General features: G+C 54.5%; 5 protein-coding genes across 23 annotated transcripts; 2 read left to right on the forward strand and 3 right to left on the reverse strand.

The window, feature by feature from the left end:
• Positions 1-8,078: 8,078 nt before the first annotated feature.
• Positions 8,079-12,602, forward strand: EGR3 (early growth response 3). Of its 3 annotated transcripts, none has more exons than XM_025874012.2 (2): positions 8,079-8,521; positions 9,798-12,602. In XM_025874012.2, exons 1-2 carry the CDS (start codon positions 8,368-8,370, stop codon positions 10,805-10,807), a joined length of 1,164 nt encoding a protein of 387 aa, XP_025729797.1. In that variant the 5' UTR covers positions 8,079-8,367; the 3' UTR covers positions 10,808-12,602. The 3 variants fall into 3 exon arrangements, with proteins under 3 accessions (XP_025729797.1, XP_073748709.1, XP_073748708.1); XM_073892608.1 differs by lacking the exon at positions 8,079-8,521 and adding an exon at positions 8,707-8,787; XM_073892607.1 differs by lacking the exon at positions 8,079-8,521 and adding an exon at positions 8,878-8,980.
• Positions 12,603-31,869: 19,267 nt separating this feature from the next.
• Positions 31,870-75,094, forward strand: BIN3 (bridging integrator 3). Of its 4 annotated transcripts, XM_073892612.1 has the most exons (12): positions 31,883-31,963; positions 47,542-47,614; positions 54,176-54,224; positions 59,651-59,823; positions 60,702-60,742; positions 61,150-61,211; positions 64,761-64,897; positions 65,414-65,454; positions 70,946-71,087; positions 71,288-71,422; positions 72,137-72,242; positions 74,205-74,326. In XM_073892612.1, exons 2-11 carry the CDS (start codon positions 47,603-47,605, stop codon positions 72,206-72,208), a joined length of 864 nt encoding a protein of 287 aa, XP_073748713.1. In that variant the 5' UTR covers positions 31,883-31,963; positions 47,542-47,602; the 3' UTR covers positions 72,209-72,242; positions 74,205-74,326. The 4 variants fall into 4 exon arrangements, with proteins under 4 accessions (XP_025729628.1, XP_073748713.1, XP_073748712.1 ...); XM_073892611.1 differs by lacking the exon at positions 72,137-72,242 and having other exon boundaries at positions 31,885-31,963; positions 74,205-75,094; XM_025873843.2 differs by lacking the exons at positions 47,542-47,614; positions 59,651-59,823; positions 72,137-72,242 and having other exon boundaries at positions 31,870-31,963; positions 74,205-75,094.
• A 281-nt stretch (positions 75,095-75,375) lies between these two features.
• CCAR2 (cell cycle and apoptosis regulator 2) lies at positions 75,376-89,579 on the reverse strand. Of its 6 annotated transcripts, none has more exons than XM_025873840.2 (21): positions 89,422-89,579; positions 88,465-88,559; positions 88,100-88,191; positions 87,581-87,672; positions 87,267-87,381; positions 86,969-87,098; positions 86,697-86,793; positions 82,558-82,677; positions 80,684-80,906; positions 80,483-80,596; positions 79,964-80,127; positions 79,351-79,522; positions 79,034-79,264; positions 78,703-78,924; positions 78,036-78,180; positions 77,835-77,914; positions 77,282-77,428; positions 76,997-77,108; positions 76,706-76,894; positions 76,342-76,547; positions 75,376-76,189 (listed from the first exon to the last, which is right to left on the reverse strand). In XM_025873840.2, the coding sequence occupies exons 2-21, from the start codon at positions 88,520-88,522 to the stop codon at positions 76,145-76,147; spliced, it is 2,754 nt and encodes a 917-aa protein (XP_025729625.1). In that variant the 5' UTR covers positions 88,523-88,559; positions 89,422-89,579; the 3' UTR covers positions 75,376-76,144. The 6 variants fall into 6 exon arrangements, with proteins under 6 accessions (XP_025729625.1, XP_073748711.1, XP_025729627.1 ...); XM_073892610.1 differs by having other exon boundaries at positions 77,835-77,917; positions 80,684-80,774; positions 89,422-89,578; XM_025873842.2 differs by having other exon boundaries at positions 77,835-77,917; positions 79,360-79,522; positions 89,422-89,578.
• Positions 89,580-89,668: 89 nt separating this feature from the next.
• CUNH8orf58 (chromosome unknown C8orf58 homolog) lies at positions 89,669-95,017 on the reverse strand. 2 transcript variants are annotated; one of them, XM_025873998.2, is made up of 7 exons: positions 94,888-95,017; positions 93,187-93,698; positions 92,650-92,829; positions 92,447-92,564; positions 92,198-92,310; positions 91,868-91,950; positions 89,669-91,345 (listed from the first exon to the last, which is right to left on the reverse strand). In XM_025873998.2, exons 1-7 carry the CDS (start codon positions 94,934-94,936, stop codon positions 91,234-91,236), a joined length of 1,167 nt encoding a protein of 388 aa, XP_025729783.1. In that variant the 5' UTR covers positions 94,937-95,017; the 3' UTR covers positions 89,669-91,233. The 2 variants fall into 2 exon arrangements, with proteins under 2 accessions (XP_025729783.1, XP_025729782.1); XM_025873997.2 differs by having other exon boundaries at positions 91,868-91,974.
• Positions 95,018-100,359: 5,342 nt separating this feature from the next.
• On the reverse strand, positions 100,360-113,137 carry PDLIM2 (PDZ and LIM domain 2). Of its 8 annotated transcripts, none has more exons than XM_025873844.2 (11): positions 112,869-113,135; positions 112,520-112,644; positions 111,494-111,611; positions 110,643-110,794; positions 108,145-108,214; positions 107,878-108,029; positions 107,645-107,723; positions 104,042-104,124; positions 103,639-103,784; positions 102,004-102,121; positions 100,360-100,947 (listed from the first exon to the last, which is right to left on the reverse strand). In XM_025873844.2, exons 3-11 carry the CDS (start codon positions 111,584-111,586, stop codon positions 100,770-100,772), a joined length of 1,071 nt encoding a protein of 356 aa, XP_025729629.1. In that variant the 5' UTR covers positions 111,587-111,611; positions 112,520-112,644; positions 112,869-113,135; the 3' UTR covers positions 100,360-100,769. The 8 variants fall into 8 exon arrangements, with proteins under 8 accessions (XP_025729629.1, XP_025729630.1, XP_025729633.1 ...); XM_025873845.2 differs by having other exon boundaries at positions 112,854-113,135; XM_025873848.2 differs by having other exon boundaries at positions 111,494-111,588; positions 112,869-113,133.
• Positions 113,138-116,099: the final 2,962 nt, after the last annotated feature.

Genomic DNA, 116,099 nt, shown 5'->3' on the forward strand with positions numbered 1-116,099 from the left:
CCCCGCCCCCAACCTGGGATCCATGTTGCCTTGACTCCCCAAGCTCCTTCTTCCTCCTGGATTTCACACTCCACACCTGGAGTTAGCCCCCTTTCCTGCTTCTGCTAATAACATCAGGAATGGGGCCTAAAAGAGTGTCTGGCACAGTCATTCTTCAACAAATATGTAGCGAGCACCCCCACAAGCCAGGTTCTCGATGGGGATATAGCAGTGATGGTCACAGACCCAAGCCCTTGCCTTTCTGAAGCTTACATTCTAGTAGGGGTCAAGTGTCTAATGGGATCTAACAGATCCAGGCTCAGTACTGTCTCCCTTCTCTCCCTCTGGGGTTCCTCACTCACCTATACAAGAAACCATAATCAGGCCCAGGCTAGGCACTCTGAGAGAGAAGTCCTGGAAGGACAATGCTAATGGGTTCTAGTTCCAGAGATGAAAAATATAAAGGTGACATGAAAATGAAGGGGAAAAAAACCATAGCTCTTGGCACAGAATCCCCCTCCCCTTCTCTCCCCTCCGGTCAGCTCCCCCCTCACTCTGGGTCTCAGCGCCCCCCCCCAGTCGGGCCTTCCCCTCTTCCTGGACAAGTGTCCCCTGCAAGCCCTCACAGGTCCTTCCACCTCTGAACCCCCTGTTTGTGCCTCCTTTGAAACACTTAGCATGTCTTGTGCATGATCGCTCCTAACAGCCTCCTTACTCATTCACTAGAAGCTGCTTGCTCCCTGAAAGACAGCAGGAGCCCAGTCTCAAGTTTGCCTCCCTCCACAAAAAGTGCGCAGGAAGGGCTTCCTAGGTGTTTTGCCTCATTGAAGCAAGAGAGCTAAGTCCCAGACCTAGGACAAAATGGAATTTTGGTGGACAAGGGATACTCCATCCTGGCGGGGGGCGGGGTGGGGTGGGGTGGCAGGGTAGAAATGAAGGGACCAGGTGGGAAGATTCAAGTGGATCAGGCTGTTCCTCCAGTAGACCACGTTTCAGAATCACCAAGGTAGGCCCTTGAATTGGGTCAACAGGCTCTTATGGAGCGCCCACTGGGGCAGGCCTGGGGCTAGTGCTAGGGAGACAAAGAGGAGTAAGACTCAGTCCCTGCCCTCTGGGAGCTTGGATACCATCTCTTGTCTTCCGGTAACTTTCTGGGTGATCTTGGGGCAAATAATTCTGAACAGGCCAAATAATGCTGCAGTGGCTGAGAGAGAGAGAAATCATGCCCCTTATCCTTTGCCCATCTGCCCTAAGCCCTGTCAGGGAAGCTCACACCATCAGTCAAGCTGATGGGCAGACTTCCAGTGGGCTCCGGTTGGCCAGGGTTGTTCCCCCAGCCCTCAAGGTGATGGGAAAGATCCTGGGGCAGCTTCGGTCCTTTACCCCAGTGCTGTCAGAAGAGTTTCATTTTCTAGGAGAGCTAAGGCATGGCAAAGGTCAGGAAGCCCTACCTAAGCCATCTTGGTGAAAGAGGATGCTAATACAATGAGGAGCTCAAACTCTGGGCCCAAAAGAGTCATTAACTGCTTGTCCCCAGATCCCAGGTTTTTGACTGCATAGAACAGCCAAAAAGAACCCAAGTCTGTCTCCATCTCCTCTTCTTGATGCATGAGGCAAAGGGCCCTCTTGTTTGAGGCTGGCGAGGGTCCTGAGCCAAGGAGCTGGTAAGGGACAAGGATCTCAACCACAGTTCTCTGGTTTCCCAAAGGTGTTTCTTACAGGGCTGGGAGGAGAGGAACCTGCTAGCCTCTTGGATCTAGCACCTGCCCCATGGGTGAAGCCTGCAACCCAGCAAGAGGCTGGTTGTGCGGAGAGCAGTGGGAAACTATTCTCATCTCTCTCTCACTCTCTTTGCTGCCCCTGACCACCTCCCCCACTGTCCCCTGACTGCCTCCCCCACCGTCCCCTCACACTCACACATTTTCTGGTTCATTTCAGATGATAAAGTTCCTCTTTTCAAAAAGCCCCATCCCCCAAGAGTCCTTTCTGCAGAGATACCATCCCTCCCAGTTGAGAAGGGGGCTGTCCCACAGTGGCCCCCAGGGGCAGTGACAGGCCTTCTGAGCACATGACTCCACTTACCTTCCATGAAGCCCTAAGCTACCACAGCAAAGTTCCCATTCTACGGCCTCACCCCCTGACCCATGCCTCCTCCTCCACAAGGATCCCAGACCAAGCCTTACAGAACCCCAAACTTGATTAGGAACACTAACGTGTCTCCTCCCAACCCTTTCTACAGTGGATTAACAGAGCTGGGAAGACCTTAGAGGTGGGTTGTCTCGTCCACTTCCTACCAGAAGCCCAGGAACAAGAGAGCCTGGCTCAAAGTCACACAGACAATTCCAGAACTCCTGATTCTACTTTCCACTTACCCATCCAGCAAACTCTTTCCAAGTCTCACCTTCTGCAGGAGACCCGCCTTCCCTCCCTGCCCCTGCCTGGCCCGGCCCTAAACACTCATCATGTCCAGCCCCCTGTGGCAGTTACTCACAGCCTTGGACTTATGTCTAAGGAGGGGGCTCCAGGACCACTTGGGGGCCCCTTCCCAACAAATACTATTTTGTAACAAGACTTTCTCCATTTTGGTCACCAGACTTGCCCCCAAATTCCTGAAAGTGTGATCAAAACCCATCCTGATTCAACATGATTATAAGGAGTTACTCTGAAATGGGGCACAAGCAAGTGTTCAAAATGGAAGTGCAGGACTGATGTGGAGAGTCCCCCGTGGCCTCTGAGGCAACCTAGTGTCGAGGGACCTGAGCTCAGAGGGGCACAGTGGCCATTCCACCTACTGAGAGTCCTGCCAAAAGGCTGCCCCCCCCCCCCCCGCCAATCTCCCTGAGTGCTTAGCCTGGGACTCTCCCCCGGGCAGGGGCTCCTCCCCTACCCCATGCTGGGTCCAAGTGGGTGGAAGGAGGCAACATTCCAATTAACCTTTCTTCTACCCATCACCTTGTCCACAAGTTGTATACCTATCCATCCTATTACCTACCTCGGCCATCTCATTTCTTTCTCTGACAGCCATGATGGGGACAAAGGCTGGAATGAAGAGCAGTAGCTTGGAGTCACAAGGCCCCGAGTTCAAATCTCAGCTCAGCCACTTCTTGGCCCAGTATCTTCCAATGAAAAACTCGGTGGACTCTTTCCATTTTTTTTTAAAAAGCCAAATGTTAAGGGGGCAGCCTTAAAAGCGTTTTCACTGAATGAAGACAATGAAGTATGTCCACAGGGCTCCCATGGCCCCACCTTCTGTGGCTTCAGAAGGAGCACACCTTCAAAAGTCTTCATGGCTGTCAACACTATTTCCCCTCCAAAAGCTTCTAGGCAAAACCTACCTAGCCTCAGCTGGCTGTCATTGTCAAACAAATAGCAATGACCTCGAGAATGCCAGGGAGAGCTGGCCAGGGAGACTCCACCAGTGACCTGTCTCCTGTGCACATCCTGTGGGGCACCCCAAAATGGAAGGCAATGGAACACCTTTGAGACAAGGGTCAGTCCAGAGCAATCCCGCCAGGGTGGGAATGCCTGGAATGACATGAGGAACCCCAGACACTCTCTCTGTAGGCCAGACCTCCCGCTGCTTGTCACTGGGCCTGCTACCCACAGTCAGACCTCAGTCCTCCAGCATTGAGCACCTACCATTTCCAGGGGTCATGCTAAGCATGGGGCTTCATTCCTTTGGGTCATTTCTTACCCTCCCTAAGCATTTTCTTTTAAAATGCAAATCACCTCTGAGAAGAGCAATGCAATAATTGCTAACACCCCAGATTGAATTAATGCGGGGGTGGGGGGGAGGTCTTGTAAGACCGCAGAGGACTGGATGTCTTCAGCAAAAAGGGGAGCTGAAGTTCAGAGGTGACTGAGGAAATAAGGAGCCAGACAGAGCAACAACCTGGTCTTTTTCGGGGATGAATTCCTGGGGCCACATCGACTCCTTCCTTTATCCTTCCACCAAGACAAACACACCTATGCCCCCTGCAAGCGGCAGCAGTCCCCACAAATGCACCTGGCGTGGGGAGCTGGGTTCCGTGGGAGAGAGCAGCCAGGGGCTGGGCGGCCTTGGCCCCAATGCAGAGGGGCCGGGCCTGCCTTTCACCATCTCCAGGCTGAGGACGCCCTGAACCAGTGCCTACTCGCTCCCCAACAAGTCCGGGGCTTGGAGTTCAGGTAATTAGGCCGTTGGCATTCTCACCTGAGCCCGCCAATAAAACTGAGACAATCACCCTCAGCCCCTGTTCGGGAGGGAGAGAAGAAAGAAGGGGGGAGGGAAGGAGGAAAACTTTTTTTCTATGCTGAATTCAAGGCTTGGCAACCAGATGGGAGAAGGCTATTAGTCAGTCTATAAGGAACCACTCCAAACGCCCCAAACTCACTTCATGCCCAGGGCTGTCCCCTCCTGCCACAGAAGCCTGGCCTCCGTCTGCCACCATCATCCAGGGTAACAGGGGACACCTCCGGGGGCTCCAGCCTGAACTGGAGCCAGGCAAGGAGGACCTCTGCTTGCAGAGGCAGCCTTTTCCCAGCATGACTCCTTCTTACGGCAGAGGAAGGACAAAAGGGCACGTCTCCCACCCCACTCCCAGAGCCAGAGCCACCCTCCAAAAACTCTAGAAGGATGCTCCAGAGTATTAAAGTGCAACCAAGCGACTTCTTTGTACCCTGCCTTATGTCAGCCCCAGCTATCCAGGGCTGGTGCTCCTGCAGAGTGAGGACCTTTCTTTAACCATCTCTACATTGGCACAGTGCCCAGCAGGTACCTGGCACACAAACAGGACTTTCTTTTTCCCCTAAATAATAAACTTTAATGCTTCTTGTATGTGATCACACGGATGTGGGATACCTGGCCCTTTTTACTCCCTTTATCACTTATGCTCACACATAAGATACATGGTAGAGTGGGGGAGAATATAGTTTACCAATATTAATTGCCATTTATGGAGTCCTTGTGAGGGGGCTAGCGTAAGTATGAGGATTATCTCATTTAAAGCTTCCAAAGCGATAGGCACAATTATTATCTCAATTTACAAACAAGGAAACTGAGGCTGAGAAAGAAATTCAGAAATTTGCCCTCACTTGAAGTATTAATGAATACTTATTTAATTGAACTGAAGGCTCCCATTCTTTGTCAAGAACTAGTAGGAAGGAGGGGGGAGGCAATCTGCCCCCAAAGACTCCTATCCAATCTCACCAACGGGTAAGCAGGGGGTCAGCAGGCGGGCAAGCTCTGCTCCTCGCCCCTCTCCTTGGGTGCGACAAGTGCAGCTAGGCTGAAAGTGTCTGGGGGCCATCTCTGGCCGGGTCACACTCCTCCACGGTCTCTGGGGTCCTGGAAGCTCTCAAGGATCCCAAATTGTCCCCACTGCCTCTGCCTTTCCTAACGTGGGCCCCTATCGAACAGGACTAGGGTTTCCAGCTCCTTGACTCTCCTCTCCTGGGGAGAGGTCTGGACGGATGGGGAGGGGGTCCATCGCCGCAGGGTCCTCCGCAGTGGAGCCAGACCGCCTGTAGGTCTCGCGCTTCCTTCCCGCCACCCCCGCAGGCTGAGCTGTGCCTCGCGCGGGGAAACAGGGCACTGCAGTCAATACGGTGGCCTGCCGCTCGCCCAAGGCCGCGGCCCTGGCGGCGTCTGCTGGCCCCGGGCAGGAACCCGCGGAGATCCCCTGCCACCTCCGGGTGCTCGGGCAGCAGGAAGCGCCGCCGAGGGGCCAGGTGCGGGCGATACTCGCTAGTCCCCGCCGCTCCCCGCTTACTCCAGGCTCAGCGGCCAGAGGCCAGAGCCGCCGGCTAATTTTTCACGCCCCCCAGACCGCCTCCCTAGGTGACGCTAGAGTCTGTGCGGTTCCTTTAAAGGCTGCGGGTTCCGTTCTTCTTTCCTTTTCCACTGGATGCCAAAATATGCAAATCCGGGGACCGGAATCAGCAGCCAAATCGAGGAGAAGGGGCGCGGCCGGCGCGTCACCGGATCCGCTCCTTGTATGGCTCTTCCCGGCTTGGCCCGCCGCCCCGCGACCCTCCCTGCAGCCGCCAGGGCCCCTCCCGCGCCCAGCCGGGCTCACACCGCCGCCCACGCCCCCGGGCCGGCCGCTCGCCCCCCTAGGGAGGGAGCCGGGGGCGGGAGGCGCTGCATGCCCTGATTCCGGCCGGAGACCGGGACCGCTGCAGAGCGCTCCCTCCCTGCGCCGCGCAGGCGGAGGAGAGCCCGGGGGCGCAGTGCCTCCCCGGTATAGGTGTGGGGAGCCTGGCGGGAGCGGCGGCCGGGGTGGGGTGGGGTGAGGGGGCTCGCGGGCGGCGGGAATCCCTCCTTTGCTAAGAACCAGAGAAGATCCGGGGGAGGCCGGGCCCTCCCACCCCCAGTTCTCCGCCGAGCGGAGGGGAGGGGAGCGAGGTTGTCATCCACCCCCACCACGATGTGCAGCTCGGGAGTTCCTCCCACACGTCCCCGGCCCGCGTGGCCCTCCCACGGAGTGAGGCCCGGGGATCCTCTCTTCCTCCTTGTCAACACTCCCACTCCCCCTAAGAAATGCACGTTCCCCCAACCCCGACCAGCGAGGGGCGGGGGGGAGACGCGGGATTCACCGCGCCCACACGGCCACCGAGGAGGGAATCCTCCCACGCCAAGCCGGTGCCGGTGCCGGTGTGATTCGGGGTCGCTCCCCCACGCTCCCTTTCTCTCCTCCCGCTCTCCCGTGGCCCGGCCGCGCGCGCTCCCGCAGCAGGCCTCGGGGAACGTAGCAGCCGCCCCCGGGATCTGCTGCCGCTCCGGGAGGTGACAGCGTTCCGGTCGTCAAACAGGAGGCCCTTGACTGCGGGGCGCCGGCAGGCAGCGATGGGGACAGCCCTGTGGAAGGCGAGGGGGAGGGTAGAGACTAGAGGAGGTGGCTCTGAGACTGTGGGTTCGGCAGGCTCCCGCTGCAACTCTGTGGCGGGCCCTTCGCAGGCAGCAACAGACAGCGACTGCGCCTGGGCCTGCTGGGCCCTCCTGCCATCCCGTGGCCAAAGGGGGTGCTTTGGAACCGTTAGGGAATTATCAGGGATTTGGTGCACATGTTTCCTATCCCCTCAACTTCATTCCTACTTCTTCACCACCCGAACCGCACATCCTCGACCCCAAAAGTGCGGGGGTTCTCGCCTCCCGCGCCGCCACGCTGCAGCCACCAAGCTCTCTTCCGCCGCGCTCAGCTGGGAGTCAGCGCAGGGTCAGGGGCCCCGGGAGCGTCAGGAGTTCGGGCGGAGAATCAGAGTGAGGGCCGCACGAAAGTGGTGGGGATACTGGATCTGCGATCCCTGACCCGCTGCAATCCTCCTGGAAGGGACGCGCTCCCCTTCTCTCGGTCTCAGGCCGGGTCCCAGGTGCGAGACGAGCGGCGGGAGCAGGGTCGGAGCGCACACCTTCCGGGTTCCCCAGAAGTTCCCAGGTTGCAAAGGGACCTCGCCGGGTGTTTCCAATTCCCTTTCTCCCTGCTTGGGGTGTTGGAGGCCACTTGCAAACAACTCCAGCCCCCCCCCCCCCGCGCCCCCCGCTGTACAAGTGCGCTCTCGTAGTGCGGACGTAAAATAAACACACAGGCGGTTATTGCTTTTCCAACTCCGCGCTGCGCGCTTTACGCTTTGCGTTCAGTTGCTTCCTTCTTTCCTCTCTCCTCTCGAATTTTCCTTCTTTCTTCTCTTTTATTTCTCTTTCTCTCATTTTCTTAAGATCCGCGAGCGTTGCGGGCGCCGCATGTTGGCTGCGGCCCGCTTCCTGCTTTCTAATGTTCCATTGTGAGGAGCTTCCATTGTGACGTCGCGCCCCTTCGGCTGGGCTTTGTCTGTCCATATATGGGCAGCTACGTCACGGAGCTTTCCCGGGGCTCAGATAAATAGGCTGGTGGAGTTCCCTGGCTGGGAGCTTTTGGGCAGCAGTGAGCTTGCTAGGAAGCGGCGGGGCTGGTGGTGGTGGTAGCGGCGGCGGCGGCGGCGGCGGCGGCGGCGGCGGCGGCGGCGGTGGCGGCGGCGGCGGCGGTGGCGGATCTGGGGGCGGGGGGGCCGCCGGCGCGCATCTGTTTGTGAGAGCAATACTGAGGCCGCGTCCAACCCCCTTGGGCCAAGATTCCCCCAGCCCAGCCCCCCCCCCCCCCCCCCCCCCCCCCCCCCCCAGCCTCTACGGCACCAGCGGAGGCACCCAAGAGGATTACCCCCCTTTGCCCTCTCTCCCACCCACCCCAAAAAGAGAAGATCCCCTCCCCTGGCCCACCCCTTCCCCTCTTCCCTCCCCCTCCCCCCGAACTTTCCCTCTCGCATGCTTTTCCCCTGCACCACGGATCGCCTCTCGGATGCCGCTTGCCTGGAAGCTGCGTTAGGAGCGAGCGGCGGCGGCGGCGGCGGCGGCGGCGGCAGCTCGGGAGTGCTATGACCGGCAAACTCGCCGAGAAGCTGCCGGTGACCATGAGCAGTTTGCTAAACCAACTGCCTGACAATCTGTACCCCGAGGAGATCCCCAGCGCGCTCAACCTCTTCTCTGGCAGCAGCGACTCGGTAGCCCATTACAATCAGATGGCTACAGGTAAGGGCGGCGGGGAGGCGGCGAGGCAGCGAGAAGGAAGGGAAAGGGAGGAAGAGGAGGGAAGGAGCTAGCGATGGATGGATGGATGACGGAGAGATGGATGGATGGATGCATGGAGAGATGGGGGCGCGCTGGGAATTTTCCGGGGGGCGAGTTGCTTTTCCCACCCACTCCTCCCGCCCTCCCCGATCGGGAAGGCTCGGTTGGCGACGCCACGGTAGAGGCTTCGGTTCTCCCGGGTGGGGGCAGCCGCCGACCAGAGGGAGGTAGGTGCGAGCGGCTCTGGGGTTCTCCACTTAGGGGGCGCGATCGCCAGGCTGCGCGCAAGGCGTGGTGCTGTCGCCCCCTTTCCCGGGAGGAGCCCAGCGTCCCTTTCACCCGCGCTCTCCCCCCCTTACTCCCTCAGCCTCCCACCCGGGATGGAGCCATGTGCGGCGTGGAGTCCCCGCGGTGGGAGAGGTACTGCGACGCTGCCTTTCCGGGGCGTTCAGCAAAGCCGTGGGGGTGTGGGGACAGCGGGAAGAGGGAGGGGGTCCTCGGGGGCCGTCACGGGGGGCGATCCCCCGGCCGTGGAGCTTGGGAAGAGCGGCCACTCCCGCCATGGAGACACGGGCCGGTTTTCCGCCGCCCTCCACCCTCGCTCGCTGAGGCTGGGCTTTCCCCCCTCCAGCAAGAGCCGAAAGCTCCTTCAGGCCTGGCGGAGGCTGGGGCCCGGGAAGGCGGCGGGAGAGCTCCCTTTGCCGGCAGAACCCCTCTGCGCGCAGAGGACAAAGCGTCGGAGCGCTCCGGGTCAGCGACCCGGGCGCGGTGCGCACGGGGGGCTTCGTCCGGGCAGGAAAGGCGCGGCGTCCCGGCGCGGACAGGGCTGGGGGAAGAGGCCGAGTTGTGTGCGCCGGAGAGCGAGAGCCCGGCGCGCTCGGGGTCTGAAACTACCTGTAGCTGCAGCTACCTGCCCGCCCCACCTCGGAAACAACAACAATGCTTCTCGCGTGCGCGCGTGTGTGTGTGCGTGTGATACGTGAGTGTGTGCGCGGCGTGTGCGGTGTGTGTGCAGCAGCCACTCCACACCCCGATCCGTAGTATTTTGCTGTATCCAGGTTGCGCCCGGGAGCGCGGCACCGCCCGCTTTGCGCCCGGGCGCAGCCTTCCTCCTACCCCGTGCGCTGTTCACTCCACCCGGCCGCACCCTCCACACCTGGGCAAGGACCTGGGCGCCCCGGCCCGGGAGCCGGCTCGGCTTCACTCACCCCTCCCCTCTCTTCCCCGCTCTCCGCAGAGAATGTGATGGACATCGGTCTGACCAACGAGAAGCCCAACCCGGAACTCTCTTATTCGGGCTCCTTCCAGCCAGCCCCCGGCAACAAGACCGTGACCTACTTGGGAAAGTTCGCCTTCGACTCCCCTTCCAACTGGTGTCAGGACAACATCATTAGCCTCATGAGCGCCGGCATCTTGGGGGTGCCCCCGGCCTCAGGGGCGCTCAGCACGCAGACCTCCACGGCCAGCATGGTGCAGCCGCCGCAGGGCGACGTGGAGGCCATGTATCCGGCGCTGCCCCCCTATTCTAACTGCAGTGATCTCTACTCGGAGCCTGTGTCTTTCCACGACCCCCAGGGCAACCCCGGGCTCGCCTATTCCCCCCAGGATTACCAATCGGCCAAGCCGGCCTTGGACAGCAACCTCTTCCCCATGATTCCTGACTACAACCTATACCACCACCCCAACGACATGGGCTCCATTCCGGAGCACAAGCCCTTCCAGGGCATGGACCCCATCCGGGTCAACCCGCCCCCTATTACCCCTCTGGAGACCATCAAGGCATTCAAAGACAAGCAGATCCACCCGGGCTTTGGCAGCCTGCCCCAGCCGCCGCTCACGCTCAAGCCCATCCGGCCCCGCAAGTATCCCAACCGACCCAGCAAGACCCCGCTCCACGAGCGGCCCCACGCGTGCCCGGCGGAGGGCTGCGACCGCCGTTTCAGTCGCTCGGACGAGCTGACCCGGCACCTGCGCATCCACACGGGCCACAAGCCCTTCCAGTGCCGGATCTGCATGCGGAGCTTCAGTCGCAGCGACCACCTAACCACTCACATCCGCACGCATACGGGCGAGAAGCCCTTTGCCTGCGAGTTCTGCGGGCGCAAGTTTGCGCGCAGCGACGAGCGCAAGCGCCACGCCAAGATCCACCTCAAGCAAAAGGAGAAGAAGGCGGAGAAGGGAGGTGCGCCCTCTGCGTCCTCGGCGCCCCCCGTGTCCCTGGCCCCTGTGGTCACCACCTGCGCCTGAGGCTCGGGCCCCCAGATCCCCACTTTTCCCCTGCAGTGAAAGCAGCGGGAAAGCTAGCCACGGAGGCGCAGGGGCCGCGCCCTGGCCTCTCCATGGACGTAAGGTCCCTTGTTCCCCTTCGATGTCCCCCGTTTCCACCCTTTCACACCGGCCAACGGTCGGGGGCCAGGGCAGGAGGTGCCCTCCCTTCGCTGCCCCCCCCCTTAACCAAGGCGTGGGGGCGGAAAGGTGGCGTCTAGCCCGCTTTGTTCAGTTCGGATCGTCTTGATCCAGGGGCCGCTGGGCCGCGCCAAGGACCTGCGGGGGACTGAAGGCGGGGCCCGCCCAAGCCTCGCCCGACCCAAGCACCTCACGGTTCCCCCCACGTCTCCCTCGGTTTCCCCTCGAAGACCCGAGAGGGGGAGGGGGTAAGGAGCGCACCAAAGCGCAGAGCTTGCTGCCCGCCGCACGCACGCGCGCCTGCGTGCGGGGATGCGCGCGAGTGTGCGTGCTCGCGTGAGTGTTATGTGTGTGGGTGTGTGGGTGTGTGTGCGCGCGCGCGCACGCGTGTGTGGGTGTGTGGGTGTGTGGGTGTGTGTGACTCTTGAGCTGAACTGGGCTGTGTCCACCCCAAACTCTTCCCCACATCGGGTCCCCAGGCCGCTGGGGGGAATGTCCCAGGTTGGGGGCCTGCACGTGGCCGGATGAGACGGTCTTCCATCTGCTCGGAAAGAATGTTTCTTACAGAAATGCCTCGGATGCCGCCGCCGCGGGGCTGCTACCGCCGTGTGGGGTTCGGCCCCTCAGCACCCCTCCTTTTCCGAGCGCTTCCCTCTTAGGCCTCAGGGCAGTTTGATCTGCGGGGAGAAGGAACAGCTATCACTAAACCTGCCTTGTAACAAATCTATTTCCTCAGCCCCACTTTTCAAAATCTGTGTTCCTGAGCTCGCCCTCTGCGCTTTCTCCCCCTCCTCCCCCTTCTCTCTAAAGCCTTTTTCCACCTCTTTCAAAATCTTCTTCCCAGAAAGGCAGGCCTCAACCAGCCACCTCATTTCACCATCTTTTTGTTTTCACTCACTCATACCCATTTCTCCTTCCCCCCCCCATGGATGGGAAAGCAGGTTCATTTTTCGTTCTTTGTCACCGCCGACACAACAGGTGGAATTCAGATCTACGTATGCGGTGCGTGTGTGTATGCAGGTATGTGTACATGCGCACACGCATACATATATACATCACACACACAATATGTACTCCCAGCAAAATAATATCTCTGAGGTACTTGGCTATCCAGTGCAGTGCACCGGAATAAAGAGAATTTGTAGGTATATAAGCTTTAAATGATTTATTTTTTATGAAAAATGTAACTGATGAGATTATATCTACATAGGCGTGTGTGTATGTATATATAAACATATATATGTATGTCTGTATACTGCATATACAGACATACACACATCTTCGTCCAAATTTTCCTTAAAGATATGGGTATTTTTACATTAACCCACGTTGCTGAATGAGGCGTATCTTTTCGCAACCCAGTCTCACTTTCTCCCCGCCCTACCTCACCTCTTCTCAGGCACCCCCTCCTCCCCAGCGCTTCCCCCACACAGGGGTGACTCTTTTGAAGTGGAGTAGTAGGGAAGGTTGCTCTCTCTCACACAGCTTCCCGCACAGTCTTGACTGAATGTACTGTTCCCTCTTAGCGTTATTTCTCCTGTGGTCACTAAGCTGCCCAGAGAGAAGGAACAAAGGTCTGGAGTTTACAGAATGTCTGTTTTTAAAGTCACTTTATGCGTTTCCCACTTTTTTTTTTTAAGAGAAAAAAAAGCATCGGGGGTTTTTGTTTGTTTGTTTTTTGTTTTTTGGGTTTGTTTTTTGTTTCTTGTTTCCTTTGGTGGTGGATAAATAATACTAAAAGGAGTCTAGTGAAAGGGAAAAAAAAATCAAAGAGCAGGGGGATTGTGAATTTCCAGGTACTTGGACTTTTTGTAGGAGAGAGAAGAGGATGGAGTTTGCCAGGAGGGCCCATATTTTTTCAGCTGAAGGGTAAAATCTTTCTTTGCAGAGACAGTATTTTGCTGAATACTTTTTATAATGTGATGATTATTAAAAACAAAAATTTTGGTCACTTCAAAGCTGGAAGGAGGAATCAAATATCCTTTAATATTTTTTCCTTGCTCCTTCTGGTTTATGCATGTCACTGCATGATAATCTGAGTTTTCCTTTGTTTTAATAAAACTGTTCTCAGACATTTAAGCTTAAACTAAGAGAAAAATAACTTTGTTGCCAAAAGGTTGTGCTATCCAGATTTTTTTATATGTCTGCATGTTTTAAAAAAACAACAACAAAAGAAAATGCACTCTAACTTATGTGAACTGAGAGAAAAAAAAATCAGGTTTTAAACAGGAAAACCTATGGGGAATGATATTTTTTGAAAGACTTTTGTATAAAGTTGAGTACTTAGAAAAAGACAAACCAGATGTAATATATTTTGTGGATGTTTTTATTTCTTGGATTTATAGTACCTTATACTAAGGTTAAAAAAATATGCTTGATATTGTGAAAAGGTGAAATTCTTCACCAACATTTCATTTGCTCCTTTGTCACATTGTTATGCCAATATAATATAGTTAATGAAAACAGCATTTTTAAAAACCGAAATATTGAAATGGTGTAATGTTGTACCATTTGCACTGTGAGCAAATGCTAATACAGTAAATATATTGTGTTTGCTGACAATCAGCCGGCCTATAAATCTCCTTATTTTATTTCTTGTTTTCATAGTATAAAGTTTTGGTTTGGCCTGTTTTTTGTCTTGTTTTGTTTTCGGCTGAGGGTTGGTTTGCTAGGTTCTTAAGCCAGGTTTTGCTGTTCTTGCTCTGAAAACTCAATGTGAAACATGGAATTTGGCCTTATTAGAAGTCAGTCAGAATTTTGTGCGGGGTCTGGTGTTTCAAACCCAGTGTTGAGTGTTTACCCTGGTTCTGAGAGAATAGGATTCTTCCTCCACACTGCTGGGAGTCTCAGACTGCCAGAGAGATTAGGCAAACAGATGAGATAAACTCATTGGAAATAGGACTAGTGACCGGAACCTTCTAGAACCCTTCTCCCTGGTTTCTGGTGGGTATTGGGGGTAGAGAGGCGGGGATCTAGTGGGATGCACTATGGCTCTGGTGGTAACAGGGAGCACCAGAGCAGGACCCTGTAGAGGCCCTCCAGCCACACTGAGTAGTGCTCTTGCTAAGGCTTTTGAAGCCTGAAAAACAGGTGGAGACTTGAGAGAGGGTTCTCCAAGGTTGGCAAGATAACCAGAGAGATTGGAGGCTCTGCTGTGGTCAGATAATTGGGAAAAATCAGATTTAAAAATTATGCATCTTCAGTCCCACTCGGACAGGACCTGCCAGGCCTTACTATTTGTAGCTGCCTGGGAAAGAGGGTCTTGGCTGAAAAAAAAAAAAAAAAAAAAGCAGCTCTTACGAACTCCCCAGGGATCCGATGTTTCTGTGAGGAGAAAGAACATTTGGGATTTGGAGAATGTACAAGGAATATTTTATATAACTTTAACCCCTCTCATCTTATGACTTCTATCTCCCACAGAGGTGATGCTTCCCCTACTCTATGAGCTTTCTTCCCCAGTATCTTCCCCTTTCTTAACTGAGTTCTTTGGCCAGCCCTAGAGCGTTCTCCCACTTCTCTTAAAGAGACACGTACCCTCCACTTCCGTCGTGTGTCCCCAGCTCCGCCCTGCTCCCTTCACCTTATTTCCCCCGTGAGTCTTTACAGTCCTTTATCCTCCTGCAGCTTGTTCAAGAATGGCCTTTGGACAGATCAGTTCTTTCTCTCTCTTCCTACCTGCCCTCTAAAACACCCAGTTGGGCTTTTCTGTCATGTATTTTGCACATAATTCACCTCAGCGAAGCTTGGGGGCAGGCGCTCGGTGTCTGATACTGCCTTGTGTAGATGTAGCACCACACCGCAACTGGGGGACAGAGTCTTGCCACCTGAAGCAACCATACGGTGACAGAAATGGGGTACAGCATCCCTGCTCAGAAACTGCCCTTGCCGCCCCAGTCAGGCCCATCACCCTGAAAAATGTGGGTGGTGTTTCTGGTTGGCTACAGTTACCAAGAAGTTGAGGGCAGACCCGGGTGGAGGTGATGGGCTGTGGCCTTAGAAAAGAATGTTTTTGAAGTGTGAGATCAATAAAGAGAATGCGGCATGGAATCTTCCATTTCCTCACCCACACAATTCTAGGTCATGGGCTGCCATCTTGAATTCCCTTCTCTCACCTCATGAAACTTTTGAAATTCCAAACTGCAACTATAGCTGCAAGGAGGTATCCTTTTTTAACAAAGGGAATCCAAGATGGCTGAAAAGTCCTAATGATTGAGTATATAATCCACCTCTTTGCTAAACTAGATATTTGCTTCCAGATTTCTGTGTTTTTCGAGTGCATATTTATCAGAGAAGGATTGCGTCACTGGGTGTCTTCATAGTTAGCATCCAGCCCCACCTGCACCTCCTCCAATCAAATCAGGCCTTCAGAGTTATACTTTCGTCAACAGTGTACTATGCTACATGATTAATAAACTCACTTCCCATTGGTGCATATTACTCAACCTAACCTGGTTCAACCACTGGGTTACTTGACAATATGGCAGCCCGCCTGGCTGGCACCAGCCCTGTGTGGTGTAATCTCTGATTCATACTTTGTAGCTAGATAAGGCTGTCCCAGATAGCATCACACAACCCAACCTGCCTGGGTTTTGTAAATATGGGGAGAGGAAACTGAACCCTCAGACTTAGGGATGCAGTGAAGAGATGGTAGAGGAAAGGGTTGGGTGAAATTATCATGCTACGGAATCAATGTAAGTTTGTCTGGGAGCAAAGGGAGGTATAGAAAAATGGAAGAGGTTTAACTATGTCCAAAGCAACCTCTAAGGTGTTTAGGGGTGAATGAAAGGATATCTCTCTCTCTCTCTCTCTCTTCCTCTCTCTCTCATCTTGGGAGTGGCTTACTGAAGGCAATGACTCTTTGCAAAATTGTACACCATGAACTAGGGCTGGGTACAAATGAGGATATACTTCATGAGAAGTGAGGGGCAAGGAATGGCTTATTTTCTAAATGGTAGTGATAGTAGTAATGTAAGTGTGTGTCTATGTATTCTTCTCAAGTATATAAAAAGGAATAGAAAGGTGGATTCTGATGATAGGAGGGTAATGGCTTCTGGCCAGTCACTACAGATCCTCTTTCATTAATCCAGAATTTGCCTGCCATAGATGAGTGGTTGTGAGCTGCCTTTTCCTGGCCTTGAATGGCTCCCCTAGTGCCATGGAATAATAAGCCTAGGGAAAGTAGAAGGCCTCTGTGTGTCCCAAAGACTAGAAGTCACACTGGCAAAATCTTAACGACTAAGGGGAAATGACTTTCTAAAAGGTGCCATGGAGTTTTCAAAAGAGGTCATAATCCTAAATCTATCCAAGCGGTTCTTTTTTAGAAAACCCACTCTTTGCACAGAGAGGAATGAGGTCTCCAGAGGAAGAGAAAAGACCCAAGTGACTCTCGGAGCCCCTTGGCCACCCCAGTCCCCGGGACAAGGCTGCAAGCCATCAGGCCCCTGTCAGTCATCCACAGGGGCCAGGGACACGTCTGGCCTGGTCAGCTTCTCCCAGCATCCCAGCTCTTGAAACTTCACCACTCTTTTTGCTTGAGGGTTCCTTTCTACCCCATATTTTCTACCTCATATTTTCAGCAATTGGTCATTTTCACAGCCTCTGCAGGAACAGAGGTCGACCAGTGTGGGGGGCAGTAGGATGAGGCTTGCCCAACCTGCACTGAAGTCGCTGACATGTCCATGCCGGGGCAGGAAGGGACCAGACCCTGACTCACTTGCCTAGGATCCTCATTCCCCATCCTCATCATGGTTGCCTAGTCTGGCGTCTGAAATTGGGACAGTCCCTGCCTTCCACCTCTGCTGGCCACCAAGAGCACAGGGCTCCTCTGCCCTCTGACCTGGGCGTGAAAACAGTATTTCTTCCCTTCCGGCAAGTACACAGATGGCTAGAAGAAAGGTTTCTGAGCCATCTTACCAAGGAGCTGATGGCCAAAAGCTGCAAACAAGAATGAAAGAATCCGAGGTTCTAGATGGTGCTGGCTACTCAACAGAAACGCTGTAATGTCCAGGTTGGGTGGGAGTTTGACCACCATATGATTTCTCTAATGTTGCCTCGCCTCCTTCTTGCCCTTCTCTCCAGGAAGGCCCTAGCGCCTTCTCTTAGGACTGAGACATGGGGCTTCCCTGGGTTACTGATATCCTCCTCTCCTCTCAAGGTCCCGGGACAGAGGACAAAGAAGGCACTCTTCTGCACCTCAGGCAACCCACCCTGCGCCAACAGTCTCCTCTGCACCCGTTCCTGGGGGCCTCTGTGACTCCCCAACCCTCCCATCCTATCACTGCCCAGACACATTCTCTGGGCCCAGCTCATTTTGCGTGGAGCATGATCATGAGTCCTTCAGGCCGACTCTCCCTGTGAGGCCTGCCTATGACCTGCAGCCATCTTAACCTCAGGCCTTCACAGCGGCATCATGACCCACGCAGAAAGACTGCCCTGTTCTGACCCAGCCGACAGCTGACTTGAGTCCCTGTTGAGCTCCCCACTGAGTTCCTAGTTATAGTCTTAGGAATGCTTCCACCTCATGGCTCCCTGGGGGAAAAGAGGTATCTGATGCCACTGAGGCTGGGGACACCCCAACCCTCCAGAGGGGAAGTTACCCTTGTCTGTGGACCTGTCTTCTCTGGGGTGGCAGGGGGTAGCTGCCCCTCCCCCCCCAGATGCATCAGGTCCCTGTCTCCAGCAAATGGAGTGATATTAGTGACCAGAACAGGTCAGGGCCTCCAGGCATGTTGGCTTCTCCTCAAGCACAGGCTACAAGAGCTCTAGCACTTTCTACTCCTTAGTGTTTTGCCCCTCCAGATGGTCTGGGTGCCTGAAGGTCTTCCATTCCTCCTTGTTCCCTTCTCCTCCCTGCTTAGGAAGGTGAGGCCATCTGAGCAGGAAGGCAGAAAACTTCTAGTGCCTGTGTGACCCCAGGGTACAAAAGAAAGTCTCCTCGGGCACTTGTTCCTTACTCAAGTCTCTATCCTGAAAATTGGGAGGTGGTTTGATAACCCAACAGCTACTTGGCTTTTCCCTTGGGGCCCTTAAGCTTGCTCTGGAATCACCATCTCCCATCTGGATCTGAATCTCAGCTCCACCGCTTGCTTACGGTGTGACCACTGACAGATTTCTTAGTCTCTCCAAACCTCGGTTTCCTCCAGTGTTAGCATGCCATCGTGGAGTTCAGATGAGGCAACATATATGGTGCCTGGTTCATGGTGGGTGCGCCGTAAGTGTTACTTACTTTCCTTGTTCCTTGCCCTGTCCCCGTTCCCCACCCTCCAAACACAGATGCGAGAAAGAAAGCTCGGTGTCCACCAGAGATCTGTACACCAGTTCAAACAGAGCCAAGGCAACCTCCGGTCCTCACCACCCACCCCCAACTCCAGCCCTCCACAGGACATCTGTATTCTGAAAATGGATCCTCTCAACCCCACCCCCCGTCCACCCAGAGGACACAAGTCCTGTCCCCTCCTGCTCCCGGCCGCAGCTGCTGTTCATTGTTGCCATTTCCTGGCTGGCTCCTGACCCCATCCCAGGTCCTCTTGTCTCTCTCACTTAGATGGGTGGATGTAACACCTTCCTGATGCAGTATCATCTGCAAAGTTAATTAATGTGTCATTGGGCTGTTGCCTGCTTCCTGATCCTTATCAGGGATTTAAATAAAACGCAGCAGCCCCAGTTCCTCCCATCTGTCCCTCTCCCTGGATCTGAGGCTTGTTCTTAGCCATCCATCCTTGACCTCAGCCTTCTGGCCAGTTCTCAGCTTCCAGCCTCAGGGCTGATGGAACTGCCCCTGCCCAAGCCTAGTTTGGGAGCAGATGCACCATCTAGGGCTTTCCCGGGAATGATGTTCTAGGAGAGAATCGTGGACAGCAGGGCCCTTGCCCCAACCCGTCCCCTTGGACGGGTTCCCCTGCATTTGTAGAGTCATAAGAGACTTTAAGAGTCCAAAACCCTCTTTTTCAGGTTAAAAACAAAACAAAACAGAGGCCTCCAGAGGTTCCGTGACTTTGCTAAGATTACATCCAATAAAGGAAGAGCCAGGACTTCAGATCCAGACTCTCAGTGGAGGGCCCATGGAAAGTGCTGGTTACCTCATTTATTCAGTACTATTTGTTGAGGGATACAGCATCCTTCCATCCACAAAGCTTCCCTTCTCCAGAGCAGAAGCAGGTAAAAAATACGTATGTTGGATTGTGATATATGTTACAGAGAAAAATAACAGCAGAGTGATTGGAATGAGAGGTGCTGGGTGGGCGTTACAATTAAATGCGTAGGGAGCCGTCCTAGGGCCTCAAGGGGATGGGCGTCCATACAGGTGCAGGAAGTGCTGGAGGCAGCCCTGTGGACATTTGGGCAAGTATAAGGCCCTGGTGGTGGCCTTCTGGAACTCTTCAAGGAGGCACATGAAGCCAGAGTGGCTAGTGACAAGTGCGGAAGGGGGTCAACCGCAGGAAGAAGGAGAGAGAGCAGGACTTGGGCTGGGCTGCCAGGCCCTCTCCCTCGGCCCAGGCTGCCTCTCTTCTCTGCCCTCAATGATCCCCCTTCCTCCACTTGGCTTCCTAATCCCCCCCCACCCCAACTCCAGCTGCAGTCTTCTTAACCTTGCTCTCATGTCCTCTCAGAGGCCACTGATGATTCCTAAACCCCAGCTTGGCCGAGGAGAGAAAAAACTGCCTCCTTCAGGAAACAGCCTGAGAACCCTCTCTCTTTGTGGACATTTGCCTTGGTGCCAAGTCCCTAATAAGATGGATGACTCTTCCTACTGTCCAGTCGCACAATGGGAATCTCCCTTGGCCTCATCTTGCAGAAATCACTCCTGCAAAGCCAACTTTCTCCTTTGTCTGTGGCTGGATTGGCCACAATCCTTTGTCTGTTTCCTGCCTTGGCAAAGAGCTGGTGGATGGCCAGGTTCCTTCGATTCGGTCATATTCTCAATCCAACCCTGAGCCCTGAATGTGCAAGATGGGACGTTCCTGAAATCACTTGATCCACTGTAGTCCTCGCCGTGAGCTCTGCGTCCCGGGATAGTTGCAAATCTTGTTGCTGTGGCATTATCTCTGTAGACTTATCAAGGAATTTCATCTGGAAAAGAGAAATTTCTTCCCTCCACCTTTCTTTGGCCTTCCATGTCATGCCTTTCCAAAAGCGCCCCCCACCCCCAGTCTCTGTCTTTCTCTGGCAACTTGGCATCATCATCCAGAGCTTCTTCCCATTTCATTCATTCATCCATTAATTTAGCAAACCTATATGAAGCTGGGTATAGTGCCTATCTGTGGTGTCAGGGGGAGTGGCAGGCAGTACAAAGATGAACACCAACAGGACACCATTCCTGCCCTCAAGGGTCCTCCATTCTGTTGGGGGAGAGGCAGACACATAAACAGACGATTTCAACACATTGGACCTGGTGTCATGTAATGGTGATCCCTGATAGAAAGACACCTAAATCAGAATCCGGTGGGAGGTGGGGGACACAAGGGTCAGGGGGAGGGGAAACTTCCTGGAGGATCTCAGAAAGTCCTCTTCCACGTGTCTCCATAGTAATGAAACCAAGGTGCTGAGAACTCACCACATGCCAAGTGCTGACCTAAAGTCTCTTCATAAATGAAGATTGGACTCTAGGTGGAGTGAATCCACCCCAGGGTGCTCACCTGGTGCCCCGTGGGGCTGCTCACTCTCTTGTCCTTCTCCCCAAGGAGGAAAAGAAAGTCCTAGTGGCCCATGGGCCCCAGGAAACAACATAGCAGCTTGGTATCTCTGGAGCATGCCCAGCTGCCTTGGTGGAGGTTGTCCAACCCAGATGACACTTCTCTGTGTTACATGCTGGTTGTTTCTTCTTGCTACAGGGCAGAACTTTCCAGGGCCGGGGGAGGAGTTAAGTTGGGGGGATCCATCTTCTGATTCTCCTTGGTCCACGCAGAGCATCCCTCGGCCTGACCTCCCTGCCTGCTCCTTGGTCCAGGCCCTGAGATGGTGAGCTGGAAGGAGGAAGCTGTCCCACATCCTCTTATCTTTGGGCACGTGGAGTCCTACTTCCACAATTCCAAACAGAGACAAACTTCTGCTTTCCCTCAACCTACCCACCTACTACTCCTTTGCTACTGGTTGAAGAGCTCGGGCCTCTCGGCCAAAAGACCCAGGCTGTAGCTTTGGCCCCAGCATTGCTCTTCTCTCTGTGTTAGACCAGACCAGACCAAAAGATATGAGAGAGACCAAGTCCACCTCGTAACTTGGCCAAGCCATCTCCCATCTGCAGGGGGTATTAACCCCTACTCCACAGGGCTATTGAGAGGTCCACGGCAAGGCAAAATTACGAAGGAGAGCTATCCTGTCCCAGGAGCCTGAGGAAGACTGCTGGGAAACACTCTTCTCCTTCTACAAGTGAATATCCCAGGCAGACGTTCTAGGCAGAGCTGGCAGCCAGGTTGGATCAAGTCACTCTTCTTGGTAGGTGAGATGGGAAAACCACACAGGGTCCAGATGAGATGGTTCAGAGGTGACAGGCCCGGGAATGATCCCTGCTTCCCTGTTAGAAACTGTACTTTCTGGGTCTAAGGGGGCTGAAATCTGCATCCAGTGAGGATATATATCATCAAACAGCTGTACACCTGTGGGACTCCTAGACAACACTCCTGTACCACACCAGGAGTTAGAAGACCTGGCTCCTGATCTTGACTTTGATATGAGGACAAAGGTGTATGATGTTTGCAAAGCCATAGCCCCCCCTACCCCCGTCTTAAAGTCCCCGTCAGAAAAGTGGGTGGTGCTAGTGGTGGATCCATTCGGCACTTCAAGCTTGGATGTGTGGAGGTTCCAGAACCATCACCCAAGACCCACCTCCCCCCCTCATGGCTGGGGGGCTGAGCCGGGGCCCAGCAGGGGCAGGAAATGGAAAGGGCCTCTGCTTTTGTCCTCCTGGGCCCAAGCCTGACCCTGCTTGCCCCTGCTCAGAAGTGCTGTCCTCTTTCCATCCCCATTGATGTCCTGGGGCCTCTCATTCTCTGGCCCGAGCCAAATGTGTATAAGATGACATTTGGTGAGGTCCCCCGTTTGGGGTCTCAGCAGTGGCCTCTGGTGCATGGATCAACCCCAGGCCCATGGTCTGGAAGGCGCCAGAGGGTGGCTGGCTCCGGAACAGAGCCCTCATCCTGGGGAGGGAGTAGCAGAATCGTGGAGGGCTCGGAGCTCTGCCTTTGGGCCCCCACTCTGAGAATTCCTACTACTAGGAATCCTCTGTTTTGGGATATGAGCCCCAAAGAGCCTCTGCCTCTCCTACAGGGGCCTAATCTCAGGAGAGGCCACCCAAGAGGTCCTGGAGCCTCATTCCTTCTTCCTATCCCCAAAGACCAAGTGTGCTTCTCCCCATCCTCCTCCCAAACAGGCTGCCAGGAAGCATCGGCCCCTCCCTGCCGGCCCGCCTTTTCTCCCTTATCTTGAGCATCACCCATTTCTTCCATCCCTCCCCGCAGTGGAGCGTCTGCTGGGTTACCCAACCACCCCTAGGTCAAGCCTGTGTCGGATGGGTTGAGTCATTACCTCCATCTCCTCCCCAACCCTCCCAGGTCCCAGGGCTTGGTCTGGTTTAGCAGGCTGGGAGGGAAGGCTCCATCCCTTCCATGTGGGTAGCCTCCAAGGCCCCACAGGCCTATTGGGACCAGGATTTTCCTGGTATCTGGCTGGACTTTGTCTTCCCGGGAACAGTGCCTCACGGGCACTCCTATGTCCTCAGCACTATAGACCCCCCGATCAAGAACTAGACCACCCAACAGATGGCCTGAGTTTGCTTCCTGCCCATCTCTCCACCCCAGCTCCTTCTCTGGCTAGTCATGGAAACTTGGACACAGCAACTAACCTCTCTGGGCCTCGGCGGACACTTGGGTAAGACAGGGAAATAACACTGCTCCTGCCTCAGGCAGGACACCAGCACGGCTGCCTCCCCAAGGCCCTCTTCCAGTTCCCTGAGGTGTGCTTGTCCTCTGCTCTCTCTCATGCTTGCTCCAGAACACCTGGCCTGCCACCACAGGGGTTCCTAGGTCACTGTGCCCTTCTTCCCCAGGTACCAGCTGGCCTTGGTTCCTGCCTCTCTCCCGTCCACACCCTCCAGCCTCTGCGGGCTGTCCAAACAAGTCTGACCAAACCCCTGAGAACAGGCCTCCAGACAAACCTCCCGAGGTTCAGGTCACCGCTTCCCTCCACACTCTCCCCACATTATCCAGGGAACCCAGAGGTGATGGAGCACAGCCCCGTTTCCCCCCAGAACAGGAAGGTGGGCTCTGTCCTCTCACACAGGCTTCGGCCCCGGTGGGGCCCTGCTCCCATGGCCCCCATCTTTGTGCCTGCCCCGCACACGCAGGCGCGCAGCAGCCCCGCTCCGTTCTCCCACAGCCCAGGCTCCCCTGCTTTCCCTCCCCCTCTCGTTCCCTTTCTGTGCTGTGCTCCTAGAACACACCCTCCCGGCCCACCAATCCTACACAAGCCACCGTGCCTTACAAGCCTCAGCTCCACAATTTCCCAGCCTGCCTTTGTGGGGAGGGTCTTTGCGATCTGCTCCCTAAGCCCCTCGCCCCTTTCCCCTGGAGGAAAAGCAGCCCGAGGCCCCCAGCAGCCCAAGCAGCCCCTCCCCAGCATCTGGTGAAGGCACCAGAAGAAGGAAGCACTGTTGGTTCTTTTCCCTGAGACTCCTAGATTTTGCACCAAAATGCAGGGTGTGCTCCTGTTTGCATTTTTTTTTTGTTTCCTTTCTGAAAATAACCATGAAACTATCATTTCCTCCCACTGCCTTTTCCCTATCTTATTTGGATTAGCAGAGTTGCTGGGAGAGGTGGTTTGGAGCCATGGCAGCCTCCTTCTCCGACCTGGGTCGGGAGAACTCACAGGTGGCTTTCAAGCACGTGCCGCCAGAGGGGCGCCAGGGCCCCTGGTGGGGAGGAGAGGAGCGCAGGCACTGGGCCCCGCGGAGCCCCGTGACTCCCTCAATCAGAGACCTCCCGGAAACCAGGTTCCTGCCCCGCCTTGTCCCCAAGTTGGCAAATCCTGGGAACAACTCTGCCCTGGTTTCCCCTCAGCTGCAGCTTCTGGGTGTGGGGGAGGGGCCAGCAGCTTGGCCCCCTCCTTCGTCTGACCGCGTGATGGTGGAACACTCTCAGAGTGAGGTGGGGGGGGTCAACACAGGAGAATCTGTCCTTACATAAGAAGGAACATGGGGTGCACGCTGGGGGGCGTATTTCTCTCTTTCCGTTTTGTTTCCACCCAGTGCCTCCTCCCATTCCACCATTCTAGGCATTCATGCTGGTCCTCCAAGAAGCAAGCCCCTAAAGATGCCAGATCCAGGTCGGAGTGGTGGATCAGACAGGCCCCCAAAGGAACCTGCCGCACGCTCCCCTCAAGTGCCTTCAGGTCCAGCCCACTTCCCATGACTTGCCTGAGACACTGGGTTCTCACTACCTCCCCCAGCCCATGCTGCTGAGGCTCGAGGCTCGGGCAGGTCTCAAGCCCTCCCTGACAGCTCAGGCAGTGGGGAGAGCAGTTAGAAATGACGGGGTGAGAGGCCAGCACTCCTCGCCCTGACTCCTTTCGCAAGGCACCCCATCCCAAAGGCTCAGAGCCCCAGCTCCAGGATCCCAGTCTCCCAAGTCCACAGCTGCCTGCCTTTGTGTCTGGTTGAAGGCCACCTGATGGAGGGTCTCTGAGGTCCAGGAAGTGACAGTGCCATCCAAGGCAAGGGATGCCTAAGGTTGGAAGAGGGGCTAATGCCTGGGCAGCACACAGACCTTGGCCTGGCCCTCTGGGGCAGGGGGACTTTGTGCCCCCAGCACCCTCCACACCTTCCCTTAGCCTCTCTCCCCTGCACCGCATGCCTTCTTTGGGAATTCTTTCCTGATCTTTCCAGAGATACAACAGGCCAGGACTGGAGGTACACTGGCCTGGCCTGGCCTCAGTGGCATGGTTGGTTCCTCCCACGGGGCAATGAGACCCTTTCTGCATGCCGCTCCATGCTGGGCACCACCTTCTCACTGTGCGGATTCACCCTCAGGAAGCCGGGAGGAGTGGTGTCTGCCCCATCCACTGACCGCCTTCTCTGGGTTGGCCTGCTACGGTGGAGACCTCATCCCTTTCTTTGAGGGTTCTTGACGGCCCCAAAGGCAGAAACCCTGACATGATACCATCCCTACCCGCACAGGCCTTCCAAACACATCCGCCCCCAACACCCCTTTGGTCCTGGCCCATCTCCTTCAGCGGGACCCTTCTCCTCCCCCACTCCCTGTGCCAGGCTGAGCTGCTGGGCTATTTGGGGCTTTGGCTGGCCCTGCAGTGTAATCAGTGCCTCGGGATAATTGCCACCTGCCCTGCCGGTGTCTGGGGGCTGTCTCGGCCACAGCAGCAGGGGGCAGACACTGGGCAGCCAGGCCCACAGCGAGGTCAGGCTAGGGCAGTCCTCCCTACTCCCTAGATCTGCTCTCACGGTGCGTGGGACCTATGAGGATTCCCTAGGAAAGCCATGCCCTCCTGGGGGCTGCGCTCACCTGGGGTACCCCGTGGCTTCAGCGGAGAGTGGAGGACTATCCCAGCCAAGGGACAAAAGTCCTGAGGCCACTCTATCAGGCATAATCAGCTCAAAGCCTGTCCTCCCTATACTGCCATCTGCTATCAGTGGGTACCCCTTCTGTCTGTGAGCTGACCTCTGGGTGGCGCCACAGCCAGAGACGGGCTTTGCGGCAAGAATGACTTCTGTTTGACCGTCCCAGGCTCTCCTGTGGCCAAGCCCACCAAGCCTCATTGTCCTCCTTTGGGGGGAGGGGGCGGGTGGCAAGCTTTAATGAGATGGCACGTGAGTGAGATCCCATAAATGCTAGCTCCCTCCCCCTTTTGCTCCTTTTTTTTCTTCTCCAAGGCAGTTTAGATAAAACTGGTTTTAAACTAAGCCTGTTGCCTGTTGTTGTCACTTGGCCAAGTCTATGACTCTTCGGCAATTGGTTCAGCCTTGGTTTCCTCATCTATAAAAAGGGTCCTTGGAGGAGCTGCCTCATCAAGTTACTGAGAAGAACACATTGTCTTGGGGTGCCTGGCAGGCTCAGTCGGTAGAGCATGTGACTCTTCATCTCAGGGTTGTGCGTTCGAACCCCATGTTGGGTGTAGACTACTTAAAAATAAAATCTTTTTTACAGAAAGAGAATACATTATTGAATGCATGTCAGATGCTTCGCCCAGCGCCAGTAGCACTCAGCAATGATGGTTGTTATTACAGACAACTGCAAAGAGCAAAGAATGGGCATGGGAGGCATCAGGAAGCCAACTGTGCCACACTCAGGAGGGCAAAGCCTGAAGAGACATGCCAGGGCTGCCAAGGCCAACCACACAGCAGCCCCAGTGCCTGTGCATCCTCTGGGGCAGCTCGGGCCCTGAGGGTGGGGGGCACTGCCCCCAGGACTTCTCCCTCTTGCAACCCCGTCTGCTCTAACGTGATGCCATATAAGCCCCTCATGGTCAGAGAACACCAAACCCTTGTGGCTACTTTATTTTTTAAAGAGAATCGGCAGCAGCAAGATCAAGATGAAGTAGCTTTGATCTTGGGAGATGTAGAAATAAAATTGTTTCTTTTTCTTTACTGATATAATCCAAAGGGTATTTGTCCTAATCCTCGGAATTCTTTGCATGTCCACGAGTGGCTAGCCAAGGGAAGGACCATTCAGACAAATTCCTTCTTCCCAGGATGGAGCACCATGATGGGGGCTGGGGGCGGGGGAGTGCGTCAAAGGGCTGATCCGAAAGAATAGGATTTACGGGGCCAGCCTGTCTCCGACACAGCCCAGCTCCATCCCTCCCTGCTTCAGACCTTCCCCAAAGAGGTGAAGAGCTCCCATCGCTGGCACCCAGGCCGACAGGACAGACCAGGAGAGCGCCCCGGTGGCTCTCGTGCCCCATCGGCACCAAAGCATGAGCAAAGGCCACCCGAAGTACCAGCTACTGCCCCCTCGAGGATGCAGAGGAAGGGAGCATGCTGGAGTGGAGGGCGTGGAAAGTGGGACCCGTCCCCATCTGCAGGAGCTGCTCAACCCCAGCCTAAGCCCCGAGAGCCCCAGCCCAAGGGAGCAATTCTTTAGCCTCTCCACAGCCTGGGCACCAGCCCTGTGTCACAGCCATCTTCGGCTCCGTTATCCTCTTCAGCCACCAATGCCCCACCTCAGGAGCAGCATCTTCAGTGACTTCCCTCTGCCTTCCTCTTTCCAGGTGTACCCTGGACCTACCTGGAGGAACAGGCCACCTGGAGCCAACTCAGACCCCAGGGGAGCATGGGCTCGGTGCTCCTCCTGCCAGTTCCCTTTCCAGTGGGCACCTCCTATTATGGGTTGAGCTATCAGGGGGCTGCCCAGCCTGGAGGAGCAGCCCTTGGACTGATGCCCGGGACACATGTTGTCCAGGGGGATTGTTTTCCCTCCTGGGTGCGCTCTTTCTCACTGACGGCTCCTCCTTGGCTTCTGTGAGCTAATCAGGGAGAAGGAGGGGGAGGAGGGGGACGCTGCTTGCCTTCCCCGTTATCTGCAGCAATCCACGGTGACTAATGCTCCCAGTTGGTAAAAAGGCAGTGTAATCAAAACACTTTTTTTTTTTAGTCCTTAAAGTTAGTCATTCTCCCAGAGTGGAGGAAAAAAAAGCCCACAGCAGGCACCATGAAATGCAAGCTGAGAGGCTCCTGCTGCGGGTGGAACTAAAGCATTGGCCATGGGAGCTCCCTGTGGGTCTGAGGCTTGGACCTTCTTCCTCCTGGCCCTTGGCTAGCCTTCCTGCACACCCTCCTTTGTTCTTGCTTTCCTCGACATCTGGGCTGTCTGATCCCTGAAGGACTTGCCTGCCAAGTCCAGAATCTGCCCTTTTCTCTCACCCTGCCAGGTGCTGCCACCTGCTGGTCCTGAGCTCTCCAGCCAACCAGGAGGAAGCATATAAAAGCTCCCAGGATGAGGCCGAGCCCTGAATCCCTCTAGGTGCCTGGTCTCATGCTGGTCCGCCCTCCAGCCTCAACACAGCCATTCAGTGTTCGAGCTGCTCCTTTCCACTTGGCCTCAACAGAACTATAGGTTGTCTATAGAAGTAGGAACTTCAGGAGTCAGCAGTAAGAGGGTGGTGCACCACAGTGACAAAAAACATAAGGCTCAGGGCCAGCGGGCCCAGGTGGGAGAATTCCATCTCCCTACTTACCAGCTATGCTTTGTGCTGATCACAATAATAGGACCGATTTCTTAGTGTCATTGCAAACAACGAAAATGGAACCACTTAGAACAGTGCCTGGCATATTGTGAGTGCTCAGTTATTAACTCATAATAAAAATAATAACGACTCAATAATAAAGTAGAATGTACCTCCTTAGTCATCCAAGGCAGACATTGCTAATCAATCGCAGAACTTCCCCACCAATGGCAGATTCCCCAGAATCCTCAATATGGCACTCCAGGCAGCCAGGAACAAGCAACTCGAGATGGCAAGTGGGATGGCATCCATTTGCCATGCCAGATCTAACCCAGACTCTTTATGTTACAGTCAAGAAAAATGAGACCCCAAAGAGGGGAGAGACTCCCGCAAGCTACTTGGCGATAGAACCAGGGTCCAGACAGCTATTCCTGGCCCCGACTGCTTAGCTAGCCCAGCCTCTGACTGGCCACTTTACCCCGACATTTGAGCCATTGAGGTGTGCTTCCCACTACTGGAAACTTTTACCCACATATCCTCCATCTCCTCCCACCCTTGCTCCTCTCTCATGTCCCTGGCCCATGGCTGCTCGGGGAACCCTGTTGTTCTGGGGCATCTTGCTGAGCAGACACAGAGCAGAGGGAAGTGGGTAGTGAAACCATATAGAAACCTGAGGGTCTCGGTCTGAATTTATGCTGCAGGAGCCTCCCGGGGCACAAAGACCTTCAGGGCTGCAAGGGAACTCAGCCCATCAGTTCGGCCCCTAAAGTCAATCCCTTCAGTCTCAGCCCTTACTCTGTAATGAAGTCCCTAACGACCCAGCTCCAGTTCTGGAATCCTGGCTCTTAGCTGATTAGAGGCTGGCATGGTGAAAGAATCAGAGGGTCAGCCCTAGACCTGTGTGTGGGGAGGGCATTTGGACAAGCCCGGAGAGGAGGGTCAGTGGGGAGCACCTGCTCACCCATTTCAGAGTAGAGGTGAAGGATGTGGTGGCTGAACGGGTTCTTTGGCTGCTTGCCCTCTGGTACAGAACTTTGTCTGCCCAAGCAGATCTCTGCCACCGGAACACTCTTTGAACTTAGGCTCAGACTCTGGGGGAGGAAGCAGTATTCACCAGGCTTGCATCCAGGAGCATCCACCTCTGTCTGAAACTTCTCCACTCCCAGCTGCCATGTAGAAGCTGAATTTGCTCCTCTTCCAGCTCTCCCCTGAAGGGGCAGGATCAACCTGACCTGCATGGTGCTGTCTTTTGGTTCCCAGAAGAAAGACGTCGCTCCCAACCCTGGGTATGGAGACCCTGCAGCTGAGTTCTCTATGACAGCAGGAGGTATTTATGCTTCCACGTGTTCAGCTCGCCAGGAATCAATGCAACATGGCATGTCATGCTCATGGAGGGAAGCTTGGGGGTCCATAGGACAGCAGGGTGCCTGGCCATCCATCCTCAGCCTGGCACACCTCAAGCTGAGCAAATGAGCCACAGAGAAGGAGTCAGAGCAGGGCACTTTCCAGACAGATTCCAAGAAGGCCAGAATTCTTTCCAGGACCCTCAGAGTTCCTACTGGCCACATTAAAGGGCCAGGGTTGAAGGTAAGCAGCACAGCCCTCATTGGGCCTGACGCTGAATCCTTCCCTCTCCCCTCCCCCCATCCCACCCCACCCTGAGATGTCACTGATTCCTCAGAGCCGCTCACTTCTCTCAGCTTGCTTTTCTGTTCAGGCCCCATCCCACAGGCCTCCCCTATTTTCCTATTTCCTGAGGACCTCTTCAGTCTACAAGACAGTCAACTTAAAACCTCAAAGTGTTGGCAACTTTGGTGATATTATCCATCCACTCATCTTCTGGACAAGGGGGCCGAGGCTCAGAGAGGGGATGTGACTTCCTGAGGTCAGTCCTAGTGTCAAAGATGGAACCAGAGCTCAGGAATCCTCCAGACTCTTAGTCCAGAACTCATCATTCTTGTCCTATGGGATGTGTCTGCTACCCCCAGCCCTGAAACAGACTTCCCCTGGGATATGGTGGTTGCCTAGGCTGATACTTTTGGAAATTCTTTAGCACTTTGGGGCAATAACTAAGGGACACAAAGCATGGGAAAAGGAAGAAGCAGGTGGGAGAGCCATCCACGGTTGTTAAAATACCAGAAGGTTCATAAACCACAGCACCCCTCATCCACCCACCACACCTCCTCCAAAGCAGCAAGGATTGTCCCTCCCTTTCCCTACTCTCTGTCCAGGCTGCCCTTTGGTGACTTCTCCTCCTCTTTATTCTTCAGGTTGCTCTAGTGCTCATTTTGGTCTGTTTCCTGAGGAATAACATGGTGATGACGCTGATGCGTGGAATGCACTTGGGGACCCACCCTCTATTGGAAAACCTTTGTTGAGTCAAACACTAGACTCTCAACAATGGAAACAGAAAACACAAACGAGAGACCATCTCCTGTGGACGATCCTCTGAGGCCCCCTACTCTTCCTGACCAAGCCACCTACTCTCCCCTGGGAACTCAGAACAAGTAATGCACATCTTCTGGTCAGTGGCTTAGCTGCTCTCCAAATGACCCTAAAACACTTGAGATCCATTTGGAGGAGAATTCCCAGAGCGAGGGCCCTTGTGGGCCCAGCAGTTACCAGCACAGTTCTCGCTTGCTTGCTTTTCTAAGGTAGGGAGGTTCTTGGGGGTGAGGAGACCAACACGGCCCAAGGCCCCAGGCAGCTTATGAGGCACTAAGGCCCTGAATTCTGACTATCAGAGACCCAGAGTGAGCTGCTTGTCTGGAACTCAGTACCCTTCTCAGCTAAAACAGGTTTCCTCTGCCTGGACTCTCTCCAGCCCTCATCTCTGATTAAACTGGCTAGCCTGAGTTGCCTCCAGAACTTGGCTTACACATCGGCTTCTCCGAGAAGTCATCACTAAAACTCATGAGCAGCTTGCAGGAGCCCCTTATAGGCAGCCACAGCACCCTGTCCTCCCCATCATATGTGATTACTGAGTTGCCAGTTACCTCTCCCTCCAGGTACCTAGGTCTGGGAGGGAATAAGGGCAGGATCCATACTTCTTTTTCAGGGTTGAAGCCTTAAGTTTAGCACAGTGACTGGCACATTGCCGAACCTCTGTGAATATTTGTTAAATGACTGAGTAAAAAGAATGGGACCATTCACATCATTTGGGTTCTGTAAAGGGGAGCAGAGGAAAGGACTGGGAGACATGGAGCAACCCTTCCTCTTTGCTCTCTTTCCTTGAGTAAAATTACAGAACGATGCCAACCGGAAAAGCACCTCTTACATTCAGAGCCTTGTGCCATCTTGAAGAAGCGAACAGATCCATTTGTGTCTTTGTTTGTAACAGGTAAGGCATGTACAGGGTACACAATTTAAAAGATACAAAAGACCATACGGTGAATGTAAATCCCGCCCAGTGGCTCCCCAACTGCCTCCTTCCCCCCTAGACAAGGACTGCTCCTGTTTCTGGATTAGAAATCTCTTTTACAGACAAAAACTGAGGCCATAACAAGGTTAAGAGGCACGTGTAGTAAGCGAAAGAGAATTTTACAAGTCAATATCTCAGGCAGAAAACGCACCCGGGGGTCCCCACGCCGCCGCCACAGGCTGAGGCCAGAGACCCTAAGGGAAGGTGCGAGGTCGCGGGCCCGAGCAACTGCGCGGGACGCCAGCCGCGGAAGGGTTAACGCCCCGGGCCCCGCCCACCCCGCCTCTTCCGGGCACAGGGGGCGGGGTCACGTCACTTCCTGGAGACTGGCTGAATCCGGAAGTGATCCCTGAGGACCCAGTTGCGGCCGAGGACCCCGGCGGCAGGGCCAGGTTCGGGACCATGAGCTGGTGAGTGAGGCCCAGGGCGGCAGAGCGCCTTGCCCGCGCCCACCTGAGTCCCCTCGCCCGCGCTGCCCGCCCTGCCCGCACGGACCCTCCGCCCTTGGTCGTTCGAGGGCCCTTGCACCGGTGCTTTCCCGGAGGCTCCGTCTCTCGGCAGGACTCATCGGGAGATGGGGCGGGGGAATCCCCTTGGCCTGGGATCCCGCGTCTGTTTCCTGACTCTTTCTGTTACATGGAACCTGTCCCGTCTTCTCCCAGCTGCTTGGAGTGAGGAAGTTTCCTGTTTCCATCTCTTGTAAATATTCGTTGAGGTGGAGTAAAATGCCTTCTTTCTCCCCTGTGGACATCTCTCCACGGCTCCCGTAGCCCCAGAGCTGTGGCCCTCACTCTGGGGGCCCAGTTCACTGATCAAAAACCCACTCGCTTTCACTTAACAGTCTTCAAAAGACAAAACTTGCTTCCCTTTTGGAAGGGTCCAGAATCGAAAACCCACACCCACACTCCGAATGTGGGATGGAACTCGTTTTAATCATTTACAGGGCCATTACCCACTCACTGTTTTCTCTTGAACATAGACATAGGTAAGCTTAAACATTGTGGGAACTAGCAGGCCATGAGACAAGACCGTAAAGGTGTCTCGGAGTAGCAGAGTCACAGCTCAGAGGAAGGCATGTTGCTATATGATGCCCATTAATAGATGAAGGCTCATAGTAGAGACTTCATAATATATAATGGTTGATTTGTTTTGTAAGACTCGGTTTGCCCAAAGGGCTTTACCTTCAGGCCCAAGGACCTGCGTATCCACAACCCCAAACCTCAGGGGGTCCAGCTATCATTTGCTTATATGAATACACTGACCCTGAGAGATGTACAAGATGGATCAAACCTCTTGGAATCCAAGGTCCGTTAGCATAGGGAACGTGTTTGCCACTCTGTCCTCATAGTCTAGCCTGTTTCTTTACACAAAGTAAATGTACGATAACTAGTCATAAATGAATGAAGATCGTCGAATATCCTTCAGGAAGGTTCTCGCAGGCTCACATTTGACCATTAGTGGAAACTACACTCTGGCCACAAGCAGCGAATGTCAGCCCGTGTTAAGGACAATTCTCTAATGTAAAATGTAGACCATTTCTGTCCCCTCCTCCCTCCTGCTTCTTAGACAAAGATTGGTGGACAAATGTCACACAGTTGGTGCCAGCACGTGACGAAGCCGGGAGCAATGCCCTAATAACCCCCTGCAGGAGCTGCTCCTTTCTCCTCCATCTTTGCTCCAGGAGGCCGATAAGGGGCTAGAGCCTGAAAAAGCTCACTTTCCCATCTTGTTATAACCTGGTTAGTGATGAGCAAAGTGGCAATCCTTCAATTCCCTCTCCTAGAGGAATTACTTCCTTAAAGTGTCAGCCTGGGTCCCCCGACCTTGTGATATAGATGTCCTCTTGCCAGCCTCATCTGGAAGCTTTGGAATTCTCTTGCTTAATTTTTCAGGGTAAAAACCAGGAAGTACAAATGCATTGTATTGCTTAGATTGGCATTTACAATTTTAAAAATCAATCTTTTCTTCACAAAGCGGGAGAAGAACAGAGCGGAGACCAGGGTAAAAGATTCTCTTGGTGATCTGAAGTATGCTGTTTCCACCTGTCTTGAGGAGGGCTTTTTTTCTGAAAAAGGAATAGCCTGTTTCCTAAGGCCTGTCAGGTTGCAGAGAATTGAAATTGACAACAGCCTGTTCAGCAAAAGCTGAGATTTTTGTCCTGCAGAATTAACTTACTAGTACATGTGCCGCTTGGCACCTCCTTGGAGTGAGGGTCAGAACCAAAAGGGTGGCTTTGTCCCTCAAAGCTGAGATTCCTTTTTCTTCCTCTTTAGAGGGCCTCTACGTCATCTCTTACGTGGACCCTGACCCTATCTCCCTGAGAGGGGAACAGCACCGGCGCCTGGGCACACAATCACACTCAGTTTCTGGCTCAATGGCTGGCAAAGGGAGCGGGGCTGGGTCCTTCTGATTCACTCCTAGAGTGGTTTTCCTGCTCCCAGAATGAATCCATCCATTCATCCGAGACTGGAATTCTCAGTGGGGGAAGAGACCAGAGTGACGTAGGGCCATCATAGGAGGCCGATGCCCAAGGTCAAGTTCACCAAGCACATGGGGTATGCCAGCCATCATTGAATAAGGCCTAGGGGCATGCAGCCCATGGTCCCCAGAGGGTAACCATTGTTCTGGGCTAGGCTGGGCTTTCAAAATGTCATAGTGAGAAATGTCCAGTATTGATGCCCTTTGCACACTGTGGACTTTGCCTGAAGAGTGAGAGGTCTTTGTTCCCTGCATCCTCTGTGCATGCAGCCCACCCACCCCCTGTTTGTTTAGTGGGTACCTGCTGCCTTCCTGTACCATCTACCCATCCCTTCATCCACTGAGCTCACCCACGTGCCTTCTTGCCAGGTGGTCCAGTGGTGTGCCCTGCTAGGAAGAAGGCGTTTGATGTTCACATCTCAGGTCACTGAGCCACTGTTTGGGCCTAAGTCAAGCTCTTCCTTCTCCTCTCCTGCTTGTTTCCCCCTCTCTCTTCTTGTGTCTGTGTCGTCATTATTGTATGGAGGGAGAGTTCAGTAAAATTAAGAATATAATCTGCTTTTTCAATCTGGCTTAGCTGTCTCTAGGGATTGTAGCCTTCCCTGGAACCACATACCTTGATGCTCTTAGGCTTAAGTGACAAGGAAAAAGGAGTCCTGTAGGAAATCTTCCTCTATTAGGGGTCCAGAAGTTTGACTCGGAACGAAGGAAATTAGGGTCCATGCAGAGAAATGTGGCTGGGAGCTCGAGGGGTGAGTTCAGGTTCTGGTTCCCTCCTCCCCAGGGCGGCCTGGGCAGGCATTCAGCCTTCCTCTATCCTCTATCTGTGACATGCAGTGGATAATCCCGGCTGACGCTGTGCCACCCAAGCCTGTTGTGAAAAAAATGGAGACTATGATCGTTTTCTGACTCTTCTGGGCTCTTCTACCTCTCTCTGCCCCTTAAATATTGATACTCCTTGGAATCCATCCGCCCCCCCCCCCCCCCCATGTTCTCACCCTGTATGCCCTCCCCCTCATCTTCAGGATAAAGGCCTGACTCTGGGCCATGGCTTATGAGGCCCTCCTGGACCTGGCTGTCCGTCTTTACTCCTGTGTCTAAGCTTCTCCTGGCCCCTGGTGCCTCTGTCCCTCTGTATGCACTGTTGTTCTGCCTGAAATGCCCTTCACTCCTACTTCGTCCGCCAGGCTGATGTATGCGCATCCTTCCGGAGTCGGGCAGGCTTCACCTCTTCTGAGGGTCTTCCCTGAACAGCCCCCCACACCCGGCCAAGCCGACTTGGGTGCCCCTCCTCTGACCCTCATTAGCATCTGTACTTGAATCGTTGGTTCACGTGTCAGTAACCCCACCAGTCTGTGCGTGATCGAGAAAGGGACTGTGTCTTGGTCATCACTGTATCCCTAGCAGTGTCCCCAGCAGTCCATACATGTTTATTGGATGTATGGGTGAGCACTATTTTTCCATTTCCTGACTTGCCTGAGCTCAGGAAAACTTTTCAGATGAAAACGTGCAGAACCTATAGGCCGCTTCCTGAAATGAAGAACCTCTAAGAGTGCTGTCATTAAGTCGATGAGGGAAGAAGTGGCTTCAGAGCCTCTCGGAGATGGAGTGTTCTGTCACCTCTGTCCCTGTCTCCAGACTGTCCTCTTCTCTACTTGCATAGAGCACCTGTAGCACCTCCACAGCCTTCCAAGGACCACAGGCGTGTTCCTCTCCCTCACAGACTGCGCGAGGGCAGGGTCTACAGCTTCTTCACCTTTGTGCGTGTCTCCTGTTTGCACGTAGTAGGTACCTAATCGGTAAGTGTCAAATGAAAGGAATGGAATATAAAGAAAGGAAGGCAGACCGAACCACCCGCTCTGTTTCACACATGTTTTCAGTGGAGGCTCTTTTCCCTCTAGTGTGACCCTTGCCATCGTACGTTTGTACAGTGCTTTTAACTTTTCAAATTACTTTCCCCTCCATTATCTGATTTCATCCTCACGTGTACCCTCAGAAGTATGCAGTGCAGGCCTTCTTATCTCCCTGTGACAACTTACTAGAATTCAGTCACAGAGTACCTGGCAGAGCCAGAACTAAAATCTGCATCTCCTGAGTATTCTCTGTGCTTGAACAGAAACATTAGAAAAAATGGCAGACCAGGGGCACCTGGCTGGGAAGTGGGAAGAGCACGTGACTCTTGATCTCCGGGTCCTGAGTTAGGTATAGAGATTACGGGAAAAAAAAAAAAAACAACAACAATGGAAGACCATTCCCAAGCTGATTGGGCCCCAAAGGAAGGTATTGGGCTTTGCCAGCACGTGTGAACACTACCGGGGTGGTAGTGAATTACAAGAAGCTGCCAGTTTTCACACTTAACGCGGTAGAGGGAATCCTGTGTCGTGCACACGTCTGGGTGTTCTGGACCATCTCAGCTTCTTACTCTGGGGCCTCTCTGCCTCGGGCAGCCTTCCCACTCACTTCTTTGGACAGGCCAGGCTCTCCCCAAGTGTTTTCCTCTTCTTTGGAGAGCAGGGTGGTGCCCAGAAGACGGACCCTTTGAGGAGCCTGTGTGATTCTGTAGTTGACGTTGCTTTGGGCACCGGTGTAAAACATCTCACTCTTGTTGCAGCTGTTTGTAGTGAGAGGGGAAGGGACTTTTTCCAACATTTGGAAAGAGCCACGTATCCTGAATCCCACAGCTTCTTCGTCAAAGATGTTTTCTTCTGTGTTGTACTCTTTATGTACATGTGTTGGGGTAGCTTCAGGGTTGGCAGGTAAGCTATTAGAGGTGCTTCCCCGAACCCATTATTTCAGTGGCTAACCCATTTAAATAGGGCCCAGTGCGACATGTCGCACACAGGTCATACTCAATGACTGTTGATTTATTTTTTTTTTAAGATTTTATTTATTTATTTGACAGAGAGAGACAGTGAAAGCAGGAACACAAGCAGGGGGAGTGGGAGAGGGAGAAGCAGGCTTCCCGCTGAGCAGGGAGCCCGATGTGGGACTCGATCCCAGGACCCTGGGATCATGACCTGAGCCGAAGGCAGACGCTTAATGACTGAACCACCCAGGCACCCTGCTTGTTGATTTAATACTTAGTGAACATTTCTCCTGTACAAGGGCCTGTGCCACATGTTGGGGGACATTCCAAAGGTTGTGAGAACCAGTGCCTGTCTTCAGCCAGCATATGGAAAGCTCCAGGGATTCATAGGAATGACAGCCAATCCCTAAATGTCGGTGTGGCATCATCAAGAAAAATTTCAACCGGAGGATGTGATTTGAGCTGAACCCTGACTAGCGAGTATGCAGTGTTGCAGTGGGCAGTGAGAGAGAAGGATGGCGTGGAAAAGCTGTGTGGAGACGGAATGCATCAAGAGTATTTGAGGTGGTCCACCAGGAGACCGGCTTTGGGTTTAGTGAAGAGGGCTTTGGGGAGAGGCTGTGTGGATGACAGTGGGCACCAGAGTCGGGGCCACATTGCTGGTGCTTGCGGTGCCTCGCTGAGCGCCGAAACTGAGCTTAGGCTTTTGAAAATGGAAGGGTTCTGAGCATGGAAGTGGCATGGGGAAATGAGTGATTTCATCGGATTAATTTCGCAGTGGTTTGTACGAGAGCTCAGAGAAGAGGAAGGATGGAGCCAGGGGGCCAGCTTGGACAGTGGCTTCCTAAATTTTTTGACCACAACTTGCAGTCAGAAACACCTTTGATATTGCAGCACACCTACATTTATACTTCAGATAAAAGCTTCACGTGGTATATGTGTGATGCACGCCAGTATTTTATGTTCTATTTCATGTTTAAAAGAATGGTGTACTTCTGTTGATCTCAGGACTAATTTTGATAGGTTTACAGCAGGATAACATGTAGCAGCTTACGTGATTGATGCAGGACCCCAGTTAGAAAAACACTGATCTAGGAGTTTATTACAGGGGTTCAGACTATAAGCCAACATCTGTGACTCCAGCCAGCTGAGGATAGTGTTTGGTTTATTTGGTTGTTTTCCGTGGGTTATAAGAAGAAATGTAGAAGGGGCAACTTTGCCCCAGCCATGTGCTTTATAAGAATGTAATCCATGGATGGGAAAACTGTCAGTCACTTTATAGAAAAGAAAACCCCAGTGGACAAAAGCCTATACCACGATGTTGGTTTATTAGTAATCAGGGAAAAGCAGATTAAAACAATGAGATGCCATCATACAGCCATCCAACTGGCCACAGTTTTAAAGTCTGGCAACACCAAGTATCTAAGGATGAGGAGCAGTGGGAATGCGCGCCCATTGGCATCCAGGGTGCAGGGTGGTGTGGAGAGTGATGGTGTAAATTGATACTGGAGATTTCTACAGTACCTGTGGCAGTTGGAAACGTTCACACCCCCTCACCCAGAGAAACTCCCGCAGGGGAGCGGGATTGCTTCATTGTCTATAGATGTCCAGCCTCTACCATGTGGTATCTTTACATAATGAAACGGGTAGTCATTAAAATGAATGAAGTAGAGCTATGTATATCAACAGGGACAAATCTCAGAAGCATAATGCTGGACATAAAAAGTTAGTTTCAAAGTGATACAGTCAGTATTGTACTTTTTTTTAATATTTTATTTATTTATTTGAGAGAGAGTGAGAGAGAACACAAGCAGGGGGAGCAGCAGAGGGAGTGGGAGAAGCAGACTCCCCGCCGAGCAGGGAGCCAGACGTGGGGCTCAATCCCAGGACCCCAGGACCACGACCTGAGCCGAAGGCAGACGCTCAACTGACTGAGCCACCCAGGTGCTATCTACATACAGTTCAGGCCTACAAAACAATATTGTGTTGTGCTTATGGATTTAAACGTATGTAGTGCAAGTCTGGGAATAATACGTACTAAACGCAGGGCCGTGGTTCCCCACCAGGGTGAGGAGGAGGACAGAATCGGGCTGGAGCACGGGGGGGGGGGGGGGGGGGGGGGGGGGGGGCTTGAGCAGTGTCTGAGGGGCTACGGCTTCATGTCAGAGCCCGATAATGCCGGGTGAATGCATGGGTAGTTCTCTAGCATTTTCTGAGTGCTTACAATAATGGATAATAGTCTCTCTTAACTTTTGTCATGCCTGACCTGACCGGCATCACGGCTAGGGCCGACCTCACTGTTCGCAGCAAGAGAATCATTGCCCTCCCCCGGCCAGTAGATGAGGCTGACCTGGGGGGGGGAGGCCTAGAAGTGAGTTTCCATCTCAGCCCTCCTCCTTCTCTGTCCTGCTTTCAGACCTTCAGCAGAGAAGGGAAAAGGTCGAGTGATGAAAGCTCTTTGTATAATTCCTGGTTGGTTAGAGACAGAAGTGAAAATGAGATTAGAGATAGTGCCTCAGAAGCTAAGCAGCTGGTCTGGTGTTTCTGAGTCTGTCGACTTCTGAGCCACGGCTCACCCATCCGAATGGAAAGCAGGTATCGGAGGCTTCTCTCGGCTTGTTGAGTAAGCAGGATAAGCCTTTCACCTCAGAAGGCCTTCTGTGTTCCTTTTATAAAATGGGGAAACCCGTTTTCTAAGGAGCTATAGAACAAACAAACAAACAGACTCCCTCCCTGAATTGCCTGCCTTCCTCCCATTTCTTAACCTTTAGACGCTCCATCAGCCTCCAGACTTCTGTCACAAATCCTTTTACTACTTGGGAGGAAGTCCCCATTCATTGTAGGCAAATGCATTCACTTGGGCCTGGCAGTGATGCGCTCTCCTACGGGATTGTTGCTTGCCCCCAAAGCAGAAAAAATCATTTCAGGTTTCCTAACCATACTTACTTCTGTGTAACCGTGTGCGAGCCACCCGCTCGGGCCTCAGTTTGTTCGTCATCGTCGAAATAGCACCCACCACCGTCTTCACTGCAAATACTGATAGGCTGCAGACTCTACGTCAGGAACTCTTTTAGGAACTAAACTCATTTGGCCCTCCCAGCGACCCTATATGATACGTATATTACTGTCTGATTCTGTAGGCAAGGAAACTGCGAGATAGGAAGGTGAGATAAATTGTCCAAAGCCCCACAGCTGGCAGTTGGCAGAGGGAAGAATTAAAAGCCAAGCAGTCCAGCTCCCGAGTCTGTCCCCCAACTCAGCGCACTGCCTCTAGTGAGGAATACAGGAGTAGACCACTTGCTTTAAATGAACCGTTGTCTCTGAAGCACCTAGCACCAAGCAGCACTAGGAGATGCTCAATAAATGGTCACTTGAATTGGAGGATTTCTAAGATCTCACATTATCTCCCTGAACATTCTGTGATTCATTCTGTGTCAGCTTCTCAGAGGTCAGCCTGGGGAGCAGTGGGGAAGGAGGGATCACAGCTGAGCTGGGGGATTGTTCTAGTCCAAGCAACAAATCAGCCAAGTCACAGAGTCATGCCTTTTATTTTTAAACACACACATACCTCTTCGGACTGGTGGCGAGTCAGGGTAGTATTGTGTGTGCTCTGGTTTTAGATCTGGCTAATTTAGGGGAAGGCCTGACGGGGGCGGGGAGGGGTGGAGAGGCTGTGGTCAGAGGTGCTGGAAATGGCCATTTTACAGCTCAGTCCATTTCTCCTTCTGATGGGGTCTCTCGTGCCCTTGCTCGGGCTGAACTGGATGACCTCCAGCAAGCAGCTGCTTTGCCAGAGCCGGCCGCCTCTCCATAAGCCCTGCCCTGGCCCCAGCCCTCTGTTTCCCCTCCAAGTGGCAAGGTGGTGGTAGCTGTGGTGGGGCCTCAGACCAGAGAAGGCAACGACCCAAGGATAGGGTAACAGAAGGATGGGGGGAGGAGGGGCTTGTCCTTACAGCCTGCAGAAGCTGCTGCCTTTCGCCCACCTTCCTGCTCTTGCCGAGACAGTGACTCAGGCCCAGACCACTCCCCGGGGAGCCAGGATTTCAGCCACTATCAACTGCCGCCTCCTCTTTGCTCAGCCCTCCCTTCGTTCCCACCTCCCTCACCTCCTCCCTCCCCCCAAAACTGTGATCCCTCAGAAAGCTGTGGGGTGGGGTAGACTGAATCATTTCAGGGTTCTTTCCACCCCCAAGCCAGGCCTAGGCTCATTCACATTCAGTAGAAACGATTTCCAGAGGCCAAGGTGAAGACCAGGAAGGAATGTGTAGGTTTGGGCTTCTTTCCGCTCTTCTTTGTCATGGAAGCAGAGGACTCTCCAAAGAAGGCGGGACCCGAGGGATCTTCTGGGGTGACCAGGGGATCCCCACCCAACTGCCATCTGGGCCTGCCTCTTGTCTCTGCCTCTGCAGTAGAGGGGGTGGGGAAACAAAAGATTGAGAAACCTAGCAAATTGAAAATGCAAAAGAGCTGTTTTTGTAAATAGACATTACACAAGAGCAGGAGGTTTTTGGAAAGGTTTTACTGAGACAGAATTAGCCAACTGGCATCATGCTGCTAATAGAGATATTTACTGTTTGAAAAAGTATATTTGTAGTTTTGGAGAACATCCTGTTGACTTTTCTTTATTGTGAAAGTGAATTTTTCCCCCCTTTCCCTCTGCACACAAAGAACTTCTTTTCTTTTTTGAAGTGGGGCACGTTGGGGGTTGAAGAAGGGTAGGCTTGAGAGAATTGTTTTCTCCGTTTTGTTGCTGAGACCAAAATATCCCTTCTCCTGCCCTCTGGTGCTCATATTTACGGATTGGCAAGTAGAACCAACTAAGAAATCCTAGTCCGGAGGCCAGGAGCTCCGAGCCCTCTTGGTTTCTTCCAGAGCAGAGAGATTCTTTGGAGAGCAAGCCCTGTCTTCTCTCTGGACCTCTGCTTACCCGCCCGATGCCAAGGGAAGAACCCCAGGGAAAACGTGAGGAGGAGGGGGACCAAGGTCCTGAGGCCCAGTGAGCCTCTCCGTGTCCTGGAGGACTGCCGGCCTTGGCCACCACCCCCGCTGGGCCAGGGCGCCTCTGCTCTCGGAGATGCTGTGATGCTGTTGGACTGGCCGCGTGTGCCTTCCAGAGCAGCTGTTTCTCCCGAGGAGGTCCCTGCATCCCAGCAGGGTTCTAGAACCACAAGGAGGTAGTACCGAGAAGAGGCAAAAGAGCTGCTTCAAGTGTAGTCCTTCTGCCCTGTCTTCTTGCTCTCCCCTGGCTACCTTTCACTGCTTCTGTGGCAGAGAATCTGTTCTTCCCTCCGGGTACCTGCCCCAGTTTTCGGGCTATTTCTCCGGCAGAGGGGAGCATATCTGCCATTTGGCAGCCTTGGAATAAACCCAGGAGACTCTTCTCCTGTCATATTTCCTCTTAAGCTCTTTAATTTATTAGTTTTGGGGGACGCCAGGGTGGCTCAGTCGGTTAAGTGACTGACTCTTGATTTCGGCTCAGGTCATGATCTCAGGGTCATGAGATCGAGCCCCGAGTTGGGCTCCGAGCTCAGCGGGAAGTCTGCTGGAGACTTTCCCTCTCCCTCTGCCCCTCTGCCCCTGCTTGTGGGCATTCTCTGTCTCAAATAAATAAATAAATCTTTAAAAATAAAATAAGTTTTCCCTCAACCCATATTCTGATACCATGTCCAGCTAGGCTTTACTGCCAATGCCAAAGGGCAGCTCTGTTTTCACAGTCTGCACCCGGTGTACTTTCCCCTGACCCCAGCTGCTGCTGGTGGCTGGGGAGACCCTTTTTAGCTTTGGTCTAGTCAGATAAGAATTGAGAGGCCGAAGACAGTGATCTTACTTTTCTTTGTTGTTTATAAAGCCTTATCTGAGAGTAACTTTTTTCAGGAAACTTAAATGAGAGTATGATGTTGTATAGGGTCCTTGAGACAACATACTGATTTACTTCTTTATTTAGCCACTTATCCAGTGCTTACTGTGTGCATCAGACTGGACTGTAAGCTCCCTGAGATCATAGAATGAGTCAGTCTTGTTCATCCTGATAGCCCTAGAACCTAGAGTAGTTCTAGGTATAAAGGAGGCCCTCAATAAATATTTACTGAATATTCATTCAATGAAAGGTTGAAAATAGCACTGTACCTAATACAGTACTTACAGAAGTTGCAAAGAAGCATAACATTCAGTCCCTGCACTGGAGGGCTTGTGTGTCATAATCAGAAAGTAAGATGTTGGGACGCCTGGGTGGCTCAGTTGGTTAAGTGGTTGCCTTCGGCCCAGGTCATGATCCCAGGGTCCTGGTATCGAGTCCCACATCGGGCTCCTTGCTCAGCAGGGAGCCTGCTTCTCCCTCTTTCTCTCTCTCTCTCTCTGCTTGTGCTCTCTCTGTCAAATAAACACAAATCTTAAGAAAAAAAAAAAGTAAGATGTATACACAGCAAAGTTGGTTAGCCTGACCCTTTACCAAGCAGAGTGTAATAGTGAATCACAGCACTGGGTCTAAGAGAGCAAACTGATCATCTAAATGCATGCTGAAGAAGGCTCTGTGATAGAACTCAAAAATCCAGTCTTTGTGTCTTTTAGGAAACTAGGAACAAAAAGATATTTCCTAACTAATTGGAGGCTTTCTGGCTGAAACCAGTAGCCTTTTTCATATTTAATGGTGAAAGATCAGCCCCAAAGCATTCTTAGTAAAGTCAGAAACATTTTTCTACAATTTCTGGCCAACGCTCTAACACAAGACAAGAAGTAGATACAAAATATTGGGAAAGAAAAGGGAAGTTTTGTCATTATTTTCAAGTGATATGACTGTCTATTTGGAAAACCTAATTCTTTTTTTCTTGCTGAATTTCTCAGGCTATATAGGTTAAGTATGTAGGCATGGTGACTGGTTTCAGGGTAAATATTTAATACCCAATAGCTTTCCTGTGTACCAGGACAATAAAATGAAAAAGAGAATTCCATTTGCAGTGTAAGCAAATGGAATTGGTTCCACGTGTAGGGCTACACATTTCACATGTAAGTGTTACTTTGGGATCTTGATATTCAACAAAATAAAAGTAGAGGACTTACTCATAAGACTAAAGCACATAATAAAAAGACTTGAGTGAACGGAAAGAAATATTATGGCCCTGAATGAGCAAACCCAATATTTGTAAAAATGTAGGATCTTCAAAAGTTAATCTATAAGTGTAATGCACTTTCAGTAATAAGTATCCTGATTTTGGGGGGCGGGGGGGCACACAGCATATGACTTTGAAGTTTATCTTAAATATTAAGAGAAATTAAAATAGCCAGTTACCTGAAATGAAATGTAATGAGAAGGGATCTGTTTGGGTAGATATTAAGAACTGTTATAAACCTAAATAATTAAATCTGTGTTATTGGCAAAAGAGTAGACAGGTCTGTGGTATGGAATAGAAGTATTTCACACTAATGAAATGATTTCTCAAAGATAGTTTGTTGTTTAAGTTATGTTAAAACAACTGGCTAACCATACACTCAAACTCTAAATGGAGTAATGATTTAAGTATAAAAAATAAACCACTAAAATTCATATGGAAATTCGAGGGACACAGCCAAAATAATCGTGGCAAAGTTGGAGGGCTCAATACTTCTCAATTTCAAAACTTACAACAAAGGTCTAGTAATTAGGACATTGTGGTACTAGCATAAAGATAAACATGTAGATCAATGGAATCAAATCAAGAGTCCTGAAATAAGACTTTACATTTATGGTCAGTTGATTTATTTTTTTATATATATAAGGATGCCAGGACAGTTCAACAGGGAAGGAATAGTCTTCTCGACAGCGCCAGGATAATTGGATATCCACATGGGAAGGACCACCATACACAAAAATTAACTCAACATGGATCAAAGTCCTAAATGTAAAAGCTAAAACTATAAAATCCTAAGAAGAAAATGTAGGGGTGAGTCTTCATGACCTTGAATTTGGCAAAGAATTCTTAGACGTGATACCAAAAAGCACAAACAACAAAAGAAAAAATAGATTAAACCTCTTCAAAACCTAAAACTTTTGTGCTTCAAAGGAAACCTTTAAAAGAGTGAAAAAACAATTCACAAATGAGAGGAAATATTTGCAAATCATATATCTGATTAGGAATTTGTACCCAGAATAGACCAAGAACTCTTACAACTCAATAATAAAAAAAGACAACCCATTTTTAAAACAGGCAAAGGATTTGAATAAATATTTCTCCAAAGAAGACATACAAATGACTGATAAGCACATGAAAAGATGTTCAGCATCATTAGTCATTAGAGTCATGTCAACCAAACCATGATGAAATAACCCTCATACCTACTGGAATGGCTAAAATAAAAAAGACAATGACAAGTGTTGGTGAGGATGTGGAGAAATTGGAACCCTCATGCACTGCTGGTGATTGTAAAATGGCACAGCCACTTTGGAAGAGTCTTGCAGCTCCTCAGAAGTGTAAGCATAGACTTAACCACCATATGGCCCAGCAGTTTCACTCCTAGGTGTGTCCCCAAGAGAAATGAAAACATATGTCCACACACAAACATGTGCACGATGTTCACAGCAGCAACATTCCTAATGTCCAAAAAGTAGAAACAACCCAAATGTCCCTCACCCGGTGAGTGAATGGATAAATGGAAAGTGGGTGTGTGGATAAAGACGGTATATCCCTGCAATCGAATATTATTCCATGATAAAAGAGGAATGAAGTCCTGATATATGCCACAATGTGGATGATCCTTGAAAACATTTTGCTAAGTGAAAGAAGCCAACACAAAAGGCTACTTATTATATAATTCCTTTTATAGGAAATGTCCATACTAGGCAAATCCATAGACATAGTAGATGAATGGTTGGCCAGGGGCTGGAGGGAGGGGAGAAATGGGGGGTGATTGCTAATAGATAATGGGGTTTCTTTTGGGGGTGATGAAAATGTTCTGAACTTAGGTTGTGGTGATGGTTACACAATTCTCTGTACTAAAAACAACCAAATTGTACACTGGATGAATGTTACGGTATGTGAATTATATCTCAATAAAGCTGTTATTTAAAACTTAATAAATCAGCTTCCAAGTAAAGATAACAGGTTGAATACATACATCTAATTTATCTCCCTCACAGATCCCACAAAAAGCACAGTAAAGTGATTTTGTTTTTAAGGCACAAATCTATAGATTCAGGGAGAATAGAGACATCAACCACATTTGGGAACTGGGATGCAATTACTTGCAGTAACTGTCTAAGTTCCAAGAAAGCTAGATCCTAAGCTGGCATTTAGGAAAACCGAGAGCCATCACAACTTACATTATGGAATCCTCAAAAGTTCAGGAATTGATGGCAGTAGGTACTTCTAGAAGTGGGGTGAAGCCAAGGGCTCCAATCAGAAGGACTGGTTGAAAGCTGTTTCTGAATAAGTTTAGAGCCCTGCCATCTCCTCCCCAACTCCAGTGTCCCTGGGAGACTGTCCCTGCCTCATCCTAGCAAAAGAATGAAGGGGCCCCACCCCTTGGAGAGTATGAGACAGGGAGCTCCTATACTAGGCACACAAAGGTGGATTTACTGTGTGAAAACTATTTAATAAAGTTTAAGCTTCAGGGCCCCTGGCTTGCATGGACCTTGTCCAAGGCCCCAGAAGGAACCCTAGCTGTGTGTTCACATGATGCTGTGTTTTTGTAAACATCAAAAATGTATTTATACTGCACTTAGTTAAGAAAACCTCTGCCTTCACTCCCTCCTTTTTCTGCTCTCTACTACCCCTCATGTCAGGCAGCTTTGGAGTAGCAAAGGCCTTTTTTGGGATGCTACTGGAGGACGGAATTGGGAGTATGCTGTTTTCGCTGCAGTTTGCAGACATTTTTTGAAAACTTTGATAAAACCACAAGAAATTGCAGATTCCTGAGTTGCAAATATACAAAGGGTACCTTTTTTGGTCCTCCTTATATGTACTTAAAAACTAAGGGAAAGGGGTGCCTGGCTGGCTCAGTCGGTAGAACATGCAACTTGATCTCGGGGTTGTGAGTTCAAACCCCACGTTGGGCATAGAGCCTACTTAAAAAAAAAAAAAGGATTGTACGCCTTGAACTTTGACAATGTTCTGTGTGTCCATTGTATCTCAATAAAGCTGGAAAACGTTTTTAAAAGGAAGAAAAAAAGCTAAGGAGAAAATTGGGTCAAAAATAACGGAACACAAAAAAGTGACAAAGGTGAGCAATTAAATCAATAGATATTCTGAAATCAAAGTACAACAAAACATTTTCAAATTGTACTAAAAGCTAATAATTCATTATGAGAACGAGATCAGTTTTAAATAGGAGCGATGGTTGTTTGATAATCTAGCTAATAAAGAGGAGGAGCAATTCATATGAACACACTGATAAAACATTTAAATTTCTTAACACAAAAGATAACAAAGATGACAGAACTTATGATGTGCCGTCTTCCAGGGACATCAGTGACAAGCCGGTTACCCCCATAAATTCAGAGAGCGGCTAAGACTAGTCGTCATAGAAGAAAACCTGAAATGTGTCCTGAAATCTTACAGTTCATTTATGAAAGAAACATGAGATTTTCCTAAATTTTATAACAGTCCTAAAATTTGTAGTGTGTTTATATATAACTGGTAAGCTACAAAAAAGCTTTTCCAAACTGTCAGTAATAGAAAACAAATTTCAGTCAACCATACTAAAGGAAAGGCTGAATTACCTTTCTTTTCTAAGAAAATGATGTTACCCACTCTGTGTCACATGAAGAGGCAATCATTGACTACACAGCCAAAAAATGAATACAGAGGTGTGTCAGGCAGATGATTAATAAAAATATTAGGTTATTCTTGATTTTCTGATGTTGATGTTATTTGTCAGCTTTTATAACTTGTAATTTGTTATGTTCTTTTCTCTGTCTAAATAAACACTTTCATGCCTATTTTTATATTTGGGGTTTTTTAAAAATTTTTTTAAAGATTTTATTTTTAAGTAATCTCTACACCCAGTGTGGGGCTCGAACTCACAACCCCAAGATCTAGAGTCGCCTGCTCCACTGACTGAGCCAGCCAGGCGCCCTGTCCTATGTTTATATTTGTAAACTTGCATTCTTTTTCTTTAAAAGGGCATGCAAAATCATAAGCTTCAGGCCCACAAAACTCAGATCCACTGTAAGTCCAGTTGAGGGCAGGACTGCCATCCTCAAGGCAGGAGGATGAAGTGAAGAAATGGGTGGGGAGTGCTGAGACAACCCTTCCACTCCCCTGTGGCACGTGCCGGACACACACACACACACACACACACGTACACGTGTACACGTGACCTACTCACTGAGCTCGAAGAACACTCCCGTGACGAGACAACAGAAGAATCTTCTCTGCCCAGAGAAGTAAAGACTAGATACTGACATCAGGGACTCCCCACAAAACTGCTCAGCCAGGCCACTCTACACAGTAGACAGACCTCATCAGAGCACTCACGGCTTCTAATCAGCTGTTTTGTCTCCTGTCACGCATGTGAGCAGACACCCAAGAATTACCACACCCCGAGGGGAGTGTTGAGTATTTTTGAAAAATGGAGACAAAAGCAGAAAGACAACTTGAGGGGAAACTGAGACTCCAGGAAGAAGACATGTTTTCTAAAGCTATCATTAAGGGCTTTAGAGAGAGAAGGCATCCATGAAGTAAAAAACAGGATACCATAAAAAATAAAAATAAAAAAAAAACAGGACATCCTGAAAATTAAAAAGAGCTCTCAGAAATTAAAAATATGATAGCAAAGGGGCACCTGGGTGGCTCAGTTGGTTAAAGGTCTGCCTTCGGCTCAGGCCATGATCCCAGGGTCCTGGGATCGAGCCCTACATCGGGCTCCCTGCTCTGCGAGAAGCCTGTTTCTTCCTCTCCCACTCCCCCTGCTTGTGTTCCCTCTCTTGCTGTGTCTCTATCTGTCAAATAAATAAAATCTTAAAAAAATAAATAAATAAAAATGATAGAAATGGGGGCGCCTGGCTGCCTCGGTCTGGAGAGCATGCAACTCTTGATCTCAGGGTCGTGAGTTCAAGCCTCACATTGGGTGTAGAGATTACTTACATAAATGAATAAATAAAAACTTTTAGGGGCACCTGGGTGGCTCAGTCTTTAAGTGTCTGCCTTCGGCTCAGGTCATGATCCCAGGGTCCTGGGGTCGAGCCCCACATCGGGCTCCCTGCTCCGCGGGAAGCCTGCTTCTCCCTCTCCCACTCCCCCTGCTTGTGTTCCCTCTCTCACTGTCTCTCTCTGTCAAATAAATAAATAAAATCTTTAAAAAATTTAAAAAAGTAAAACTTTTAAAAATATATGATAGAAATGGAAAACTTGACAAGATAAGAAAATGTTGAAAAGTAGACATTGGAGAAGCAACCAAGGAGGGTCAGCATTGGAATTACAAGAATTTCAGAAATAAGAGGCAGAGAAAATGGGAAGAAACCAACCACGACCACGTTCTTTTAAATCCCAGAACGAAAGATTATAAATTGCCAAACTGAAAGAGTTTGGCCCGTACCCCAGCACAGTGAATGAAATTAGACCCACAAGGTACATCCTTGTGACATTTCACACCACCGGGGACAAACGTGATCCAATAAGCTTGTGCGAAGAAGTAGGTCACCTACAAAGGATAGAAATCAGCGTGATTTCGACTTCACCACCACAGTAGTACTGGGAAAGGAGAAGCCAGCGAAGCAATGCCTTTGAGACTGAAAAGAAATTAAGTCCAGCCCACATTCTATACCCAAACTAGCTGGTGTGAGGCAGAGTACAAAGGGTTTTTGTTATGCAAAGTCTCAAAAAAAGTATCTCGCACACACTTTTACTCCACCCAAACGAGGAGTAAACCAACAAAGAGGAAGACACGTATTCCAGGTGTCAGAATTCCTGGGAGAGGCGGAAGGCATCCGTGTGAGGAAAGAAGGGGAGAGCCTGGGCTGTCAGCTGTGCTCCAGGGGCCGCGCTGCTCAGAGGCTGCCGTGGACACTGCTTCCAGAAGTGAACCCCTGATACGAATAAACGGGTTGACAGTGGATTGAGACAACGGAAATAGAGTGAGGGATAAATCCGTAGAAAAATGACAGTCTCAGGGAAAGCAAAAACATGCAGTGTTACTAGTTACGTATTGCCGTGTAACAAATTACCCCACACAACATAGTGTCTCAAAACAACAGTACCAGTTTCTGCAGGTCAGGAATTTGGGAGTGGTTTAGCTGGGGGGCTTGGCTCCAAACGCTGCAGTCTGCTGAAGGTTTGGCTGAGGTGGAAAAATCTGCTGGCCGCCACCACTTGTAGGAAGGAAAAGAAATCATATGATTCTCCTAATAGTTTACTTAGTATTGATCTAACCAAATCACATAACTGTATCGAGAAGAGGAGATGCAGATGTGCCTTTGTGTCATGGGGGTGGAGGCCTGGAAAGGGTTGGCTTCTTTAAAGGAAGGTTTCTTAAACCTTCCCCTTCCAAAACAAAAAGGAGCTAGTGCCTAAAACCTAACAAGAGAGAGCAATAGAAGCATTTTTATTTAGAGATGCAAAGGTAGATGTCAATAAAACCAACGCAGTCAAAAGCGCTTGTCTTGGGCAAGTGAGATGTGGGTGGGGGAGGGAGGGCAGAACCTAATGTCTCACTTAACAAACCTTGTCTTATTAAACTCTGCCCACGTAGAACTCGGATGAAAGCAAACTCAGGTTAATAAAATGAAACCAATAAAATAAATTTAGGTGAATTTTTATATGTCGGGTTGGAGAGGGCAGTTCTTTCTCAGCGAGACACCAAACGAAGACATCGTAAAGGAAAAAGATTTGGTAGATTTGACTTCATACCAGTCAGAAGCTTCTGTACATTAAACACACATGTACAAAAGGGCAAGGCAAACACTAAGCCAGAAAAAAAATCCTGAAAAACAGGCCAAAGGGCTAGTGGTAAAATCTAAACCATTTCAATCTTTTAAAAAATGTCAACTGTCTCAATTTGCCTCTAGGGCGGTTTGGCAAATGTATCAAAGTCTTGGACATGTATATATCCTTTGACCCAGCAATTCCAACTCTAAGAATTTATCCTTTGTGAGTAATCCTTGATGTACACAAAGATTTCTCTATTAAGAGTTTTTTTTTATAATAGAAGAAAAATCTGAAACAGTTGAAATGACCACCAGTAAGTGATGTGGGGCACAAAAATAAAATGGTGAATGAAATACTAGATAGCTCGTACAAGTCAGCCTGATGGCAACTGCATACTGGCATAGAAAAACCTTCATGATGTTTCCTTTGTTCTTTAAAAGTTATGTAAATATACATATATACCCATGTACATTGTATGTACACACAGATTCAGGGTGTTACTGTTTATTTTTCTGTGTGTATGTGTGTGTGTGTGTGTGTGTTCTTTGTGTTTTCCATGTTTTCCAAGTGTTTGACACCGATCAGGTGTTATTTTTGTAGTCAAGGAAAAAACAAGGGATTTTTTTTTCATTTATTTGAAAAATATGGAAAGTGCAAAGGAGAAAACAGTAATCACACTCACACCACCCAAAATTAACCACTACTAACACTTGGCATATTTGCTTCAGATTTTTTTCTTTCTGCAAACTTTTAAAATATAATTAACACCAAAACATTAGCCTTGGTTATCTTTAGATATGAGACTGTGAGCTGTGTTTTGTTTTTTTTCCTTCTTTTCCTTCCCTCTCTCTCCCCCTCTCCCCTTCTCTCCCTCCTTCCCTCCCTCTCATACTTTCCTGTAGTTCCCAAGTTTTCTCTGATGATTATATTTTACTTTTTAAAGGGATAAACTTCAATTAACTATAAAAGGTAGACTATTTTTAAATGCCAAATAAAGTCTTAGACATCTAGAAGAAGGCAAGCAAGGTTTTAGACTTGAGAACAGCTTTGATGCAGCCTGGAGAAGGGAAGGCATCCCGTATGGGTGGAGTGGCCATATATCCCAGTTGCCCTGGACAGTCCAAGTCTTATACCTGTTGTCCTGACGACATTATTGGTGACATTTTGCACACAGCATGGTGCACGAAACCTGTCATTTGCGTAGAAGGCTCCAGATCAGCACAGCCTCCTTCCTCCCGATAACTCTGCTCTCTTCATTTCTTGTGTTTCCGATCTTTTAAAAAACAAGGAGCCCCTTTGAAATTCCATAGTATGTTAAGGTTAGGTAGTTTGATCAGATGATTTTTCTTAGATCCTTCAAAGAAATACAACAAATTCATGTGAACGAGCGGCAAACCATGAGTTGCGGAGAGAGAAGGGGATTGTTTACTCCTGGTTCAGTTGTGAGCCAGCAGCATGACCCTGGGCGAGTCACTGGACCTCTCCAGATTGGCTCTCCCATCTGCAAAATAAGAGGGTTGAACTGGAACAATTTCTATGGTAACTTGCAATTCTAAAAATACTGTGATTCCAAATTGAGATTTAGAGAGGCTGTGGCACCACAAGTAATAGCATCGAAGTTTCTAATTTCTGTAGCTAGTCTGTAGTCCTAGACTCCAAGTTAGCATCATTTCGAAGACCACTGTGAGAATTCTGGAGAATTCTCATCTGGCTCCCATGTTCCTGCAACAAAGATTCAGTTTAGAAGGAAAGTTTTAGATGGGCGAAGGGACCCCCTAGTCCAACTCCTTTGTTTTAGAGTTTAAGAAACTGAGCTCCAGAGAGCTCGTGATTTGTCCATATCACAAAACTGGTCAGAGGCAGAGAGCGGGCTTTCTGATTAGCGGTCTAGAGCTTGTTATACCACAACATGCTTCGCACAGAACAGAGTCAGTCTTTTCTCAGTGCCACCAGGACCTCTTGTGCACTGTCACCAAAATGGTCCTTGAGGGCAGTTGTTCGCTGTCCAAAACCATTGAGTCAACTCCGATCCCTAATTTTGGGAAGAGTAACGGGGGGGTGGGGGGGGGAGCAAGAGGAGGAGGGGACTGCAGAGCTCCGCTCCCCTAACCTTTGTTCTTTAGATCTGCAGAAGGGAAAGAGCAATTCTTTTCTCTCCTTTTCAGTTCCAGAGCTTACCTTTTCCCTCTGCTAATTATACAGCCACTGACTATTTGTTTACAGAAGCCACGTGAGTCAGCCAGCCCCCAAAGGGTTAATGCTCCCAAATTACTGGGCTGGGTTAACAATAAACAGGATGTCCTCCAGAAATTAAATTTAAACCACTGTGACTCAGGCTGGCCCATCCTCTCCACCGGATCGTTGTCTGGGGTTATTATCGGTGGTTAATTATACCATTGGGTTTAGCAACAGTGTTGGTCAGTTTGGGCCAAGAGAAAGCAGGCTCAGGCAGAAGGGCGTGCAGAGGGAAGGGGCCGGTGTGGATGGGTGGAAGCGGGAGGTTTGAACGGGAAGGGACTCTGGGTCCTGAGCACTGAAAGGAGTGGGAGTAGGAGTGGCATTGTCCCCTCAGGGCTCTCCTGCTGTTGCCCTGTCCCCTGAGCTGATCCCAGGGGTGCTTAACTCACTGTTAGCTCAGGGGCTTCAGGGAGCCTCCTTTCTCCAGCCATTGGCAAGCCTCAGAATTCTCAGTGCCTCAAGGCAGCTTCAGAATTACCAGTTTAACCCTATCCTTTCGCAGAGTAGGAAATGAAACCCAGGGCAGTCCTTACCTGCCAGAAGGTGGCCTGCTCCTCAGAGGTGGAGGCAACAGTGGTACGTTGGTTTAGAGCCTAGACCTTGACCTTCCTTCTGTTTATGCAAACTGTCATCCGTTTCCAAGTGGGGAACCTTAGGTGCAGAGCTTCTTAGCAAGTTCTGGACAGACTTGGGCCAGACTTTGAGCCACAGTTCAATTTTGTCAGTTCTTACCGGAAATAACCCAGCCTGGCTGGTACTTAATGCCCCTTTAGTTTGTCATCCCTCTCCAGCCACAGAAGCAGCTCTGCAGGGCTACTGTTTGTCCCTCTGTAGAGAAGTAGTGAAACACCTAATACAGACGAGAAGTGGTGCTCATGGTGTTTTTTAAACGCTTGTTTGCAAGGATGATAGCTACCCTGCTGAACCTATAATTTCTGACTTTGCAGCTCCTCAGGACACAGATATACCGTGACTGTGAGTCGAACAGTGTCTCCCCTTTCCTGCCCTCACCTCTGCACACCAGACTCTTGGTAGGAGAGATGCTCTGGGGCAGAAGGCAGTGCCCAGGACTTCCAGCTGACACTCCGGAGCTCAGCCTGGCTGCCACTGGCCCAAAACCCACGGGGCAGGTGGCACAAGGGCTGGGAGCGAGCCGCCACCGCTCTTTGCCCTCCTGGGGAACACGGCCTAGACTTCATCAGTGCTTTTCAGCCACATCCTTCCCCATTTCTCCTAAAAGCCCCCTTTGTCTCTGTCTCTCATAGGATTCCTTTCAAGATTGGGCAGCCCAAGAAACAGATTGTCCCCAAAACAGTGAGTAACCCGATTCTTTCATTCTGAGGCTCAGTCTGTCTCACGTGGCCTTTGCAGAGAACCAGAACTTTGACTCAGCACATCATGGGCCTGGGAGGGCTGCACCCCGGCTGCCTTCTTCCCAGCCATGTTGCTCTAGAACCTCACCTAGACTGTGGCTTTCAGGGGCCTCCTAGCCTGGGACATTTTCCTTCTGCAGATCAGCCTGGGCTCGTCTCCATCATCCTCGCGCAGGTCGAGGAGGTAGGTGATGGGTGAGGAGGAATCCATTGCTTCTGAACGGCCCATCTCTGCAATCTGGCATGCAGTCTGTGCTTTCCTAAGAGGGCTTCTGAAACATAGGCCCCCCACCTCAGGCAGCATGAAGACCAGAAAGCTTCTCCAGGGGGGTGCCTTTCTCTCCACTGCCAAGGGCATCTTGGCCAGGACCCAGAGTTAGCAGGAGAGCATGATTGAATCCTACCCCCTTGAGAGCCCACAGTTTTTATCCCTATTTTATCTCCAGGATGGGAGAGGAGTCATAGATTCTTAGAAAGTTAGAGATGGGAAGCCCTTACTGATCATCTAGTCCAACCTGATTTTTCTGATGAGAAAACCAAGGCCCACGAAGTCACAGTGACTTTCTAAGGTTGTAAAAAAAAACTAACACTGACAGAGCTGAACCCAAGTTGGAACCCAAGTTGGAGCCTCTGTTCCATACACATTCCATTCCTTTATGCTACCTCACTTGTGCTGGGAAGGTCTCCCATGGTTTGGAAATTCTGGTAAAGAATGGCCTCTTGGACCCCCTCAGGCACCAATCTAAGCAGGCTCTTGGTTTTACTGGGAAAGCCTAACGGCACACTGCCTCTCCTTGTGCCCAGCACCGTCTGCCTGCTGGAGCTCCTGACAGTTCTCCTCGGCTTAATAACCTTGGCCCGCCTTGGCTCAGGACTCAGAACTACAGGAAAGATACTGCTGCAGTTTGGCAGGAAGGGCAGTTCAGCACACATCTGACCAATGGCTCAGTCTTTGGAAAATCCAAAGTCAGGCCACTTAAAAGGAAGTGGGCCTGAGTTTCTCTTTCAAGTGAAGGCGGGCCGAGGATGACAGAGAGCTTACCTCCCATGCAGAGGCCGGCCATCTGCGGAGGCTCTCAGCTGAAGCGCAAAGAATCTGGGCGTGCAAGTGTTGGGCCCTAGCCGGCTACAGGAAGTGGGAAGGTGTGGCTTGAGTCTCCAGAGTTTAATCCAGGGCAGATCTGAAAGGGAAGTGGTTTTGAGAAGGGTCTTTTATTCCCAACACTCACTACCAAAAAACAAACAGACAAACAGAAAACTCTCCCAACACCCTTACCTTTATGGAGATAGCCACTGTTCTCCACAGAAAAGTATAGGCTACAATTCAGTCTCTAGCTTCTTTACCAGAGTGTTTTTTGACAGATCTCTTGAGTTTTTTCATCTGAGGAGTGGTGAGGACTCCCCAGAGGAAGGGCAGAGGTATACTCCCAGCGCCTACGGTTGGCCCTACAGACAGGCCCGCCGATGGGCCCCGGGCCTGCCTCTTCACCTCCTCACCGGGGTCTTGTTTGAGATAGAATCGTGGTCCTTTGACTTTTGGAATCCGCTCCCCCAGACTGGGCATCAAGTAGTGGTTAAGAAGCCAGATTTGGGAGGTTTCCTGCCTGGATTCCCACCTCTCTGCCACGTGCTGTGTGTGATGGCCGTGGAAAAGGCCCTTATGCTCTCTGAGCCCTGCTTTCCTCCTTAAGTGCAGATGAACCTGGTACCTATGCCATTGACATATTCGGAGTCCTACACGAGGCCAAGCACTTAACACAGCGTCCGGCACATAGCGAGCCCTCAATAAATATTAACTCCATGATGGGAAGAGAGTTGATTTGACTCTTTCTAAACCACCGGGGACGCAGCCTATCCGCAGCAGCCAGATCCCCTAGTGCGGGGGAATGGTAGGCCCGGCCTTTGATCTCTCACAAGGAAGCAAAGCCTGGTTAGGGCTGGGACGAGAGTTGTTTGCTCCCTCAACTCCCCAGGGGCACTGAAGTATAAAGAGTGAGAGCCTGCCCCTTCGGCCTCGTTCTCCGTTCTCCGCCACACAGGCCCCTCCTGGCCCCCAGCACAGGCCGAGCCCGGGCAGCCGTGTCGGTGACGCACTGCTCTTCTTGCCCGGGCGCTGTCAGAGAGGGGCAGATGTGGCTGCCTGCTGACGGGAAGTCCTGGTGCCCCTGTCATGGGAAGAAGCACTCATGTTATCTTCAGGGAGTTTCAGGAGGTTTTTGGCTCAAGGCACCCAGCTGTCAGACACAAAGAGAGCATTGTGTGTTTGCTCACACTGCTCTCCTGTGCCCAGGTCATTAACACGAATCCCATTATTGTCAAGGCTCTGGCTGGAATAGCACGTTCTCTGCAGGGGCTGGCCATCGCAGTGGGCGGGAGGGACGGAAGCTCCCCCAGCTCCCAGTCCCAACCTTCCGCTTAGCCGCCCCCCCCCCAGCCCCTCCAGTCCCATAAAGTAGCTGGAGCATCTTGGCGTGGCAGAAGCCGCTCCTCCCTCGTAACCCGCAAGGAGGGAAGAGCTCTTTGAAGCAGTCACCCCAGGTCTCCTGGGGGAAGGAAAGCACACGCTCCGACCCGTAGCGGGGGAGGCGCTCCACGGCATCAGGGCAGAAGAGCATCCGCCGTGGTGCCATGTCGAGCCTTCACTTGAGAAAGATTTTCACTTGCCGAGTGGAGAGTCTCTCAGCCTCATTTAATCTTGTTGCAACAGACCAAAGGGAAGCTGCCTCCCCCCCACACCAACACCCCTCAGAGAGAGGCTTCTTAGAACACCTGGCGTGCCGTCTGCCTCAGCTCTGATCCGACACAGCGTAGCTCCAGCGTTGCAGCCCCGGCCCTGCCTGCCCGTCTCTCCTGCACTTCACGAGTGGCACTTTGGGTGGGAGCTCAGCCCACTCGTTCACTTCACAAACGCCGACTCGCGCTCTGTGCCAATCTGACCCCGGGGAGCAGCCCGAGGCCTTGGAGAATGCAGGGAGCGGCCTGCGGTGTGGGGTTCGGTCCCCCTGCGCTAACCCTGCGGCCCGGCCCGCTGACAGTCTGCACATGTGTTTACACTTGCATTGTTGACCGGGGGCCAATAGCCTCTCTGGCAGAAGCATCAAGCATACAAAGATGTTCAGATCTTTTGTGTTTGGCTCTTTCCCTCAGAATGGATGTACCTTGGACTGAGACTCCAGTGTGTCTCTCTGTTCCCTTAGCCTTTGTCCGAGGGTCCAGAACCCTGGTTGTGCTGCCTTGGATCTTTCCCCAAGGGAGGAGAAAGCTCTTGAGCCCAGTGAGCTTTAGGAGCAACCCACACCTGGCCACCAGAAGCAGAGGAGGGAAACATTCATGGACATGGCAGCCTGTCGCATGGCCTTGAGCAGCAGTAGAAGGATCCAGCCCCACCCCGACATACTTCCCAGCTGCCAGCGTGAGACCTCAGGTTCCTCACCAGCCAGAGTGAGCCAACCCTGCTGGAACCCCACAGTCGCTCCATCTCTGTGCAAGTCCAAGCAGTGCCGGCCAGGGGGACCAGGTGCTGTCTGACATCCCACACACGCATCAGCACACGTGGGGATTGCAAAAGAGAGTGCCGGGAGCCAAGGCCGTGGCTCCGGTGGGTCTGCAGGCCTTCTGTGCGCCCGCCTCCCCTTCAGAAGCACCAGCTCTGTGTTCTTGATCTTCAGGAGAGCTGGATTCTGACCAAGACCTCCTTTATTTAATTTCGTTCTTTTGAGAAAAAAGGCTTTTCGTATGTGAAGACTCTGCTTAGCGGTCACATCCTACGAAGTAGGAGAGGCGATGTGTCCGGTGAAAGGAGGCCCCGGTACCACCCCCAGGCACAGGATCCAGGCTTAGCCAAAGGCCTAGCTATCAACCAACCACATGCTGTGTGCTGCCCCTCCTCTCAGCCGAGGGGTTACGGTCTGGTCTGCACCCCCAGACTGCTCTGGTCCTCCCAGCGCCCCTGCATGTAGGAGAGGAGCAAGGAGACGCTGTCAGCGGGCCAGGCACCGTGCTCCGGGCTCGGCATAGACTGCTGGGGGATCCTCCAAGCAAGCCGGCGAGGCCGACAATGCTACCCCATTGCCTTGTCAGCCACCGGAAATCTTCACAGGGAAAGGCTAACCAGAGTGATCCCGTTCCACTAGGAAAGGAACTGAGACTCAGAATGTTAGGTAGTATTTTTAATGCTGCACAACTGGTATCAGAGTTCAGTTCTCGTCTGTCTCTGCTCGCTCCTGTCCCCCACCGTCCTCGGCGGCAGTGCTGGAGAAAGGGCTGGACTGCCTCAGTGCGGGCTTGCTGGGCCCGGGCCAGGCTCCCCGCCCCAGAACAAAGCCCCTGCCTGCAGTCTCGCCAGACGCTCTTCAGGCTTTGGCTGAGACTTTGATTCCTGCCCAGCTACACATCCCCCGGGATAGGTGGCACTTGAAGCTTTTATCAGGAATATATGCTTTAGTGGGAGCGAATTTTGAATTTCTCTAGAGCAGCTTTTGATGGATTATAAGGAAGGCAATGATGAAGATGTCAGGTTCCTGGATGGGGGGGGGGTGGTCTGTTGAGAAGAGGGCAAAGAGTGTAGGATGAGGGGAAACGAGTGGTGAACTTTACTTCACAGCTTTGTGTCAGGTCCCAGATGCTGGGCGCATAAAGTAAGGAGAGACCCCAAGTTCCTGCCTCTCAGTTTTACAGTTCAGATGAGGAAGGTGAGGTATGTCCATGCAAGGGTGGTGACGCGTTGTCATGCCCTGGGACCCTGGCTAGGCAGGTGCTCCGTGCCCTTCTCACGGGGCCCTGCCCAAGGTTTGGGTCACACACGTATGCTTGTATGTGACTCTGGTCCATCTGTCCCATCGGTCCCACGTCTGGTGTAGTTACCAGTGGAGTCCTTGCACCTGGCAGAAAGCATTGCACTTAATAGGTGCTCAGTAAATGTTTGTGGGATTAATGAATGTTATTTTCAAAGCAGGGCAGTGTTCCGAGCTAGGAGTCTGAATTCTAGCCCTACATCCTTCCGTAAATCACCCCCCAGCTCCGGGCTTCGTTCTCCTCACTTGTAACATGAAATAATTGGCCCAAATAACGTTCTGCCATTCTGGGACTATGTTGAGTTTACCTAAATGCACATGAGGAGTATGGGGTCCATGGGGCTCCCGAATGCTCCTTCACGGGGCACCATGACGGAAGGGTGTACTGGTGAAGAACAGTGGGGCCTTGACACTTTGCAGTTTCGCGTTCCGTGAGCTTCCGCTGGCCTGTCAGGAGAGTGAGAATCGGGGTTCAGGGCTCTCACTGGCAAGAGTCTTGGGGAGCAGCCAAGAAGGCACCTTTCTTAGGTCATGACCTTAATTCATCAGCAAATACCTTTTTCCCCTTTCTCAGAATGCTTGTTAAGAGCCCAGGCCTTGGAGCCAGGCCATCCGTGTCCCCATCCCAGCTCTGCCACTCACTGGTGGCGTGATCTTGCGCGGTTGGCTTCACCTCTGGCCGAGGGAGCTCCTGAGTACAGGGAGGGCCATTCGTACACCTACCTCCTCCAGTTGTGGAAGCACGTGGTGAGCACCCCGCGAGCGTGAGCTGGTTTTCCTAGAGCACCTCAGCCCAGAGGCTCAGCAAGCCGCCCAGGGAGCTGGTCCTGCCTGTGTGGAAGGGAAGGAGGAGAGGCCTGCGTCCCCTCCTTGTGGCTCTCAGATGTCCTACACCTCACAGGCCACTCTCCTAAGAGACCATTGCCAGGGCCCCGGTTGATGGATGGGGACATTCAGGCGCTAGACGTGCAAGTAGCTTGCTTGACCTCACCTGACGTGTAGGCGGCAGAGTTGGGATCAGGACTCACACCCATACGATGTAAATTTTGCTGGCATTGGGGAAACCTGATAACTTAGGAAGAATTTTAAGAGAGCCTTGCCTGAGTCAGTAGTAATAGTATTTGCGCTCAGTACCTCACAGCACACAGAGCGGAGACAGGGGCTTTCTTGACCCACCCCGAACCACCTCAAACTTCACAGGTGGTAGGCCCCGTGAGGAAACCAGGGCCTGGGGTGGGAGGGGACCCGCCTGCTTCCCCGCTGGGCTGCTTGAGTCTCAGTCACATTCTGAGCACCTCACCTGCCACATGTTGGGAGGGGCGGGGGAGGAGAGGGAACACAGCCGGGCGCCTGGCTCCCTGTGGTGGAAGAACAGAGCCACAATCCGCTGCTACTTGCCTGGCTGGCCCGTCTGGGAGGGGAGTCTTTTGCCCTAAATCAAACACTTAATTAATTTGGGAACACAGGGTTACTGTGTCGTTAACGATCTGCAGGTGCTTGTATGGACTGGACGGGGTGGTTCTCCACAGCCCGGGGGAGGGTGTGCGGGGAGTTTCAGTAGGCTGGCAGATTTTTTCCAACGTGTTGTCATTTCTCCGATGATTGAGTTATCTCTTTGGTTACAGGTGGAGAGAGATTTTGAGAGGGAGTATGGAAAACTCCAGCAGTGAGTGTTGAACCCCAGGAGGACGGCGGTTGGTGGGGAGAAGGGCAGGAGCCTCCCTCCAGGGCTCAGTTCCCACACTGCCCCATCCGGCACGGCCAGCAGCAGGCCACTCCTCTGTCCTGCCACAGCCTGGGAGCCGAGGGCAGCTCGGTTCACAGCCTGCCAGAAATTCTTCCCCAGCTGACGGCTGTGTGAGAGTCGTTAACTCATAGCCTTTGGGGGCTTGGCCTCATGCAGAGCTGCCGGTGGCCCTCCCGTCAGTGGGACAAATCCCCGCAGCCCTGGGGCCCCTTCTCCTGGCAAGCCATCCAGAGCGTCAGGTTGGGCTTAACTCAGGTAGATGGGCAGGAAGGGGGCCGGCGCAAGCTGGTGGTGCCAGGTGCCCAGGCCCTGCCCCTGCCTTGCAGGCTGGAGGAGCAGACCAGGAGGCTGCAGAAGGACATGAAGAAGAGCACCGATGCTGACCTGGGTAGGTGGCATATCCCCGAGCCAGGCCTGGCCCGGGGGGCAACGGTGGCCCTCCGGCACGTCCGGGCTGCCTCCCGTGGTCTGTGCACAGAGCCACACGCCACCATGCCTCCAGAGGACGCCCGTGGGTCTGAACACGACTGCCCCGGCGTCTCCCAGACGGTGTGTGCGGCGGGCCAAGGGTCTGATTTCGGAGCCCATCTATTGTTTGTTTTTTGGGTAGCTCCAGGTTACCTGGGTGGCATCTTTATCGTTCGCCACGGCCTTTCTAGTACAGGAGAGGCTGTGACAGCGGCGCCTGGGTGGCTCAGTCGGTGAAGCGGCTGCTTTCAGCTCAGGTCATGATCCCGGGGTCCTGGGATCGAGCCCCGCATCCGGCTCCCTGCTCCACAGGGAGCCTGCTTCTCCCTCTCCCTCTGTCTGCCGCTCTGCCTACTTGTGCTCTTGCTCTCTCTCAGATAAATAAATAAAATCCTTGAAAAAGGAGAGGCTGTGACCTACTGCTTCCTTTCCTGAGTGCCTCTCCAGACGACCGTATGGTCCGAGCACAGGTGAAGGGAAGGTGTTGTCATAGTAAGCAGCTTTGGAAGCAGAACGTCAGGGAGCCACAAAGAGGAAAGCATGGTTTTCCAACAAAGAAAGCAGGATAAACAGGGGAGCCCTGGAGCCCGGAGTCAGGAGCGGAGTCTGGGCAGAGAAGGCCCTCCTGAAACAGCGGCGCTCCAGCCTTGCCCAAGTCCTGCGCCCCACAGTTGGTGCATAAGAGTCCCTGGAAGGCTCACTCCCAGGCAGTACTGCTGCAGCTGGTCGGAGGAGCCCAGTTTGAGAACTGCTGCTCTAGACAGTTCAGGGGAATCCAATTTCCTGATCTCAGAATCTCCTCAGCTGCCTGAACAAGATCTAAAAATCCCATCTCGTGTGCTCAAACAAGATCGTCTGCACGTGACGGTCTTTGTTGACCCTTACATCCTGAGGTTGCATCGGGGCTCCAGAGACCCATGTGGCGTCCAAGACCCCCGCTCTCTTTAAGGTTCAAAGACCACCAGCCTCCCAGTTTGCACTGGGCTGGCCATACCCTCCCAGTCCCTGAGAGAGGGGGTCCGGCGGTGCTCACAGAGGCTGCTGAGGATTCCCGGGGGGAGGGAGGTAATTCCACGCTCTTAATCGACTTCAGATGGTTCAGATGGTTCGAAAAAAGACGGAGACAAAGGCATGAAATGTGAAGGCTTTAGGAAAGAAAAGGAAAATTGGGAGGAAAGTCTTCTCCCCATCCTGACTTTTCAGGGTTTTTTCCTCAAATATTAAAAAAAAAAAAAATTAGTGGAAGAAATCTTTCAAACACGTTTCCAGTTTTGTCCAAGTTTTTATCCTTTCGCTATACTGTCTGAGATCATCTCATAATCCAGGCAAGTTACACACGATGTTCGCTCCTAAGCCTGCAAAGTCACTTTACTGCTTTGAAAGAGGGTTTTTTGCTCCATTGCTTCAACATTTCTGGAAGATTTACGTTTCTGGGCTTCTCCCCTATTTTGCCTGTTTGCTGGGTGAGGGCAGCAAGCTCCCAGATTTGAGAGAAAGCCAGGACAGGGCTCTGGGTGGGCCGGTCATCCACCAGAGTGAGGAGGGGCCCCCGAGTGGGCTTCTGTTTCTCCCCTTCCGCACGGCGGGCTGGGGCTGGGCTGAGGGCGGCCCCCTCCTCGGATACAGTAGGCGGCAAGACCACATCTGTCACCAACTGGAGTGGCCCTTATTTCATCGATGCAGAGACGTTTTTTCACATTTAATAACATCTCTGAAATCAAGACACTGTAGCACTTGATAGTGTTTAGCTGGCATTTTTGTCCTTTCTTGATGGTTTGTGCGGTAACGATGTGTCTTGCAGTTGCTAGCATCTTAAATTCATGGCATAAAATAGTAAGAAATACACTCAGAAACTTGTTTTCCCCCGAGACCCTGAAACTGGCACAGAGAGCATGGAGCAGGCAGGCCCTTCTCTGGCCTCTCTTCCTGCCCCTCTAGAATTTTTCTTTACAAATAATGGAGACCTGAAAACTTGTATGGGACCAAGAACTCCAGAGCGGCCGATAGAGCTCCCTCCTGCCTCGGAGCTGCCCTGTGATTTTCAGGCTCCCCGTACGTCAAGCAGGGTGTCAGAACACGTGAACAAGGCTACAGCAGGGCGGTGGTCTCCGTCCGTGGGGAAATGACCTTGGACAGCATAAGCAGACACATGGGCAGAGCCCGTGGGGCCTGCCCACGGTGTCTCCAGGCCGGATCACTGGGAGAGCAGAAGGCAGGTGCCCAGAGAGGCTGGGCCTGGCTCAGCACTTGCGGCTGTCTGACCTTGAAGGAGTTATAAGCTCTTCTGAGCTTCACCTGCCTCATCTGGAAAGTGGAGCCAAAATACACTACCCCAGACATCTCCTGGGTCGTTGGAGCCCTGAATAAAACGGCAGCGGGGGACAGGTAGGGATGGGAACCTGTTGGCAGCTTTGGAGTTCTTGGTCTGGTACAGGTTTTTAAGTCTCCGTTGCTGGTGAACACACGTCTAAGGCAGCAAGGGGGCAGGGAAAGGGCCATGCTTGCTCCGTAGGGCCCGTGCCCCCATTCTGCAGGTATTGTCTGTGGCAGGGTTGAATAGTGGCAGCAGAAACCATGAGGCCCCAAAAGCCTAACCTCTTGATTTCTAACCCTGTATGGTATGTTTGCCAGCCCTGGTGTGGAACGCTGTTACTCTTGTCTGTGAGGGAGTCCCAAACCGAGCTCACCTCCAAACCACCTGGGAAACTTTTTTTTTTTTTTTTAAAGATTTTATTTGAGAGAGAGCCAGAGAGCACAAGCAGGGGGAAGGGCAGAGGGAGAAGCAGACTCGCCGCTGAGCAGGGAGCCCAATGCGGGACTCGATCCTGGGACTCCAGGATCATGCATGACCTGAGCTGAAGGCAGTCGCTCAACCGAGCCACCCAGGCACCCGAGAGTTTGTTGTTTTTTTTTAAGATTGTATTTATTTGAGAGAGAGAGCAAGAGAGCACAAGCAGGGAGAGGGGTAGAGGGAGAGGGAGAAGCAGACTCCTCGCTGAGCAGGGAGCCCGATGTGGGGCTCGATCCCAGGACCCCGGGATCCTGACCTGAGCCGAAGGCAGACGCTTCACCCGACTGAGCCACCCAGGCGCCCCAAGAGTTTCTTTAAAATGCACGTTCCTGGATTCCAGACTTACTGAATTAGAGTCTGTAGAGCTAGAAATAAGTATTTTTTTACAGCTTCCCACCAAAATGATTCTGTTAAAATCTAGAGTTCAGAAAATTAAGTCATTGCAAAAGGTAAAGCTACTCAAAAGAATTACCCAGAGCAGCATCAGGTGGTCAGGAACAAACACTGTACAGTAAGGACTCGTGACTCATTGGCTCCGTGGTACTTGGATGCTTTTCTGGTCTGTGGCCGGGATGGAGGTCAGGGTACGGCCCCTGGACTGAAGGAGGATGGGGGTCCTGACGACAAGACCTTGAAGCCTGTCCCATCCTAGGCTCACTGACCCTTGACCTCTTACAGCCATGTCCAAATCTGCCGTGAAGATATCCTTGGACTTGCTCTCCAATCCCCTCTGCGAGCAAGACCAGGACTTCCTGAACATGGTGACAGCTCTGGACACGGCCATGAAGCGGATGGATGCCTTCAACCAGGAAAAGGTAAGTGGGGGTCTTGCTCTCCCCCTTCTCACGGCTTCTGTGTGGGTGGAGGGCCTTCACGGAGTCCTTAACGGGGCTCAGTCCTCGGCCCCCTTCAAGCCCTCTGAGGCCTGAGTGTTGCAAGCCCTGGGAGCTCTTTTCCTGGCCCTGCCCGGGCCCTGGTTGCTTCCCGTGGCCCGCTCACCGTGAGACCACGAGGGAGACGGGGCAGCTCTGCACGCCCGCGGCTCCTCCCCCTTGCTGTCGTCGTCGTCCACCCGGCCTCCGCCCGGAGCAGGGCTGCCAGCGCTGACACGGAACCAGAACGGTACTCCCTGTTGCCCTCAGGCGTCTCGCTCCAGCGGCAGAGTTAGGGGTGCCCCGCCTCGCCGGTCCCCCCCGCGGCCTCGCCCCTGCCCGGGGCTCTCAGCAGAGCCCCGAGGCCGCCTTTCCCTTCTCAGGAACCTGGAGCCTCCCGTTTGAGGAAGAGTCTGACTTCCCCTCAGTGTTGATGTCATTGGGTTTTTCTTTTAACAGGTGAACCAGATTCAAAAGACCGTGATTGAACCCTTAAAAAAGTGAGTAAAGGTCATGTGGGGACCACAGGCCTCAGGGACCTGGGCTCGGGGCACGTATGGGAAAGGCAGGCCCACTGGCCACTTGGCCACCAGATGACATCACTAGCAGCCTGGCTCCAGACGCACGCGGGGCTGACCCACAACTCAGCAGGGACGCTAGCCACGTGACCCGGGGCCCTCGGGCTGAGACCCGCGGTGGCCCCAGAGTGCGCGCCTGGCCCGGGCGCCCTCGGTGACCGCGAGGCGCTCTGATCTGCCGCCGCAGACGGCCTTCGCTCGGGCGGTCACTTGGCCCGTTCCCCCTTTGTTCCTGACCGGCAAGCAGAGGGCCCGGAGCTTGCCGAATTAGGCGAGCAGAGCTCTTGGCCGGCCCTCCGCCGGGGCTGCGCAAGGCCTCTCATCTCCCCGCCGTACTGAGAGAGCGGCTGCCTGCAGCGCTGGGCTCTTGAAACGTGGGGGTGGCCGCACATGGGGAAGGGCGCGGCAGCGGGGTGCTGCCTGGGAAGGCCCCCAACTCGTGACCTGTCAGGGTCAGAAATTCTTCTGTGAGACTCATTTTCTCTCAGGCAGGCCCTGGGCAGTGATCAGACGGGCCTACTCCGAGTCCCCAGGGAGGCGGGGGACAGGCAGGAGCGGTGCCTTGAAGCTCCCGATCACTTCATCTTCTTCCCGGGCCTCTCCCAAGCGGACTCTGACCTAGAAAGGCTCCCGGCCCAGCCCGGCAGCTGCACTGTATTACCTCTTCTGTGGTGGTCCCCGGCAGCTGCCTCACCAGGCCTGAGTAACGAGGCTCCGCTAATCACCATTAGGCCTGGATCGGGGCCCGAGCGGAGATGAAGAGAGCAGGTTCTGGTCCTCCAGCCCCTGGCGGTGGGGTGATGGGGCTCTTCACTCCCTGTTCAGGTCCAAGGAGGGGGAAGGGGGTGAGGGAAAGCTCTTTCTAAGCCAGGGCTGTCTGGAGGCTCGGCCTCAGTGGGAAGGGATTTCTCCCTGCACCCCGCTCCTTCCCTGGGCCCTGGGTTGCAGGGTCCCACGAGGAGCTGGGTGCTGAGGAGGCTGCTGACTCGGGAGGGGAGTGTGTCAGCAGGAGTTCCATTGCTGGTGGCCTTCTGACTGGGTCTCCACAACCAAGGGCTGGGAACTGGGTGGGAAGGACCAGGGGCCACCACAGAGGCTGCCGTGGACACCCACGGCTGGCAGAGCTAGGCAGGGGACACCAGCTCGGAGAACTAGGGGACTGACTCCAATCTCGATTTCACAACCAAGGAGGCAGCCTTGAAATCTGATGCCTGGCTTCTAGAGCCAAATGGAGAGAAATCCCGGCTGCTTCCCACCGCCCCAGCAGCCCACCACCTGCCAGGAAGGTGGGTGAGTGGCACAGGGGGCGGGCACCATGTCCGCAGCGGATCCGCTGACCTCTGCCTGAGCCCCCCGGGCCTGCCCGCCTGCCCCCCCCCAGCTGCCTTCTCCGTCCCCACGCCGACATGCCATCCCCCCCAACCACATAAAACCAGCACTGCGTGTTGCCGCCTCTTGCCAGGAGAGAGGCTCCCAAGGACCCCGGTACCGGAAACAGGAAACTGCAGCTTTCCTGTCCTCTGATGAAGAACATCGCCACATGGCCGCCCTGCCGCCCCCAGCCTCCCCCCACGGGGCTCGGCCTCTAATCCCCCAGTCTCTGGGCTGGGTTCACATGGTCGGATGGGGATGCTTTCAATTTCCCTTTCCTGGTGGGTGGAAGATCCCGGCTGTGTGGGCACAGACTGAGGGATGGCAGGCGTTCCCCACCAGGGCCGGCTGCTCCCAGCCTACCTCCCAGCCGGCCTCTTTCTCCCTCCCCCTTCCCCTCCTCCCTCGCTCTGCCTCCTCACCCCACCGCTCACCCAGTCGGGGGCAGTTTGGTTGAACCTTAGGACAGTCACCCGGGGAAGAGCTTCGGCGACAGTCTGGTGTCGGCCCAGCCCTGTTCTCCCTTCTCCGGAGGGTAGACACAACACGGATTTTAGGAACTTGTGACCTAGTGCGGACGGATAATCCATAATCGCCGAGATGGTGCAGTGCAATGGAGTGGTGCAAGTGCTTGGCGGGCCAGCCTGCCCCCAGCCAGCCCACGACCCTGGCCAGGCCCCTGCTCCTCTGAATCGGTTTCCCCATCTGTAGAAAGGGAGGCCTGAACCCCACCCCTGCAATGGCTCAGCCCGCGCTCAGGAGGATGGGACAGAGGTGTCCATGGGCTGAAGCGGTGGGTTGAGCTGCCTGTGGAGGGTGGAGTCTGCTCTGGGGCCCTGGCCCAGGGACTTCCGTGTTCCCCATCACTGCTAATTATCGGGGGGAAGTGGGAAACTGAGCAGAGGGGGTCCAACTTCCCAGCCTTGTTTCTTTGTGGCAGCCCAGTGAAAGTGTGGACTTCAGGCCTCAGGGAGAGCTGGGTCCCCCACCTTTCCTGGTCAGCTGAAGCCAGCAGGTACCTCTGTAGGATCCTGGGAGCAAGTCTGGGAGGCCCCAGGCACAGGGACCACCAGCTTGTGCCTGTCCCCATCTCCCTGCCCCCTTCCTCCCCGACCTGAAGCAGAGGATTCCTGCTTTTCCTGTGGTCAGCAGAGAGCACCGGACCCTCCGCACCCGGGGCCTGCTGCCGTACGAACTCCTGGCCTTGCACACCAGCGTAGTGCCCACGCTGCCCAACGCGGGGAGCCGGCAGGGTCCCGTGTGTTGTGTCCACGTAGTTAATGGGGAGGTGCGGCCTCAGTGGGGCAGTAACCGGAAGGAGGATTACAGAGCCCTGGGCCCCCAGTCTTTCATCAGCCACCTCCAATGCGCTGCCTGGTCTCCCTGCCCACCCTCAGTTTACCCTCTTTAAGAAGAGCATGACCCCTGCCTCTACCCCTACGGAGTCCCAAAGCCACCCAAGTGGTAAGGGACTCATGACCCATCTGCGGTGACCTAAGCCAGCTAAGCCTCCTGAGGCCTCTTGGTGTGCCTGAGGGGCACCATTGTGGGAGGCAGAAGTTACCATGGTGAAGAAATGGTTTTCCTGGAGGTTCTAAGAGAGCCGGGGCCAGTCTGCACTGCAACCACTTCCTCCCCACAGGGGCCGGGTGGTCTCGCTTCCAGAGGCTGAGGAGCATCCTCGAGGCACCCCCACTCTTACACTGCCTGTCCCCTGAGGTTGCCTGGCATCGCGTGGAAATCTGTAGTCCTGGCCCCGTGCCTTGCTCCCTCCTCGGCGCCCGGGACTTGGCCCTCGGGTGGGATTCCTGTGTCCTTGGTAAGCTGATCCAGTCCTTGCATTTAGTCAGCGTCTCTGGTGCCTTTGACCCAGGCCCTGGGAATCGACCCCAGGTGACAACTGAGGACGAGCGAAGAGACAAGTGCTGCTGGGGTCAGAGGGTATCCAGAACTGCTCGGCCAGCCAGCGCGGTGGTCGCCCCGCTGGGCCCCCGTAGCGTGCCCCTCAGGCCATGTCCACGCTGCTGCCCTCTTTCCCAATAGGAGAACACTCTCCACCTGCCACTTCCTGCCCCCTCCCCCCCCAGGCCACCAGCAGTGTGGACAGCAGAGGCCCAGGCCCTGGGGCCACCCTATCAGGTCACTTTTCTAATGAGAGAATGAGGGTGCCCAGCGGCGGCCCCTAGTCTGGCTGGGGTGAACGGGGAGGTGGTGGTGGCTTCTCAGGCCCCACGGCACCTGCTCCCTTGAGTCCCGTGCCTCTCAGCTGCTGGCCACACTCCTCCCAGGAAGGGAGAGGGGCTCGCCTAGCCACTGAGACCCGTCAGAGCCCCCACCAGAGGCACAAATGGCGAGGCCTGTCCCTGCGATGGTCTCAGTCCTTCAGACCCACCGTGGGGTGGGGGTGCGGGGACACCTTTGTCCTGGAGGTAGCCACTCCCCACACCCAGTTTGCACAGCACCGGGGAGACCCCTTCTGCAGGCACATCAGTCATTCAGTGTTGATTTGGTGACTGATTTGTCTAAGGGCATGTCTTACCCGCTTCTAGCCTTTCTGGTTAGGCAGTGAGCCCATTGGCGCACCCCATCGGTCGGAGGGACTCATTTTAGTGCCCTTCCGGGGGTCTAAGACTTTCGTTCCACCAGACCCTGCTGCCTGCATCTGTAGCCTTGGCTGGCAAATTCAGTGCTTTGGTCAAATTTATATTCTGTGTTCTCTGTCAAAAAAAAAATATATATATATATATTCATTAGTGTCATGGGCACTCTTGATTTGTTGAGGCTTTTAAAGCCCAAATTCACCTAACTAGAATTTTAAATAAAAATGGGAAAAGAAAGAAAGAAACCCGAAATCGTGGGCATGCTCCTTTGAGAGGCAGACTCGGAGAATCGTTCCTGATGTGGCCTCTAACCTCCCTAAACATGGCACGGGGGCTGCTGGGCGCTCGTGGAGGGGAGGTCCCCGCCGCGCGCTCCTGGCTCTGAGTCGCCCCCTCTGCGCCTCGCAGCCCTGAATAACTACGCTGCCGCCGCCACCGCCACCACCACCACCGTGTACCTCGGTTGCGGGGCCAGATCTGCTCGGGCTGCTGGCGCCCCCGATTTGCAGGGTGGACACCTCCTGCCGCCTCCTGCAGGCTTTGCATTCAAGGAGGCTGGTCCGTCCCCTGCTGTCCAGAAAAACCTGCTTGCAGGTTTGCCTCTTGCCTTCTCCAACACTCATTAATCGAGGGAAGGCCAGCATCCCTACCTGGGATGTAGTCCTGCCCCGTGTCTATCTCAAGATGCCGTCACCTTTCCCAGTTAAGGATGACACTTGTCGCAAAGATGATGCCCACAGGGGCCAAAGTGTCCGCTGCCACTCTGTGTGAAGGGCGCGCTCCTCAGCCTTTCCCTGTGGTCCTTTGTAGTCGTGGTGGGGCAAGAAGATGCCCTTGAGCCGTTTTCCTCAAACATCTGCTTTGACGGTGTAGGCCTTTCAGTGGGAGAAGCAGAGGATTCCTGCTTTTCCTGTGGTCAGCTGATAGAAATGGGCCAAGACTAGGTTCTGACTGCAGTTGTCACCCACTGGTGGCATCATGTGGTGGGGAGGTGCCAGAGAACTGGGACACCTGAGCTCTCTGCTGGACAGTCACTACCTCATGATGACCTTGGACAAGTCGTGCCATCACTCTGGCCTCCGTTTCGTTCACTGTATGAAAGGAAGACGTTGGGCAGATCAGTCCGGGGGTCTCTGGCTCTGCCATGCTCTGTGCCGGGTCTCTCTCGTGGGCGGGGAAGCAGCAGTGGCCGCGTCAGGGGCTTCCTTGCCTTCCTGCCCCTGTGGCTCCTCTCGGGCCAGCAGGGTGACCCTGAGCCCTGCCTTCTTTCCCTCGGCCTTCCCGCCGCGGGAGCTCCGCCAGCGCCGGGGCCTCAGCTCTCCCCCTCGTGTGAGCGGGGGGGCGGGGGGGGGGGGCAGCGCTGAGCAGGCCCTCGGGAGGTACGTCTGAATCGGCCCCGAGCTGCTAAGAACGGCCCGCACGCGCCTGGGCTGTGTCCACAGGTTCGGCAGTGTCTTCCCGAGCCTCAACATGGCGGTGAAACGGAGGGAGCAGGCCCTGCAGGACTACCGGAGATTGCAGGCCAAGGTGGAGAAGTACGAGGAGAAGGAGAAGACCGGGCCCGTGCTGGCCAAACTCCACCAGGTACCAAGTGAAGGGAGAGGTGGGCGAGGACCGCGGGCCCCACGGTGGCACGCGGCGAGGGCCTCCTTCACCTGGGGACCGACTCCAGGGCAGTGGGAGCAAGGCACAGATGCCACCACACTCCCGCCCCCACATCGTGCGCCCAGCATGGACGCCAGGGAGGCCAGCAGGGGCGCTGAGCCCGGCGTCTTGCCGCGCAGGCCCGGGAAGAGCTGCGGCCCGTGCGGGACGACTTCGAGGCCAAGAACAAGCAGCTCCTGGACGAGATGCCGCGCTTCTACCACAGCCGGCTCGACTACTTCCAGCCCAGCTTCGAGGCCCTGATCCGCGCCCAGGTGAGGCCACTCCCGCCGGGCCCGAAGCGGGGCGGGACTCCTGCTCCCCTGGGAGCCGCTCCCGGCTCCGTAGCACCTCCTGTGCCGCCACCCCCCCCACCCCCCAGCTGGAAGGGTGCTCGGCCATTCGCCGCCAAGACAGCGGCGCCGCCACCCTGCCCCCGGCACAGCCTCCCAGACGCCCCACTCCGAGTGCCTGCTCCACTTTCCGTTTTGGCTCCTCCAGTGCTCTTCGGTTCATCCCAGCCCTGGGACGAGGGTCGTTTCTGTTGAAGGGCCTTCCCCCGACGTTTTCTCCCTCCTGGCCTCCTAGCACGCAGCAAGGAGAAAGCAGGCTGCGCTGTGAGCGCCTCCCTTTGGCGGGCAAGCTCCCGGCGCGCGGCGCTCCGGAGGCCCAGGCACAGAGGCCTGGGGCGGGGGGGGGGGGGGGCCCTTTGCCCAGGCCCCCGTGCCCCCGCTTCCCCCACTCCAGTTACCCCTCTTCTTTAGGCGGGATACTGCAGGGTGTCCTGACTTCTAGCCACCCTTGGCGGGGTCTCTGAACCCTGGGGAGAGCTGTGCTCCAGGCCCCTGTCTGGGTGTCCGGCCATGGTGCACCTTCCGGATCAGCAAGCTGGCCTCAGGCTGGGTGTGGGTGGAGGTGCAGGAGTAGCCCCGGGGCCAGGCTGCTAGAGGGTGGGACACAGGCTAAGACCTTGTCTCCCACCCCTCAAGGCTGTAAGGACACCGACCGTACACCTGCGTATAGCTCCTGCCCTCCTCGCCCGCCATTCTTCAAGCGGTTAGCAGGGATTTTTCTCCCTATTTGTAAGAGAAAAGGGTAAGGTGCCAAAGCCAAGAGGTCTCCCCCACGTGGGACCCCCCAGCCCACGGCAGGTGCTCAGCATCCTGCCACCTTGCCCTCAGTTCCCCGGCGGGTAGCAAAGCTAAAGGCTCAGCCATCTCCAGCCCACTTCTGCTCTTGGCCTGGGCGTCTGGCGCCCTCCAGTGGACACATTCGTTCCTGGCACTCAACAGTCTCAGGCTCCTGAGGAAAAGACGGATTCCTGCCTCCCCAGCCTACCATCTTTGGAGGACACCCAAACTCATGGGGCTACACACCTGGCCTCAGGAACCCAGAGCAGGAGTGATGGTGGAGCTGGAACTTGTTAGTGACCATGTCCTGGGTTGCTAGGGAAAAATGAGGCAGAACATGAACTTGCACAAGTGAGTGGGGGTTCCTGCACCTGCTCCCAGAGCATTGCCCCTGGAGGTGAGGGCTTCCTTCCAGCAGCTCAGCCTAGGCCGTGGAGGAATGTGTTTAAGTAGACCTGTGCCTTCCCTGTCCTGTGCCACCACCCCCAGCCCCCTGCCTCCTCCATTCTGTTGTTCACGGGAGGAAGCTCCAGGGTGCCCAGAGGCACGAGGGACACCCTGTAACCAGGCAGCGGGGCGGCTGGGGGCTGTTTAACTGCCTCCTCAGCACCAGCCTCCCCCTCCCGAGGCTGTGGCTGCCATTAGTCAGTAGAGAAGTGAGCATTCCTAGTGACTCAGCCTGCGCAGTGCGGCTCTGGGGCAGGGAGTGGGGGGGGGAGGGCGGGCCAGCCCCCGCCTCCCGCACACTAGGCCAGGCCCCGCCCGCTCAGGTGACAGCAGCACTGACAGACCTTCACTTAGCTCCCCCTCAGCCCAGTGGAAATCCAGCTGTGGGAGTGTGGGAGACACTGCCTCCGAAGCAGCTGAGCCACGGCCCTGCCACCCAGCCTGCCGCTCGGCCTGGCCTTGCAGTAATAGCACTCCGGGGTCTGGAGTGGAAGCAGAGTCCCTTCTCCCCAGAGACGACTGAGAGCTGGAGATGACACCATTTAGGGGTCCAAAGAGTGCTTTGAGTAACGAGTATCAGTTTCATGGAAGTAGGTGTCTACTTTGGGTCACGAGCTGGAGACTTGAGGCAGAAGTGGCCCCTAGAAAAGGCACTGGGTCTGAGCAGCCCTCAGCCGTCTGAGAGTTGCTGGCGGGTCTCCCCCGTCCCTCAGCACGCCCGCACCCGCCCTGCCGCAGGGCTCTCCTGTCACCCCTGATGCCTCCCCCCCACACGGACCTGCAGACGGGCCGCCCCTGCCTTCTGCTGAGGCGGTGCTGAGCAGGCTATGCCATCCATTAACAGTGGGACAGGTCAGGAAGGAACAGAATGCTAGGGAGGGGTCACCTTCCTCACCTTTACTTCAAAGATCGACTCTCAGGGCTCCGGGGGCGGGGCGGGGGGGGCGGCCACGCCCTCTTGCCTATGGCCGGAGCTCTCCGGCTTCTAGCTCCGCTAAAGCAGCCTCTAGTCTGTGCCTGACTCCCCGGCTTCCCCAGGACCTGCCAAGGGGCCTGCCAGTGCCCCCACCCCGGCCTTGGGCTGCGCTGTCCTCCACCTTCTGGCACCGGCCCCTCCGCCCCTCAGCTGCCTGGAGGGCTCGAGGGCAGAACCCCCTCCTCCACCTCACCAAGGCCCCGTCGCTTCCCTCCTCCTCTGACTCACTGCCGTCCTGGCAGCAGCAGTGGATGTTCCTGAAGGGCCGGGGGCGATGGCTTCAGTCTCCCTGCTTGCCATGCACTTTTCGGCAAGGGCAGCGAGGGAGGGAAGATGGGAAACCAGCCCCCTTTGCTCAGCCTGAGTGCTCCGCTTGAGGGTACAGCAGCGTACGGGCCTCTGGGACATTCTCTGGCCCCACCTGTCCTGTGTCTGGGGGGAGTGCAAGGCCGCGGGGGCCTGGTACCCCAGGAGCCTAGCACCTGCCGACCTCCTTCCCCGCAGGTTGGGTACTACTCTGAGATGCAGAAGATCTTTGGAGACCTGACCCAGCAGCTTGACCAGCCTGGCCACTCTGATGAGCAGCGCGAGAGGGAGAACGAGGCCAGACTGAGTGAGCTCAGAGCCCTCTCTATTGTGGCTGATGACTGAGTCCCCACCACCCTTTCGAAGACTCCTGGGACACAAGTCAACATCTTTGGTCTTTGCCCTTGTCAAGCTTAGGCTCAGGTGTCAGCCAGCAAAAGGCCCTCCCCTGAGAGAAGTATGGGGACAGCAGTGGCCCCTGCTCTACCTCACCAGCCCTCTGCAGTGAGCCTGGCACCAGGAGCCCCAAGCAGGCTGCTAGCTCCCCACCCACAGCAAGAGCCCAGACAGGTAAGCAGGGCAGAAAAACTCCAGGCACCTTCTCATTTCCAAAAGAACCGTCCAAAGGGCATCCTGGCCTAGGGCCTGAGCAAGCTTCCAGCCTTCAAAGGCAAAGGCTCTGTCTGCTCACCTGAGGTCTTAGCCTTGCTTGTGTGGTCGTGATCACATCTACCTCCAAAGACCTATCCTGGAGAGTCCACCCGCCCTCGCTGCCTTTCAGACTAAGGCCTTTTCTCTGAAGAGGCCCGAGACACCGCCATGAGGCAACAGAAGAGCTAGGGTTCCCCCAGCCCAGACAGACCCCTCACTCCAGCCTCCCAGCACGACAAAAACTGGCTTAGCCTATTTCTGTCCCTTAGACCAAGCGCAAAGCCCCAAGCCTTGTAGGTTCCCTAGGAAACCCGACTCCGCTCGTGTCCATAGGCTACCGACCGCACAAAATGTCACAGCCTGATTCACAGGCCTCAGAGCAAGAACCGGAGTATTTGGAATTTTATTTTTTCAAGTAAAGTTTTCAATAAAATCGACAGCTGTTACTGTGCTGTGACTGAGAGCGCCACCATAGGTTTGTCAGGCTTGTGCGCCGCCCCCCCTTCCAGCTGGCCGCACCCCTGCGGCATTTCCTCTCTCGACCAGCAGGTGGCAGGGCCGAGCGCACCAGGGGCTATAGCCCGTCCCCGCCGGCCGACCTCGCCGGCCGACCCCACCTTCTGGACCCCACCTTCTGGACCGGAGGGCTGGGGGGAAGGGGGCGGCACAGGAAGACCTACGAGGGGAGGAAAGGGGAGAGCTACGGAGGACACATGGCTTGTTTTTGACTTTGGTTTATTTAAAAAACAAAAAGCCAAAAAAAAAAAAAAAAAAACAACTTTATATACAAAGTCAAACTGAAACCACGGATTATGGAAAGAGGCAAGACTTATGGGGGAACAGGGAAAAAGGCTGGGCCAGAGCCAATACCACATTCGGAACACGGGGAGGTGCTGGTTTCTTCTGCAAGTCTGGGGTGGCTGGAACCCAGTGCTTTCTGGCAGACACAGCCCACCACCAGGAGTTCGCTAGCACAGGCCGTTCCTGTGATGGCCGAGGGGACCCTCCCCCAAGAACCTGCTCCTGTACCTAGCAGGATCTGTGCCACCCAGAGGAAGGGCTCTTACCCCCCGCCAGATTCCACGGCTGTTTCTTCAGTTTATTGGCATCAGACCTTAGGACAAACTTGAAAAGCCTTTTCCTCCCCTGTCTTATTCTAAACCGGAAGAGGACAGGAGAAAGTCAGCACAAGACTAAAGGGCCCCAGGAGAAATCCCAAGGTGGAGGGCGAAATGACATTCGAGGGGTGCAGAAGGTGTTGGATTTAGTTGTCAAGTGGAACCGGGGTTCCCCACTCATCCGTCCCACATAGCACAGACCCCACCCTGACGGCCTGAGTTCCTCTACGGAGGCTGAGCACAGGGGTCAGCCACCCCCGCCTACGGCTCCCAGGGCCTGCGCCAGCTTCTCTGGGCAACCAGAAGGGCTCTGACGTCAGCAGGCTCCATCGCTGGCCTCACAGGAGGGCAGCTCCCGCGCCAGGCCCCTCAGTTGCTAGGTGCTGGCTCCTCCTTCTCTACCCAGCTGTCCGCCTAGAACGAGAATGAGGACTCGAGGAGGAAGGGCCAAGACGGGACGCCCAGCAACGCTCCCCGCCAGCAGACCAGGCTGCCGCCTCAGTGAACCTGGGCGGGCACGGGGGACAGGCAACAGGGGGCGGCCAGCTCTCCCGGGGGAGGCCCACCTTCTCAACCATCCGCTGCACCTCCAGCTGCAGGGGGGTCAGGCGCCTCCGGAACTCCTGGAGCAGCCGCTGCAGCTGGTTCTTCTGGCGCTCGGCCGCCCGGGCCGCCTCCTCGGCCTCAGCCAGCCGGCTCCGCAGCTCCTGCATTTCCGCTGCCAGGGTTTTGTTGGTGGCCTCCGTGGCCGAGAACCGGTTATGGCTCTCCTCTGGTGGGGGGAAATGGCAGAAAGACTGCTGCTAAATTAAGCATCACGGCCCAGGGCAAGAGGCCTGAAGCGTGAGGAGCAGGACCCCTCTCAGTCCCCACATACACACGTCTGCGCGCCCTTGCTGGGTCGGGGCCCTGCGGCCACAGGCCACTCACCCAGCTTCAGTTCCAGTGTGTGAATCTTGTTCTCCAGGTAGAGCCGCCCGCTGTCCTGCTGCTCTGCACGCTGCAGCAGGTTCCCCACGTTGATCAGGCTGCCGTTGTGGGACACCAGGCCTTTGTGTTCCATGGGGGCAGCGCCTGGCTTCGCGCTTTTCCCCGAAGGAGGTAGCAGGTCCAGGTTTCCTGGAAGGGGCCATGAAGCAGGTTTAAGGAGAGGGTCTCCGGAGAAGAGAGCAGCCGGGCCCGCCCGTCCTCCCTGGAAGGCAGCAGGGCAGCAGAACGCACCAAAGAGCACCTCCTCGGGCAGCCCGCCGTCTGTGCCCTCCTGGCGGCTGTACTGAAGGCTCCGGTACTGGCAGATGTTCTGCGTCACCACCCTGCTGACCAGCTGTTTGGCCTAGAGAACACCCCCACCCGAGATAGCCCCTGATGAGAAGGCGCAAGCCCCTGCCCGTGACCCACGAGCACCTGGAAGCACAGCAGCCCGAGCCACGCACAGCAGTCCAGTGCGCACATGGCCGTCAGGGGAGGCGGGCTCCGAAGGGACTCGGGGGGTGGGAAGACAGGCACCTGCTCTGCACTGAGCCGGAGCCCAAGGGTGAGCAGGATCCTCTCTAAGTCTCGCCGGTGCAAGTAGCCACACCAGTTGGCATCAAAGAAGACAAAAGCAAGAAGACAGTCCAAAGGGAGCACAGCAGAGGGGTCCAGCTCCTTGGGCTGCAAGAGAAACAAGGATGAACAAGATTTACAAAGAGTTCTCTCAATGGCGAAATCGCCCCGGAGGCAGCCCTCTGAGAAACGAGCGGACACAATCACTCCCGGGCAGCCCTTCCCGCTGGAGACAGGACCCCGGGCCACTGCCGCACCAGGGGCTGTCCCACACCCGGAGGAGCTGAGTGCGCGCCTGCATCGGGTACCTCACTCGGACGCACCCAGGTGGAGACACTTAGGTGTCCCGGATCCTACAGAAGTGCCCCTCTGTGAGCCAAGGACCACACTTTGTCTTTTGTCAGTCAGAGGGCACCAGAAGCCCTACGGTCAAGTCTCCCTCTCCCAGCGCCCAGTTGGAGGCCTGGCCCGGCTTCACTGTCGGGGGGCGGGGGCGGCAGGGAAGAGGTCTCACCATGTCCTGAAGGGAAGAGAACTCCATCTCTGATTGGTTCGAGGCAACCGACCGGACCTCCGAATCCTCTAGCTTGGCTCCTGCTACAGGAAGCCTGAGATGAGCATGGAGCAGGGACTCCCCCAGGGCCCAGACCCACAGTGGTGACAGGAGAGCACCAGCTGCAGAGCCGGGCGGCCGCTGCGTGAGACCAACACGTACCGAACTCCTCTTCGCCATCGTCCCTCAGGAGGAGCAGCTCCGGGTCAAGGGCCATCTCACACAGGTCCTCGGATGCCTCACCCCGGGGTTTCTCTTCTTCCTCTCCTCCAGAAGACGGAGGTTTGGGCAAAAGGCCATCTTCCTTCTGGAAGCAAACCAAGATGAGAGCGGACACGTGTAACTGCTAACAATGGTAAGTTCCAACATGTGCGCACCGACCGTGCTCGGGCACCGCGGTAAGGGTTCTGTCTACACGGTCTCATTTGCTGCGTTCCGTGGCGTGGGGTTCAGAGCGAACTACGGGCGATTCCCAGGCACCTGAGCTTCTCTTCAGGCGTCAATCTGAGTCCCGTCAGAGATTACATTTACTCGATGGTGTTCGGGTAAGAGAGACCCACATGCTTTGCAAAGGTTAAGAAAACGCAGCGTTCTAATTAACCACCAAGTTGCCAAAACATCTGTCCTCACGGCTTGGCGCTGTCGGCCACGCTTCCAGGCCCCTTCCCCTCTCCTCGCACACCACCTCCTAGCTGTGCGGCTGTGTGGCAGGGGGACGAGGTGCATGCAGGCAGTGAGAGGAGCCCCGCGGGGCCCCCAGCGGCGCCCGGATCCACTCGGCACCCCCGCGTGCAGCCCCAGTGCCCATGCGGGCAGCAGAGGTACTCACCGGCGGGGCGTCTGACTCGGCAGCTGTGCCCTCACTCTGTACCTCATCCTTGGGCTCCTTGGCAGCCTCTTCCTTGACTGTTTCTTCTTCCTTGGCCGCCTCCTCCTTCTCAGGTTCAGGCGGGGCTGCCACCTTTTCAGGAAGGCTCAGCAGCATCTTATAAATCCTATAGCCAAAATCCCTCTGCAGCATCTCCAGAAACAGCTCGGCCAACACCATCACCTTATGGAAGAGGCAGCAGCGGTCCGTGAGCATCAGGAAAAAGGGAATGGTCCAAGCCCTGCCATCCCACACACCCTACCGTACAGCCTCCCCAGACTCCTACACCTACTTCAAAAGAGATCCTTTCTTTTGGCCTCCGGTCCTCCACAATGCTATGGAGGGACAGGCTGACACAGCCAGGGCGCGCCAGGACGGCAGGCTCTAGAGGGGGTGGAGGGGCCTCTGGGAGATCAGTGTCCATGTCCTGCTGTGCGGTGGCCTCTGGATTCTCTGCGTTCTGTTTAGAGGTGTCTGCTCCTAGCTCTGATGCGTCAGCTGCCTGGTGCAGAGGCTCTGCTTCCTGTGACAGAAGCCAGAGCTGTGACCGCCTGGGTCCGCAGCTCGGGGCACCCGCTCTGCCAGCTGGTCTGTAAGGCTCAGCCTTACCCCGCACACCTCTCGGGGAGGGGGAGCTGCCTCTGCAGCTTTCTGCTGGCACAGGGCCTCCCACTCTTCCAAAGTAGGCATGACGGTCCAGACGTCTGGCAGGTACACCACCACGGTCTGCAGCCGCCTCGCGGGGCCCGGCTGCAGGTACTGGAACTCCGCAAAGCGCCACCTGCTCACAGCGAAAGGAAAAGGTACCGACCCACAACCTTCGCAAGCAGGGGCTTCAGTTTCCAATCAACATTTAATGAGCACATACTACACACGCAGCTTTGAAAATACGAAACCAAGTCCTCGAGAAATGGTCCATCAATGGGCCGTGAGTAAGCAGACAGTGACTATCTAGGGTGCTCCCAGCACCAAGGACCACTAAATGCGGCTGGGCGATCACATGGGACGAGCCTTGGAGGGTCGGCTGGCCCTCAACACCCATACACATCCCTACTCGTGCTCATGACCAAGACGACCGTCTACGAGGGCTGGAGGGAGGGATGAGGTAGGACCAGGGAAGAGAAGGGCACTAACAGGTCAGAAAGGCACAGGAACTCAGCCTCCTAAACAGTCTTGCCGATACAACGGGCCACACACAGACAAGCCTGGGGCAACCACTCACCACTTCGTGCAGGCGCTCAAGTCAATGCCAGTCTGGGCTTGCGCACAGCGGATGGCAGTGCGGACTAGCACCTGCGGGTCGCCCTTGGGGTCGAGGCCATCCAGAGAGGGAGACCACTCACCCCCAACCAGCACTGCCTCCTCTTCTTTCCGGCTCAGCAAAAACTGCAAAAATGGATCCAAGATAAACAAAAAAAACAATTCCCTGGAACTCTCACCACGAGGCGGCCTACTACCCCTGGGGAATGAAAGCAGCAGGATGTGGTGAAGAGTCCGCCACGCAGGGTCGGAAGCAGGGCAGGGTGGATCTGTCTACCCATGAACGGGATCTAGCCATATAACTTTTTCTGACAAGAACATCCTGAGCCATGCTGTCCTTCTGGTGAAATAAGCGATATTCCAGCTCGGGGCTCCTTGCTTCTACAAGCTCACAAACAGGAGCCAAGCTGCTGAAAACCTGACAGGGCCTGGCCATCCATCATCCACGACTGCCTCCTGCCTCATGGACTCCAGCTCTTACCTTAATCTGCTTCAGAGGATGTTCCGGCGTCTCCCTCGGCTCGGCCAGGTCATCCACAAAGAGCATGCAACAACGATACAACTCCTCCAGGCCCGGGGAAGAGAGCAGCAGTACCTGTGCAAGGGTGGCGTGAAGGACATGCTCGAGAGCTTCCTCATCCTCCAACCACAGAACAAGGGGGCAGGACCCCAGCCCACTCACCTTGGAACTGTAAGCAGGGTCACTGTCTGCAGGGATGGGCTCAGCACCAGCATCTGGAGCTGGCTCCTTCTCAGAAGATACCTGGATGCGGCTTGGAGGATGGAGGGAAAAGGGCTGGCTCAGAGGGAAGGCTGACAGCCAGCTCAGACACACAGCCAGAAAATCGGAGGGAACCAGGAGGCTGCGGTAGCGGCGCTGGAGCTCTAAGAAGTCACAGTTGGGGCTGGAGAAGGAAAGCAAGGGGATCCAGACTGAGCAAAGACTAAATTATTTTTAAAAATGGAACCATGAAAGACTTGGGGAAAAAAGGGCAAATTATTTTCTAATCTGGGAAAGAAGACATCTCTGAAAAGAAAAAGATGAGATTTGACCACTAAAATGTTTCCGCTCCTAATGGCAAAGTCGAACTGGGAAAGAAAAAAACAGAAAGACATTTGCAATATGTGACAGCTAAGGCTCACTGTCTTGATCGAAAGAGGAGCCCACAAATTACTAACAGGTTCACAAGAAGGTTCACAAGTCTGAGAGAATACTGGGAAACGGACATCAACAGGTACTTACCAGAAAAAGAAAGGAGACTTAAAAGCCCCTGAACCTATGCTCAGTCTCACTTATCATTAAAGAAATGCAAATCGGAATATCACTTTTCGCCTAAGAGACTGACGAGGATCAAAAAGTTTGGTAACACAGCGCTGGCAGCAACATGGGGAAACGAGACTTCAGGCCCCGTGGGCGAGAAGGGAAACCGACACAGCCTCTTAGAGAGAACTGGCGATGGATGTCCAAGTTTAAAATGAGACCCTTGGAGCCAGCTACCCCATTTCTAGGAACTGTCCTCAGTAAACTACTAGCACCTGTCCACGAAGATGTCTGTGGGCATGTGTATGACAATACTTAGGATGATGAAAACGTGGGAACAGAGAACTGGTGAAATAAACGGTCTATCCATTCAGTGGAATACTGTGTAGGTGCTGAAAAGAATGAGATCAATCTAACCACGCTGACACGGAACAAATTCTAAGACACAATGAGCGAAAAAGCAAAATACCAAACAGTACGTACATACAAGAGGCATCCGTAGATGTTCAAAAAGACAGCTGTGTGTGTGGCTAACTGGCAGCAGTCACACTCTGACTGATGGGAGGAGGCTCTACGTGCACCCCTCTCGTGATGTGGGGGCCACACTGTCCTGTGAGGAGACGAACCTTGGGAGGCAGGTGGGTCAGCAGGGAACACAGGAGAGGCCCTGCCCGGCCCCGCAGAGAGGAACCAGTAAGCCAGGAAGGGCAGCGACAGCCCTCTTTCCCTTCCACCTCAAGGAAGAGGTGCCGAGAGGCTGCCTCCTCACCTCAGTTTGAGCTTAGGTGAACTTTGCTACTGGGGCAGTGGCCGGAGCCCTGCCTCTGCACTGCTGGATAGAATCTGGTATCACTCATCTGCCTTAGTCAATCAGTTCCTAAGTGCGATAGGTAAGCCTGTGGGCCAGAGTCCTCTCACGCACTAGAGCGCTCTAAAAATGATTCTGAAGTCCCCTGGAAAACAAGTCTCAAGGTGCCTATGATCCATACTTTCTACCTGAATTAGAAATGGTATTGGGTACCTGGATTTTGATGGGTAAGCCTTAACGATAGCCTGGCATAATTCTTTCTGGTGATCAAATCACAAAAGTTCTATCAGGGCACCCCTGTCAGTGGTGCTATGCTGGTCAAAATCTGAGATTTAGAAATTAAAAAACTGTCACATTAAGAAACAAATAGGCCCTAGGCACATGACCCCGCACACACACTCCTACTCTTGCACAGACTGTACCTCATTTACACAAGAAACTGTTACCAGCTGCAAGCCTCGCCCCCCACCCCAGCCTCATCACTCACCTGTCCACAGTATAGGGAGTGAGATGGACCCGGTAAGGAGGCAGGTCATGCCTTGGTTTCTTAGCACCCCAAGGCTCTCCACCAGCCCGCTGTTTGCGTTTCTTGGAGTCATAGTCATCGCTGGAAGTTGATCCATCACCAGAAGGAAGAAACCACACTGTTACGTTAAGATTCAATACATACTGGCCTAAAAGAACTGGAAACCATCTGATTCCCCAACACCAAAGAAATGGATAAAGAAGCCACCGTTAGCAGCCATATAACACATTATTATAAAATTATTTAAATGGATATTTAAATACTCGTAACAGAAAACCACCCATCGTGAGCAAAGGACTAGTACACGATAGTATCTATACAGTAGTGCCTCAACTGTGCAAAAAAGCTTTAAAAGACTAAGAAGAAATGAAGTATTGGGCACCTGGCTGGCTCAGTCGGTGGAGCATGTGACTCTTGATCTCAGGGTTGTGAGTTCGAGCCCCACGTTGGGTGCAGATAATACTTTAAAAAAAAAAAAATCTTAAAAAAAAAAGGAAAGAAAGAACTAATGAGGGGCGCCTGGGTGGCTCAATCGTTAAGAGTCTGCTTTCGGCTCAGGTCATGATCCCAGGGTCCTGGGACCGAGCCCCGCATCGGGCTGTCTGCTCAGCGGGGAGCCTGCTTCTCCCTCTCCCACTCCCCCTGCTTGTGTTCCCTCTCTCACTGTGTCTCTCTCTGTCAAATAAATAAATAAATAAAATCTTAAAAAAAAAAAAAAGAATTAATGATGGATGCCTCTCACTGGTAGAGCTTATGAATAATTTTCTTTTTTGTATTTTTCTGAACTTTAAAAATTATAGCTAACATGTAATTTTTTGAAATAAGAAAAGATTTTAACTGATTTTTAACATAAGACACATATATGGTACCATGCAAAGGATTCTATAAAGGAAGTTTTATTAAGAGACAGTTCTCATAACAAACCCTTAGCAATACGAATTAAAGTCATAAAAACACTCAAACTCTTTGATCCAATAATTCCACTCTTGAAAATATTATCCCAAGAAAGTTAATTCAAAAGAAAAACGGAGATTATAAATAGTGAAAAAAATTCAAGCCGAGAGTAAGAAAACCACATTCATATCCAGTAATACCTGAGCTTTTGTAGTAAACAAGTAACAATAATCATACAGCCATTAAAACAATCATGAGGATTACACTGCAATATGGAAAAAATGTTTCATCACTTTAATCACAGCGTATAAAAACAATCTGGACTCTAAAGTTAAAATTTAAAAAAATTAAAATTAAATAAAACTATAAAAAGTATGCTCATATATAAAGACCACAAACGAACACAGACCAAAAAAAAGTAGAAGTAATTTCTCTTTTCAAAATTATTTTCTAAAGGTCTTTAAGAATGGTTACCTTTAAAGGGAAAGAAGGAATGACACATTTTTATAGTATTTTAACGCTACATAATAGCATGTGCTGCTTCATATGTTTCTATAACAAATTACTTATGATGGTATCACCATGTTATGAGTTCCGTAAGTAAAAACAGAAAAGAAAAACCTCCAGACCATTATAAAACACCAGACTGTTAAGAGAAAACTCCCATGTCTCACAAGAGAAATAAAATCACCTGTCCGTTCTTCTGGCCCAGGTATGGCACTGACTGCAGTCTATTAACCAGAAGGCCTCTGCCCTTTCCTTCAGACCTGCCTGCCCCGTTTCCCTTGTCATTCCAGCCCTGGGCATCTAAGTTCATTACATTCAACACAAAGTTTTTCATCTTTCTCTATCTGCCTGGCCCATTTCCCAGCTTATTAGCATCTCCATCCAAAGGCTGCCTTCCACTCTCGCCTTTCCGGGCTGTCGGCGCTTCCACGCTCCTAACAGTCATTCTGACAGCTCTCTTCAGCTCGCCCACGACTGGAGCAAACTCTTCAGTAAATGCTGTCCACCCCTAGTGACAGTGGATATCCCACTGAATCCTGGAATTCAATGGCCAGTTTTCTTTCCTTATTGTAAATCGTTAGGAACGCATGAAAAAGCAGTACCAGTGGGAGACATCTCAGGAGCCTCAGCAGGACACTGAGACAGCATCCCACTGGATACGCCTGTCCAAAAACCTCAGTAGTTCAGTACTGGCAGTCCAACAGGGACACTGTTACCTCCATCCCAAAACCTGAAATTTAAAATAAAATTTGGCTTCCAGCCAAAACGCTCAAGTAGCTTGACTCCTTTGTAAATTGTTGTTCTCCCAGAGTGACCTAACTCCTACTGCCCCCTTTCCTACTTCGCAGCTTCTCTGTACTGACTGATGGTGGTACCGTCCTGCCAGTGGTAATGTCTCCTTTCTCTAGAAGCCATGACACCGAAGCATTATGGCAAAAGTAACATAACACAGGCCTTGCCAGGGCTTGGCATGTCCAGGACAATCAAATGCACGTGGACTGTACAGAAAGACTAAATATGAACCTAAAGCAGAAAGTCAATAGCAACCTTGATCTCTACCCCGGCTACACTATCCCTCAGGGCACTTGCTGTGATTTGGTGATGATGCCTTTAATAAACTCACAGGATGTGAGAGATGGAAAGTCCTTGGAAACTGAAGACCAGGAAGATGCACAGGACAAGGGGTGTAGGCGTATGCAAAATACTTACCGGTGACTTGAGAACAGGACAAGGTGTTTCAAGTAATGGAGGCATGGTGGAAAACAATCCTAGACCACAGAACCATTCTCCTAGTTAGAATTCATAATGACCTAGCCCAACGGAACAAACACTAGCTTCGGCACACTAGCTGCGTCCCTTTGCCTATAACTTTTTCTCGGAGTTACTCCATGGTCCTTTTAAGAGTTCACACTGGATTTCATTCTCAGCCCTTATCATGTAATAATCTACTGGCATCTGGGAATAGGAGATTGTTTCCTTATCAGTACAGTTCTCACTTCAAAAAAGAACTTGAACATGAGAGAATTTTCTAGTGATGGAAATGTTTTAGATCTTAATCGGGGTGAGGGTTATGTGGATTTTTCCAAGTCAAAATTGTCCGGTTGAGATTTGTGCATTTCAACCTATACATTTGTGATAAAATTTTTAATCTTAAAAAAAACAAAACCAGCAAGTACAAGGCAGGGAGCAGATGGAGACAGAGATGAAAAAGAATGGAAGATATAGATACTTGTTGAAGCTGGGGAGTGGGTATGTGAGGGTTTGTCATCCTTTTCTGTTTGCTTTTGCTTATATTTGCAATTTTCCCTAATAAAAAATTAAAATGAGGATCAACAGAAGAACTAAAACAAGTCTTAAGCAAACTAATCGAGAGCTTAACTCTAGGAATATAAGCAAAACCTTTTAGGGAGAGTAAGGCAAGAGAAGGAACACATGAACTGGAGAGAATAGGCAGCATGTTCCCAGCAGTCCCCAAAGCTCACAGATGATACAGGATGGCCTAGAACACCCCCAAAGTCCCAAATCCACCATGCTGGCTACATATGGGCCATGAAGCTATCTACGTGTTCTAGGCACGGGCCTGGACTTCTGGGCAGAGTGCAAACTACAGATTCTAACACTACACTCATGTGTACAGTGCATATAAAGAAACATTTTAGGGGAGCCTGGGTGGTTCAGTCTGCCTTCGGCTCGGGTCATGATCCCAGGGTCCTGGGATCCAGCCCCACATTGGGCTCCCTGCTCAGCGGGAAGCCTGCTTCTTCCTCTCCCACTTCCCCTGCTGGTGTTCCCTCTCTCATTGTCTCTGTCAAGTAAATAAACAAAATCTTAAAAAAAAAAAAAAAAAAACACTCCATATTAGTAATTAAAACAAACACTGCAAAGTTACATTTTTTTGGACAATTACTATTTCTGGATAGTTTGATTTTTGGCATCTCAGTCTTAAAGACTAGAAATAAAACGGAAAATTATAAATTTCAATATGGTATTTTGAAAGACGAACTATGTCAAATCCCTGCTTGCTGAACCAGTTTATAAAGTTCTAATATTTACATATACATCTCAGTGCGTTGGCCTATTTCAGGGGAAAGGGCCCAGGATCTAACTGCAGAAAGAATGTTAGTGTAACAGGTAGCAAAGAGACACTGCTCCTAGAGACAAATAAATAAAATATCTTCCTTGTTTGATCATTCTCTTACCTTCGGCCTTGATCCAATCGTCCATGAGGGCCCCGAGCAGGAAATCTGTTCAGGTGGCTCAGATGAAGTGTGTGGGATGTTTGGAAGAGACTCAGAGCTACAGAGAAGAAATGGCTGGTGACTCAAAAACCCTACATACCTGCCCAACTTCCCTGTCCCTTTCCTCCAGTGACAGCAGTACCCACTTCTATTCTGAGAGCAACAACCTGAGAGCTACAGGCCCATTCACCCCCATAAAGCCACACCCCAACATCCATGCCACTGGTACGCACGCTTCTGAGGAAAGAGTGGGGGAATCCGGTGAGGCTGGAAGATCAGCTGGGGCTGAGCTCCCAGAATTCCTTGCTTCTGGCCCAGGGCTGCCACATGGAGAAGGGGAGGTGCTGGGGACTTCAGCAGGGGCTGCAAGACAGTAACCAGGAAACTCAGGGCATCCCGTGGTCGATTTGCTCACTACCTTGGAAAGATGCAGCCCTGCCCCTTGACAAAAGTAAGGTTCTTGCCCAGCTTTCAGGGCACTGGGACTTCCCTCCCTCCCCTTTCCAATGCACACGCCGGAAAGACACATACCTGGTTGGAGAGCGTTTGCACCTTGACAGCATTCCAGGGCACTGCCTGGCCTGGGTTGTATGCAGCCTTCACCAGCACCTTCTCACCCAGCTGGGGCAGCCGGCCCTTCACCACACTGCCAGCACACAAGCCAGGAGACCCAGTCAGGAGAGAGACCCTGGCCAAGCCACCTTGACTGCCCCTAGGAGGCCCTGCCCATCAAGATTTCGCACACCTTGCATAAAAACAGCAAAGCAATGGCTTCAGAGGGGCCCCACCAGCGCAGTGACAGAATTGAATTCAACAAGCATTCAGGGGACTAACCTCAAGCCTACCTTAGCTGAAAAAAGACCTCTTCATCCACCACCCCAAAGTAGTCATGCAAGCTGGTAACAATACCAGTGAAGACCCGCTGCTTCTCCCCACCCTGTAAAAGAACAGTGCAGTTTGAAAGTAACAGAGAGCATATGTCCATGCTCTGCCGTTAGCATCTCATCTCCAGCCAAACCCCACCCAGCTTCAACAAAGTATGGCATCGAGATTCACACCGAGGAGACACACACGTATAACAGTCATAATCTACTGCAAGGAGGAGGAAGAGATCACACTGATTCTTAGGTCAGAAGCTTCTTCTAGGATTTCCAGTTCTTTAATTCCAAGAAGCACCCGAAAGATTTCCCTAGAGCCACAACTCAGGAATCCCCGGTCAGAGGTGTCTAGTCACCTCCATCCTGGCCCAGGTCAGGAGCACCAGGAAGGATGAACACAGCGATGCAAGAATGAAAGCACCAGGCACCCATGCATGCTGTGGTAGTCTCAAGTGCTGACACTCACTAGAAAAAATGCCAACCTACCTGAAGGTGCCTGGCATTTTGGGACAGGTCTGTGGCCACGGGAGGAGTGAGCAAACCAGGAGGAGGACCCAGAAGAGATGTTGAAGCTGCGCCTATGTGGACAGAGAAGCAATCTCCAGAACCTGCATCTACCATTTTGAGCACTAGAGTCAGACAGAAGGTATGGCAGACCCAAAGGGCAAAGTGACTCCAAGCAACTCCTCCACAAGGTTTCACTTGCCACCACTGGGCCCATCTATTTTCCTGTGAAACGTTGGCAGCAAATCTGCACTCCACCAGGAAAACCCCAAAAGCCACATTTTAAAAGACTAACTCCAAAGCACCTAATACCCAGTACGAGGCCAAATAGGGATAAAGGTGATCACCTGAAAAGTTGCGTCCCCCTGGAAGCGGGTTGATCCGCTGGCGCTTAAACTGGGACATTGGGAATGCTGTCCTCTTTCAGAGTCTTAGAAAAAACCTTTAATTGGAAAAGAAAGAAGTTAACAGCTCAGAGGGAAATTTTCCATCAACCCCCAAAAAGTAACTGAGGATCTAATGAAGGTGAGGAGGTGGGTACGGAGAATGAATGGAGGAGATGGAGAGAACATGAAGAGCAGGAAATGCAAAAATTACATTGTTCCAGTTTGCCCTCACAAGTTAGTGGTGGGTGATACTGTCAAGCTATTTTAAAGAAAAGGAAACTGAAGCTCACAGAGATTGAGACGTGCCCAGGGTCACATCACCAGTTAGTGACAAAACTGAGACTCGCACCCAGGTCGCCAACAACTTAGCGCTCTTCTCACGATGCCACGCCACCCGCAGATGCTTGGGGAGAGTGGGGGATTGGAAAGGGCCCCAGTGACATTCATTCATTCAAATACATCCGCCAAAATGCTCCACGCAAGGCCCGGAAAAATGGAGGAGGCTGGTGCCGAAGAGAAGGTGTGGGCCCTCTCCCCGGAAGCCCGGCCCGTTGTTCCCCGGACAGGCTGGTGCGAAGGTAGCCCCGTGGCCCGGTCGAACGCGATTCCGGCAGCGCACCCGCCCGCCCTCCTGCTCCCGTGCTCCCTGGGCCTCGGCTCCCGCTTCAGCAGCCGCGGGCACCGGGCCTCCCGGGCCGGGCCGCGGCGGGGCCACCGTGGGAGGACGAAGGCGCGCGGTTTCTCCTCCTCCCGCCCGCCCCCAGGGCCGAGGCCGTTGCCAGGGAGACGGGACTTGCAGTCCGAAGGGGGGCTCGGCCCCTTCCGCGGCCCGTGCATCTTTGCTGCCCGGCCCTCGCAGCCCCTCGGCTGGGGAAGGGGCGAAGGGGCAGAGAGGCGGTGGGGGGCCCCCCAACCCACCTGCGGGCCAGGGCCGCGACACCGGGGGGACAAAGACACCCGGAACCACCACAGCCGCTACTGCCGCCACCACCGGAAGCGCCTCTCCGGAAGCGCGACCACTGGTCGGAAGCTGCCACTCTCCCGGATATGGTCCCTCCCTCCTCTCCACCGACTTCTCCCTTCCCCCACGCCGGCCTGTCATCCCCCTCCAACTGTGGAACGGAAGTGCGCCTTCCCCGATCGGATGCGCGTTTGGAAGCCGGGCCTCGGCGGTGTCCCCGCTTAACTGTCCCATTAGAAAAGTAGGCTTTAGAGCATTGGTTCCTGGTACAAAGACAGCAGGAGCTGGACCCCTGAATAGAAGAGAGCACCTACCACCCGACACCTGGCCTCATTCTGGCCGACTCCAGGGCTGCAGCCGCAAGAGAAGCAGCCCCTCCTGCCTGAAGGAGGAGAGTGCCTGATCAGTGGCCATTTCTAGGAGACATTCCTGTCTTACTCAAGCCAATGACTTCATCCCTAGCCCGGCCCTTCCATTGACACCCACACACACACACACATACACACCCGTCCCCTCCCATCCTCTGGATATCTGCAGGAGACTAAGCTTTCCCCTTTCTCAATTAGCAAAGAGCTAGGAACACTACATGCCGTAATAAATAAACCACCACAATATTTTGGTAGACATTTACAATGTTCTCAGAAACATTTCCTTTAGTTCTCACAACCCTGGAAAATAAGGTCAGGCACTAGTGCCCTAATTCTCAGTTATGAAACCTAAGACTTGAGTGAAATGACATGCTTCAAGTCTTGCCACTAATCACTGGCCGTTTGTCTGCATTAGCAACTCCAGGCCTCCTTTATCCTCTGGCCTTCCCATCATCCCTCCAGTTTGGCCTCCTTCCAACCCCATGCCGTCCCCTTCCTATTCATGTAACATTCACAATGCACTTCAAGACAGTTTAATCTCATTTTATCTTCATAATAAGACTGTGAGGTAGGTAGGGCAGGTATCATTAAACCATTTGGGAGATTAAGTAGGAAGCTATGGCTCAGAAAAGTTAAGGGATTTTTGTCAAGGTCTAAAAGCAAGTATGTTTCTGGTTTCTGCTCTGATATGTAAAGGTTATTAGGGACCAAAGCAGCTGAAGACAGACCTTGAAGCTTACTCTGCTCTTCTCCATGTTGTCCCTGACCCTTCCATTCCAGGTCTGGTCTTCAGGGGCTCTGTTTCACAGGCAAGACACCATGCAGAGGCACCCAAGATAGTACCCCCGCCCCACCCGTCCTGGGGCTACCCACGAAGGTCTGAGAAGGAAAGCAGGACTCCAAATCAGTAACTGCCCACTGAGGAATGAAGTTCGGTTCCATCCTTTCGCAGTTACCTCACCCAGAAGACCAACCCTTTGAGGGCATGATTCCGAAGAGACAGCTGTATCCAGCCAGTTCACAACAGTGACAGACTCACAGAGATACACGTATCATCTTGCACAAATACACATCTGAGACATGCTAGGCCCCAGGAGATCACCATGTCAAACACATTCCATGGACTCCTGATAAATAAGTTAGTTCACATTGACTAGGCCCAGGGATTTCTGGCAACCAGCAAGGAGCCCGGGGGCTGCCACACCTTGGGGCCTCTCAGGGAACCCGGGCTCCTCTGCCAGGCTGCCCAGAGGAGAAAGATCCAGCCCTCTCCTCAGAGAGAAGGGTGAGCATCAGCAGCTTTTCCTGGCAGTGCCCAGAAGCAGCAACAGGCAAAGGGCGAGGAAGAAGCCTTCACTGCACACACCCCCACCCAGGGTCACGTCCCTGCACCAGGAGGTCTCAGCATACAGAAAGGTTTTTTGCTCGTTGCTTCTTAACCACAAATGATGGCACAAAGGTCTTCCGGAGGGGCTGGCATGGAGGTCTTTCAGGGACACCCCTTGACTCAATCCTGTGGAAAAGAGAAGGTAGCTTTAGGCTAGGAGGAGGAAATGAAAGCAGCAATGGCCCCAGAGTTGATGGAACACTGTGTATCTGCCGTGGGGAGCCTGGGGACATCGACATAGTGCTTCCTAGCCCCACATTACCCCCCATCACCTACTGTGGAATCCTCTGTGGCCCAACCTTGCTCTCCCAGCAAATCTGGGAGGTGGCCTAAGGTTCAGCTGTGAGGGGTGAGGGCTTGCTGGACGGGCATGAGGGGTTTCCCATGCTCCGGTCCTGGCTCTGCCACGGACTCACCACGCAGGTAGCCTCAGGAAAGCAACTTCCTTCCCCAGTCCAGTCCCCAGCCTCCTCCCCTGTAAACGGGATGCTTTAACTGCCTTCTGTTTCTTCCTGCACCCTCTCCAAGACTATCTACGTCTCTCGGATCTCCAGGGGACCAAAAAAACACAACTGGCCCTACAATCTCAGCATCCTGGTTCATCAGGCTCCTCCTCTGCCCTCACCTAGGCTGGGCCCCAGGACTCACCTAGGGGCAGAGCCATCAGGAGGGGCAGGGGACTCAGGGTGTTTCGGGCTCCTCCAACGGATCCGGTTGAGCAGGACCTTGACCTTGTTCCAGTGGGAGAGATCCCGCTGAGCAGAGGGTGAGGGGATCACCACAGAGCTCCTCCCCACAACATGCCCCTGACCAAGCTCCCAGAGCCAGCGGGCAGCACAGGCAGGACAAGTCACCTGCTCCAATCAGGAATTCTGTCACTTTGCCAGCGTTCCTGGCCTTCACGTCGTGTACACATCCCAACCACCCCACAGCCCCGCTCCAGCCTGTCCCCTGCCTCCACACATACCCAGCACCTACCTTGTGTCCCTGGGAGGATGGAAAGATGTGAGCGGGCTCTGCGGCGGCCTCTAACAGCACAGGGGGGTTGGCACTGGGCAGCCCTACCTTTAGGGGCGTAGCTGATTTTGCCCCTTCAGAAAGAGAATCAGATTACCCAGGGCCAGAAGCAGGAAGCCACCCGTCAAGCCCAGGGCTCACGGGGTCTGCCGGGGGAGGAGGGTGGCCCTGGGCAGGTAAGACACACAGGGAAACGTGACTGCCCCTCACCTGTCTCCTGCGTCTGGCTGGGCAATCCGTGCACCTCACGGCCTGGGGCACGAGAAGGCGGCAGTGAGGGGGCCAGGGTGGGCTTCCCCGCCTCCTTCTCTTCCTCCACTTCACGATCCTGTGCACAGGACAGACAGGCACTCGAGACCTGACTCGAGGGCTGCTTCCAGGGGTCCCAGCCCTCCTCTGCCGCCCCCACTCACCTGCCCCCCGCTGGCCTGCTGGCCCTGTGGCTCACTCCCCCGTGGGGGCCTCTGGGTCTGCAGCTGCAAGTAGAGCTGCTGGAGCCTTGCCATCTGCTCCAGCACCAGGCACAGGTGTTCCAGGTAGCGGAGACCCTGCCCTGGGAGACAGGCCCAGGCTTCAGGCCCCAGGCCCCCCGCCTGTGGGACAGAGTGAGGTCGGGGGGGGGGGGACTTCGGAACTCAAGCAGGCTCCCATCCTAGGCAGCCAGCAGATGGGTGCAGAGGGGCCAGGGAGAGGAGGCACACGCCCCCGGGCTGGCCTCCCAGTACCCAGCCGGGCATGCTGCCAGGCCAGCCCCCATCCTGCCCACCTCCACACAGCTGGGAGTGGGCTGAGGCGAGAACAACCCGTCAATTAGCTGCAAGGAACGCCCCAGCCCAAGAGAGCTCCAAGGAGAACAAGTCAGTGAGGCCCCACCAGCCAGCAACCCACCCCTCTGTGTAAAAAGGCCATTTCCATCCCACTCTTGACCCAGCCTGAGAGCTGACACTCACCACCTCTGCTTCTTCCAGGCCTGCCTCCAGGTCAGTTTCTGCCTCAGTGGCCTCCTGTTCCCTGGCTCCAAAAAGGGGCATTTCACATTCAGGCTCGCTGGGGGGCTTCAGGGAGAGGTGGCGTTGTGACATGCTGGCAGGGGAAGACGGGAGCTGGCGGGACCGCTCCAGCACCTGCTCCAGCTTACGGTTGGCCAGAAGCCGGCCTAGGTGGGCAGGAGGCTCCTTGGAAGCAAGGGCCAGAGGCTCAGGGCTCCCTGTGGGCTCAAAGTCCAGAGAGTCCTGAGAAAGGCCCGGTGAGGTGGCCAGGAGGCTGTCCCCAACCACCATCTCCACTCCTGAGTCCCGGGAGGCCAGTTTGAGAAGTGGCTCCTGCCTCCTGAGACCTCTCAGCTGGCCATCTCCCTTCCAGGAGTCCAGCGAGCAACCTTGAGCAGCGTCCGGAATCCGTCGGTAGGTGCTGCTGACTCCAGGTACTACACAACCGTGTGCCAAGTCCTCACCAACCCCATCTGCAAGGAGAGTCAGCATCAGGCTGGGCAGGCTGCCCCTAACGCCCCCAGCGTTCCTGGCAACTAGCAGCATTCCCCGGGGAGGAGTGTCCTGGGCCGAGGTGAAGGGAGGGGACAGGCTGGACAGCCACAGCCCCGCCCAGATCTCTCCCCATCCCTGGCTGGGAGAAGTTAGCAGGGGTTCCCTTCACAAGCGGTCTTTGTTGCCGATCACAGACCCCCCCCCCCCCGCCCCGGATTTGGGCTGTGTGGTAGGCAAAGCCATGTAGGGCATATTAACCAGCTCCTTGGATGGCCTAGCCTCCTTTGAGGGGGTTGCTGCTCTCTTCTTGTACTAAGGAGCCTATGGTCAGCCTAAGACCTCCAAGTCCTGAATGGGGAGCCTCAGTCTCTCCAACTACTCCCCACGGGGCAGTAGGACTGTGACCCCCCACCCCCACCCTCTGGCCTCGGGGAAATGGGGACGGGCACAAAGAAGGAAGCTTGGGGTCCAAACTAACATCAGGATGCAGGATGAAGTCTCTCCAGGAGCTCCTAGGGGAGGGTAATAAAAATAAGAATAGCTATAAGCACTGCGGGCTTCTGTTCTTTTAAATGAGAAATAGTGAAGATTTGGTGGAGAGTTGGAAAAAAAAAACTTAAATGGGAACGGGGGGGGGGTGTAGGAGGAGAAGCAGCGCTAGCTCCCGAGGACTGTCCCCTCTGCGCCAGGCCCTACCCACGCGCTGGGTCCCCAGCTGTAAAACTGATGCACAAACTAGTGCGGGAGAGGATGGAGGGCCGCCTCCGTCTCACCGCCGGCCACGCCGGGGAGCTGCGGGCCAAACCAGGCCCCCCCTGGCCAAGGAAGCCAGCCAGGAAGTCTCCTTCGGGAAGGGGTCGGCCGCCGCGGAGGGAGCTTTTGGACCTGCCGGCGGGGGCAAGGGGTGGGCGAAGGGTCCACACGGGGAAGTGGAGCCGGGGCGGAGGGGGGGGAATGGGATGGAAGGTGGTGGCTGGTTTAACGCCCAAACCCAGAGGGTCTCCAAAGCGCACGGCGCCATCACTCAGCCCGTCGGAAGGGAGGCTGCGAAGTCGGGCGCCCTGGGCGGGGTGTACGGGCTGGGACGGGGAGCGCAGACCGGGGCTCGGCGCGGGAGTCGGCTCCAGAGCGGCAGGCCCCGGCCGACCTGGGGGGTGGGCGACTCACCCCGGCCGCCGAGCGGCTCCACGGCGAAGACGCGCCGCCGGCCCAGCATGGCCCCGCTCCCGGCCCCGACGCGGCGCCCCGGCCGCGGCCGCAGCAGCCGGCCCCGCGATCCCGGGCCAGCGTCCCCCCGCCGCTGTTTGGCGGGCGGCTTCGCACGCGCGTCCGGCCCCGGCTGGGCGCGGCCCCGGGACCCTCGCGGCGGGGAGCGAGGGGAAGGGGGGGAGGGGCGCGCAGGTGTGCGGGCAGCAGGGGGCGGGGGCGCGCCCGGAGCGGCCGCGGGGGGCGGGGGCGGGGGCTGGGAGCCGGGGCGCGCTGGGCGCGCCGGGGAGCCGGGAAAAGGCCTCGATCCGCTGTCCTTCAGGCTCCGGGCAGCCCCGCGCTCCCGCCGCCGGCCGAGGAGCGGAGACCCCCGCCTACGGACGCTGTCAGGCTCGAGGTGCGGGGTTACCCGGCACCCCCCCCACTCCCGGTTCACATGCTGGTCTGCCTTCCTGCCGCCGAAATGCAGCCGGGGATGGGGGTGGAGGGTCGGCGGGGACTGGACGGGAGCGCGGAAGGAAATGGAGCCCCACGTGCTGGCTGCGGGAAGAGCGCTGACCGGGACAAGGTTGTCCCTGCGCTCCCAGCTGTGTGCCCGGGGCAAGTCACTCCGCCACTCAGAAAGCTGACGCGATGGAAGGGGGAAGTGATCCCTGTCCACATGGAAATCCTTTCCAACAACTGTAGAGCGCCTTGAGTCCTGGGCTAGATCTGAATCCCCTCCTTGTCCCGTATGTCTCCCTCACCCGAGCACCCGAAAGCTGGGGCTTGGGGGTGGGGGGCTTCAGGATCTGGGGAAGTGAGCCAGGGAGACAGGGAAGCAGCCTGGAGGCGGTGGAAGCGTAAATACTTCCCTGTCCCCACCCCAACCCTCTTTTGGTCCTGGGATTCCACCATCCCTCACCCTTAAAGGCCCCAGCCTTTAAGGAGGCTAGGAGCCCAGGCAGCTGCTGAAGGGGACACAGCCTGGTGACCAGGGGGGCTGCTGGCCTCTAAGGAAACCTCATCCTCCTGAGGAAGGTGACAGGGCTGGGAAAAATCCCAGCAGGACCCAAATCCCTTGGAGGCAGATAAGGGAGCTGGTGGACGTGCAAACTTGCACCTGAGCCTCTGGGGGAGGGGCTGGAACCAACCGGAGCCCTTGGAAGGAAGTGGCCGTTAACTGGGAGGGGAGAAAACAGTCTGCCCACCCTCTTCTGCTCCTTGCTCCTTCAGACCCTTCTGCAAACACCTTCCTTGCAGAAGAGACTTATCAGAGAGCCGCAAACTATAAGATTCTAACTGTATAATTTGGGGGAAACTGAGGCCTGTAGCCAAGGCTGGAGAAAGAATGAGAGCCTAGTGCCTGAATTACCTGCCATCTCTTAACACCTTGATTTTCAGGCTAAGCCCTTCCCTGCTAGGCAGAGGTCCTCTGGGTTGTCCCCTCCTAACCCTGTCCTCCTAGACAGCAACCCCACTCCATTCCTCTTTCCCAGATGTAGACAGGGAAACAGAAGGCAGGGCCTGGCAGGAACTGCTTTATGCTTGTCCAACAGGATGTGTGGCACCAAACCCCACAGGCAGTGTCAGACCCCACCCCAGCCCTTAGGTAGGAGGGTTGGAGAGCTGGCCTATCAGGTGGCTTCCTTCCTCCAAAGTGAGAGGGTGGGGAGGTAAAGGGAGGGAACCTCTGCCAGATCTCGCCCTGAATTTGGAGAATGTGGGGCCAGATTCCAAGCAGTCTCCCTGGTGACTCTGGGGCAAGAATGCATCTGGAACAGGAAGCCCAGCCAGCAGGAATGCAGTGTCTCAGCACAAGGCTTTGTGTGGGCTCAAAAGAACCCACACCCCCACCAACACACACCCAAGCACACTCCCTTCCAGGCCACGTGCCTGTGCCTCCCCGCCATGCAGATATGCCTGAGCCCTCACGGTGATGGGGATCCCTCATGGGGGCCACACACTTCTCTCCTGTCTGCCTTCTGAAGCCCTGCCTGGAGCAGCTCTGTGACCACCCAGAGGGCTCTGTACCCCTGCATGACCACCTCCCACCCTGCCTCCTACCAGAGGAGAATCCATTCCCTTCGAGTGATTCGTGAAGGAATGGCAAGGGCGGCTCAGCCACCCCCTCGCTGCCCACCTGACAAGGTGAGCGGCTGCCCTGAGTTCCTGAGACACATGGTGGCTTAGCAGAGTCATCCCTCAGGCTGAGGCAGGGATGCCCAGCTGCCCCTCAATCTCCGTGGGGAAGTCCCAGCTTCAGGAAGCACATTTCCTGCAAGCTCAGCACTGAACTAGGCCCTGTGGGAGGAAGGGCAAAGCCAAGAGGCTGGGGGCAGCTCCTGCCAGAATAGAGAGGGCTGGGAGCCATGGTGACCTCCCTTGTGGCCAGGAAGGCAGCCTCTGGTGATGGAGGGGCAAAAGCCCCCCACCCCAAGCCAGAAATGCCAGATTCAGACTCCAGGTTCCACTCCCAGCCCCCTCCCCTTACCAGCTCGGAGTCCTTGGACAAGCTACTCATACTCCCTGTCCAGGGGTTCTTCATTTATAGAACAAGGAGGATAACAATACCTACCTCAGAAGTGTGAGAATTGAAGCACTTAATACATCTGTGTGTTAGAATTATCGAGCCGTGTAACTTTGGGAATGTCACCTTCCCATTTCTAACTGAAGGGGGCTATGTTAGATGCTCTCTCGGGGAACTTCCAACTTGAATCTGTCCTCATTTCTGAAGTTTTTCCCCCAGATGCAAAAAAAGTGAGGAGGGCACAGCACTGGACAAATTGCTGTCTTATAATTAGGTAGTTCCCCACCACCACCACCACTGCACTATGTCTGGGTCATGGGGGGGGGCGGTGCTCACAGCTGACTTGGGGTCGGGTTGAGGGCGGGGGTAGAAGATCAAAGACGGCCCCCAGCCTTCTCCTGTGACCAATGGGTTTGGCTAGTAACTCCACCTTCCCCAGTTTCCTCCCAAGCCGGGGCTGGCTGTGTAGCTGCAGAGTGCTCTGAAACCCTCTGGCCGCGGAAGGAGATCTGCCTGCCACAACTAAACAGGTGGATTTCAGCTTGTACCCATCCAGCCTTCAAAAAGCGTTCAGCAACTCTCTGGCATACCCGTTTCACAAGGGTCTCCACTCCACATCTGTTCTCCTCTACTCCTTAGAACACTGCTGGCCCATCAAGCTTTGTTACAGGTGAGGATCTGACCATGTTAATATGCCCACCCCCCTTTTCCAGCCCATCATTTCCCTGCTTAAAGTGTTCGAAATGTTCCCAGAGCCTCAAGGTGAAGTTCAAACCATTTCTTCCGGCATTCAAGGCTCCCATCTCCCTTTCCAGTCTTCTGTTGGTACCTCCTTCAGCCACTGCCCTAAACTGAGCATCCCGCCTGCACTCACCCCCATCTGTCGGCATTTGTCTGCTGCACCTGTCCAAGTCCTGCTCACCCTTACACACAGATGCCCTCTGCTCTGTACTCGGAGGGCATGCCTGTATGTCCCACATTAGCTCTTGGCACTCATTGCCATATACAATGACTTCATTCGTGCCAGCTCAGTTGCTGCCACTTGACCATTACCTTCAGGAAAGCATGAAAAAATGCTACATTCTCCCGTGTTCTCACTGTATTTACAGAGGGGTGAATGCCCCTTTTGCAGGCATTCTCCCCTGTTGTGGGCTACACCTGACAGTAGGTGGCGCCAAGGAGGCCATCCCATTGCCGACCAGGTGTTCGGGCCTGCAGTACTCCTGAGCCACCAAAAGCCTTGATCTTTTCTATGAAAATAAAGGCAGCCATCCAGGCAAAAGGTGAGACAATTATGTCAGGGTGTAAATTATATCAACAGGTGCCTGAGGAGCCAACATAGTCTCCACCAAGATTCCTTCCAAAAAGAACCAGATAGCACAGTCTCTGAAGTCCAGCTTTGATCTCTTCTGTGAAAATAAAGGGGAGACGGTGGCCCATTCTTCAGGCTAACTGGGGGACGGGGTGGGTCTGGAGCATCCAGCAGCACCCATGCACCTTTCTGAAATGTCCTCTGGGATTAGGACTGGGGGTGGTGGGTGAATCAAGCCCTAAATCTGGTAGGGGACCTGCCCCCTGCCTCAACTCCAACATACCTGAGGGCAGACACGCCTAGCACTGGTCACCCATCCTTTTTGGTTTTGTTTTTGGTTTTCAAATCAACTAGCAGTGAACCAGGAGGGTCTCCCAGGGAAGGGGCACACAGAAAACCCTGGCTTGGAGGTGAGGCCCTTGGTGGGTGGTGGTCTGTCAGGGTGGGGGGCTCCACTGGCACGTCCTTCCCAGGCAAGGCTAACCTGCAGCCTGTCCAAGGTTCTTTCTGGTGATTCTCTTTCTCAGATGGGTGCAGACAGCCTTGGCCAAGTGCAGGACGTACTCTAGATGTTGCCCCCTCTCCTGCCTACCGGCTCATCTGGGTAGGTCAGCTGGGCTGGCAGCAATCATCCCCAAGTAGAGCAAGGAGCAGAGTGCCAGCCCAGCCAGTGCCAGGGGAGCACAAGTCTGTCTCCCTGAGCTGGGCGGGCCTGGACAGAATGGACATCTGGGCCTGCTTCCTGTTTCTCTGCTGCCCACCCTCCAGCACCCCTCTGCCTCTCCCCGCTCCCAGGGAGAAACTCATGCTCTAAAGAGCCAGGGGTTATCCCAGTAAAACTGGCATCTTTATAAAAGGGTCCAGGAGGTGGGGCGCCTGGGTAGCTCCATTGGTTAAGTGCTTGCCTTCAGCTCAGGTCATGATCTCGGGGTCCTGGGACCGAGCCCCACATAGAGTACCCCATCAGGCTCCCTGCTCAGTGGGGAGCCTGCTTCTCTCTCTGCCTCTGACCCTCCCTGTGCTCATCCACGTCGGCGAGTGTTTGTGCTCTCTCTCTCTATCTCTCTCAAAATAAATAAATAAATCTATTTATTTGACAGAGAGAGAGAGAGAGAGAGACAACAAGAGCAGGAACACAGCAGGGGGAGTGGGAGAGGGAGAAGCAGGCTCCCCGCTGAGCAGGGAGCCCGATGCGGGACTCGATCCCAGGATCCCGGGATCATGACGTGAGCCGAAGGCAGACGCTTAACGACTGAGGCACACGGGTTCCCATAAATAAATAAAATCTTTAAAATAAATAAATAATAGGGTCCAGGAGGGGCGCCTGGCTGACTCAATTAGTGGAGCATGCAACTCTTAATCTTGGGGTTGTAAGTTCCAGCCCCACATCAGATGTAGAGACTACTTAAAAATAAATTTTTTTTTTAAAAAAGAGGGGAGGGTGTCCAGAAAGAGCACAACCTTCCACTAAAAGAAACAAGCCTCTTCAGTAGGGGTTTGTGGGAGGGGGGAAATAAAGGGGGAAAAAAAATGTCAATAAAGACTTTCTACGCAGTGGTAGAGAAAAGCTCATCCCCAGGGGCCGGGGCAGGGAAGGAGAGGAAAGATCTGCTTTGTTTTGTCCATGTATATACATTTATAGAGCTCATATGTTGAAAACTTTACAGAGTGAGTACCTTTAGCCTATGACCACCCCTCTCGTTCTACATATTTCTCTCTGTGTCCCAACCTCCTCAACCCCTGTTGCACAAAGATATCCAATGCGGTGCCCACGAGGACTTTGGTGCACGGCCTGTCCTGCAGGGGGAAGTGAGAGTATCTAGCACAGGCCTGGGATGGTGAGGCCGTCCTCATGCACAGCCCAGGACAGGTCCCAGGACCTGGCCGCGCCTAGCGCGGAGGAAGGGGCCCCACCACCCACCACCACCCACCACTACCCTTCCATGCCAACTTGCTGTTGGCATGGCCCTGGCACAGAGGTGTCCACAGAGTCAAGGGCGGGCTACGAGCACAGCCAGGTGCTCAGGCCTGGGAGCTGAGGGTGGGGGCTGCGGAGTAGCGCCGGCGGGCATGCTTCTCACAGTACAGCTCGTCCCCCACCCAGAAGTGCCCGCGCATCTTCAGGTTCAGGCCGCAGTCTGCGCAGGTGTAGCAGCCCGGGTGGCGGTAGCGCCCCTCCTGGATGCGTACAGCGTGGTTCCTGCAGGGGGCGATGGAGAGGGCAGAGCCGTTAGCCTGGGGGCTGGGTGGAGGCGGGCCGACAGGCAGGACCGCGGCCCGTCTCATTCCCAGGGAGCCTAGCTCCCAGCCCCGATTCAGGGAAGCTCCCCAAATTTCAGACCCTGACTCCCCGAGTCTTCCTTCAGGGCTTTCGCTTCAATAACCCCCCAACCCACACCCCCAGGACCTCTAATTTAAAAAAAATTTTTTTTTTTCTCCTTTACACGAAGGCAGTTAAACTCCATCCTGAATTTTCTGGGTTGTTAATAGAGCAGTGGTCCCAGGTACAAGGACGCACAGCATCGCATTCCCTGGGGACAAGTTGGAAAAATGGAAGCTCTGGGGTGTGGGCCAGCAATCCCTCTGATGAGTCCCGGGGAGCTCCGCAGCTGCTCTTTGAGAACCACCCCATGCACATCTGCCCAGCAGGCGCGGGTAGTACCCCATTCTGCAGGCGATACCAGACACCAGAGCCCGCAGAGGCTAAGGGATTTGCCTAAAGTGAGTCATCTGACCGTTAGCACTGCGCGCAAGACATTTAAGGCAGGGGGAGTGGGCTTTCAGCAATTTGCCGGAGAATAGGGCTGCATTATAATGCCACCCACGGAGAAAAATGAATCTACTTCTGGAAAATCCATCCCTTTCCAAAGGAGGTGGCAGGGGGAGCAACATTTTCCAGGAGAGGGCCCCTCATCTAGAGGCAGATCTCCAGAGGCTTTGAGATTACTGGAGAGAAATCAGACACAGTAGCGTTTCTTCCTCCGAGGAGGAGGGCGAAAGGAATCAGGAAGGAGGAGATGCAGCGGGAAGAAGCCAGCAGGGCACTGTGAGAAGCCTGAAAATAACGCACATCACCCCCTCCCACAGGTGCACCGTGGCAAGGCCTCCCTCCAGGGGCCCTAACTGGTTGCTCTCGGCAGAGCCCTCCTGAGGTCACCCCCCCACCCCCGGCCCTGGCCTCCCCCCAGTCGCCCTGTCGGGGGGGGGGGGGGGGGGGGGGGGGGGCGTGCCTGCCTCCCAGGCTGCCCACACTCACACAATGCTGGTGTTGCACCTCTCACACGTGTGGAGCTTGGGTGGGGTGGCCGGGGCCCCGGAGGTGGGCAGGGAGGACTGGGGGCTCAGCTGACTGGGCAGGAAGGCAGGCGTGCCACCTGGGAGGGGTGGGGGCAGACAGACACATTGGAGCGCGTGGCCCGGTGGCGGCAGCCGGGCAGGCCATGCTCACTCCTCCGGCACAGCTCTGAGGAGACTCCTGAAAGGCACACTTACACAGGACCTCTAAGGGGACACTGGGTGTGAGGCAGGTAGGTAACGGACGAAGGGAGTGATGGTGGCCGCTCCTTGGCCGAGGCCGTTAGCCCAGGCTATGGCAACCAAGGAGTGTCTGTGCTGTGTCTACATACCCCACCAAGCAGGCGTTTCCCCTCGTGATCCGGTCAAGATGATATTAATTAAAAGATGATAATCATAGATAATAGCAGCCCCACAATACCTTTACACAGTTTTCAAAGGGCTTTTATGGGCACTGTTGCATGTGAGCCTCGGAACGACACCGATGTTACTGGGCGGGTATGGTCCCTGTTGGCAGCCAAGGACTCCAAGACTCCAGCGGTGAAGTCACAGGCTATCTGCGCTCCCCCCACCCCACCGCCTCTCCCTGGGCCCTGTCCGGGGGGCCCACCAAGGCCTCGGGGTCAGGATTTGCTCCCTGCCCCCTGACCCCAGTGAACACCCAGGAGCTAATGTCAGAGTTGAAACCAGCCACCAGGTTGTACTGGTGAGGCTGTGGACCCAGTGCTCCCGCCTGTCCCATCGTCTGCCTCCCTGAGACCACTGCCAGGCCAGGCCTCCTCGTCCCTCCCCTGCACTAGGCAGTGCCCCCCAACACACACACACAGCACCACTGCACCCCGACCACCACCTCGGCAGCTGTTCAGGCCTGTCCGCCCTGATCAACAGTTCCTCAAGGGCCGACAGGTGCCCGACTGCCCTCAGCCCCCACACTCGGCACACCACTGGCCCATCAGACAAGCACAGGAAATGTCTGTCGAATGAACAACTGAATGGCTGGCGAGGGCCCGTATCTCTCTTCTTGCTCACTCCAGCATCGGCCTGGCACTATTTAACAGGCCCTCCTGGGTTAGGGCGCTCCTCTGCCTGGCACATGAGACCCCACAGCCAGGACTCAACCTCCAAGACCAGGCCCCGCTACTCTCTTGCTCCCACAACAAAGCCCCCCCCCCCCCCCCCCCCCTGCAGGCCACGGCGCTCCCTGCCACCATCCCCCCCCCCACCCCCCTCCCCAGTGCCCTGCCCTCTCTGAGGCTCAACTCCCTGCCGCCATCTTAAGGCCGTTTGTTAAAGTCTTGATCTTTCTTCAAGGGTCAAGTCAAATTCATCTTCCTCCATGAAGCCCTCCCTGGGAACCCAGCACCCACGGGCCCTACCCCCACCTTTATCATTCCCTTGACACTTTCCTGATCCCAGCCAGCACCTCTGGGTGCACCCCTGTAACTCCTACTAGATTGAAAGCTCCTTTAGTGCAGGGACTTCCCCTTGGTGCCTACTCCTGTGATGAGCACTTAAGAAATACCAGTTCAATATCACGTCCAGTCAGGGGTGTCCTGCCAGAACCTACTTCCTACACTCAAACCCCCCAGGGGCTCACCTCTCTCCTCAGCCTCCAGGGCTTCCTGCAAGAGCCGAAAGGAGCTGGACTGCCGGGGGGCGACCCGTGCCTCACGATTCTCCTGCAGCATCTTGTAGACTTCTGAGTCCTCTTCCAGAAGGCGGCTTCCCCCTTCTGAGTCCACACTGCGGGGACAGGAGGCAGCCAGGAGTGAGGGTCCCTTCCTGGGTATGAGGACCAGCACGGGCGCAGGGAAAGAGTGCCCTAGGGGAAAGGATTCTGGGGGGGGGCGGGATTCAGAGGAGAGCCAACTGGGCTTAAAGCAGCCGGGACCCTCCCCCACTCCCCGCTGCCCCCCTTCCTCCTCTCTGGAAAGCCTGTCTGTCTCCTACCCTCCCAGGCCTTCCAGGATTCCACCCCACCCTCCAGGGCCCACTGCTACCTGAGCCTGGGGCTGGAGGAACGCGGACCCGGGGAAGGCGGCAGCACCAGCACAGCCGAGTCCCCGGCGCGGGTGAGGCTGGCCTGCGGGACAGAGAGGCACCAGGGGAGGAGTCAGCGGCTCGAGCCTGTGGCCTGCACAGCCGTCTGGGCCGCCGAGCCAAGCCCGGCTGTTCCCCAGGCCCAACACCAGAGGGCTCCCAGCTCCCGCTGACCAGCAGGCCCTGGGCAGGGTGGAGGGGGCCACCACCCCAGCCCTGCCCGCAGGGTACCAGGGACTGCTCCTGCTCAGTCCCAGAAGGGGAGAGTGGCCAGCCCCCATTATGGAAGTGTTAATGGTTCTGCAAGGAGATTGGGCAAGGGGCAGAAGGGCAGAGAGGAAGTAAGCAGATCCTTTCGCAGTGAGGAGAAGGAAGCACAAGGGATGGAGTGAAGGGCCCAAGACCCCTCTCAGGCTCAGGGCTGGGGCTGTACGAGGGACCTCTCTCCTACACACACTTCCTCTCCTGAGAGGGCCCAGGTCTCCTGGCTGCCCTGGAGGTCTGGTTCTGCCCCAGGGAGGCTTGAGGGGGGCCAGGCCCATTTTGGACCCACGGCCCAGCAGCAGCGCCCCCTCTCCAGGCACGCACTGTCCATCTTGGGCTCCCTACACTTGCTGTCTATGTGGAAATCTCGACTTCAACCTCACTGTTGCTCCACCTTCTGGCCTGCACCTCTGCACCCACCCCTCCTACCCGGCCTCCTCTCCCTTGCCAGCCCCCACGGAAAGGATACCTCAGAGACAACCAGACAGGCCACAGTGCACCAGGCTGAGGGCACGGTTCCCCGGAAGGCCAAAGTCCCTCAATTTTAAGAGTCAAAGTCAGGGACGAAGTATGGGGTTAAATGATAAAACAGAAACTTGAGGGTTTTGAGAAGACAGCCCTCGACCCTCACTCTTCTTCCACCAGTCTACATCCCTCTTGCTCTTGGTGCCATGTGGTCCACTGTCAGACAGTAAGACACCTTCCTCAGGAAGGGCTGTCAGCACCAGGTACTCAAGAACCACGGCCCTCGCGCCGTCAGCGGCCGGGCTGTGCCCGGAACAGGGCAGTGACTAGCGGGGAGGGCGGCCCAAATCCACCCAGGCTCTCTTTGCAAGCCAAGTCCTCATGCCAGCCAGAGGGAGGGGTGCTGTCTTCACTTCACATCTGCTCACCGAGGCGTGCGCCTACCCAGAGGTGGCAGCTTCCAGTTTCCAGAAGGGCCCCATAAAGGCTGGTGGGGTCCTGTGCCTGCAGCTCAGGAGCCGGTAGCAAGGCCACGGCCACAGCAGACTGGGATGGGGGCACCTCATCTACAGCCACCTCTAACCCCCTTCCTCCTGCCAGACCACCGTGCCCTGGTGGAGAGGAGCCCAACTCCCTCCCTGGGAGCAGCTCTGCCTTTCTCCTCCCTCCCTCCCAGTCAGCTAGGGACACCTGCCCTCACAGAAGAAACCTTTCATCCCCAAGTCCAGAGAAGCAGCTCACCTGCCCACCAAGAGCTCATCTGTAGCCAACACCTCTCAAACTGTGTTCTGGTGAACACAGGGATGTTAATAAGTGTGTGGCAGGTGTGTGTGTTGGGGGGGGGGGATGCCAGGAGAAATTCTATAGTTAAATAAGTTTAGGAAATTAATAAAATTAAATATATTTCTCATGGGACTTCTTAGAACCTTTAAGGTGCTAAAAGTATACAGTGGCTCCCAAGAGGGAGGTGTGGGATCCAGTGATTCCCACACCATCTGACCACAGCCTCATTCATAGACCAGAATGCAAGTCTCACTGGGTTAGGAATTTCTGTTTATCCACCAATGCATCCCCAGAGACTAGAAGGGTGCCTGACACAAAGCAACTGCTCAGCAGAAGTTTGTTGAAGGAATAACCACGGTCCTCAGGCCAAAGAAGGGAACTCGGAGCATGGGGACTGACTGGGAGGTCCAGAGAGAGAAAGAGGGGCTTATCCAAGGTTAGATGGTAGAGGTGGGACTACCCCAAGTCTCCCTGCCACCCAGCCCAGGGCTCCTGTTTACACTACATGGGGGGTCCTCAGATCTTTGCATCATGTCCCCAAGGGCTCCTTAAAACACAGATTGGTGCCCTTGCTCCACACCCTCACCCCTGCCTCTGATTCAGTAAGTCCAGGCTGGGACCTGAGAATGAGCATTTCTAACAGGTTCCGAGGTGTTGCTGCTGGCTTGGGAGCCACTCCCTGTACCACCAGCATCTCCCCTTTGCCCAAGTTTGGGAACCACAAGGAAGAAGGCCAAGACGGATGGACCCTCTCCAGCCATGCCCTGGGCCAAGCGCACTCCCAGCTGGTCTCAGCCCAAAGATCTCCCAGAGAAGCCCCTCCCCACCCCCACCCAGGCCCAAACATGCCAGGTCTTGCCTGTACACTGCTTTCCCATCTCCCTGGCTTATCAATCTCTAATCTAAACCCTACCCGGTCCTACCTTGGACGTCCAGCAAAATTCCTGACAAAGCCTTCTCAGGCCACCCAGCCCACACTCATCTTTCCCCTCCCAGAATGCCTCCTGCTTTCATAATTAAGACCACACTGTTTAGCTCTTAATTGTTCCCAAACTGCTTGTCTTATCTCCCCAACGACACTTTAAATTCTTTAAAGACGGGGGTCTTATCGAATGCATCTCTTCGCCTACATTGCCCGGCAGGCCACTGAGTGGGCCCACAAGGAGTCACTGGTGAACCCCTACCGTGCAGCCCCCACAGGAGCCCTCTCCTTCTTTCCCCAGAGCCCCCAGTTTCTAATGCCCTCCCCCAGCCATCTCTAAAGGCTCCGCTTTCTGGAATGCAAAATCAACCGGAGGTAGGAGTCCAGCAGCTGGGCCTCATCCCCTTCACCCCAAAGGCTGGACATGCCCCCCCAACTCTGCTCCCAGCAGCTGTGGCCCAGGACTGTTGGCGGCCTTACTCCCTCACTTCCTCACTCCTGCCCTTAGAGAGGAGAAATACCACCAAGGGGGGGGGCGCTGTCACTAATTCACCGGGGGGACGGGGGGGGGGGGGGGGGCGCGGGGGGCGCAGCGGTGTGGAAGGTTGTCCAGGGTGGAAGGGCAGGGAGGAGGGCAGACAGAAAGTAAGCCAAGTGCAACTTGCGGCAGAACCACAGTCCCACTGGTGGTTCTCTGGGCTGAGTCAGAGGAGGAGGAAGGAGGATGGGGTGATGGGAGTTGGGGGCGGGCACGGGGCTTGGAATGGGGAGGAATGTGTTCAGGAGATGCAGCCAGAACCAAAGGGAACCATCCCAACAACAGCAGCAAAACTATTTCAGCCCTGGCCCAAGAGAAACACTCAGGAAGGGAGGACGCTAGCAGGAGGGGGGAGGCAGCAAGTGGGAGGACAGGGGGTAGAAGGCCACCTGGGACTGGCCAGGCAGGCTTGGGGCACATAAGCATGGCCCACCAGCAGACACAGTGGCCTCCGGGCTCAGGAGAGGGGTATGCTTGTTGCTGGAGATGGAGGTGCTGGCTGCCCCAGGGGGACCCGCCCTCTGCAGCCCCACGGGGGCCACTGGCACCCTGGCCGGATGGGAGGCTCTCTCCTCCTCCCAGTCATCTCACCTGGTGGCTTCCGGGGCGGCCCCCGTAGGAGAAGCGGTCAGCAGCAGTGGGTCCCGGGGAGTGTGCCAGGCTCTGGAAACTGAAATGCGGGAAATGGACGGTGTGTGGGACGCCTGGCACACAGGGACACAGCCTGTCTCAGGGACACAGAGGGTGCCCTCAGGCTCCCCTAAACCCAGCTACTGAGACTGAGAGGCCTGTTCTGGACCCCGTGGCCATCCCCCTGCACTCACCTGCGGCTGACCACGGCCTCTCCAGGGAGGGCACGCGGGCTGCTGGGGGGCAGGGTAGAGAAGGGGCTGCCCAGCTGGGGGCTGGAGGACGCGGGGCTGGAGCAGGAAGACCGCAGGGAGGACTGGCTGTCTGCATGCGTCCTCACGGAGCCCTGCGGAGAGAAGGGCCGGGAAGGGAGCACCCATCCCCATTGCCTACCGGCCCTGCCCCTCAGGGCTCCCCTCACTTCAGGGTGCTGGAGTTCCCAGCAGGAGGCACCATCCTACCTGGAAGCGAGTCACCAGCACTTCCACAGAGCTTTCCCCATTGGTCTGCCTGGGGGAAGCAGCCTGGGACCTGAGGAGAGGCCAGAGGGAGGCAGGTCACAGGAGTCCCGGAACCCTGCTCACCTGACAGGGGCTGCAGATTTCAGCTGTTCCCACAACAGATTCTCAAGACTCGTAAAATGTTCAAGAAATGTGGACACCAGGTTGTCAACTTTCAACTTTGCCAAGTTCAAAACAAACAACTATTTTTAATAACCACCATCATTTCTCAAAGGAATGGACAGTTTAGCATCAATATGAAGAATGGACATAATTGCATAAATTCAATTTTATTAAAAACTCACAGTATCCTCTTTCTTTTTTTTTTTTTTTAAGATTTTTCATTTATTTACTTGAGAGAGAGCACGAAAGGGCACCTGCTAGGGGGTAGGGCAGTGGGAAAGGGAAAAGCAGACTCCTTGATCAGTATGGAGCCCGGACATGGGGCTCGATCCCAGGACCCTGAGATCATGACCTAAGCCAAAGTCAGACACTTAACCAACTGAGCCACCCAGGCGCCCCTCTTTTTTTTTTAAGTAATCTCTATGCTCAACATGGGGCTCAAACTCAAGACCCAGAGATGAAGTCTTATATGCTCCACCAACTGAGACAGCCAGGCACCCCTCTTTTTATTTCTTTTTCTTTTTTCTCTTTTCTTCTTTTTTTGGGCATTTCATCTAGACTTTGTCATTGGTAAGCATCAGTTTATAGATTGATTCTGGGGGAGATTGCTGATTTCATATAAATAATCCTTTATCTTTCACACACGGAGAAAGTGAAGCCCAGAGAGAGAAAAGGAGTTTCCTAAAGCCCAACAGTGGCCAGCCCGCTGCGCACCCTCCTCTGCCCAGCCAGAGGCTGTCCCCCACCAGCTTTGCTGCTAATGGCTGGAATATCTCTGAGAGGGTCATTCCCCGTCCCTTCTGAAGGCTTCTCCTCCATAAAACAAAGGGTGGAGCCTGTCTCCCCCCCCCCCCCCCCCCCCCCGCCATCCTGCAGGACCTAGAGAGTCAAGGCAACAAGTGGGCCCAGCTCCCCACCAGTCACCAAGGTAGCCAGCAAAAGAGGTGCCCCCCACCTTAGCTCCCCGGAGACCCCCCCCAAGACCCTTCCCGCTGGAATCTTGAACAGGAGGCCATTGGAGGGCTGGGACTAACTGAGGGTGAAGAAAGAGCCTGCCATGTCCCAACCCCACTACACCATTCTTGGATCTCTGGCCACTTCTAGAGAGGTCAACAAGAACTGCAGTCACCGCACACCACACCAGCCTCAGCCTCCCCAAGGAGGGGTGTGGGGCCAGAGTGAAGGGAGCTTGCGCTTTGGCTCCAGTCCAGAGCACTGCTTCCTGCCAGTTTCTGGTTGCTCCTGTAGAGGAGACTGGGAGGGTTTAGGAGCAGCCCAGACAAAAAGAAGAGGCAGTGAGTCTTGACCTGCCCAACATGGAGCTGGAAACCTGGAGGGACTTGGTCAGGCCCACTCCCTGATGGCACTGGGTCCCTCTAAGAGGAGCCTACAGGAAGTGATGGCGTGAGCAGCTCCCTGCCCCTCCGCCACCCCACTCTGCAGTCCCTCTTAGATTTTGGTTCCCTTCCCAGATGCCTTGAGGTACTCTCCACCCTCCTCCTCTGGGTCCCACTCCTGCAAACACTCACGAGCCTGAGTGGCATGAGGGAGTCACTAAAGGGGCCAAGGCCACGCGAGCATCATGGGAGCCAGCTTCTATGGCACTGTGGGATGGTGGGGGTGAAGAGAGGGCATGGAGCCAGGGTCCAGAGAGAGCCCAGTGATGGGAGGGGATGGCAGAGAGGCAGGACATACCTGACTCAGGTTCAAGGCCCGCCCAGAGGGTTCTCCTGGCTGGGGGATCTCCCAGCATTCCTGCCCTGTGACTCACTTTGATGCCCCACCCCAGGAAGCCACCTGTTCCCACCCCCACCCCCAACCCAGGCCTCCTGGCTGAAAACCCAAGCCTGGGAATCTGCCATCACCTGCACAGCCCCGAGAGGCAATGTGTGTGTATGTGGTGGTGGTGGGGGGGGGGGGAGGGACAGAGGCGTTCTATGGGGAGTGAGCCCCTAAACTCCTCAAACCACCCCCCCAGGATCTGAACAAGGGCCATCCCCTCTTGGAGGCAGGGGCCCAGGAGACCCAGCCTAAGGCACACCTTTCCCCTCTTCAACCCACTTCATGCCCACACCCTGTACCCTGCACACTTGGGAACCAGTCAAACCCGGGCATCCAGGTGGTTGATGCCAGCCTGCCCTGCCCATGGCTGCATGCCCGGCCAGGCACAGGGACACCCCTCAGCCCACCCTGCTACAGCTCCAGAGCCTGGACCTTCTCAAACATGAGCCAAAAGGGCCCAGGAAGGCCAGGTTGGGGCTGAGGTCAGCCACCCTGTAGCAGGCTGGCAGAGGGGAGAAGAATGCTGGCAGGCCCAGCAGAGGCGGGGGGCCTACCGGTCTAGCTGCAGCCTCAGGGGTGAGGGGCTATGGCGGATCTTGCTCTGGGCCTCAGCATGAAGCATGCCCTCAGCACTCTCCCCGTTGATGGCCAGGATAATGTCGCCAGGCCGGAGGTCAGCAGCCTCAGCCTTGCCCCCCTCAGTTACCTGCAGGGGATGAGGAACAAGTGGTCTGAGATACGCCTGCTCAGACAGCGATGACATTCCTATAGGGATGGAGGATAGGGGTTTCTCTCTGTCCTGCCCAAGAAACACAGCAGCGGGTTTGAACCAGGCTGGCCCGTGTCCCCCTTTGTCTCCCTGCCCAGCAGTGTCTGCCCAGCTCATCGGCTAATCCCCTCCCAAAGCTGGAGCGGAACCACCCCCCTCACCCCAGCACGGGAACCCTCGCAGAGCCTCCCGAAGAAATGGCAGGATTTCAGGGGCTGTGCTTGGAAATACTCCTGGATCGGGAGCCCTGCCCTTGCAAAGCACACAATACAGGTAGCTGCCGCGTGAATGCTCCCTGGCCTGGGCCTGGGTCAAGAGGACACTACCAAGGACTTGGGGCTCCTGTTCTAGTAACCTCCCCAAGTGGCTGCCAGCAGGTATAGGGTTGGTGACCAAGGAGAAAAGAGCAGGCCCTGTGCTTGGCCTAGTTCCCTTTCACTCCCTAGAAGTCTGTTCCCGAAGTGGTCCCCACAACCCCATGGCATGGGGCCCTTGTCCTCCCCAGGCTAACTAACACTCCCAGAAGCAGGCCTTCTGACTCCAGAATAAAAAAAGAAAGGTGCCTATGGAGACCAAGTAGACAGGGCAGACCCTAACTCTGGGGGTACCTCCTTAGCTCCTGGAACTAGCCCTTACCTTGGTCACCATGATGGGTGTGTGGAAATCCCTGCCCCCAGTGATCCGGAAGCCCCAGGGCCCGGGCCCCACCACATCCACCGTCAGTGCCATATCTGAGGAAGAAGGGACGGAGACCCTGTAAGGTGGTAGAAGAAGCAAAAGAGAGAGGATGACAGGTCCAGAGAGCAGCCAGTTAGTGGCTGGGGGGGGGGGGGGGGGGGGGGGGGAGGGGGTGGTCCCCTTTTCCCCCCCCCCCCCCCCGGGGCAAGGCTAAGTCCCATCAGTGCTTGCTTCCTGTCCCCAAAACTGACTGCACAAGGTACTTCCTCCCCACTCTGGGCGAGGGCAATACTCTGGTAATAGAAGTGACAGCAAACAAGGGGGTGATGCCACCACAGACTGTTCAAGTTGTTGGCTGGGTGGGGACTGGCCCAGGGTCTTCAGAGGGGCCTCCGGGCTGCCTGCCTGTCCCCTGGCAATGCAGTCCAGGTAGGCAAGACTAGGCTTCCCACCTCCCCCAGGGGCCTGCTGCCCTCTGAACAGCCCCAGCCAGAAGGACGGGCTCATCTGCCAAGCTGGGCACACCCACCCCCTGGCAATGGCTAGCAGGGCGAGCTGACTGATGCTGCCTGCTAGCTGGGGCCACAGGCCTCCCATCCACTGCCCCCTCCGCTGGGCAAGGGAGTGTCCTTGCAGACCCAGCCCTGGTAGGATTTCCTGAGCCTCTAGTTATGGAGTCAGGAGCCAACCCAGGCAGGAAGCTGTAATGCCAGCCCTGGGCCACCACCCTGCCCAGCACCCACCCCGGAGGCTGCCCCTGGGGAGGCCCAGAGACTGCAAGTGCTGTGGGAATCTATCAAGGACACTAGGGCCACTTCCCGTGTTTAAGAGCCTGGGGAGAGGGCGCCCAAGCAAGAAGAGCTGTCTGCCCTCTCCCTGGTCCTTGGCTTCGCCTTTTGCCCAGGCCTCGCTCCTGTCCCTGCCCAGGTCGCCCAGGTCCCCAGGCCGGCGCTGGCGGTTCACAGAGACTTTGGATTCTCAGACCTTTGAGCCGGCCGGTGGACTCCGCGCCCCGGGCCGCGGGGAGGTGCCCAGCCTGTCGGCCCGCCCGACTCTCCCAGTTCTGGCTTCTTCTACGCTCCGAGGCCAAAGTACCCGCGGGCCGGGTGCTGGAGGAGGAGAGCCCGGGATCAGGAAAGCCCAGCACGCGGGGGACACCGGCCTCCAGGCGAGGCTGCAGGGACTGGGGCCGTGGGCGGAGGAAAGAGCCGGGGTGCCGAGAGCAGCGCAGAAGGGGCGCGGGCGCGCAGAGCTGCGAGGTCCCCGGAGCCGGGAAGGTCGCCGGCCGTGCGGACGGTGCGCAGGTGGGCGCGCTCACCTGGCTCCCGCTCACCTGGCTCCCGCTAACCCGTCGGGCTGGGCGGCCAGGCCCGGGAGGGAAGGGAAGGGAAGGAGGGAGGGTGAGGAGACACCGCCGCTGCCGCCGCCGCCGCCGCCGCCGCCGCCGCCGCCGCTGCCGCCGTCTGCCCGACTCTGGGGAGAGCCCGCCCGGGGCTCCAGGACCTGCCTCCGCCCATGTGATCCCGGGGCCGCCCCTGCCACCGCCCCTGGCCCGGGAGGCCGCCTCCTCCGCGCAGCCCAGCCCCGGCGCGGCCACCTGGCCCGCGCCCTGCTGGGGTGCGCGGGGGTTTCTTTCCCTAGAGCCCCCTAGAGGCTGCGGTCGTCCTCCCCGAGGTGCCCTTCTCCTGACTGCTCCGGGAGGCCCGGGGAGGCTTTCCGGTGACGGGTCGCGAGACCCACTGCGCGGACAGCAGAGGCTGTCGCCCCCTGAAGCTCTCCCAGGCCGGCGGCGCCCACCCGCCTTCACAGGGGCCCTCGAGCCACCCCTCCCCTCCCCCCCCCCGCCACAGACACACCCCAGGCCCGGGCGGGGGAGGGCCTGCTGGGCCTGTCTGCGGTCCGCCTGCCTCCTCCGCCCACTCCCGGCTCCGACTCCGCAGCTGGCGCGGATGCAGCCCCGACACCCACAGATCCCGAGCCGGGGCCTCCCCCGCGCCCTCCTCAGCTCCGTTCCCCAACGGCCCGCGCGCTCCCCGGGCGCTGGCTGCGGGCTGCTGGGTTCTTGGGGCTGCGCAGAGCTGCCCCAAGATGCTGGAGATGCCCCGCGAGGCTCCTCGGCTCAGTGCGACCTTCGAGGCCCAGGAGCTGGAGGGAATCCTGGCTGGCGGTCGCTGGGCACTCTCCTGGGCTCATACTTTTCCATTCCTGGCTTCCCTCCCCTCACCCTCTCTGCTGCCCTGCCTGGGGTGGGCCAGCCCCAGCAATCACCACGGGCCCTCGCTGCCCGTGAGGCCCAGCCTTCTGCCAACCACCTGGAACCCAGGCTCTAGGGAAAGGGAGAGGGCAGCCAAGGAAAGGCCCCAGGCACCAGCTCAGAACCATCTGGCAAATGGCTCCCCAGCGCCATACCTGCCAACCCTCAACTCAAGACACGTCAGGGCCCACCAGAGCCGACTCTGGCATCTCCCATCGGTCTCCACTTTGCACTCCGTCAGGCTGGTCTGTTGTCAGGGAAGCACACCTGTGGGTACAGCTGTAACTTGCCTGCCTCAGGTATGAGTCATTCCCTCCAAGTTCCCTCTGCAAGGAGTGCCCTCACCACTCTTCCCGCCTACTTATGCCCTGTATCTCATCCTCCCTGCACTGACAGCCAGCATACTGCAGCAGACCTCCCGTTCCCGCCCTCCCATGGCCTCTGTCCTGGGTGTGTGTAAGCCTCTCTCCCACCAACCAGTCCTGGGCCTCCTGGAGTGGCCACTTGGCCTGACACTGGTGCTCTACCACCCAACTAGACTGGAAGCCCTTGAGGGAGCAGGAAACTGCAGGACAGACAAGCACAGCCTTGGGGTCACACAGACCTAGCCTCAAATGCCAGATCTGCCTCTTAGTGTGTGACCGTGGGTAATTTCCTCACTTTCCCAATGAGTAAAATGGGGATAGTGCCTACCTTAGCCTCCTGTGTGCAGACTGTCCTCCCATATAAAGCTACTGGCATGCAGGTTCCTCTTAGGGCGAGGGAGGGTGGTGATTAGTTCACTGCTCCATTCCCAGAGCCTAGCACAGTGCCTGGCACACAGTGGGCATTCAATAGATGTCAAATGAGTATTGTTTGAATGATTGAATGGATTCATTTCCCTTCCTTCACCCCCAATTTGTGGCCAGAGCCTCTGTTTTACATCTCTTTGTGCCCCTGACTTTTCCCTCGTCCCTAGCATTTACAGGTTAATCTGCAGGATTTCTGCTCTGTGGGTTGTGCATTCACAAAACTCACGACCAAGACAAAATCGACTGACCCAAGGGCAAGACCCTGTGGACCAGAAGGGAGTACTGTCCTGCTCTAAGCAACTCTGCAGCCCTGGGCAAGTCACTCCACTCACCTCTCTCAGGGGATGAGCATCCCCAGTGGCCTACAGCGCGTTCTGACTCCGACCCCGCAGGTCCCCCTCGCACCCCCCTGGGCCTGTGACCTGTCCCCTCCCCTCCTGCCTCCCGCCAGGTCAAGGCACAGAAGCAGTCATTGTGCAGGCAGCGCTGTCATGGCAGGCAGCCCGAGGGTGTAGTGTTGGTGTGCTGCAGAGGTTTCAGGGCTCCATCAGAGGGTGTGGATTTGGTTTCTGCCCCGGGGAGAGGAAGTCTCAGTCAAAGCTGGTATCTTTTTTGAGGGCATCAGGGAATGGGAAGAAGCTGGGACAGGGGAGCTGGAACAGGCCAGTGGGTTTCTGAAGAACGGTCATTTCCACAAGATGGGCTGGAGCCGCCAACTTAGAAGCAGATCGTGGTGAGGACTGGGGTGGACGGAAGAGACGGAGGCCACATAGGTCTTGTTCTCCTAGCTGCTGTTTAACCACCACTGGGGCCCAGGCCACACCCAGGCTCAAGGAAACTGCCGGGGCCAGGCTATGGCCCTGTCATTCACAGGCAGAACTAGGCACCACCACCTCTTCCCACCCACCTGGGGTGGGAGGGGGTGCCCTGAGTGACAGGCCTGGCAGACAGGACTGCCAGGAAGAACATAGAAGACGCCCAACCCAGTGAAGTCCTTGGCCTCACGCATGACCTTCCTTGTCCAGGAGGTCAAGGTCCACAATGTCCCAAATTTCTGCATTTTGTGTACCTGACTTCACATTTTATAATGATGTGACCCAGACAACTTAATTTCTCCGCCTCAGGCTGCGGTCCCGTAAAATGGAATCCTACCCCCACCACTGGGAGGCTTACGTCAGAGAGCACATGGGGAGCACTTTATGCCCTGCTCAGCTACCAGCAGCTGCCAAGGAATGGAGTTTTCTTTCCTGGCAGAGCAGCCAGGCCCGGACTGCGCCACTCCGTCGCCCTGCAGGGACCACCAAGCCCCAGGAGCCTGAAACCTTGGGTGAGAAGAGTTGCTTTGGCTAAGCTGTGTCCTATCCCCCTCCCAGCTTCCCGCAGTCGATGGCTCAAAAACCCAAGCCCAAAGAGGAAAGTAAGCAAACACACGAGCGCTTCGGTGTGGAAATGGAGCACACAGAAGGAAAACATTAGGAGCAGAACAGCTAGAAATGTCATCTAGTCCAGCAGCCCCATG

This window comes from Callorhinus ursinus, unplaced genomic scaffold (assembly GCF_003265705.2).
Source record: "Callorhinus ursinus isolate GAN/ISIS: 27379988/994484 unplaced genomic scaffold, GSC_fseal_2.0 scaffold4, whole genome shotgun sequence".
NCBI lineage: Eukaryota > Metazoa > Chordata > Mammalia > Carnivora > Otariidae > Callorhinus > Callorhinus ursinus.

Excerpts from the sequence above, each read along its gene's own strand:
- CUNH8orf58 (XM_025873997.2), bottom strand. The coding sequence starts at position 94,936 with ATGCTGGGCCGGCGGCGCGTCTTCGCCGTGGAGCCGCTCGGCGGCCGG. Across the intron at positions 93,699-94,887 it reads GGAGCCGCTCGGCGGCCGGG|ATGGGGTTGGTGAGGACTTG; the intron begins GTGAGTCGCCCA and ends CTCTCCTTGCAG. Across the intron at positions 91,975-92,197 it reads CATCCTCCCAGGGACACAAG|CGGGATCTCTCCCACTGGAA; the intron begins GTAGGTGCTGGG and ends CCCTCTGCTCAG.
- BIN3 (XM_073892611.1), top strand. Across the intron at positions 54,225-59,650 it reads AACAGATTGTCCCCAAAACA|AATGCTTGTTAAGAGCCCAG; the intron begins GTGAGTAACCCG and ends CCCCTTTCTCAG. Across the intron at positions 60,743-61,149 it reads GAGTATGGAAAACTCCAGCA|GCTGGAGGAGCAGACCAGGA; the intron begins GTGAGTGTTGAA and ends CCTGCCTTGCAG.
- EGR3 (XM_025874012.2), top strand. The coding sequence starts at position 8,368 with ATGACCGGCAAACTCGCCGAGAAGCTGCCGGTGACCATGAGCAGTTTG. Across the intron at positions 8,522-9,797 it reads TTACAATCAGATGGCTACAG|AGAATGTGATGGACATCGGT; the intron begins GTAAGGGCGGCG and ends CGCTCTCCGCAG.
- CCAR2 (XM_025873838.2), bottom strand. The coding sequence starts at position 88,522 with ATGTCCCAGTTTAAGCGCCAGCGGATCAACCCGCTTCCAGGGGGACGC. Across the intron at positions 86,794-86,968 it reads CCCACTCTTTCCTCAGAAGC|CTCTGAGTCTCTTCCAAACA; the intron begins GTGCGTACCAGT and ends TCTTCTCTGTAG. Across the intron at positions 77,109-77,281 it reads TCCGGCTCAGTGCAGAGCAG|GCCAAACAGCTGGTCAGCAG; the intron begins GTGCCTGTCTTC and ends GGTGTTCTCTAG.
- PDLIM2 (XM_025873850.2), bottom strand. The coding sequence starts at position 111,586 with ATGGCACTGACGGTGGATGTGGTGGGGCCCGGGCCCTGGGGCTTCCGG. Across the intron at positions 103,785-104,041 it reads TCCTCCAGCCCCAGGCTCAG|TGTGGACTCAGAAGGGGGAA; the intron begins GTAGCAGTGGGC and ends CTGTCCCCGCAG. Across the intron at positions 100,948-102,003 it reads AGGTGCAACACCAGCATTGT|GAACCACGCTGTACGCATCC; the intron begins GTGAGTGTGGGC and ends CGCCCCCTGCAG.